The sequence below is a fragment of the Schistocerca gregaria genome, chromosome 6 (genome assembly GCF_023897955.1).
Source record: "Schistocerca gregaria isolate iqSchGreg1 chromosome 6, iqSchGreg1.2, whole genome shotgun sequence".
NCBI classification, from domain to species: domain Eukaryota; kingdom Metazoa; phylum Arthropoda; class Insecta; order Orthoptera; family Acrididae; genus Schistocerca; species Schistocerca gregaria.
In genome coordinates this window covers 99,215,355-99,359,533 of record NC_064925.1, presented here as the reverse complement: position 1 = coordinate 99,359,533, position 144,179 = coordinate 99,215,355, and the positions used below count along the sequence as shown (strand labels likewise).

Sequence of the window (144,179 nt, the reverse complement as noted above, 5' to 3'; positions counted from 1 at the left end):
TTCCGCCGACCACTGGCGACAACATCGATGTACTGTGGAAACCTCACGCCCCACGTGTTGAGCAATTCGGCGGTACGTCCACCCGGCCTCCCGCATGCCCACTATACGCCCTCGCTCAAAGTCCGTCAACTGCACATACGGTTCACGTCCACGCTGTCGCGGCATGCTACCAGTGTTAAAGACTGCGATGGAGCTCCGTATGCCACGGCAAACTGGCTGACACTGACGGCGGCGGTGCACAAATGCTGCGCAGCTAGCGCCATTCGACGGCCAACACCGCGGTTCCTGGTGTGTCCGCTGTGCCGTGCGTGTGATCATTGCTTGTACAGCCCTCTCGCAGTGTCCAGAGCAAGTATGGTGGGTCTGGCACACCGGTGTCAATGTGTTCTTTTTTCCATATCCAGGAGTGTAGTACAATGGACACCTTCCTCTATTCAAATTTGAGATCCAAGTATGATCTTTGTAGTTTTCAAACAGTATCTTGCCTAACACTATCGAGTTTTCTTTTCAAAAGCTAGCCATTCATTTTTCTGGCTCCTTATGCCTAACTAATTTCCCTACTGTATTTTCTTCTCTTCCTTCGCCCACAATTATCTGTGCTTTTCGTGGGGCCAGGTACTGACCCTATCTCACCCTGGGAGGTTGTTCGTAAGTAGAGCCTCCTACACCACATCGTTCGGGGGCTGCAATCGCGCCTCTAGATGGGTACAGATCGCTGCGTGCAGCACTACGATTGCAGGATCCTACTTACGTCCTCACAATCACACGCGGATGTATCCCTCTGCCAGCGTTACTTAGATCAGCGATCCACCTCTGAAGCTAATCACTTTCATGGCTGCAGTGGATCAAGAGCTCCAGGCCTCCGCGACAGGACCCCGCCTGCCACGGCCACTGCCGTTGCTCGCTAAGCGGTCGTGCTGCCTTCGCCGCGATCCTCATCCACGGCTGCTTTCCCAGTGGCGGCCTCGACCTTCTCGGCTCGTAGGATCATATAGTTCTCCCCTCCCCGCTCCTCGAAGCATTGTCCAGCACAGAGAATTTTCTACTACCAACTTTTTAAGTTATTTACTTTCAGAAATGTACTCTCTTTAGTGTCTATAATAAACAGTTCGTATTTCGAAGAGTGCATTTCGCTACATCCAGCCACACCACTCAGTGAAGGATAGAACACCTTCATTACTTTATTTGACAATTTATGTCCTGCAAATATTCTCACTACGTTTTCATCGTTTTGATTTTCTCTGGATGGAAGAGTTTATAATCTCCACTTTCTACCTCCCAGTTCCCATCTCGTCTCACTTCACAAACGTCTTCTTTTTTATGCCCTGTTTTGCAAAGGAAGCAAGACAGGAGATATTAGGTCCTGTAGGTAGGCAAGGAAATCGCTGGCTCGAGAGGTCAAGAGGCTTTGGTTGCGAGTTCGCATGGAGTTACGTGTTTTGTGGTGATCCTTGAGAAGTGGCGAACTGTGGGCGCAGGTGAGAAAGCTGCAGAGAGAAAGAACGGAGACAATCTCTGGTTCTGGGCTGGTCGGGGCACCGCGAACTAGGTAAGTTGTGCTGATGCGCTGCGGTTCTCCATAGTTGGGATGGGCAAGGTGTACTTGACAGCTTTCTAGTCACTTCAGCGATCACATTGTTTAATTAGTGCTTTAACTTATTCTTCTGATATTACATTTGTTCTTATTCCTTAACTTATTTGATGTATGGTCAGGACCACATGTAGCTAGCGGGCCTTCGTGAGGTATTGTGGTGTCGCAAATACTTTTACTATGTTGTATCAGCTGAAATAATGTTTTCCCATATTCTCTGATAATTCGTGCACTTAATTTTTCGTAATCATGCAAGCTTTCTTTGTGACTGATTCCACTTGGTTCAGGCAGCTAATGATTTCAGTACACCCCCGCGGTGTCTCTTCTTTTTCATGAATTGTATCAATCGTGTTTTCTAACAGTTGCATTGAGTCGCGTATGTGAGTTTTCGTAATGCAGCAAGCTTTCTCTGTGATTAAATCCACCTGGTGCTTGACAGTGCTTGTTGTAGCTCGTGAAGTTCTTCTGTTCTTAAATTATACTCCCATCTGATTTTACTCCACCAGTTTTGCCTGTAATTACTTAAATTTTACCGAGTTTTCTTTGTTAACCAAAACACGTGTTGCGAGGTAGACTTCAGAATACCACGTGGCTTGTGGACGGGATTTCACTGTGCACCTTTTTGCAACCTTTATCAATAGTTCTAGAAAATAATTTCCGATCTACCGAAAGCAGAACTGACGCGACTTAACTGTCGTTCCTTTATGAAAGCCACACGGTATTCATGCACGCCGCTGGCCAAACTTGTGGTACATACTCGTGCGCGTTTCCATCATTCGTTTTGTATGAGCAGATCGGTCATTTCGCCACGAATACCTCAGACGACCATATATGCAAAGATCCTTTTATCATCCGTGTCCTCCAATCCCAAACAGGGGATATCAGCTGAATTATTTTTTCATTCATTTCATTAAGTTGCATAACCCATTGCGAAATTTGTAATGCTACATGTTTGGACAGCAAGGTACTTAAAGAACAAGTTTAATTGTAACGCGTTATAATAGTATGGATGAAAAATGTTCACAATGAAAACTTCTGTAAGACTGATATAAGGTTTTCAGGTAGAACATGATGAAAAGTATGCTATTAATTATATTCACAACAGTAAAATTCTGTATGATTCATACGAGGTTTTCACGTAGCTCATTTTCGTAAAACTATTTGTAACGTAATTCATCATATTCCATTGAAGTATTGTAAATAAAAATATGTTCCCTTGTGATAGCATGTGTAGGGCATCACTATTTTAATTTTGTGAATGAGATTAATTTGTGCACGAAAAGCTATGTGTAACGTAAAAGGAAATGGTAGCTCTGGGTTGAGCTGAGAGTGATGGTAATTTTAAAATTCTTATTTAACGTAATGGTAGATATTTTACATTACGAGCAATCTTTTTGAGAAAAAGCTTGTAAGAGCAATATGTTAAAATTCAGCAAGTGGCTGAATAACAACAAATATTCAGTAATTACCTATATATTCTTTAAAAAAGCTTATAAGAGCAATATGTTAAAATTCAACAACAAGTGGGGAGAGAGTTAACAACTTCTACCGGAAATGGGGATGGTGCTGTGTGAAAACACACTCACACAGCTCAAAACGCTGCCCCCAGTTCCTTTCATGATTGACGTTCATTGTACTTTTCTACAGATGTCTCTAATGCTTCCCTATTGATGCTTTACTTTCATCTAAAATGCTACAATCCAGTCGAGAGCGGTGTTCTACCCGTAGGAAGCACTCAATGGTACCTATGTGTATGTTTACAAACGACGTCAGTTGTGACCATCCGATAGGTACGGGAACAGAAAAAACAGCTACGCCCCAGCTGGGCATGTAGCGGTGATGCAATACTTTTGATGATGCGTGCATAACTGCCAGAAGTTGTGCTTTCATAAAGCAGCCTGGTCTTCCATCCATGAAATTTTACTGGATCATTTAGTGACTTATTATTTAAATATATTGTTAACAGTGTGTTTCGCTGTAAAATACGATATGTTAGTTTCGCCAAGACGTTTAATTTTTGCGCCCTTTTTGTGCTAGAAAATCTGCTTTTTCATTATAATCTGTATCACAGTGGGATGGTCCCACTGAATTGCATTTGTCATATTCTTCTGTTGTAGTAATTTACAGGGTGTTTCAAAAATGACCGGTATATTTGAAACGGCAATAAAAACTAAACGAGCAGCGATAGAAATACACTGTTTGTTGCAATATGTTTGGGACAACAGTACATTTTCAGGCGGACAAACTTTCGAAATTACAGTAGTTACCATTTTCAACAACAGATGGCGCTGCAAGTGATGTGAAAGATATAGAAGACAACGCAGTCTGTGGGTGCGCCATTCTGTACGTCGTCTTTCTGCTGTAAGCGTGTGCTGTTCACAACGTGCAAGTGTGCTGTGGACTCATGGTTTATTCCTTAGAACAGAGGATTTTTCTGGTGTTGGAATTCCCCCGCCTAGAACACAGTGTTGTTGCAACAAGACGAAGTTTTCAACGGAGGTTTAATGTAACCAAAGGACAGAAAAGCGATACAATAAAGGATCTGTTTGAAAAATTTCAACGGACTGGGAACGTGACGGATGAACGTGCTGGAAAGGTAGGGCGACCGCGTACGGCAACCACAGAGGGCAACGCGCAACTAGTGCAGCAGGTGATCCAACAGCGGCCTCGGGTTTCCGTTCGCCGTGTTGCAGCTGCGGTCCAAATGACGCCAACGTCCACGTATCGTCTCATGCGCCAGAGTTTACACCTCTATCCATACAAAATTCAAACGCGGCAACCCCTCAGCGCCGCTACCATTGCTGCACGAGAGACATTCGCTAACGATATAGTGCACAGGATTGATGGCGGCGATATGCATGTGGGCAGCATTTGGTTTACTGACGAAGCTTATTTTTACCTGGACGGCTTCGTCAATAAACAGAACTGGCGCATATGGGGAACCGAAAAGCCCCATGTTGCAGTCCCATCGTCCCTGCATCCTCAAAAAGTACTGGTCTGGGCCGCCATTTCTTCCAAAGGAATCATTGGCCCATTTTTCAGATCCGAAACGATTACTGCATCACGCTATCTGGACATTCTTCGTGAATTTGTGGTGGTACAAACTGCCTTAGACGACACTGCGAACACCTCGTGGTTTATGCAACATGGTGCCCGGCCACATCGCACGGCCGACGTCTTTAATTTCCTGAATGAATATTTCGATGATCGTGTGATTGCTTTGGGCTATCCGAAACATACAGGAGGCGGCGTGGATTGGCCTCCCTATTCGCCAGACATGAACCCCTGTCACTTCTTTCTGTGGGGACACTTGAAAGACCAGGTGTACCGCCAGAATCCAGAAACAATTGAACAGCTGAAGCAGTACAGCCGGCCGCGGTGGTCTCGCGGTTCTAGGCGCGCAGTCCGGAACCGTGCGACTGCTACGGTCGCAGGTTCGAATCCTGCCTCGGGCATGGATGTGTGTGATGTCCTTAGGTTAGTTAGGTTTAAGTAGTTCTAAGTTCTAGGGGACTAATGACCACAGCAGTTGAGTCCCATAGTGCTCAGAGCCATTTGAACCATTTTTTTGAAGCAGTACATCTCATCTGCATGTGAAGCCATTCCGCCAGACGCGTTGTAAAAGGTTTCGGGTAATTTCATTCAGAGACTACGCCACATTATTGCTACGCATGGTGGATATGTGGAAAATATCGTAATATAGAGTTTCCCAGACCGCAACGCCATCTGTTGTTGACAATTGTAACTACTGTAATTTTGAAAGTTTGTCTTCCTGAAAATGTACTGTTGTCCCAAGCATATTGCAACAAACTGTGTATTTCTATCGCTGCTCGTTTAGTTTGTATTGCCGTTTCAAATATACCGGTCATTTTTGAAACACCCTGTAATTACTTATCAGACTTCTGTAACTTGGATGATCTTTGGATCTTGTGTGTTGATAAAACTGCTGACATTGCTGCTGCTCTGGAATCACAAAAAATACTGATTTGTCGAGGATGTGTAAAAGTTATTTATCTGACTTATTGCTATTCTGATGCCTTTAGTTTCACCTTCAAAATTAGAGCGATGTGTCCCTAAAGTTTGATAGAAGAAGAACTGTCTGTGTAGATGTGGAGCAGCTGATCCTCAGGGTATCTCAGCTGTATTGCTTCTAGTGCTGTTGTTCTGGTGACTAATTGATCTGTTTCACTTTCTCGTATTATCCACTATGTCTAGTATGTATTGCAAGTAAGGAAGCGTAAACTGGAGCGAGTGCCAAAGTGAAGTCTTCAATATCAACTTTCACTAGCTTCTGCTGTGATCCTATGTCTTCTACTTCTTGCCTAGAGCCAACCTGTTTCTGTTATAAGAATTTTTACATTTCACTCATTTAATACGACTGAGAAGACGAATCAGTTTCTAATTCAGAAGCATTGCCCTTTTATTACTTACTTCAATAGGTTCAAATTCAATCAGAATTCTCGCAGAACATTCAAGATGTTATTATGTGCATCTCACACGCCGACTTGTGCTGTACAATATATATTACGTTCACAAGATGCTAAATCAAATACGTCAGATGTCACTTCCCCTTTGCACTCCATGGTGGTTTGCCCAAAATGTTGGAATTTAAAATGAAACGCGTCCGCCAAGTCTTGGCTGACTCATTTCATATTTGTAAACATTAAAATCTTCAACTTGTCTAAATGATAGTAAAAATATGAAAAATACTCTAAACAACTGATATCTATTAGCCGATAGCACCTTCATCCCACCCCCTATCTGTTTTACAATATCCAAACTCTTAACAATGGGTGTAAGGACACGACAGATCTTTTGTTAGGTGCAGGCAGAGCTATCAGTGATGAAAGGGATCACAAGCCTTTTCTCTGGAGAGCAGAGGTTGACGGGTGTCATGTAGTTTGCAACGACGGATAGGAAATTGGCGCGTTGTCGGTATGGGAGAGCGAGCAGCGAGGAAAAATGAGCAGGCACTCTCTCTTCAGGCTTGCTTGAGATCGAAACAAGTAGGTAAGTTATTGCTTTATCAAAGTTGAGATTGTTAGGATGTGAGGTTAGGAAGGAGCAGTTAACGGTTTCTGCTTTAAATTTCCTTTCTCAGTGATTCTGCATTATTTCTCAGTATTTCGCGATTATTGTTCTCTACTTTTTCAGTCATTCTTTGTGACTGCAGCCACATGTTGTCGAATGGCTTTGTAACGTGTGGTTGTTTGAAACAGGATTATGGAGTATTTCACACTCGACATATTCATTTAATTAATTCTGAACGGCTTTTCTGATACTCCGTGATCTTCATTTTTTGGCTTTTAAACTAAGGTTTCTTTTTGTATGGTTGCACATAGTACCGGCTAGGGTCTCTCGTAGTTCAGGTCGATGAAATCATCCCACCGATTTCATAGCTCAATTTAAATGATTTCAGTGGTGCTTTCCAACTATCCCAGTGATTTCTGATCGTAAATTTTTGCAATGAGATTTCCTTCCTGATAATTTACATGGCATTAGATAGTATTTCAATTGACTTATACCATACAGACCCGAATTGTTCTTTTGCTTACTGAAACTGATTAAGAAATCTAAATTGTTTCTAGACACCTTTTCTTGCACTATCTTAAATTTTACTGAAAGTCTTCTGTCAAACGAGTTATGCAGTCTACAATTAATTTTTCGTGTATAACTCTAGCCCCTCCCCCATCCCCCCACCCCCTCCTTGCAGAATGAGCAGAACAGTTATTTCAAAATAAATGTTTAATAGCCGCGAGGAGTGGCCGCATGGCTAGAGGTGACATGTCATGGATTGTGCGGCTCCTCTCGCTGGAGATTTCATGTGCTCCCTCGGGCATGGGTGTGTGTGTTGTCCTTAGCATAAGTTAGTTTAACTTAGTTTAAGTAGTGTGTAAATCTAGGGACTGATGGACTCAGCAGTCTGGTCCCTTAGGATTTCACACAATAGCGTAACATAAACGTTGAATGATCGAAGAGTATAACTAAATTTCCGTAATCTGTGATCCTTTGTCTCACATGTGAACGATTAGTAGCTTTATTGTGTTAAGCCTCATGTTACCTTGATTAGTGAATAGGGAGAATGGAGATTATAATATTAAAAATGAGGTGTAGGACATTTAACGTGCACTTGCAAAAATGTTGAATTATTTGGATTTCTACATTTTCATTAAATTACAAACAGTATACGCTTGATTTGATAAGCAAATTGAATGTGTATAAAAGCGGACCCATTATTCTGGCATAAAAGGGTCCATGTGGTTAAAAAGATTCTTAGTAGTTATATAGTTGATTTGTTGTTTCTGACTTGTTGGACATTGAGGTGGCTAGTAATAATAGAGTTAATTAGAACACTCTCAACACGTAATACTTTATTAATCACAACAAAACTTAGCTCGCCAGGCTGGGCTATAGCTACGAAACTGCACATGTAGACTTGTAGCTCAGAACAGACTCACTGGGCTACAACTACTGAGTGGTGAATTGGTAAACGTTGAGAATGGCCATACTGTAGCTTCACTACATTCACTAGAAAACACAAGTTCGTAGACTCTTCTTGGCAGAGTTCTGACTGCGTTGGTGTATATCCACAGTTCACAGGAGATGGAAGTCTCTTCACTCCCCGACGGTTGACACAGGCTGTGTCATCGCGAGTAGACAGCACACAACGACGTTACTCGGACAGGAACTTCCTGGAAATGTGCGGGATCCGATCTGAAACAGTCCTGCACTCCTGACCTCTGGCGGCGCAGAGGCGCGCAGGTGGCGCCACGAAACTACGGGAGACACGGCTCCTTTCTTCTCACTGGTACTTCGTGATACTGCTTTGTTGTGCACTGTGTAGTATCTCCACAATCTAACACAACAGTCGCGACACTACTGTAAAAGTTGTTACCGTTTGACAGATGGGACGACACTAGTGCTCCAAGCGACGAGTAAGCTGAACGTCAGACGCGTCATAAGCATAATGTTTGTTTTGAATCCATTTCCTACGTAATTTACGAAATATTTGAATTATTTTTTTGCCTAGAAGGGGTTGTGTAGTATCAGAAGGCACATATATTTCTAGAAATGATTCCACAATAAATGCAAGTATGGGCAAAAACCATGAATCGAGTGGCAAGCTACCACACATTCCTGAAGAAACACTTGTGACGTTGGATAGAATTGCAGCTTACCTCGTTGCTATCAAAAGAATATAAAAGCACAGATTCACACGTAAGAAGCAAAGAAATGTACCTCTACATGAAAAAGCGATCGACAGCTCATTTATCGTCGTTTGTCATTGTCGCCTGTTGCCACAAAGACTACCTTCATATTTATATTATTCTAAGTGGAACAAGCAACTGCCAAATAGTGGGAGAACTATGTTGAAAACTTTATAATGAGCTGATTACATTACATTTCAAGCAAAAACCAAATATTTCAATAATTTTCAAACAAGGCGCTAACAAAATAATGTCATCACACGAAGGAAGCAAGGAAAATTAAGTGACTAACAACAGAAGTGAATGAAATACATACCAAATATTACGCCTTTGTAAGACACGAATAACTGCACTTAATTTAACCACTTCATCGTCAAAGCAGGTCTGTGTTGACGATTCACACGAATCTGGCACTGATACATGGACGGTTGAACTGGGAGCTTCTATGTCACAGGACTGTTTTACAGCTTTAAATGGATTGTCGAATCTTTGTGGCAGTTTCCTCTTCATCGTCAGTTGAGGTGGTTTATTTGGGATGTCAAACGGTGTGGGTACTGCATTCCACACGAGTTTATTATTGTCTGCGTTCGTGAACCGGTTTTGTTCGAAATGTAGCGAACAAAACCTAGTATTATTATGCAGGTAAACTGACTCTTTTTTCATAAGGTCTTCTCGTCTGCTAATAACTAGCTATTTTCTGCTCCTAAAACAAAACATTAATCATTAATAAACATGTAGTTTGCAAGTGAAGCCTGACGATACAGTTTAGTAATATGATGTTATATACCTCTCAGGATCCTTATGAAAACCTAAAAAAAAAGACAGCTGTGGTGTCTTCTTCTTGTTGTTGCTGCAATTTATTGCGCTACAAACGCTACCGATTGTAAAAACCATTGTAGAAATCGAAATAGACAACTACTATTCGCTTTCACGATCGCGCCGAACTCACAGTTTAATTTACTGGCCGCTTTGGGCGCTGCTGCCGCGGCAGGCAACAAAATCTAGGCGAAGTGTCGCGACTGTTATGTTAGATTGTGGTGTCTCTGCGGTGATCGATATTTCTTGCACCGCTCTCGATACTCGACGACACCGCAGTACTAGTGAGGACCACGCTTTTTGTTACTCAATTCAACCAGCATCATGCACAAAATGGCGATACAGCCAAAGCTCAACCAATCTCTTGCATAATCTCTGTCTAACCTTGAGGCAGATGAAACGTGCTCCAATGCGCTGTGTTAATTTAGGAACATTAACTACTGAGTAACGGCTGCCGTCTTTTTTAGCTCACCGTCAACTCTTTCCATAACGTATATGAAGATGGTGTCTGTTATTTCGGACATCTTCATATAAATAAGGCTTACCAGCCATTGATCTTCTTCAGTGGAGATGCACTCACATTGCTCAAACTCTTACGGCAATCGTTAGATTGACTGCCGAGAGTAATGAGTAAAGTGGACAGGGGCACTACAAACGTAGTGTGTGGACAGTAAGTTGGAAGTGTGGGTCTCATGGGGACAGTGCCATAGATAAGTCCCTGCAGTCGCACTATCTTCTGTGTCCTCGATGGATCAGTCGGATAGAGCGTCTGCCATGCAAGCAGGAGACCCCGGTCGTGGCACACATTTTCAACTATCCCCGTTGATATTTATCAACGCCTGTAAGCAGCTGCCCGCATCTCGTGGTCGTGCAGTAGCGTTCTCGCTTCCCACGTCCGGGTTCCCAGGTTCGATTCCCGGCGGGGTCAGGGATTTTCTCTGCCTCGTGATAGCTGGTTGTTGTGTGATGTCCTTAGGTTAGTCTTAAGTCCACTTTGATTATTTATCATCAGAAAGCCCCCAGTAAATGGGAATCCAGTCATCCCTGGCTTAGTTTTGCCTTTAATACCGCCAGTCATGAAGCCTTGCAAGCTATGCCTGCATCCTTGATCTTTCCCTATCCAGTTAATTCCCCTCTTTCTAGCATGTGGGTAATTCAAGATAGTATTCCAGCCGATATTAATCCGCGTGTCATCAAGGAAAACTGGAACCGTGCCAGGTGTAATATACTCAGAGCCCATAATAAGCAAGCGGAGCGTTGTAATCGTAATTGGGAAACCTTTAAGGGCAGGCTGGGGGACCGAGTTTATGTACACAATTTTCAGAGGAAGCAGGTGCTTAGCAAATTTACTCCTAGTTTTTTGGGGCCTTGCACTATCATGCGTATATTGGGCCCGGTAAATCTGTCGGTCAAGGAGAACAGCTCAGGTAAGCATTATCGGGTTCACCTTAGTCAAATTAAGTTCAAGTAGCTCAGGGTTTGGATTACCCCCTCCATGGGTTATGTTTGAGGGGGGGGGGGGGGGGGGGGAGGTTGAGCTGTGCTGGTCCCAGCTTATGCATTGGTTTAAACCTTGACTGTTACTCTGCGTTTCGTTTCCCACGTTTATCGCGGTTATGCCATGGTTCTTCTTCTTTCTATGTGTGGCAGCAGCAGTGAGTATTGCTATTGGCACTTTGTACTAGCTTTTGTCTGGTGCTTATATTTTCCGGCTAGCCAGTGTGCGTCAGTTGGTGCGGATCAGCCAGGAAATCTCCGCGCGTCGCAATGGGCCAGGTATGCTGTCTGTCTCATTGCAGTGTTGGAGTGTGTGGGAGCTGTTCCGATTGCTACGAGTTCGTGGCTCAACGACCCAGGACATCGAAGTTGAGTGGTGATTTAGCCACCTAAGCCAGTCTGTTCACATTGTGCCGTTGGTTTTCATGATTGGTTGTTGGGAGTACTCCTGTGAGCAACAGCGAGTGTTCGAGTTGGCAAAAGTTTGGCCACCATCCAGTGGAGTTTAACTGTATTTTTATTATTTGAAGTCCAAGTGCACCAGCGGAATTTTCTGCCTTGTGGCCGTTAGCGATCCGGTTACCTGCCCTGGACGCTGACGTAAAATTCAAACAGTGTCCTTTCCTCACTGTTTTGTTATTGTCCAACATGTGTGTGTAGTTTTGACAGCTTATGCATACTTGGTTATGGGTGGCTACACCTTTTAATGGCTCATAGCCGATGGTTTGAATTTGTATGCTTGTAGTTGGGTTTTAAATAATGGGCCTTCAGCCGTTTTATAATTGAAAGTTCCTTACTTTGGAAGTCTTGCAATGCTTGGGCCTTCAGCCTCATTTAAATTATTTTTTTCTGGATAAAGCTTTGGCCCTTCTGCCTTTGAAAATTTATTGTAGTTGTGTTTTTAGATTATGGGCCTTCAGCTGTTTTAAAATTAAAATTTCTTACTTTCAAGTCTAAGTTTGTTTGGGGTCTTCAGCCTCATTTGAAATATTATTTAAGGATAAAACCTTGGGATTTCTGCCATTTGAAAATTTATTGTAATTGTGTTTTAAATCATTGGCCTTCAGCCGTTTTTAAAAAATACTAAGCTTGTGCCCTTAAGCCATAAGATTGTGTGACATATTCAGTTGATAGTTAAGGTAGGAAATTTTCTCTCTAATGTTTGGGCAACTAAATAAAGTTATATGTGTTCGAGTGTAGCTGACAGTCTCCCATTTTTGGCCCCTTTCCACAATTCGAACTACCTGTTCTGTCCTGCGGATTTAACCAGGCTTCAACACCGTTTGTTCGTGCGTTGCTGCCCGCTGGGCCACTGTGACGAAGATTAACTTGTGGAGTGTTTGAAGTTGGGGAAATTAATTAGCCGTCCTTTACTTCTTATTATTAATCATAGAATTTCTTGTGTTTATTCATCAAGTTCAACCAGCGGTGTTTTTCTTCCTAGTGGCCGCTAACGCCCCAGAGGTTAGCGTATTTTCGCGGCACTGTACTTTCCTTCTCCTTGCCGCTGCTATCCGGTAAGGCGTGTAGTTCGACAGCCTCCTTGGTTGTGGTTCGGATATTTTGTTCTTTTGGACTACCTTGGTTGCAGTGGTTCCTCCTGCTTCTGGTTGTTCTAAACACCGGATTCAGAAGACGCAGTGCTGTCTGCCGATTCCACCTTGCCTGGGTTATTCCATCGATGTGTTGGTTACCAGACGTTAGGTAGATTTTGCAAGAGTGTTGGTCTGTGTTTAAACTGTCACTAGTTTGAGTCGCCATCCGGTTAAGTGAATACAACTCTTGGCTGCCTGTCTCGTCGGTTACGAAGTTGAGCGACTTTCCCAGGCCGATCCTTCGAGCATTGTCTAAGGCCCACTTCTCTCTCGTTTGACCAGATTGTGATGAATGTGTTTTTCTTTTTTAAAAAATATTTTAGTATCTCTTGGAGAAGTCAAATGTACTTAAAAACCTATTATCCAGGCCTTCAGCCGTTAAATTGTTTTTTAATTATTGCTGTTGGGGTCTTCAGCCGACGGCGGGGTCAGGGATTTTCTCTGCCTCGTGATGACTGGGTGATATGTGATGTCCGTAGGCTAGTTAGGTTCTAAGTTCTAGGGGACTGATGACCATAGATGTTAAGTCCCATAGTGCTCAGAGCCTTTTGAACCATTTGAACCAAAGTAGTCTTGATTAATTAATAATTTTGACGCATCTGTAGTGGTTATCATCGTTTCAAATAAAACAGAAGTGATATCTGGTGCCCCTCAAGGAAGTGTTAGTGGCCCCTGCTGTTCCTAATCTATATAAACTATTTAGGAAACAATCTAAGCAGTCCTCTTACACTGTTTGCAGATGACGCTGTCATTTACCATCTCGTAAAGTCATCAGGAGGTCGAAACCACTGGGAAAATGGTTTAGGCAAGGTATCTATATGATGTGAAAAGTGGCAATTCTTTCCAAAAAATGAGTGGTGTGAAGTCGTCGACGTGAGTATTTAAAGGAAACCGCTAAGTTTCGGTTGTACGATAAATCGCACAAATCAAGACTGTCAACTGAAATAAATACTTAGGGATTGCAGTTACGAGTAAGTTAAATTGCAGCGATCGAATAGAGAATGTCTTGGGAAAGCGAACCAAAGACTTCATTTTATTGGGAGAACTCTTAACAGTTGCAACAGGTCTATTAAAGAGACTACCTACACTAGGCTTGCTCGTGGTCTTCTAGAGTACTGCTGCGCTACATGAGATCCACATCAGACGGAGGACATCGAAAAATTTCAAAGAAGGGCAGTCCGTTTTGTATTAGTGCGATATAGGAGAGAAAATATCAGTGGTATGATAAGCGCGTTGGGTGCGACAAGTACTTAAAAAAAAAGAAAAAGAAAAGAAAAAAGCGTTTTTCGTTGCGGCGACATAGTTTTACGGAATTCCAATCTCCAGCATTTATTCCTGTACCTGAAGATATTTTTTTATGCCCACCTTCAGGGGCAGTAACTCTTACCGTAATGAAATAAGAGAGCTCAAGAGCCCGCGCAGAAGGTTTAAGTGTTCGTTTTTCCTGCGCGCTGTTCTAGAGTGGAACGGTAGAGAAATAGCTTGAAGGAGGTTCGATGAACACTCTGCCGTCCACTTAAGTGTAACTTGCAGAATAGTCATGCAGATGTAGATGAATTCCGTTAACGATACCACGGCATCTCCAAAAGTGTCACATTAGAGCTAGATGATTTGAGTAAAAGGGGACTTGGAAACAAAGTAATTGGAAATTTGTGATAAGGTCTTATGTCACCAAACTGCTGAGGTCATCAGTCCCTAAACTTACGCACTACTTAATCTAACTTGAACTAACTTAACTAAGGACACCACACACACCCATGTCCGAGGGAAGACTCGAACCTCCGAACGGGGGGAGCCGCGCGGACCGTGACAAGACTCCTAAGACCATGCGGCTACCCCGCGCGGCGACTTGGTAGCATGGATTGAAGTGCAGTGTGCTATTTTGGGAGACAGGTGTGACCGCGAGTGTGGTGTTTGTTTTTCACGTTCTTCTACGCTAGTACTTGGTTAGTCCCCAATCTCCACCTCAGAAAATATGAAACATCAGCAGGTAAAAATACGATAACATACAGAACAAAGGTTGCCCTCAACATGTCTCCCTCAGGTTTGACTGACAGGTGTGGCGACAGGAAGGGCATACAGCGATAAAGTTGGCAAATCATGAATACCGTGGACCACGCACGACTGCGTAAATCCTAGAAAAAGAGAGAGAGACAGAGAGGCATTTTCTGATATTCCACATTTAACTTATTGTTATTAAATAAATTCACGCCAGGCTGGAGGTGTAGTCACCCCTTGCATATTCAGATTCTGCCTGGTTTGCAGCTCAAGACACAACCTCACACCTCAATAGGGAGAGGTCTGCTCGAATGAGAATTCTCACACCAATGTTGACTCTTGACGTAAAAACCTCTACCGAAGCTGACATCCTCGGGTGGTGTACGGAGTTGGAATACATCGCCTCAGAATTATTGAATTCCGTGGGAGACCAGGCCACAGCAAAACTATCGGAACTGGTGTGCAAGTTATATGAGAAAGACGAAATAGCCTCAGGAGAATGTTATAAGTCCTACTAAAAAAAAAAAAAAAAATGGAAATGAGCGTTTCACGTCATTGGGCGGGAGGCCCCTTACGGGGCAGGTCCGGCCGCCTTGGTGCGACCTGCGCGCCGGATGGGGATCAAATGATGATAAAGACAACACAACACCCAGTCCCTGCTTGAGCGGATAAAATCCCCGATCCAGCCGGGAATCGAACCTGGGCCGCTAAAGACGGCAGTCCGTCACGCTGACCATTCAGCTTTTTTTTTTTTTCGGTATAGTTCGTTGCGTTTGGTCTGGACGGACATCAGAAGACATCCGTTCAACTTGATCGCTGATTCCTTGACTCAGTTTTTTTGGGGCGGACCCTATTCCAAAGAATACAGGTGACAGCAGGTAAGAATACTACCGAACCGTTCCTTCTAAAAGTCTTGCTCGGAAAACACAGACATGAATTATTTACAGAAGAATGAAAAAATAAAGAAGTTGGAAGCCGACCTCAGGGAATACGCGAGGCAATGTTGATCCTACGATTTACCTTAGGAGACAGCGGAAAGAAAGATAGAGCTTCATCTACAGCATTTGGAGAATTAGATACAGCTTGTGTGCCGACTGGAATACATGCTTTGAAAATATGAAGGTACAGGGATAAAATACAGAGAGTAAAAAATTATTCACCACTTGGCAGAAAAAACAAACTCCACTCGTACGTGTAAAGAAATCATGGAAAAGGAGTGAGATAGGATTGGAGCCCCTTCTCGACGATTTGTAATCTGTACACTGAGCAAACAGTAAAGGGGGACTGATGACCATAGCTGTTAAGTCCCATAGTGCTGAGAGCCATTTGAAACAGTAAAGGAAACCAAGGAAAAATTTGGAAGGATTATTTGCAGTTCAAGGAGAAGGTATAAAAACTTCGAGTTTTGCCGATGGCATTGCAGCTCTGTCAGAGACGGCAAAGTACACAGAAGACAGTTGAACGGGACAGACAGTATCTTGAAAGGAGTTTATAAGATGATCATCAACAACAGTAAAACAAGGGTAATAGAATGTATTCAAATTCAAACAGTGGAGTCTGATAGATTAGGAAAAGAGACGCCAAAATTAGTAGATGAGCTTCCGTGTTCGAGCTGCTTAATAACTAATGACGATGGAAGCAGAGAGGATGTAAAATTTAAACTAACAGCAGCAATAAAAGCGTTTATGAAAAAGGGAAGTCTGTTAATATTGAATATAAATTTAAATATCGGGAAATATTTTCTGATGGTATTTACATGGACTGTTGCCTTTCTTTTATTATCTGTTATCAGTATGGCTTGGTACTATCATAAAACTTTAGAATACCGTATTCAAATCGGCATGTAATATAAGCTGCAAATGCGAAAAAAGATTAATTATGACAACAGAATAATAAATACAAAGAGAAAGGAAAAAGACTCGAGAATATACCTGAAAAACCACTGCACAGTTCTCATGCTATGTATCAACATAATTTTAGATCTATTTTTTTATTTTAATACTTTTTAAAATTTACGTTTATTTTGTACTTTTTATATTTATTTTTTTACACAGGATTTAAAAGCAGGAAGACAATGTAATCAGATTATAGTCTAAACTGCAAACTAAGCCTTCAGTCTAGAGAAAAATTCCAAATTTATTGCAAGGATTACACACGCTCATGTGTGTATGTACTTCATCTACACACATTACACAACAGAATTGGAGCGATACTGAGGCGAAACACAAAACAAAACGAGCAGGGAAACTAGGAGAGAACAAGCCGAAGCAAAACAGATAGTAACATACATAACAAGACAAATACCTATAATCAAGAAAAAGAAATTAACTAACACATTGCCGACGGAAAACAAGATTCAACATGTTGGCGAAGAGGTCTCGATATCTAGGCGGTTGGTTCAAATGGCTCTGAGCACTATGGGATTTAACTTCTGAGGTCATCAGTCCCCTATAACTTAGAACTACTTAAACCTAACTAACCTAAGGACATCACACACAGCCGTGCCCGAGGCAGGATTCGAACCTGCGACCGTAATGGTCGTGTGGTTCCAGATTGTAGCGCCTAGAACCACACGGCCACTCCGTCCGGCTCTAGGCAGATGCAAGCTTTTCCAATAAGCCGTGATCATGGAGTGCCTAAATGGCATGTTATCCTCTCCCTTGCTTTCTATGACATATTGAACGAAGTGGCCCGGCAACCATATTACGGTATAGCTTTTCGACCGTGGAAAGAAGGAAGAATCTGGGCGCTATATGATGTCCGGAACATACAGGGTGAAAAGCATTTAATTGTTCCTGCTGCTGCTACTATCCGGGCAACCAGATCCTCTTCTGATGCAACAGGAGTTGCGTAAACAAGGTTGAGCATCTCTCCCCACACAAAAAAGTCCAGAGGGGACATATCTGGGGATCGAGCAGGCCTTGGTACAGGACCAACTCTGCCAATCCACGTTTCTAGCAACCGTCGGCCCAGGAATCGACGCACACGACGACTGAAATATGCCGGCGCCCCGTCTTGTTGTAACCACATGCGTTGTCTTGTAGGGAGCGGGACGTCTTCCAGCAATTTTGGCAATGTTATGGCGATAAAATTGTAATAGCGCCTGCCATTTAATGGCCTAGGTAGCAGATGCGGCCCAGTTAAACAGCCCCGAACAACACCGACCCACACATTATCGCAGAACTGCACTTGATGAGCGCTAGTAACTGTGACATGTGGGTTATCCTCACTCCAAACATGCGAATTGTGCATGTTGAAGACTCCATCACGCCCGAACGTTGCTTCATCGGTAAACAACACAGAGGATCTAAATGTAAGATGCATTTGACACTGTTCCAGGTACCATTGCGAAAAGTGTGCTCTGGGTGGGTAATCAACTCGTTCCAGGTTGTGGACACGCTGTAAGTGAAATGGACGTAACAATTGCTCACGAAGGACTGTTCTTACATTAGTCTGATTCGTCCCCATGTGTGCAATTGCACGAGTGCTGATTGAAGGATCCACATACTGCAAGACAGCTTCCTCAAATTGCAGCGTTCTTACTGTGCAAAGGCGTCCCTGTCCAGGTAATCTGCTAAATGACCCGGTCTCACGCAGACGTTGGTACACAGCAGCAAAGGTCGTATGATGCGGGATACGGCGAGTAGAATATTGCTGTTGATGAACCCGCTGTGCAGCTCGTCCGCTGTGGTGCGCTACGTAGTACGCACCAACCATACCAGTGTACTCACTCCAGGTGTATCGCTCCATTAGTAAACAAAGACAACGCATTCCTACACTGGTGGACAGCAGCTGCTGCCTAAAGCTGATGATCGTAATACGCCCTCTAACAACTGAAGATCGTAATACGGCCTCTAAGGACTGATGAGCGCAATACGGCCTCCACCGGTTTAAATAATCCTCATAGGAAAAAATGACATCAGGGAAAAATATCTGTTTTGATGTCCCCTACAGCCTCCCAGAGTTTGTCGGTTTAAATACTTTTCACCCTGTACACAGTCTTAGAAAACTGAGTAAGGAAGGCGAATTGTGGCCTCATGCAAGACCAGTTTACCACATGATCTCGACAAGTAAAACGATGTCGTAACGACTGCATAAATTTGTCTTTAGGAATTTCATGGCAAGGACGGGTCTCCATGAAATGTCAGCCCCCAAATAGCTCGCCGCAATATAGAATTCACGAATCTCTTTTACCTCGAAATTTATACGACCAGCATCAACAAGGGGGGGGGGGGGGGTGTCAAAAGTAGCAGAACAGAAACAAACAGAGAAATGTACGGGATGTGAATGTGTGAGTTTCTTGAATCACCGTCAAAACGTACGCACCACATACAGCATCGGCGTCTTCCTTCGTATATCAGACAGGCACAACCCCCCACAGGAATGGGGCTTCGACACCACCTCATACCGTACGCAAAAGATATGACGTTCCCATGAGATTGCTCTACTTTCTTCGCTATCATCAAGGAAAATGGATAAATATGGGCTAAGTAATAAGCTTTCCATAATACATGTGTACCCAGTATTCGGACTTTGTGGAGCAGAGTAAGAGAATGCTTTTCATGTTCTAGTTTGGTTTCAAGCTGAGCGTCGCCATTTTGAATGGACAATGATCAATGATGATTCCGAGAGACGTATGCCGATCCGCTGCAGTAGCCCATGGAACAACCGAGCCATAAAGGATGGAACTGAAACATGGACGAAAACAGCACAAACAAGACGAGCATAGAATCAACTGAAATGTGTTGCTGCAGAAGAATACTAAAGTCTAGACTGGTATATTGAATAACTAATAATTAGGTACTTAATCGAATTGCGGAAAAAAGAAATTTGAGGCATAACTTAACCAAAAGAAGGGTAGGTTCACAGGACGCATCCTGTGTCACCAAGGAATCGTCAATTTGTAATGGCAGGAAGTATGAACGAGGGGAAGGAAGATAAAAGTTGTAGGGGGACACTGAGGCTTCACTGCAGTAAACGCCTAGAAATGGACGTAGCTTGCAATAGTTTTGCAGTGATAAAGAGGTTTACACAGAAGAAACTAGTGTGGTGGTGGACAGCTAAAAGGAACCAGTCTTCAGACTGAAGACCCCAAATATAACAACAGCAACATAAGCAGATATCCGCAATGACAATGACTATGAGGATAAAAGTTAAAGGACAGTGTCATTATTACGATTTTCGTGTATTTGTGCATTACGAGAGACCAATAATAATTATTATTATTGTGTAAGTCATCATTGTTACACATTCGGGACGGAATGCCTATATACTGGCATCTATGCGCAGTATCCTGCAGACGGTAGTTGTGTTGTTGAAATCTGCCAAGGCGATCTTTCTGATTTTGCACAGAATGCGAAAAATAAGTAGGACTGCCGTGTCGCCATCCAGCTTCTGTCTTACTAGCAGCAGTCTTACGACTGATTCATTCCTGTCTCATCAACATTAACAGCGGTCACATTCGTAATTAATGAAAGGTGCCACAAGGTAACATGAAGGATGTTCTACGACACTTAATCCATTGAAATCTTCTCTTAATGGTATGACTCGTGTTTGTGTACCACACAAATAATGTTCGGTATAAAATCAGTGACACTATCATTGTTTCCCTTAAACCTTTCGTGGTTTTTACTCATTTTTTAGAATTTGTTAAGGTACCTCAGCTGTTACAGATTCTTATTTGGGTCAGAATTACAAATATGCCTTTGAATAATTTTTAACTTGAACAATTTTCCCAAAAAAAAAGAAAAAAAAGAAAAAGTGGGACGCATACGTCTCACTGATCATTTAAGGAACCGATTTTCCTCACAATGAAGTTAGTACAAATTAGTGTAAAATTTATGAACAAGGCTTATTTGAACCAGTATTTAACATTAATGTATTGGAAATTAAATGTAACTCATTTTTGCCAATATGCAAACAATGTGGTATACTTTATTATTTCCAACAAAAAAAATACGTTTTGCTGCTTAGTGAATATTACTTACACTGCGTGAAATTTTGGAAAGCAAGGTGCAATAGTAAGTGGCGCATTACAGGGTGAACAAACATATTTTGTTCGTTTTTCAGTGTCTTTTGTGCTGCAAAACCTACACCGCGTCCTGGTTTTTTGCTCCTTGGGAATATGAGACTGGGCATCCATAAGCTTTACTTCCTGTGGCACTGCAGTGACATCTCTTTTGCTAGAACAGAAAGCAGGTGATGAGCCCTTCTTCATTTTTGATAAAAATCCATTTATCAACTACGTTTCTAGTCTCATTCGAAATGACAGCTGGTTTGCGTTTCGTCTTGACAGTCGAAATAGTACTTAAGAGTTGACGGTGGGTAAGTCAACAAAAAAATAAAATAGTCTGTGCCACCATTTTACTGATCGCCTGCCACCCATATACCTCTCTCGTAGCTGGTCAAAACGATCTACTCCACCCATAGTACTATTATAAACATGTACTACTTCAGGACATGAAATGCTGATTGTGGATCCATCTTTCAATTTTCTTTTGACGAATACAACATCTTTAGGATTATGTGCAGTGGAAAGGAGACAAACTGCTTTGTTATCTTGCCACTTAACAGCAGTAACACCAGATTTGGCAGCAAATGTAAACACTCTCTGCGGTTTAGACTTGGTAATTTACTCACCAAAAATGGAGGTAGGCCTTTTCTGTTTCCTCTGACGGTACCACAGCTATAAAGGCACTGTTTTCTCAGTTCCTTCATTAGTCAAAATGTTGAAAAGAAATTATCAAAAACCACAGTTATATTGGAATTAAAAAATGGTTTACAGAGTTCCAGCACTGCTCTTTCACACATTTGGCAATCTTTGAATTCCCCTCTACTGGCAGCAGATTTACCTGTGTAGACATCAAAATTTGAAATAAAATCTGTGTTTGCATCAACAAGGCATCAAAGTTTGTAACCTCTTTTTACAGGTTTCATGGGCATGTACTGTTTCAGGCTTGTTCTTCCTTTGAATGCAACCATTGACTCATCAACTGCAAGTGAATCAGAAGGGTGATATACTTTCAAACAGTTTTTGTTTAGGGCTGAGATAAGTGGTCTGATTTCGTACAACTTGTCATAACCAGGATCGTTTGTTACTGGCTGAAACAAATTGTCATTGCAGTGAAGGTTCTCTGTTATTTTATTATAGTGAGCAAGTGCCATAACATTTGATACTACATTTACATTTAGATATGGGTGTGAGCTCCAGTAACTGGCTGCTTCAGGTAATTGATAAATACCCATTACTATGATCATACCCAGAAAAGTTTTTAGTTCCTGAACTGTGAGTTCCCTCCACTGTGGACTATTCTTCTGTTTGGCATACCAATTTGTTTGAAAGCAGATCTGTTGCATCATCGACTCGTCAAATAATTTTTCAAAATATACACGTTCATTGCCTGCCAAAGCAAAGTTTACTGTTGGTTTTGGGTCGAACACTGAGGGTAAATTTAGTTCTTCAAAGTGAGTTACATCATCATCCCAGTGAGAATCTGCAAATTCACCAGTTTCATCAAAAAAAAATGGCTCTGAGCACTATGGGACTTAACATCTATGGTCATCAGTCCCCTAGAACTTAGAACTACTTAAACCTAACTAACCTAAGGACATCACACACATCCATGCCCGAGGCAGGATTCGAACCTGCGACCAGTTTCATCATCTTGCTCAAAATTCACTCCACTTTCACTCGCAACACTTATGTTTTCATCTATCAACGAATCTAGTTGCACTTCGTTGTTGGCCATCTGTTCCAGATAATTGTGTGTCCATGTTTCTAATGGTGTGCTTGTAGCAGACAAATGATCATGAGATGAAAAAACCTCCTCTAGATCATCATCATCAGCTTCAATGTCCGATTCTTCTGGATTATCTGGCACTGAAAATAAAAAATCAGGGATCTCGCTGTCTCGCAGCTTCTGCATAAAGTAACAATAATATGTCTTAGTTCTAAACCACATACTGTACTTTTACTAGCACAAAATGTTACAGAAAAAAGTTGTTTATCTGAAATATAAGTCCTACAACATCCTAACATAAAGGGACTATAGGGTCACACAATGGTTATTGGGACACTTGTGTCCCACTAATTGTAACTACGCTAAAAATATTTTAGAAGTAAAATACATTTTAGAAAGTGTAGGTGTCATTTGCAAAAATATCTAAGAAATTGAAAACAACAAAAATACTTACTTTGGACGTTTTTAGTAGTCAGAATACGCCGAAAACTGTTTCGAGACACAAGAAATTGAAGTTTTGGCGCGGAAACTCACGCGACAGCGCACTGCAACAGTCACAGCCTTCTATAGACTTAGAATTTCAGAGCCTCGATTTTTTTTCCTAGTTCAGAAGAGCTGTCAACAGATGGCAGGACTGAGCAGAAATATGCAACTCGGTTCCCAGTGTTTTAAATAAGGCCCAAAATTAGTGGGAAATATGTGTCCCAGCAACTGCAATTATTTACAAGCACACATTGCAACGTTTATTATATTGAGAAGTTTGTCATGTCAACATGATTAATACTATAGATAGTTGAGCTATGTTTGGTTCAGAAACTATGTCGCTAATATTTAGTTCGAGAAAATCTCCAAAATATGTTATAGTTATTATAAATAGAAATCTGTAACTTAATAAACGTATCATTAGTATGTATTAAAATTCTATTAATATGTGGTCATGAACGGTCTATGAAATGTGTATCACAAGGTCCGACTTCAGCAGACAAAATTCGGGCCAGGTGCAAACCTACCGTCACTACTGCAGTATATCGAAGGGGATAAACTGGTTCACATTGTTGTAATCTCCGCGGATGCTGTTAAAAGACATGTGGATACGGTATGGATGCGGATAGCATTTTTCTTCTCTGCAAACCTCTTCCTATAGCAATTGCAGACAGTGTAAAAATCAAAGTCAGGCTAACTCTGAACAGCAACTGGCCTCTGCTGTTTCCCGCAATGCCCAATCTCTGAGCCGCAGTGCAAGTAATTCGGTTTACTACCAGCGAGGGTATTGTTCATTGCTTACGTTGGTGAAACGCTTCTGGGAAGCCGGCCAGATTAGAGTTCAAAGCCCTATACCACTCCGCATTAATTGGGTAGACGGAAGAGCCTTATCAGCTTAAGAGACTCCTGGTCGCTCTGGGAATATCTTAGCCCCTCACGAACCTCGCTGTGTTCATGAAACGTAACTCCTGTTTAAGCCTTCGCTGTTGTGTGTGGAGCCTCATAATGGAAGCGTACTCAGTTACGCCTGTGAGAAAATCTCTTGCTTTGACTCCTACCTAGCTCTTTCTACCGCGTTTCCCTGCATATATACTGTTCCAATCTATAAGATTCACCGAATTTCAGGCTACAAATTTGAGCCTTTGAAATGCCACATTTCTTAAATGATGTAGCAACAATCTCAACCTTGATGTTATGCAGATACATGCTTTTCCAGTAGCTCGTTTGTTCACTCTACCTATTTGTGTCATATTGTGCTCTCACGGCACTACCCATTGGCTCCCCTCGTCCCTTATGGCAACTTTAAAGGATCTGTTAATGCCGACATCAAATCATTTGAGCTGAGATATCAAGACTCGAGATATACTGCATTATGCTCCCAACTGACGAATAATGTACATTTGATGAGATTCTACCTGGTCTTCCTTTCAAATTGTCTTAAACCAAGTCTTCATCCGATCTTGACCCATTCAGTCCGTGGATGAACGGTGATAAACTTTCCTAGCATTTTCCTTTTTCTTTTTTTTATTTCTCGCATTGGAAAACCAGCTCTGCAGGAATCTTGATTTCGTCTGAAAATTAAGTTAGTTAAACCGTGAATTGTCTCTTTTCAAGACTGCTTGCCTTTACAATTACAATTTTCACCCCCCTTCTTATCAACAGCTCAGTTATTTGGGACTTATGGTTGTGATATATTGTACATATTTTTAATGTGTCTCACGTCAAACTGACTTGTTTTCCGTCATTGAATAGCAAGACGATGAAATTTAAGGAAATTCTGCCCACAGTTTTTAGACATTTTTAGACATGTCTCACATTCATTTACAAGTTGAATTCCATTTTAGGTACTTGAGCTGCCAATTATATGTTTCTTTGGAATCATTAAGTTCTTTTCTACATCTGCATCATTACTCTGCAATTCAAAGTTAAGTGCCTGGCGAAGGGTTCATTGAACCACATTCAAGCCATTTCTGCACCATTTCACACTCGAAAAGTGCGAGAAAAACGAGCACTTAAACGTTTATGTGTGAGCTCTAATTTATCTTATTTTATCGTGATGATCATTTCTCCCTATATGAGTGGGCACCAACAAAATATTTTGGCAATCGCAGGAGAAAGTTGGTGATTGAAATTTCACGAGAAGATAGGCCGCAATGAAAAACACTTATGTTTTAATAATTGTGAGCCCAATTCACTTATCATGTCCATGGCATTCTCTCCTCTATTTCGCGATAATACGAAATGAGCTACCGTTCTTTGAACTGTTTTGCCGTCAGATGCGGATCCCACACCCCACAGTAGTAATCCACAGGAGGCCGGACAAGCTCTTTAATGGACCCACTGCATTTTCTAAGCCCTCTGCTGATAAATCGCAGTCTTTGGTTTACTTTCCCCACAACGTAATCTATGTGACTGTTCCAAATAAACGTATTCATAATTGTAATCCCTAAGTGCCTAGTTGAATTTAAAGCCTTTACATTTGTGTGACTTATCGTTTAACCGAAATTTAGCGGATTCCTTTTGGTACTCATGTGGATGACTTCACACTTTTCATTATTTAGAGACAATTGTCACTTTTCTCACCATACAGGTATCTTGTCTAAATCGTTTTTTTTTTTCGATTTGTTTTGATCTTCCGATGACTTTTTAAGAAGATAAATGACAGCGTCATCTGCATACCATCTATGAGGGGTGCTCAAATTGTCTCCTATGTCATTTAGACCAGAAACAGGAGAGGGTCGATAACAAAAATGATTCACATGGCTCTGAGCACTATGGGACTTAACATGTTTGGTCATCAGTCCCCTAGAACTTAGAACTACTTAAACCTAACTAACCTAAGGACTTCACACACATCCATACCCGAGGCAGGATTCGACCCTGCGATCGTAGCAGTCCCATGGTTCCGGACTGCAGCGCCTAGAACCGCACGGCCACCGCGGCCGGCTGGTCGATAACACTTTCTTGAGGAACGCCTGATACTGCTTCTGGTTTACTCGATGACGTTTCGTCTTCCTGAACCATCAGCTCTTACCAACTGACATGGGAAATCATCTGACCAGGTCACTGTTATCTAGTCGTCTAGGATCCAACATCACGAGCGTAGGAGATGCGCTGCAGGCGATGTCGTGCTGTTAGCAAAAACACTCGCGTCGGTCGTCTGCTGCCATAGCCCATTGATGCCAAATTTCGCAGCACTGTTCTAACCGATACATTCGTCGTACGTCCCACATTGATATCTGTGGTTACTTCAAGCAGCATTGCATGTCTGTTAGCACTAACAACTTGTGGCATTACATGGGTAATCGTCCGTGTAGCCCACGAAATCTTTAAGCAATAACCTTGTCGGTATGTACATGAAAGTCAGATATACTTTGTGTCATGTGAGAGCTGGAGAGTCAGAACAGGCAGTAACGCGTGACGTCATCTCAAGTCGAGATTTCTTTTGTAGTGCCATCTTTGCTGAGCGATTGACACTGTATAAGAATCAATAGGTAATTTGGTTGTATTTTGATATAGCGGATCACAATACTGTGTTATGAGTGATTTTTTCTTTAAAAAGATTACGACTTCTGACCTAAAACTGATAATCCATAATCCGGAGTTGGTTTGGAAAACAATCTAGAGAGCCATGGCCAAACTCTGTTGTAAACAGATCGCGCGCGGACTCTAAAAATAACAGGGCGAAGTTTGAGATACGCGGTAGGCTATCGTTCATTATAGTCGCGTGAAGGGTTAATTGATACTCCCCGTAATACCTTGACATTAACTTGGTAATAATTATTAAATAATTATTGGAGTTTATAGTAATCGTTCTTGGTGGTTACAGTAAATGGGGTTTGATTTACTGTTTGAATACGACACACATTTATCACGGAATAGTCGTTTGGTTATTACATTGATTAACAACCAGAGACAGCAAAGGACTTAGAAGAGCAGTTGAACGGAATGGATAGTGTCTTAAAAGGAGAATATAAGATGCACATCAACAAAAGCAAAAAGATGAACATCAACAAAAGCAAAACGAGAATAATGGAACGTAGTCGAATTAAGTCGGGAAGATGCTGAGGGAATTAGATTAGGAAATGAGGCACATAAAGTAGTAATGGAGTTTTGCTATTTGGGGAGCAAAATAACTGATGATGGTCGAAGTAGAGAGGATATAAAATGTCGACTGGAAATGGCAAGGAAACATCGAGTATAGATTTAAGTGTCAGGAAGTCGTTTCTGAAAGTATTTGTATGGAGCGTAGCCATGTATGGAAGTGAAACATGGACGATAACTAGTTTGGACAAGAAGAGAACAGAAGCTTTCGAAATGTGGTGCTACAGAAGAATGATGAAGATTAGATGGGTAGATCATATAACTAATGTGGAGGTATTGAATAGGATTGAGGAGAAGAGAAGTTTGTGGCACAACTTGACCAGAAGACGGGATCGGTTGGTAGGACATGTTCTGAGGCATCAAGGGATCACCAATTTAGTATTGGAGGGCAGCGTGGAGGGTAAAAATCGTCGAGGGAGACCAAGAGATGAATACACTAAACACATTCAGAAGGATGTAGGTTGCAGTAGGTACTGGGAGATGAAGGAGCTTGCACAGGATAGAGTAGCATGGGAAGCTGCATCAAACCAGTCTCAGTACTGAAGACTATCACAACAACAATAACAACCAACTAACAGATTGTAATGGAATTACCGGAACGATCATTTCAATCATTGGTGACCACTATACACACACCAGAAAACTAACTACTCCGTTGTGAATGACATTTGGAACGGATGAGTTTTGTTTCAGCCTCTTGGGATCAATAAACTTCATTCGAAGTTGGAATTTTATAAACTGTGGCCTGTTCCATCAATTTAGTAGATCGATAAACATTATAGTCTACACTACAATTTTCACCTTTTGGAAAAGAGAGCACTTACCTTTTTTAGAGAAATGCTTCAGCTTTAGTGATCAATCTTCCCAATGCGGAGATAAGGGTGACACTCACACACAGCACTACGTCATCGTGATCAACCACATACGTGTCCCCTTCTCCCTCCCTTTTGTCGGAAACCCTGAGATATAGCCGCGGTACGAGGAAGGAAGAAGGAAGAGGGTTTGGACAGCCGAGGAGAAAAGATGAAAACGACGACGACGACGGAGCAAGAGAGAGAAAGGAGGAGGGGGGCGATTACGAACTCTACATAAACGCCACTTCTCTCGGTCTTTAAGTGAAGACCGTCGGCCACTGCGTGTTCAGTGGTGAAGGCAATGCCGAAAATTTGGTGTTTTCAGCACAGTCTTGGCACGGCGGACCTCTGAATATTGAATTCCCTAACGGTTTCAGAAACGGAATGTCCCAAGCGTTCAGCTCCAACTACCATTCAGCGTTCAGAGTCCCGTCGTGCGTCCATAATCACGGTGGAAACCTTTTCACAAATGACAGCTCCACCAATGCACTGCCCTTTCAAAACTTGTGTGCGCGATGCCACTGCTCTGTGCATATGTGCGTATCACTATCCGATGACTTTTGTCACCTCAGCGTAAAGGGCCTGTATGAATATCTTTCGTGACTCATAAGCAGATTTTGTCAATTGTTTTCATCTTTATTTTGTAAGAAAGTAAGTTTTGTTTCTTACATCCCTCGCTTTACCACCACAGTACTAAGAGTTGTCCTCTATCACACCCCTTCCCCTTTAGAGCGAGGATATGATTTTGATTGATGCTCTCCTCATAAACCAATGGGATAAACTAGGAATGTGGTATCATTACATATAACTTGGTCTCATCTCCTTGAGTGACCAAGTGCACAGAAACCATTCAAATCTGAGGTGAACGGCGACAGAAAACTTTCGCCGTCTTTAGGACAGCAGATAACTGCGCAAAACACGATAAAAATTGTACACCTGAAGTATGTCACTCCGTGTTGAAACACTCCTTGTTAGGTATGTACTAACACAGTGTAGAATAAATTGTAGTAAAACTTAAACCATTGCGTATCAGTCCGCAGCTGCGCACAGGAATATTAATAAGAGGCAGGCAAACAATATAGGTTCTTTCATCTTAAATGAAATCAGGAAGAAGATAGCACCCTTCTGTAACTTGCCTACACACACACACACAACACACACACACACACACACACACACACACACACACACACACACACACATTTATCTTTGATATACAGAGAAAAGTACAAGATATACAGTTACTGAAGTAGGATGTAGCAAATAATTGCAGACTAAGCATAACTCATCATTTCTATTTGCAGCGTCCAACTACAAAAGTACATAAAAAGTACATGACATATTTACAATAAAATAATCTCAATATTAAGCACAACTATACAAGAAAAAAATGAACTCATAATTCGTTAGTTACGTATTATGTGTGTTCATTAGTGATCGAGCAATGGACGTAGTCAAATAAACATCCATCATGGAATTAGAAGTGTACGGTGAGGAGACAAATTTAATATTTTCGCGAGATTACTTAGAGTGTAAAAATCTGTATACTTTCAGCATACTGAATAGAGATATTTATTAGTCAGCGATACATTCGCTTTATAGAGATCAGAAGCAGCGAATAATTTACAAGCAGTAGGAGAAATTTCAACGATAGTAAATAAGGTAACGAAACTAGAGAATTTATAAAGAAAGAGATGCATAAATCCTTTCCTTTTGGAAAATAAAATCACAGAAGATACGTAAAGAGAAACGAAGCACAGAAACCTCGCACTTAATAGAAACCTAGGATCAAACAAAGAATAAAACAGAGATTGATTCGTGTGGTTCTTGGAATATCGCTACATTTCAATAAAGGGTAGTTGACGGGGAAAGGAGAACTAGAGTGATTTAGTGTTTGTTGTGAATTAGATTAGTTAAGAAGTGGGTTTCAGTAGAAGTGAAGGAAGTAGTTATTTTAAAAAAAATCATTTACACGAAAGGTAAAAGTTTTGATATCAACGGGATCATTATAAACAGTAACATGGGAAACATTAGAGATCAGTGTTAAAGAAAAAGTGAGAATGCACGCTCATATTGTTGACATCTAATGTCAAGAATGTGTTATAATATCAAGGATACAACATGAAATATAAGAATGAGATTTTGAGGACATGTAATGTCAAGAATGTGTTTTTATGTCGTGGATACAACATGAAATTTAAGAATGAGATTCAGGTGAAATTAGTCGAAGTGTACGTCCAAGAGTTTCTTTAAACAAGTCTCAAAGGCTTGCGCGGTACTTTATCAAGCGAATAAAAAGACAAGGCCTTTTTTCTTTCAGACGTATTATGAAATCGTAGACTCTTGTCCGAGGACCATCAGTCATCGAGCTCGTTGAGAGACTGCTTGGCGAGCGGGTCCGCGCAGGTGGCCGAGTCCGGACTGCACAGCAGACCCGGCGCGCATGCGCAGACGACGCTGTAGACGTCGATCAGTTGCACGACGCTCCCATCCAGGTAGCTGACGGACATGTTGCGCGGCTGGCTGATGGGGCTGCACGGGTCGCCGACTTCGCCCCGAATCTGGCACGAGGGGATGCTGAAGCGCGCAGTGCCTGCGACAGAAAAGCAAGCACTGTGGAGGAACGGCCGGATAAAATGTCAGTCTGTCAAGGCGGGCGGAGACGACCTCAGCAGCATTTCTACCGAGTTGCACTTATTTTTGGAGCCAGAGTTGGGAGGGGGAGGGGGGATCGTGAGGTTCGTCATGCTTCTTAGGTCTTTCACGTGGCACGCCACGATTTCTGGTATTGTATTCAATGCGTGACAAGTGGTCTCCCGCTAGCAACTGACGAAAATTACAAGGCTGTTCTACAACTATTGTCTTTATATGTTTCCATGTACTTCACACTACACACCACGCGTCAGGAAGTTCATCTGTAATTATATATTGTAAGGTGGCATCATTTTGAGAGACATTACAACTACCACTCCGGAAGTATAAACATCGAGACAGGATACCATTAACAATACTGACATCGGCTAGGGATCTTAATTTGTAGCAGAATATCTGCACGTTGGGCGATAGTGAAGCGAACGGAGACGGGAGTCTGGCAGGAGAACGGGAGAGACACAAGCGAGGCACGCAGGCCTGAGAGCTGAAGACAACAGCGCCCGTAAGCTACCCTGGAAACCACAGGCGGGTGGACCGCGGCTTAGCGCGAGCCACGTAGCCGAGCACAAGGAGAAGACACAGGGGCTCGCTCACAAAACGCGTGGCGGCGTGTAGGTGGTTTTCCTAACGGCCGGAGCGGAAGCTTCTGGAACAGTTTGGAAGCTTCTAGAAGCTTAGGTCGGTTGCAAAAATGAGGTTGGATCGGCGCTCAGAAACGAACGCCTTCCAGCAACACAAAGTACATTAAGTTTTGGAATTAAAAATAAATAAAGTATTGGAATTTTTTAAATTATATACAGATGAAAGCCACACTTAAATACTACTTTTCTATATAGCTGCCATTTAAATTAAGGCACTTATCGTATCGATGGACGAGCTTGGAAATTCCTTCGTCGTAAAATTCGGCCGCCTGCGCCTTCAACACGTGGTTACCTCTTCTTGAAGCTGTACGTCGTCATCAAAATGCTGCATAGCCAACCACTTCTTCATTGCTGGGAATAAGTGGAAGTCGCTCGGTGCCAGGTCGGGACTGTACGACGGATGAAGAAACAACTCCCACTTAAAAGATTCGAGAACTTCACGAGTGGCATTTGCCGTGTGGGCCCGGGCGTTGTCGTGAATTAGCAAGATCTTTGAGCCCAACTTTCCCCTGCGCTTGTTTTGTATTGCTCTTCTGAGGTTGTGCAGAGTTTGCCAATACCTTTGAGAGTTTATTGTAGTGCCTCTTTCCAGGAAATCCACAAAAATCACACCTTTTCTGTCACAAAAGACAGTCGCCATCACCTTCCTTGCCGACATTGTCTGCATGCATTTCTTGGGATTTGGGGGGGGGGGGGGGGATTTGTGTGCCCCCACTGCATTGGCTGCAATTTTGTCTCGCAGTTCACATGCTTAACCCATGTTTCGTCACCAGTAACGATGCGATCGAGTAATGAGTCGCCATCTTTCTCGTGAGCGTCCAAAAACGTTAACGCTGCAGCCATTCGCAGATTTTTGTGAATCTCTGTCAAGATGTTTGGTATCCATCTTGCACAAAACTTGTGGTAACCAAGCTTTTCGGTAATGATTTCGTGCAACAAACTTCGTGAAATTTGTGGAAAACTCATAGAGAGTTCCGTTATTGTGAAATTACGGATTTCACGGACCGCGGCATCGACTTTTTCGACAAGTTCGGCAGTCACTATGCTGGGTCTTCCACTTCGCTCTTCGTCGTGAACGTTAGTTCAGCCATTTTTAAATTTTATGACTCGTCGACGCACCCCACCTTCAGTGATTATGTTGTCCCCATACACTTCACAAAGCTGCCGATAGATTTCTATCGGTGTACAGTTTTTTGCAGTCAGGAACCTTATTACAGTACGCACTTCACACTTCGCGGCATTTTTCAATTAACGCTGACATTTCAAACTGTCACAGTAACTCAACGGAGTACAGCACGAACCTCTCACTAGCACTGCAGGATGCCGACTGAGCGGCGGAATGCCATGACACCAAGATGGCCGCGCTAGCCGCGCCCCTAACGGACACAAACGAAAACGTAATATACTTTGTGGATAGCCCTCGTAGTTGGCCACACACATTAAAAGGGGGAAGAAAAAAGAACAGGAGTTACGAAAAAGCGTAGCGACTGAGAGAGACTTGTTCCTGGAGCGTCGAGGAGAGAGGTTGGTCCTGGCAAGGTGTGTGACCTCGTTACTGGGACAGAGGACTTGTATCGAGAGCCTGAGGATCGTCTGGTGTTCCACGGCAGGCGTGGAGGTGCCCACGGAAGCTTTTGGTGAAGTAGAATTTATGTTATCTCGCTGAGCCGAGAACCTTTGCAGCGATGAGCGTCAGATCACTGTAGTGGTTGTGCGAGGGAAGTAAAGTAAATTGCTGATCACGTGTCTTTTTCGTTCTATGCTGAGGCTTCACGTTGCTAGTCACGAGTGTAGTTCTAAATATAATTGCAATTGCCATAGCTGATGTCAGTATTCCGTGCTTGAATTAACGACCGCGATTATATATCACAGGACAGTGCCAGACAGAGCGATTACCAACTGTGAATAGGCAGAACTGTAATGTTGCTCGTACTGTGTAATCTTGAATAGAGTGAATTGCAGAAGAGTAAAGAATTTAAAACTACTGAGTGTATCATTTCATAGCTAGTACTTTCCTTTGTCATTTCTTTATATCCTTATTTGTGTATTTCATGTTTGCAACCACCTGGTGGAGGCGCACCGAGCGAGGTGGCGCAGTGGTTAGCACACTGGACTCGCATTCGGGAGGACGACGGTTCAATCCCGTCTCCGGCCATCCTGATTTAGGTTTTCCGTGATTTCCCTAAACCGTTTCAGGCAAATGCCGGGATGGTTCCTTTAAAAGGGCACTGCCGATTTCCTTCCCAATCCTTCCCTAACCCGAGCTTGTGCTCCGTCTCTAATGACCTCGTTGTCGACGGGACGTTAAACACTAACCACCACCACCACCACCACCACTGGTGGAGGCAGTTCAGCACATCTGAAGATTCCAGCGTATACTGAGGATATGGTTAGAAACTAATCAGATTTGCATACGATTAGTTAACGTACACATATAGAGCAAAGGATAAGCTTACCCTTCCGGAGAGCGTATAAGTGTCAGGGCGACAAATCAGCGTTATAAAATCCGTTGTGCAAAATTTTTCACTTATACGTTCAGCTCTCAGGCTTAACCATCAGCAGAAAAGAGCAAAACAAAGCGCCAGCTTACAATATGTGTACGTAGAGGAGTGTTTAATGTCCACAGCTACATGTGAAAATATCTGACTTGGTTCATCTGGTCGTGTCTTCTCGGCTCTGATAAGGCTAATCTAGAATTCAGTTGTATTCTACCGTGAATCGGACACAAGCACTTTTCAGCCTGAGGTGAGATAGCAAGGAATATGTAGGGTGCGTGTACACAGTTCGTAGACTAGTGCTTCAAATGCCTCTGAGGACTATGGGACTTAACATCTGAGGTCATCAGTCCCCTAGAGCTTAGAACTACTTAAACCTAACTAACCTGAGGACATCACACTCACATCCATGCCCGAGGCAGGATTCGAACCTGCGACCGTAGCGGTGGCGCGGTTCCAGACTGTAGCGCTTATTGGGTAAGAGGTGTCAAACACTGTGTTGTAATTAAGTGGAAGTTCAAGTCAGATATTATTGTCTTCCACATGAAATGGGAAGCAGTTATGGGTCCTATCTCTCATCCAGCTAATTGTCGATCCTTCCGATTTCACGACAAGCCAATGTATGTAATGCCGTAATATTGATTATACAGGGTGTCCCAGCTATCTTGTCCACCCAAAATATCTCTTGAACAATAACAGCTATTGGAACACGACTTTCACCGGTATCAATGTAAGGCTGGGGCCAATGAATGTACATATTTGGAAACGTTCTAAAACGAAAGCATATGTGTTTTTTAACACAAACTTATGTTTTTTAAATAGACCTATAGTTTTTTCTTCAGCAATCCATAGCATGACAAAGCGCATACACAATGGCGTTGATTGCATCGCAATATTCCCATTACATTCAGAGATATTAAGACGCGAAGTTGACGCTTGAAACACCCGACATGCGCTGCTAGAGCACGTCCTGAGGTTCAGGCGTGAACCCCTTGCTGCCCTTAATCGCGATGTGATTGACATGCGTAATCACACGTCTATACTTATCAATAGGTCCGAAACGAATAATACGGTCTGCTGCCATCCTGCTGCGATTACGGGCAGCATGGGGTTCACGCGTGAGCCTCAGGACGTGCGCTAGCAGCGCATGTCGGGTGTTTCAAGCGTCAACTTCGCGTCTCAATATCTCGGGATGTAATGGGAATATTGCGATGCAATCAACGCCATTGTGTATGTGCTTTGCCATGCTACGGATTGCTGAAGAAAAAATATAGGAGGTCCAATTAAAAAAAAAAACATAAGTCTGTGTTAAAAAAACACATATGCGCCGGCCGCGGTGGTCTCGCGGTTCTAGGCGCGCAGTCCGGAACCGTGCGACTGCTACGGTCGCAGGTTCGAATCCTGCCTCGGGCATGCATGTGTGTGATGTCCTTAGGTTAGTTAGGTTTAAGTAGTTCTAAGTTCTAGGGGACTGATGACTACAGCAGTTGAGTCCCATAGTGCTCAGAGACATTTGAACCATTTGAACACATATGCTTTTGTTTAAGAAAGTTTCCAAATATGTACATTCATGGGCCCCAGCCCTACATTGATACCGGTGAAAGTCGTATTCCAATAGCTGTTATTGTTCCAGAGATATTTTGGGTGGACAAGATAGCTGGGACACCCTGTATAATGAGGACACGAACACACATCTTTTATAAACCATCTATTCTCAAGAACAGTGCCACAGGTTCCTAAAACCTTTATTGTAACTTCGGTGATTATTCTGTCCATATACAGACTCCTTTCTACACTTCCATAAATCAATGTAAGATGGTGCATGTGTAACAACTACCGATAACTGCAGTGCCCAGCATCGCCCGGGATGTTTAATATCTGTTACACAAGGTGATTGGCCCTGTGCCTTCTTGATACTGACTGGTGTTGGAGCCGTGTATCGACTCGTGCTACACCTTGTGTTTAGATTGCATTGGTTTTCCTTTTCTTCCCCTGACACGTTTGTTTTATATGTTGTCTGTCATTAAGTGGCAGCTTGGTTGTCTTTTCCCTCTGCTATCGATATCTGCGTTTTTGCTTCCGGGAAACTGCTACGGAGGAAGTGAGATCTTTGACCAGTTGTAACCTCGAGTGGTGGTGCGGAAATAGGGGGTTGCGCGCAGAGAGAGTGTGGTGGACACGGTAGAGCAGTGTGGCTCTCCAGCACAGAGCAGGCGTGGTCGGTTGTACCGAGTCGCCGCGTGATGTATGTCGGTTGTGTATAACGAGCGGGTCGAGTTGACGGAAGAGCTCCCCGCTGTTCATTTCGCCTTGGTGGGACGTTAACAAGCTTCTTTAAATCCTCCGTTTCAACACTGGAGTTTAAAAGGAGACACCTAACATGAAGGAGCGGTCACTAGCAGTCAACGTCGCAGAGAAGACGTGAACTGCCTTGACAGCGTGTTGTCGCGCGGTCGGATGTGTGGATCCTTGTCATCGGAGGTCGTGTACTGCCTGTTCGAGCATAATCGCAAGTTAAGTTCGTCGGAGGTTTAATCATTAAGTAATAATTTTGTGTAACCAGCGTCTCTTCTGCCTTGTGGCCTCCGGCGACCGGGTTTCCTGTCCCTGGCACCGGTGTAATTGAAGACAGTGATCTTTCCTCCTCCTCTCGTTGCTGTCCGATGGGAGGTGTAGTTTTGGCAGTTTAATTGTTTCGCTATTCTGTCGTGGGTTATGAGTAAATTCATGCTTCTTGTTGGTTGATCATGTGGTCACTCATTCAGGACTGTGTGGTGTAACGTTTCCTTGCAAAAGGTTAGCTCTAATTCTGTCAGCAAGTTAAGCCATCTTATGACAAGTTTTCGCTGGCTAAAAATCGGTGCAGTGACCAGCCTGAGAGTGGCAATTGTGTTTACGGGCGTATTTAAATTGGTCAGCATCCCTGAGTGAGTGATTTGGGGCCGTCTTACACGGGTCCGTCATATCTGTTATGTTCTAATTATATTCCAGTGCACATTTGTTTAAATTTTTTTTAAATTCCTCCAAGTTTGTAAATTCCTTTTATTGCCATTAATCGTGTGTTTGCTGAGACCTGTTTAATTTTTTTAATGTCGGCGTTGTTAGATTCACTACCTCACCGTACTTTATTAACAAAGTTCTGTATTTACTTTAGTAGCCTGTTTACTAATGTTCTTTAAATTTTTTAAAATTGTTTTATTGCTATAAATTACTTTGATTGGCGTTAGCGGCGTGTTTTAAAAGGTAATTTATTGCCGTACTGCTAGCTTCTGTGTTGTTTAATTTTTTTTAAAGACTGTTGTATTGCTATAAATTACTTGATTGCCGTTAGCGGCGTGTTTAAAAGGCTGTTAATTACCGTATTGCTAGTTTCTATTAGATATGAATAAAACATTTGTGAAAATCTGAACTCGACAGTGAACTACTAGAAATTTGGCCCCGTTTTCCAACTTGTGGTGTGGCTTTTAGTAACCGTAACCACATAGAGGAGTTTAAAAGTTTATTATCTGTAAGCATACAGTATCTATCGTTGTTTATCATCAGAGATCGCTACAGACACTTGCTCAAAAATCACCATGCAGCCCAGGTAACCCAAGCCAATACACATTACCACAACTGATGGAAAAATGCGTCACAGTTCTAATCACACTTCGAAACTGTCGTGAAAAAACCATTGCTCATAATGAACAAGTCATAATGCAACACACGTACTGGGGAAAATCATCGTCCTAAAGGACTGCAGAGGGAGTTGTAGTTGAACGTGCGCTCTCCTCTATGTTCAACCACAAACTGCCGAAAATCGAGGCCCTAAGCTGTTTTTCTGAGCCCCACTGTCACACCTCTGCGTCCGCTCGCCTTACCAGGCTCTCCGTCATCCTCCGTAGTATGCGGCATGCCTTGACGTGATGGTCTTAGACAACACAAAAGGGAATTTTAGCATAACCACACCGCCCCTCCAGAGGATGCCCCAGATGGCTTTTTGAAAGTGAGCTGCTTGTAAACCAGGAAGCCTTCCGCCTAAAGCGACCGCAGCCACATACCACAGTGTCTTCAGTAGAATGTGTGGTGTCACCGACAGGCACCACACTTGCTAGGTGGTGGCCTTGAAATCGGCCGCAGTCCGGTAGTATACGTCGGACCCGCGTGTCGCCACTATCAGTGATTGCAGACCGAGCGCCGCCACACGGCAGGTCTAGTGTAGATAGACTCCCTAGCACTCGCCCAGTTGTACAGCCGACTTTGCTAGCGATGGTTCACTGTCTACTTACGCTCTCTTTTGCAGAGACGACATTTTAGCATAGCCTTCAACTACGTCATTTGCTACGACCTAGCAAGGCGCCATATTTAGTTACTATAATTCCTATATTCAAGAATGTATTCTGAACAGATAATATTGGGAATCATGTACCGTCAAGCGCGACGTTCATCATTAATGGATTAAAGTTAAGTATCAAACTATTTACGTCCGCTTTCTGAATTCTCAATCCTTGTCATGTTCCAGACCTCACGCCGCTATAGTTCTTCCCTCCAGCCTGCGTGAGCTAAAACGCGTGCATTTCCGCCTCCACTCGTAGCACGGTGTTGGCTTTTCTACTAACACAAAACAATGCGCCTTAGCAAGTATACTGCTGGGTGGCCAGTGTTATTGAAGCTGACAAAAGCTGCACATTCATAGAGCACGACGCCGGCATCCCTCAGAACAAAACCATGATAAATGAGGGCTGTCCTGATCGCGGGTTGAATGTCCAAAGGAGCAGCCACGGCCTCTTAAGGAATGCGGCCAACACACCATGCTGAGCACTGGACCGTAACATTTGTATTTGCCATCAATGCGACTCCTATAATAAAGCAACTATCAAAAAAGGAAAACACAATTCCGATGATAATAAATGTCCACTTTCCTCAAAAATAGGCAAATTCCTCTTTCTTTTAGGTTTATAAGCAAAATCAGTTTAGTTTTTACGAGTGACTGTAGGATACAATTCCCATCTCATTATTTTGTGATGTCCAACGAAGTGTGCCACCACTGATCACGAACGATCAGCAGAGACATCGCCAACCTGTGTAAAACCAGTGAAAAAGCTTCAACTATTTTGTTGCAGACTGTCCTTATTATCTCGAAACCGTCATTGGAGTAAAGCAAAGGCGAGAATTTAAACTCTAAAGAAAACAAAAGATCTATATTGAGCAATTTCTTGCAGCTTGATGAACAAATTACATGACCTGAGAGCAACTCTTGTGTCCAGTGTCTGTAAAGAAACTGTCATGCACGTGTGTATTACAAACATTTCAGACACATAAAATAACATTGGAGAATACAGTCTTTCATGCCATCGGCTCACATGTTGAAAAAAGAAACACATTCATTTTGCGTTCGACAACCAGAAGCTCCCCCCACGAACCATGGACCTTGCCGTTGGTGGTGAGGCGTGCGTGCGTCAGCGATACAGATAGCCGTACCGTAGGTGCAACGACAACGGAGGGGTATCTGTTGAGAGGCCAGACAAACGCGTATTTCCTGAAGAGGGGCAGCAGCCTTCTCAGTAGTTGCAGGGGCAACAGTCTGGATGATTGACTGATCTGGCCTTGCAACATTAACTAAAACGGCCTTGCTTTACAGCTTTACTGTATGATTAAATGATGATGGCGTCCTCTTGGGTAAAATATTCCGGAGGTAAAATAGTCCCCCATTCGGATCTCCGGGCGGGGACTACTCAAGAGGATGTCGTTATCAGGAGAAATAAAACTGGCGTTCTACGGATCGGAGCGTGGAATGTCAGATCCCTTAATCGGGTAGGTAGCTTAGAAAATTTAAAAAGAGAAATGGATAAGTTAAGGTTGGATATTATGGGAATTAGTGAAGTTCGGTGGCAGGAGGAACAAGACTTTTGGTCAGGTGACTACAGGGTTATAAACACAAAACAAATAGGGGTAATGCAGGAGTAGGTTTAATAATGAATAGGAAAACAGGAATGCGTGTATGCTACTACAAACAGCATAGTGAACGCATTATTGTGGCCAAGATAGATACAAAGCCCACACCTACTACAATAGTACAAGTTTATATGCCAACTAGCTCTGCAGATGACGAAGAAATTGAAGAAATGTATGATGAAATAAAATAAATTATTCAGATAGTGAAGGGAGACGAAAATTTAATAGTCATGGGTGACTGGAATTCGAGTGTAGGAAAAGGGAGAGAAGGAAACGTAGTAGGTGACTATGGATTGGGGCTAAGAAATGAAAGAGGAAGCCGCCTGGTAGAATTTTCCACAGAGCACAACTTAATCATAGCTAACACTTGGTTTAAGAATCATGAAAGAAGGTTGTATACATGGAAGAACCCTGGAGATACTAAAAGGTATCAGATAGATTATATAATGATAAGACAGAGATTTAGGAACCAGGTTTTAAATTGTAAGACATTTCCAGGGGCAGATGTGGACTCTGACCACAATCTATTGGTTATGACCTGTAGATTAAAACTGAAGAAACTGCTAAAAGGTGGGAATTTGAGGAGATGGGACCTGGATAAACTGAAAGAACCAGAGGTTGTACAGAGTTTCAGGGAGAGCATAAGGGAACAATTGAAGGGAATGGGGGAAATACAGTAGAAGAAGAATGGGTAATTTTGAGGGATGAAGTAGTGAAGGCAGCAGAGGATCAAGTAGGTAAAAAGACGAGGGCTAGTAGAAATCCTTGGGTAACAGAAGAAATATTGAATTTGATTGATGAAAGGAGAAAATATAAGAATGCAGTAAATGATGCAGGCAAAAAGGAACACAAACGTCTCGAAAATGAGATCGACAGGAAGTGCAAAGTGGCTAAGCAGCCATGGCTCGAGGACAAATGTAAGGACGTAGAGGCTTATCTCACTAGGGGTAAGATAGATACAGCCTACAGGGAAATTAAAGAGACCTTTGGAGATAAGAGAACCACTTGTATGAACATCAAGAGATCAGATGGAAACCCAGTTCTAAGCAAAGAAGGGAAAGCAGATACGTGGAAGGAGTATATAGAGGGTCTATACAAGGGCGATGTACTTGAAGACAATATTATGGAAATGGAAGAGGATGTAGATGATGATGAAATGGGAGATGCGATACTGCGTGAAGAGTTTGACAGAGCACTGAAGGACCTGAGTCGAAACAAGGCCCCCGGAGTAGACAACATTCCATTGGAACTACTGACGGCCTTGGGAGAGCCACTCCTGACAAAACTCTACCATCTGGTGAGCAAGATGTATGAAACGGGCGAAATACCCTCAGACTTCAAGAAGAGTATAATAATTCCAATCCCAAAGAAAGCAGGTGTTGACAGATGTGAAAATTACCGAACAATCAGTTTAATAAGCCACAGCTGAAAAATACTAACACGAATTCTTTACAGACGAATGGAAAAAATAGTAGAAGCCGACCTCGGGGAAGATCAGGTTGGATTCCGTAGAAATACTGGAACACGTGAGGCAATACTGACCTTTCGACTTACCTTAGGAGAAAGATTAAGGAAAGGTAAACCTACGTTTCTAGCATTTGTAGACTTAGAGAAAGCTTTTGACATTGTTGACTGGAATACTCTCTTTCAAATTCTAAAGGTGGCAGGGGTAGAATACAGGGAGCGAAAGGCTATTTACAATTTGTACAGAAACCAGATGGCAGTTATAAGAGTCGAGGGACATGAAAGGGAAGCAGTGGTTGGGAAGGGAGTGAGACAGGGTTGTAGTCTCTCCCCGATGTTATTCAATCTGTATATTGAGCAAGCAGTGAAGGAAACATAAGAAAATTTCGGAGTAGGTAATAGAATCCAAGGAGAAGAAATAAAAACTTTGAGGTTGGCCGATGACATTGTAATTCTGTCAGAGACAACAAAGGTCTTGGAAGAGCAGTTGAACGGAATGGATAGTGTCTTGAAAGGAGGATCTAAGATGAACATCAACAAAAGCAAAACGAGGATAATGGAATGTAGTCGAATTAAGTCAGGTGATGCTGAGGGAATTAGATTAGGAAACGAGGCACTTAAAGTAGTAAACGAGTTCTGCTATTTGGGGAGCAAAATAACTGATGATGGTCGAAGTAGAGAGGATATAAAATGTAGACTGGCAATGGCAAGGAAAGAGTTACTGAAGAAGAGAAATTTCTTAACATCGAGTACAGATTTAAATGTCAGGAAGTCGTGTCTGAAAGTATTTGTATGGAGTGTAGCCATGTATGGAAGTGAAACATGGACGATAAATAGTTTGGACAAAAAGAGAATAGAAGCTTTCGAAATGTGGTGCTACAGAACAATGCTGAAGATTAGATGGATACATCTAATAACTAATGAGGCGGTATTGAATAGACTGGAGTAGAAGAGTAGTTTGTTTCAGAACTTGAGCAGAAGAAGGGGTAGGTTGGTTGGACATGTACTGAGGCATCAAGGGATCACCAATTTAGTATTGGAGGGTAGCGTGGAGGGTAAAAATCATAGAGGGAAACCAAGAGATGAATACACTAAGCAGATTCAGGAGGATGTAGGTTGCAGTAGGAACTGGGAGATGCAGAAGCTTGCGCAGGATTGAGTAGAATGGAGAGCTGCATCAAACCAGTCTCAGGACTGAAGACCACAACAAGAACAACAACAACAACCAGAAGCTATAATTCAAGAGGTTGTAGCTGTTTTGTACACTATGGCAGATCCCATTTTACCAGTGTGATGCTGTATCATACTAGCATTTACGAAACAAATCGTGAGAGCCTTTCTCGACCTGTGTTACAATATTGTGCAACAATATGCAACTGCATTAAGATATGCTGTATCTATTGTACACTCCAGGAAACGGAAAAAAGAACACATTGACACCGGTGTGTCAGACACACCATACTTGCTCCGGACACTGCGATAGGGCTGTACAAGGAATGATCACACGCGCGGCACAGCGGACACACCAGGAACCGCGGTGTTGGCCGTCGAATGGCGCTAGCTGCGCAGCATTTGTGCACCGCCGCCGTCAGTGTCAGCCAGTTTGCCGTGGCATACGGAGCTCCATCGCAGTCTTTAACACTGGTAGCATGCCGCGACAGCGTGGACGTGAACCGTATGTGCAGTTGACGGACTTTGAGCGAGGGCGTATAGTGGGCATGCGGGAGGCCGGGTGGACGTACAGCCGAATTGCTCAACACGTGGGGCGTGAGGTCTCCACAGTACATCGATGTTGTCGCCAGTGGTCGGCGGAAGGTGCACGTGCCCGTCGACCTGGGACCGGACCGCAGCGACGCACGGATGCACGCCAAGACCGTAGGATCCTACGCAGTGCCGTAGGGGACCGCACCGCCACTTCCCAGCAAATTAGGGACACTGTTGCTCCTGGGGTATGGGCGAGGACCATTCGCAACCGTCTCCATGAAGCTGGGCTACGGTCCCGCACACCGTTAGGCCGTCTTCCGCTCACGCCCCAACATCGTGCAGCCCGCCTGCAGTGGCGTTGCGACAGGCGTGAATGGAGGGACGAATGGAGACGTGTCGTCTTCAGCGATGAGAGTCGCTTCTGCCTTGGGGCCAATGATGGTCGTATGCGTGTTTGGCGCCGTGCAGGTGAGCGCCACAATCAGGACTGCATACGACCGAGGCACACAGGGCCAACACCCGGCATCATGGTGTGGGGAGCGATCTCCTACACTGGCCGTACACCGAGCAGCGTTCTGAGACCTGCAGCGAGCTGTGAAAGGATATGGGGTGGCTGTTTGGCTGTCTGGTGCTAGTGTGCTTGCTATTTGGAAATCACGTGGCAGTTGGGATAAACTGTGCCTCCGAGTGCTACAGGACGCAAAGCAAAATGGCAAGGTTCTGAGTGTGTTAGAACTGTAGCATCGAATAATCCCTAAAAACACAAAAACCAATTCCAAACGTGCTACGAAAAATTTAGGAATAGTACTGAAATCACAGTAATGAGAGGAACTCCCAAAAATTATTCCATGTACATAAAGCAATTGTTAACGAAGTTATTGACATTAATAGTGAAAATAGTCAATAAATTAACAAAAGCTGGTGCACATATGCATGCCAAGTGCCTTGCTGCCGTGGTATTGTCGGTTCCCGTCAGATCACCGAAGTTAAGCGCCAGCGGGATTGGCTAGCACTTGGATGGGTGATAGTCCGGGTCTGCTGGGGTGCACTCACTCCTTGTGAGGCCGAACGAGGAGCTGCGTGACTGAGGAGTGGCGGTCCCAGCCACGAAAAGTGACAACGGCCCGGAGAGCGGTGTCCTGACCAAGAGCCCCTGCATATCCGCATACAGTGACGCCTATCGGCTGAGAATGACACGCCAGTCCATAGCTATCATTGAGCCTTCCCAAGCCTGTTGGTCCGGAATTTAGTTTTAGTACGTATACACACAGTACCAAAGCCAGGATTTCCCTCCTTATGTACTACAGATGGGCAAACCTGTTCATCCTTGGGAACTAGTTCACTGCTGATCGTTCTTTTTTGGGAACCGTTCATTTTTACTCGTTCTCCGTTCATTTGTGCTTGGTATATGGTTCTTATGAAAACCTGAAAACTCTTAGTGTAGGTGACTAAAGGATGGAGGGCACCAAGAGGGGGCACTTGCCTCCCCCCTGGAGTATAGAGTTTTTATTCATTACGGAATTCTTACACACTTTTAGAAGTAATTTCTGTGATTCTGCAGGACCTGTCGTTTAGCCAACCATAGCCTTGTGCGGCTGATCGCAGGGAAATAATATAGGGTGACGAACGGAAAACCGGCCCCGAGTACAGACTGCTCGCCAATTACGGACTATGTGTTGCCCGTTACGAGCAGATACAAAAAACAGACAGACATGTAATAATTAGGCTGTGAAGAAATAACAAGCTAATGCAAGCAACTACTCCGAAACAATCGATGACGATGTGTAGAGAGCTGGAGAAGAGAACATGAAAATCTCACGCGACGCGCATGGGCTATAGCTCATGTAGTCTTGTAAACCTGTTGGTGGCTGTTTCCCAACTTAATAGACCACAAGTGTCTTGTATAAAATTCTTCGTTTCGACTTTCACTACGTAGCTGTGCTACGTTGTAAAGAATAATCATTTACACCTTGTATATACTTCACATTGTCTCTGAGTTCGTAGGCGAAGTAGAGACTTTAATGGAAACATAAAATAAAATGTGGTTTTCTCATACTTGAGTCATTTAGTAAAAATTAGGTTTTTATGTTGCATTATTAACGTTAATGCAATAATAATAATAATAATAATAATAATAAAGTTCGCAGTAATAAAGTTTTTGGTTTGAAAGCTCCTTCTGAAGAAATGTTTTTGAGATAATAAGTAAATATGATTTTATGGCAATCTATGTCTTTTCAAATGGAGAGGCACCGCTTTTTCTACTGAGCCAAAATGAGCCACAACCCATTTTTTTCCTTTTTTCATTTTTTTCAAGGTAACCAAACTAGCAAGTAATGCAAATTGGAAACAACCAAACTTAAAAATAATTAAAGGCTTCCTAAATGTAATGTTTTGTATATGAAAGATACACGAAAATCGTTTTATATGAATTTTCTTAGACTAAAAATTAAGCAAATTAGTGAAAGTTAGCTGCTAAATCAAGTCAATGAAACCAAAAACATATGAATAACAAAAAAAACTTGCCTTGTTATAAGTATGTCTTCTGCTGTTCATCGATATAATGAAATGAGCTGATATGCCCTTTTGTTACCTAAAAAGACGTACCTATTACATACAACGTAATTTTTATGTAACTTACGTAACTATAAAATACTTTTTGATTACCGGTCGTGGACGCTGAGTAGCCAGAACCAAGAGCAAGAACAGTTTGGAACACACGTAAAACAGGCGAGCGCAGTGAACGAAACGAACGACTGGATACTGAACTAACTAGGAGCAGTCGGCAGTGGAACTGAGACAGGTGGTCGTGCGAAGAAACACGAGTGCGGCCGAGAGAGACCGAGCACGCGACCGAGGCTGGAACGAGAACTGCCGAAGTGACCGCCGCGACCGAAGTGAACTATGAACAGATCGTTCCTCGTTCCCGGGAACTATAGGTAGACCGCCGCGACCGAAGTGAACTGTGAACCGATCGTTCCTTGGAATTCGTTCCTCGGTCTTTTCGTTCATCTTGGTGAACCGTTCCTTTCGTTTCGCGAGCTACCCATCTCTACTATGTACACTGAAGATTAGCGTCAGCATGAGCGATTTGTGTATTATCCCAGTCGGTTTATTTAATGAGAAAGTGTTAAATTACTGGTCGTAAGATGATCATATGTGTAACATTGTAGTGGAGCAGTAAACTGGATAAAGATATGCTTAATTAGTTTTTCACCTTTCCGTTTGTGGTTTTGTGGTGCATAAAGTTTAAATAAAAGTTCATCATTCAGCGATGTTTAGCATTTAATAATGTAACATCGGACGGCAAATTAACTACGTAGGTTGGAACTCAAATAGTGGCAACACTGCTGTGGAGACACGATGCAGTGGAATCAACTATTGTCGCTGATAGCACGCGTTGCTGACATGCCTACCTTACCTCCGAGCAAATGGACTCGCCAGTCCCATATCACAGGCGCGCGCAACAATCGAGGGAGAAACAGTCACTTGTGAGCGAGCGGTCTAACGTAACGGTGCCACTATGTATTCTGAACAGGAACAACGGAGTTGGATCAAGACTGAATGTGCCAGAGGTCGTACAGCACGACAGTGTCATCAAGATCTTTAAGAGGCGTCCGGGGAATCGGCAATGCCGTGGAGAACAGTGGCACGCTGGGTAAAAGACTTCAACGAAGGTTGGCAGACTGTGGCAGACATGCATCGGGCAGGTCGTCCTAGCGTCTCTGAAGAAGAAGAAGTGCATGCGACCAGCTTTGTGAAAGAAGCGGCGACACTTTCTGCGCAACCCACCCTCATTTTGGACGACAGTGCCAAAGATGAGGGAACCACTTCGTGGCATTCGCTTCAGAGATGTTCCAGAGATTCGACAGCAGTAGACCGTTCCATTCACACCATCAACAGAACAGGCTCTGCTAACAGTATACTACGCCTTCCACACCGCTGGCAACGGGTTCTGCACAACGCAGGTGACTACTCTGAAGGACAGTAACAGGTGCAAACATGTAACTCTTTTGTATCGGTAGTGAATAAACAGTTGCCACTATTTTTAGTTCCAACCCTCGTAAATCTACATATAATGTACGTTGTGAATTCATGAAACTTGTAATACTTATAATCGTAGGAATGGTGGCCCAGTTATAAGTTGCTCCATGACCTCTCGTAGAGGGCTACATGGCCAAGTTTTTAAATACGCTGTCAGAGCAGGTTGCGGGGTCTTTTGATGTTCATATCGTGGCTTACAAGGTTGTTTGGTAAGGTTTGCGCTACAGATAAGTTGCCTGAGCTTAACTGTTGGTTGGGACTTCGAATTATTTCGATGTGTACGTTTTCAGGACTTACGAATATTTTGGTGTGTACCAGCTCGGGACTCAGAAATATTTTTTAATCCCTTGCGTTAGTACAGCTATCAGTGAACTTTTGGTAAGATGAATTTATTATTGAATAAAGTCTGAACTTAAGCATTTAATTCAGTTTAAGTGATTTGGTGTGCATCCCAGGGCCTTTGCTTTACATTTCTTTACTGTCTGTGAATGCATTGCTTGTTCTGCTGAGTCAATACTTTGATTTCTTGTTTCTGTACTGTGTTGAAATAACGGTCTGTGTGAGGTCACCATGCGAAGTGACTTTATGTCTGGTTTCAATCAACTGATAGTGAATATTAGTTCTGTTGTTCTAGGCTTCGTAAGTGATCATACCTTTAATGTCTCCTTTATTTTATTAATCCATTCATTAACTTCGATTGTTAAAAATTTCACGTATTTGTCTTTACTAAATTAATGCACCTCGTGGTCTACTCTGTAGGAATGACCATGGGTTTCGAAAAATACGATCGTGTGAAACCCAGCTCGCGCTATTCGTCCACAAGACTCAGAGGGCCCATAGACACGGGTTCCCTGGTAGATACCGTGTATCTTGACTTCCGCAAGGCGTTTGATACAGTTCCCCACAGTCGTTTAATGAACAAAGTAAGAGCATATGGACTATCAGACCAATTGTGTGATTGGATTGAAGAGTTCCTAGATAAAAGAACGCAACATGTCATTCTCAATGGAGAGAAGTCTTCCGAAGTAAGAGTAATTTCAGGTGTGCCCCAGGGGAGTGTCGTAGGGGCGTTGCTATACACAATATAAATAAATGACCTTGTGGATGACATTGGAAGTTCACTGAGGCTTTTTGCGGATGATGCTGTAGTATATCGAGAGGTTGTGACAATGGAAAATTGTACTGAAATGCACGAAGATCCGCAACGAATTGACGCATGTGCAGGGAATGGCAACTGAATTTCAATGTAGACAAGTGTAATGTGCTGCGAATGCACAGAAAGAAAGATCCTTTATCATTTAGCTACAACATAGCAGGTCAGCAATTGGAAGCAGTTAATTCCATAAATTATCTGGGAGTTAGCCTAGCGGTCTAAGGCGCTGCAGTCATGGACTGTGCGGCTGGTCCCGGCGGAGGTTCGAGTCCTGCCTCGGGCATGGGTGTGTGTGTTTGTCCTTAGGATAATTTAGGCTAAGTAGTGTGTTGGCTTAGGGACTGATGACCTTAGCATTTAAGCCTCATAAGATTTCACACACATTTGAACATTTTTTTATTTAAAATGGAATGATCATATATAATTAATCGCCGGGAAAGTAGATAAGTAGATGCCAGACTGAGAATCATTGGAAGAATCCTAAGGAAATGCAATCCGAAAACAAAGGAAGTAGGTTACAGTCACTTGTTCGCTCACTGCTTGAATACTGCTCACCGGTGTGAGATCCATACCAGATAGAGTTAATAGAAGAAATAGAGAAGATCCAACGGAGAGCAGCGCACTTCGTTACAAGATCATTTAGTAATCGCGAAAGTGTTACGGAGATGATAGATAAACTCCAGTAGAAGACTCTGCAAGGGACGCTCAGAAGCTCGGTACGGGCTTTTGTTGAAGTTTCGAGAACACATCTTCACCGAGGAGTCAAGCAGTATATTGCACCCTCCTATGTATATCTGGCGAAGAGACCATGAGGATAAAATCAGAGAGATTAGAGCCCACACAGAGGCATACACACAATCTTTCTTTCCACGATCAATACGAGACTGGAATAGAAGGGAGAACCGATAGAGGTACTGAAGGTACCCTCCGCCACACACCGTCAGGTGGCTTGCGGAGTATGGATGTAGATGTAGATGTAGATATGATAGATCGATGCTTCAGTAAGTACAAGAGCAATGCATGACTCGTCTATCTAATGTTACGCGATCCCAGTACCGTTGCAACTGGACATCGACGATGGAAAGGCTACGAACTCATTCACTTGTTGTGGTGCGACTGTTATTTCAGTGCTTGAATATATCAGAACTTTCGAAAAGGCCCTTGTCGAATACTTGAATACTTGATTATTCCTTTACCTAGCAAGTTTTCTCCTGTATTTCTTTCCTCCTCATCTCTTATCTTATCCGTTAACTTAAATTTTTTGTTGCGCCACAAATGATTCTAGTTTTTTTCTAGTCAGCGATTCGCTTCTATACAATTATGGACACCAAACATACCTTATCAGGTTCAATGGCCTATCCTCTGTTGGTTCGTACGCTACCAGGTGACCTTAACATTGTGACTCCAGAGTGTGGACCTTAGGAGAAGGTTGGGAAACACATAATGCGGCGATATTCTGCGACTATATTTACCGAGGACGCAGCACTCTGTCGTTCCGCAGTCGTTGGAGCTGACGCAGTCGATGTAGCCTGGGATGGCGACCTTCTTCACCACACCTGCCGACGCCGCCAGGATCAGAGCGGCGCTGGTAGCCAGCAGCAGAGACAGGGATGTCTGATGCATCATCCTGAAACACAACGCATCCCGCGAGAGCTTATAAACGTGCGAGCAAGCAAACATATCTGGTGTCCGAGGATACTGGTTTCACACAGGGCTCTTTAATATCAGTGGCGATGGGAGTCAGGATGTAAACAAAGACTGAGAATCTGTTACATGACGAGTTTGGCTTTACGAGAAGTGGAACACTAGGAGAGACTGAGCAGCGTACGGCTCGTGTTCACGCCATTTATTGTTTGTCATCATCTGTTACTGTACTGCCGCCTCGTTTTATTATTCCATTTACTTCCTGCCTTACTTGCCCGTGAGCGGCAGCAGCAGGGCGTATCGATAAGTGCACTGTCGTACCATCTCTGGAGCGACCGATGGCATTTCCGGGTCGTCGTGTGTGGGGCAGTCAGTTGGAGACGGACCAGCAGTGCAGTCGGGACGCAGCAGCAGTGAAGTCGGGGACGGAGCGCTGGTGAGGTGCTGATTGCCAGTGCTCGCAGACCGCTGGCGACACACTTGAACTGTCCGACGGGCCTGGGAGAGCCAGTCGGTTAGCGTGGAGCAGCGAGTAAATCTCCGTCGCGCGTACTCTGACTGGGGCCGCTGGTGGTGTGCACGTGCGGTTGGAGTGTGAGGTGCTACTTGCAGGTACTACGAATTTCGTCGCCCACCGATCTTGGACATGAAAGTTGAGTCTACATCTACATCTACATCTACATCTACATCTACATTTATACTCCGCAAGCCACCCAACGGTGTGTGGCGGAAAGCACTTTACATGCCACTGTCATTACCCCCATTTCCTGGTCCAGTCGCGTATGGTTCGCGGGAAGAACGACTGCCGGAAAGGTTCCGTGCGCGCTCGAATCTATCTAATTTTACATTCGTCGTCTCCTCTGGAGGTATAAGTAGGCGGGAGCAATATATTCGATACCTCATCCAGCAACGCACCCTTTCGAAACCTGGCGAACAAGCTAAACCGCGATGCAGAGCGCCTCTCTTGCAGAGTCGGCCACTTGAGTTTGCTAAATATCTCCGTAACGCTATCACGGTTACCAAATAACCCTGTGACGAAACGCGCCGCTCTTCTTTGGATCTTCTCTATCTCCTCCGTCAACCCGATCTGGTACGGATCCCAGACTGACGAGCAATACTCAAGTATAGGTCGAACGAGTGTTTTGTAAGCCACCTCCTTTGTTGATGGACTACATTTTCTAAGGACTCTCCCAATGAATCTCAACCTGACACCCGCCTCACCAACAATTTTATATGGTCATTCCACTTCAAATCGTTACGCATGCATACTCCCAGATATTATACAGAAGTAACTGCTACCAGTGTTTGTTCCGCTATCATATAATCATACAATAAAGGATCCTTCTTTCTATGTATTCGCAATACATACTATCAAGCCTCAACTGTTTACATTGCTTTGTTTTATCCTGACTGTCGCTTTTGGACATTCCTACAAGCAACAATGCGGCTAAGATTCCAGCCATTTTCCTGGAGAGTTTATCTTAATTTATTCCCTATTATTGAAGTTGACCAGCGGTATCTTCTGCCTTGTGGCCGCTGACATTCCGCTTACCTGCCCTGGTCGTTGACGTAACTTTCGGCAGTGTATTTTCTTCCGTCGTGTTGTCGCTGTCCAGCGTGGAGTGTTGTTCGACAGCTGAGCTGTTGTTGGTCGTAGTGGGCGCCAATATTTTGTGTGTCATTGTATTGAAATCTTGTGGTCGTTTTGCTGGCTGCGTGGAGCGGAAATGATCTTGTTGATTGGTCGGTCGGCTGTCTGTCGGTTGGGTTGCCTTCAGATTAAGAAGTCGCTGCACAGGCTGCCTGTCTCACCTAAACAGGCGTTAGTGTTACAATCCCAGGTCGACCCTAGGAAACTTCTGAGCGCCGTTCCTTGTGTGTTACGTAGTAAATTTCCCCGTATGGGTTTTAGTTATTTGGTTGATGTGTGGCCTTCAGCCGAGTATCAATATCTATGGAATTAATGTTCTTGTCTTGCCCTTAAGGCATGAGATTGTTATTCTTTATAGGGGCCTTCAGCCAAATTTTATATGAAATGTTTTAAGATACGGCCTTCTGCCTTTTAATATTGAATCTCTTCTTACTAGTGCTTAATTCCTTAAATTATTTGCTGATGTGCGGGCTTCAGTCGAGTTTTAATATCTCTTAAATTAATGTTCTTGTCTTGCCCTTAAGGCATAAGATTGTTACGCTTTTGTATGGGGCCTTGAGCCGAATTTTGCATGAAATGTTTTAAGATAAGACCTTCTGCCTTTTGACTGAAACGCTTCTTATTTCTTAATATCCGGCCTCCAGTCAGGTTCCATTTAAATTAAATTGCTAAGGCCTTCAGCCAGTTTAGATTGAAAATTTAGAAAATATTTTTAGGAGAAACCTCCAGAAGAACCTTGTATTTCAATTTCTTGCTTAGGCCTTGTGTCTTGGATTTTGACTGTGGCCTTCAGCCGATCTGAAGCTAATCAAAGGAGGCCGATTAAAGTTTTCAGTGTTTTGCATCCTTGTTGTAAAATTGTGTGTTGATAAATAAAGTTTGTATGTTGAGTGCCCCTTTCCACAATCTACTCCACTCTGTCCTGCTAGCCCAGGCATTTCTGAGACATTTATAGCTTCACGCTTGATAATCGAAGTAAGGATTAAGAAAAATCGCGGCATGTCCATACGAACTGTTGACGTATAAAATGCGTTCGACATTGTAGCACGGTTCCAAATTCTCAGGAAAATACGTGTAAGCTACAGGACAGACGCGTCATGTACAGTGTGTACAGTCACCAGGAGAGAAAAATAAAAATGAGAGACGAAGAGCGAACTGCTCCGATTAGAAACGGTTTATGACAGGGAGGTAGTCTGTCGCCCCCAGTGTTCAATCTGTACATCGAAACAGCAGTGACGAAAATTTGAGAAATGTTCAGGAATGAGATTAAAATTCAAGGTGAAAGGATATCAATGGCAAGATTCACTGATGACATTGCTATCCTCAGTGATATTCACGGACAATTGCAGGATATGTTGAGTGGCATGAACTGTAACGGGTAAAGAATACGTATCGAGATTAAATAGAAAAAGACGTAACAATGATGTGTAGCAAAAATTACATTAGCTATAAACTTAACACCAAACCTGAGGACCACGAAATATATGAAGTGAGGGATTTCTGATACCTTAGAACCAAAACAGTACACGACTGCTGAAGCAAGGAGTACATAAAATAGACTAGCCCAGACAAACGGGGCACTCCTGGTCGAACTAGAGGTGTCTGTAAGTACCTAGCATCGGTGTTAATTTCAGGAAGAAATTTCTGAAAAATTTCGGTTCGAGCTCACCATTGTATGGTCGTGAAACACTGTGGGAGAAATAGGAAAATAAGAGAATACAAACGTTTGAGACGTGTTGCTAGAAGAGTGTTGAAAATTAGGAAGACTGATTAGAAAGGAATGGGAGAAGACAGAAACCTGTGGGAAACATTGGCCGTAAGAAGGTACAGTATTGTGGGACATGTATTAAGATACGAGGGAACAACTTCCATTGCACTAAAGGGTGTTGGAGAGGGCAAAAACTGTAGGGGAAGATAGCGGTTGGAATACAGCCAACAAAAAGTTACGGACGTTGGGAACAATTGTTACTCTGACAAGGAAAACTCCCCATCCCATCCCCATCACATTTAGTGGTAAGATGGCGCAGTAGATAGCTCATCAAAAACTGAACACAGATCAAGCATGAAAAGAGGAAGAAGGTGTACTGCGCTGTGGCAAAAAAAGCAAAATAGTAACAGTGAACGGTCCAAGCTCAAGATCTACAACATCGAGGGAGTTGCAAGAGGCACGGCGTCGTTGTTGTGTGGTCGCAGGATTGGACTGAAAAGTAGGAGATCCATTTCAAACCTAACTCGTGGAGCATTTTTGTTTCACAAAACTGTGAACATTGCGTAAAGTCATTGACATGTCTTTTCTCCTTCTGCAGCCTTGGCAATGTTCATACTATACAGGGTGGTCCATTAATCGTGACTGGGCCAAATATCTCACGAAATTAGCGTCAAACGAAAACACTACAATGAACGAAACTTGTCTAGCTTGAAGGGGGAAACCAGATGGCGCTATGGTTGGCCCGCTAGATGGCTCTGCCGTAGGACAAACGGCGTTTTTTTAAAAATAGGAACCCCCATTTTTATTACATATTCGTGTAGAACGTAAAGAAATGTGATTGTTTTAGTTGGACCACGTTTTTCGCTTTGTGATAGATGGCGCTGTAATAGTTACAAAGATATGGCTCACAATTTTAGACGAGCAGTTGGTAACAGGTAGGTTTTTTTAAATTAAAATACAGAACTTAGGTACGTTTGAACATTTTATTTCGGTTGTTTCAGTGTGATACATGTAACTTTGTGATCATTTCTGAGAACGCATGCTGTTACAGCGTGATTACCAGTAAATACAACATTATGCAATAAATGCTCAAAATGATGTCCGTCAACCTCAGTGCATTTGGCAATACGTGTAATGATATTCCTCTCAACAGCGAGTAGTTCGCCTTCCGTAATGTCCGTACATGCACTGACAATGCGCTGATGCATGTTGTCAGGCGCTGTCGGTGGATCACGATAGTAAATACCCTACAGCTTTCTCCACAGAAAGAAATCCGGGGACGTCAGATCCGGTGAACGACCAATCCACTTATCATAAAATACACTCCTGGAAATTGAAATAAGAACACCGTGAATTCATTGTCCCAGGAAGGGGAAACCTTATTGACACATTCCTGGGGTCAGATACATCACATGATCACACTGACAGAACCACAGGCACATAGACACAGGCAACAGAGCATGCACAATGTCGGCACTTGTACAGTGTATATCCACCTTTCGCAGCAATGCAGGCTGCTATTCTCCCATGGAGACGATCGTAGAGATGCTGGATGTAGTCCTGCGGAATGGCTTGCCGTGCCATTTCCACCTGGCGCCTCAGTTGGACCAGCGTTCGTGCTGGACGTGCAGACCGCGTGAGACGACGCTTCATCCAGTCCCAAACATGCTCAATGGGGGACAGATCCGGAGATCTTGCTGGCCAGGGTAGTTGACTTACACCTTCTACAGCACGTTGGGTGGCACGGGATACATGCGGACGTGCATTGTCCTGTTGGAACAGCAAGTTCCCTTGCCGGTCTAGGAATGGTAGAACGATGGGTTCGATGACGGTTTGGATGTACTGTGCACTATTCAGTGTCCCCTCGACGATCACCAGAGGTGTACGGCCAGTGTAGGAGATCGCTCCCCACACCATGATTCCGGGTGTTGGCCCTGTGTGCCTCGGTCGTATGCAGTCCTGATTGTGGCGCTCACCTGCACGACGCCAAACACGCATACGACCATCATTGGCACCAAGGCAGAAGCGACTCTCATCGCTGAAGACGACACGTCTCCATTCGTCCCTCCATTCACGCCTGTCGCGACACCACTGGAGGCGGGCTGCACGATGTTGGGGCGTGAGCGGAAGACGGCCTAACGGTGTGCGGGACCGTAGCCCAGCTTCATGGAGACGGTTGCGAATGGTCCTCGCCGATACTCCAGGAGCAACAGTGTCCCTAATTTGCTGGGAAGTGGCGGTGCGGTCCCCTACGGCACTGCGTAGGATCCTACGGTGTTGGCGTGCATCCGTGCGTCGCTGCGGTCCGGTCCCAGGTCGACAGGCACGTGCACCTTCCGCCGACCACTGGCGACAACATCGATGTACTGTGGAGACCTCACGCCCCACGTGTTGAGCAATTCGGCGGTACGTCCGCCCGGCCTCCCGCATGCCCACTATACGCCCTCGCTCAAAGTCCGTCAACTGCACATACGGTTCACGTCCACGCTGTCGCGGCATGCTACCAGTGTTAAAGACTGCGATGGAGCTCCGTATGCCACGGCAAACTGGCTGACACTGACGGCGGCGGTGCACAAATGCTGCGCAGCTAGCGCCATTCGACGGCCAACACCGCGGTTCCTGGTGTGTCCGCTGTGCTGTGCGTGTGATCATTGCTTGTACAGCCCTCTCGCAGTGTCCGGAGCAAGTATGGTGGGTCTGACACACCGGTGTCAATGTGTTCTTTTTTCCATTTCCAGGAGTGTATGCTATTCAATACCTCTTCAACCGCACGCGAGCTATGTGCCGGACATCCATCATGTTGGAAGTATATCGCCATTCTGTCAAGCAGTGCAAACATCTTGCAGCAATATCGGTAGAACATTACGTAGGAAATCAGTATACAGTCCACCATTTAGATTGCCATCGATAAAATGGGGGCCAATAATCCTACCTCCCATAATGCCGCACCATACAATAACCCACCAAGGTCGCTGATGTTCCACTTGTAGCAGCCATCGTGGATTTTCCGTTGCCCAATAGTGCATATTATGCCGGTTTACGTTATCGCTGTTGGTGAATGACGCTTCGTCGCTAAATAGAACGCGTCCAAAAAATCTGTCATCGTCCCGTAATTTCCCTTGTGCCCAGTGGCAGAACTGTACACGACGTTCAAAGTCGTAGCCATGCAATTCCTGGTGCATAGAAACATGGTACGGGTGCAATCAATGTTGATGTAGCATTCTCAACACCCATGTGTTTTAGATTGCCGATTCTCGTGCAGTTTGTCTGCTACTGATGTGCGGATTAGCCGCGACAGCAGCTAAAACACCTACTTGGGCATCATAATTTGTTGCAGGTCGTGGGTGACGTTTCACATGTGGCTGAACACTTCCTGTTTCCTTAAATAACGTTACTATCCGGCGAACGGTCCGGACACTTGGATGATTTCGTCCAGGATACCGAGCAGCATACATAGCACACGCCCGTTGGGCATTTTGATCACAATAGCCATACATCAACACGATATCGACCTTTTCCGCAAATGGTAAACGGTCCATTTTAACACGGGCAATGTATCACGAATCAAAAACCGTCCGCACTGGCGGAATGTTACGTGATACCACGTACTTATGCGTTTGTGACTATTACAGCGCCATCTGTCACAAAGCGAAAAAAGTGGTCCAACTAAAACATTCATTTTCTTTACGTACTAGACGAATATGTAATAGAAAATGGGGGTTCCTATTTAAAAAAACGCAGCAGATATCCGTTTGACCTATGGCAGCGCCATCTAGCGGACCATCCACGGCGCCATCGGGTTTCGCCCTTCAAGCTAGACAAATTTCGTTCTTTGTAGGTTTTTCTTTGACGCTAATTTAGTGAGATATTTGGCCCGGTGACAATCAATGGACCACCCTGTATATTGGTAACAGAAAATGTCAAGGGGTAAAAATTTTACCGTAGCAAGAATATGTAATGGCGAGATGCCGCTTACACCTCTCACAGAAATTAAAACAACAAATAAACGGGTGTGAACTACAACAAAGGAATTCAGGAGTCATAACTTCCAAAAGGAACGCAAGAGTCATAATGTCTGGTTCTTGTGTAAAACAAATAGGATGTACGTACCTCTGCAGAACCCTCCCTTACACCTCGCTGTTGCGAACGGACTTCACACCACAACTCACACACAAATTTGAATACAGCCAGCAGATATGTCAATGGCGTGACGGACAGTTCATAATTTTTGAAAAGAAAGCGTGGGGGACCAAGGAGATTTGAACACGGATCTCTTGCTCCGCAGTCCATCACCATGACCACACAACCACGACGCCACGCTTCTTGCAACTGCCTCGTAGTTGCAGAACTTGAGCTTGGACAATTCACAGTTTCTATTTTCGCTGAAATTTTTCGGAAGAACCTAACGGTGTTCCGAAAGGCTAGGCTAAACGCGGTTGGCGGTGCGTGTTTTTTGCTGTTAGCAGTAGTTCATCTTGTCGTGAAACTGAAGTAGATTGTTCCTGAGAGTTAGTATGGGCAGAGGTCATTGTTGGCAACCGGAATATAATAATAAATGGAACCTCTTACCGACCTCCCAATTCACATGATACATTTGCTGAAATGTTCAAAGAAAACTTGAGTTTGATTTCAAACACGTAACCGAATCATACGATTACAGTTGGTGGTGACTTTAATTTACCCTCGATATGTAGGTGAAAATACATGTTTAATTCTGGAGGTACGCATAAAGCATCATCCGAAATTGCGCTAAACAACTTCTCTGAAAATTATTTCGAGCAATTAGTTCATGAGACCACGTGAAAACACACTTGACCTCTTAGCGACAGATAATCCTGAGTTAATAACAAACAGCAATATAGATACAAGGATTAGTGAACACAGGGTTGTTGAAGCGAGTTGAATACTGTAACCCCAAAATCCTCGAAAAATAAACGAAAAATATATCAATTCAAAAAATCAGATAAAAATTCACTTGACGTCTTCCTCAGAGACAATCTCCACTCGTTACAAATTAAGAATATAAATGTAGACCAGATGTGGCTTGAATTCAAATAAATAGTATCGGCAGCAATTGAGAGATTTATACGGAAAAAATTAACAAACAACGGAGCTAATCCTCCTTGGTACACAAAATGGAACAGAACACTGTTGCAGAAACAGCGGGAAAAACATGCCAAATTTAAACAGACGCAAAACCTACAAGATTGGCGATCTTTTACAGAAGCTCAAAATTTAACGCGGACTTAGATGGTAGATCCTTATAATGCTTTCCACAACGGAACTTTTTCCTGAAACCTGAGAGAAAACCCAAAGACATTATGCTCGCATGTTTAGTGTGCTTGCGGCAATATACAAGCAATGCCTTCTCTGCGCGATAGCAATGGAAATAGTATCAAAGACAGTGCTGCCAAAGCAGGGTCACTAAACACAGTTTTCCGAGATGACTTAACAAAAGAAGACGAAGAATATTCCAGAATTCGAACCAAGAACAGCTGCCAGCATAACGTAGAAGTAGATATCCCCGGAGTAGTGATAACTTAACCCTTAATCAAAGCAAGTCTTCTGGTCCAGACTGTATACCAATTAGGTTCTTTCCAGAGTATGCTGATACAATAGCTCCATACTTAACAATCATAGACAACCCTTCACTCAACGTAAGATCCGTACCTAAGGACTGTAAAGTTGCACAGGTCATACCAATATTCAAGAAAGGTAGTAGGAGTAATCCACTAAATTACAGGCCCATATCAATAACGTCGATATGCAGCAGGATTTTGGAACATATATTGTGTTAGAACATTGTGAATTACCTCGAAGAAAGCGGGCTACTGCCACACAGTCAACACGGATATAGAAAAAGTCGTTCTTGTGAAACACAACTAGCTCCTTACTCGCATGAAGTTCAAATGTGTGTTAATTTCTAAGGGACCAAACTGCTGAGGTCATCGGTCCCTAGACTTACACACTTCTTAAACTAACTTACGCTAAGAATAACATACATACACCCATCTCCGAGGGAGGACTTGAACCTCCGGCGAGAGGGGCCGCGCAGTCCGTGACATTGCGGCTCAAACCGCGCGGTCATTCCGAGCGGCATCGCACGAAGTGTTGAGTGCTATTGACAAGTGATTTCAAATGAATTCCATATTTCTGAATTTTCAGAATGCCTTTGATATTGTTCCACACAAGCGGCTTGTAGTGAAATTGCGTGCATATGGAATATCGCTTCAGTTACGTGACTGGATTCACGATTTTCTGTCGGAGAGGTCACAGTTCGTAGAATTGACGGAAAGTCATCGAGTAAAACAGAGGTGATTTCTGGCGTTCCCCAAGGTAGTGTCATAGGCTTTTTGCTTATATATATAAACGATTTGGGAGACAATCTGAGCAACCGTCTCAAGTTGTTTGCAGATGACGCTGTCGTTTATTGACTAATAAAGTCATCAGCAGATCATAACATATTGCAAAACGATTTAGAAAAGATATCTGTATGGTGCCAAAATTGGCAGTTGACCCTAAATAACGAAAAGTATGAGGTCATCCACATGAGTGCTAAAAGGAGTCCGTTAAACTTCGGTTACACGATAAATCAGTCAAATCTAAAGGCCGTAATTTCAAGTAAATATCTAGAAATTACAATTACAAACAATTTAAATCCGAAGGAACACCTAGAAAATGTTGTCGGGAAGGCTAACCAAAGACTGTGTTTCATTGGCAGGACACTTAGAAAATGTAATAGATCTATTAAGGAGACTGCCTACATTATGCTTGTCCGTCCTCTTTTAGAATACTGCTGCGCGGTGTGGGATCCTTACCTTATCGAGTACATCGAGAAAGTTCAAAAAAGGGCAGCGCGTTTTGTATTATAACGGCGGGGGGGAAATTGTCACTGAAATGATACAGGATTTGCGATGGATATAATTAAAACAAAGGCGGTTTTCGTTGCGGAGGAATCTTCTCACGAAATTTCAATCGCCAACTTTTTCCTCCGAATGCGAAAATATTTTGTTGACTCCGACCTACATAGGGAGAAACGATCACCGTGATACAATAAGGGAAATCAGAGTTCGTATAGGAAGATATAGGTTTTCGTTCTTTCCACACGCTATACGAGATTGGAATAATAGAGAATTGTGAAGGTGATCCGATGAACTCTCAGCCAGGCACTTAAATGTGATTTTCAGAGTATCCATGTAGGTGTAGATGTATTTCAGCACACCTTGATCAGGTTTGACCTGTGTTCCGTTTTTGACAGGCCACCCACTGCACCATCCTTCCACTAAGTCTGAGGGGGGTTGCCATGGGGACTTTCCCTTGTGAGATGAGGAAGTTGCGGAGAGCCGCATCAAACCAGCGGGAACACTGATTGAAAAAATACCTAAACATTTTGAGGGAGCATGAGAACAGTGTAGATGCTCTTTGCTGCCCTTTCGTTATTCGTATTTACATAATATAATTTGTCTACAAAGTGTTACATACAGAACGTCCGAATACATTCATGCGTATTACCAGGTTTAATGGAGTCTACCAGCATGAAACATCGGCCTTTATTCGAGGAAGAAATTTCTGTGAATGTACGTTTGGAGCACTCGAATGTGATTGATGGATTGTTAGAAAACCGGATTGTAAGAGAATCGAAGCATTTGAGATGTGGCGCTGCAGAAGAATGTTGAAAATTAGGTGGACTGATAAGGTAAGGAATGAGGCGGTTATCCGAAGAATCGGTAAAGAGAGGAAGAAGTTCGTAGAATCGATAAGGAGGGAACATGTGGTAAATACTGGCAAGAAAAAGGCACAATATGATAGGACATGTGTTGAGAAACCATGAAATAATTTCCGCGGTGCTTGACGCTACTCCAGAGGGTAAAGATTGTATGGCAAGATGGACAATGGAATGTGGGAAACAAATAATTGAGTATATCGGTTGGAAGTGTTACTCTGAAGTGAAAAGAGTGACACAATAGAGGGATTCGTGGCGGGCGGCATTGAACCAAGTGACTAATCATCCAAAAAAGACAAAAAAAAATGATTGCACAAAAGTAACTTCTACCAAGACATTCCTTGATCTACGTCCGTCACTATGCTTTGCTACAAGTCAAAATAGTTTCCGCTGACTTCGAACAGTAAGTAGAAAGACCAAGACGGAGTAGTTTGTGATTACTATAGCTAAACGCCCTGCTACACCCGCAGGACAGGACAGGTAGCTGGAATTGTGGAAAGGGGCCAAAATGAGCGGCTGTCCGTTACACTCGAACAAATATAACTTTATTTATTTGACCAAACATTACAGTGCAAATTCTTGAACTTAGTTATAGCCTGAATACGCCACACTATCTTATGCCTTAAGGGCACAACAACTTTAACTAAAAAAAAAAAAAAAAAAAACACGGCTAAAAGCTATCAATTCAAAATTCAGACGCGAAAGAGAATATTTAGAGAGCAGAAGTGCCTCACGTTGAGTAAGTTCTTCCACTTGGCTGATGGCCCAAAATCTAACACTTGAAAAGCAACAACGTTAATTTAAAGACTGCTGAAGGCCTGTGATTTAAAACTCAAAGTAAAATAAATTTAAACAACAAAGCCTTATCTTAAATTAGGCTGAAGGCCCCAAACAATCTAATACTTGACAAGCAAGGAACTTAAATTTTAAAACGGCTCAAGGCCCATGACTCAAAACACAAATGAAATAATTTTTAATAGGCAGAAGGCCCAAGGCTTTATCTTCAAACAATATTTTTATCAGGCTGAAGGCCCAAACAATCTAACACTTGACAAGAAAGGAATTTTAATTTTAAAGTGGCTGAAGGCCCATGACTTAAAACATCAGTAAAAACAATTCAACTTTAATTCAAAACCATCGGCTATGAGCCATACAAATACACACAACAGAACATAATAAAATGTAACGGCGCTCAGAAATTTCGGGGGTCAGTCAGCACTTGAAATAGTAATGATCACTTAGGTGAGAGAGGCATTCGGCCCAACCATTCTCGATCCTACGACAGCCCAACCAACAGACAGTCAACGGACCCATCGACAAGGTAACTTGCGCTCCACTCGACCAGCACACAACTGCAAAACGTAAAAGGCATGGACGCCCACAACCAAGCATACATTAAGCTGTCAAACTGCACACCATGGTGGAAAGCGACAACCCGGTGAGGAAAGAACACTGCCTGAATTTACGTCAAACGCCAGGGCAGATAACCGGAACGTTAACGGCCACAAGGCAGAAAATTCCGCTGGTGCACTTCAATTGCAAATAACCAAATACAGTTAGACTCCAGCGGACGGTGGCTAAACGTTCGCCAACTCGAACACCACACACGTTGTTTCTCGTGGGAATACCCCAACAGCCGACAACGAGAATCAGATGGCACAATGTGAACAGCCTGGACTTGCTGATAAATTAAATCCAAACTCAACTTTCGTGTCCAGAATCGGTGAGCCACGGACCTCGTAGCAGTGGGAACAGCCCCACACACTCCGAAACTGCGTAGAGACTGCCAGCGGCCCGGCCAAACTACGCCCCATGGAGATTTCCTCGCTGGTCCACGCCAACCAACCGACCCCTTGCACACCGGCACGGAGACAGCACTAAAATAACTGAGCAGTCGATTTCGCAAGCTACACACAATTTCACAAACACTCGGATGAAGAATGCAACCGATGCTAAAAGCAGTGAACGAGCAATGACACGGCCGAACCACGAATTGAGACACACACTACCAACCCATAAGCGACCGGCGAGGAAATACACGTCGTCCGATAAGACGACCAACCGACAATCAACCAAGACCGTCCCCTGTTCAAGTCACATGTGACGGCTACGGTCGGGCGAGTCATAGCTATCTAAGCCTCACTACTGATTCCAATCCGACCGACTTCCGCCGCGTCCCAACTCTACGACTGCCGGGTCCAAACTGCCCTACAGGCACGTTCCGACTAGCTAGCAGATCCGACCTACCTGCCAACACACGACAACTGCGAAGTAATAGCAGTCAGCAAAGATAATACGCCAGTGCTTCTATCGATAAGCGCCGCTGCTGCCGCTCACGGGCAGGCAACGTAGCAACTCAATGGCACCAGTAATTGAAATTAACATACCGAGGTGGTAGTACAGTAAAAAGATGTCAAATGAGATATGGCTCGAACAAGAGTCACGCACGGCTCAATAATACTGATCTGATGGAGGCTTTCGAGCTAAAACATCACATGCAAACATTAGAATTACAATAAATTATTTTGATTAGTAGCATTATACGAGAGACTATAGATTAATATTTCTTGTCAAACTGCTGTGTAACAACGTTGTTCGTATTCAACGACACAGAAATCGCACTACCGGTGAAGGACTGCAAATGGATTAATTGATATATGGAGTACAGAGATGAATAGCAAATTAATCAGTTGTTGAACGTAACATGAAAAACTGCTGCAATCAACCAGTCAACTGTCTCTCTTATATCTAAGTGACTATATTAGGATTTCAAGCGCTCAAATGCTCAAAAGTATCCAGACCCCCCCCCCCCCCCCCTAAAAACATACGTTTTTCATATTAGTTGCATTTTGCTGCCAACTGTTGCCAGGTACTCCATATCAACAACCTAAAAGTCATTAGACATCGTGAGAGAGAAGAATGGGGCGCTCCGCGGAACTCAAAGACTTCGAATGTGGTCAGGTAATTGGGTGTAACTTGTGTCATACGTCTGTACGCGAGATTTCCACACTCTTACACATCCCTAGGTCCACTGTTTCAGATGTGACAGTGAAGTGGAAACGTGAAGGGACACGTATGGCACAAAAGAATACAGGCCGACCTCGTCTGTTGACTGACATAGACCGCCGACAGTTGAAGAGAGTCGTAATGTGTAATAGGCAGACATCTATCCAGAACGTCACACAGGAATTCCAAACTGTATCAGGATCCACTGCAAACTATGACAGTTAGGTGAGAGGTGAGAGAACTTGGATTTAATGATCGACCGGCTGCTCATACTTCACACATCACGCCGGTAATTGCCAAACGACGCCTCGCTTGGTGTAAGGAGCGTAAACATTGGAGGATTGAACAGCGGAAAAACGTTGTGTGGAGTGACGAATCACGGTAAACAATGTGGCGATCCGACGGCAGGGTGTGGGTATGGCGAATGCCCGGTGAAAGTCGTCTGCCAGCGTGTGTAGCGCCAACAGTAAAATGCAAAGGCGATGGTGTTATGATGTGGTCGTGTTTTTCATGAAGGGGGTTGCACCCCTTGTTGTTTTGCGTGGCACTATCGCAGCACAGGCCTACATTGATGTTTTAAGCACCCACCGTTGAAGAGCAATTCGGGGATGGCGACTGCGTCTTTATACACGATCGAGCACGTGTACATAATGCACGACCTGTGGCGGAGTGGTTACACGACAATAACATCCCTGTAATGAACTGGCCTGCACAGATTCCTGACCTGAATCTTTGGGATGTTTTGGAAAGCCGACTTAGAGCCAGGCCTCACCGACCGACATCGATACCTCTCCTCAGTGCAGGACTCCGTGACGAATGGGCTGCCATTCCCCAAGAAACCTTCCAGCACCTGACTGAACGTATGCCTGCGAGAGTGGAAGCTGTCATCAAGGCTAACGGTGGGCCAACCCTATTTTGAATTCCAGCCTTACGGATGGAGGGCGTCACGCCTGTCCTTGACTCGACATGCACAAGCCGCCATCGTTCGTGGATCGGACTATAAAAGAAAGGTACTGGTTGATAGGTCACATTCTGAGACATCAACGAGTCGTCAGTTTGTCATTGGAGTGAAGTATGGGAGCCTGCAGTTGTGGCCGAGCGGTTCTAGGCGCTTCAGTCTGGAACCGCACGACCGCTACGGCTGCAGGTTCGAATCCAGCCTCGGGCATGGATGTGTGTGATCTCCTTAGGTTAGTTAGGTTTAAGTAGTTCTGAGTTCTAGGGAACAGATGACCTCAGATGTTAAGTCCCATAGTGCTCACAGCCATTTGAACCATTTAGAGCCAAGCGGAATTAGCCGAGCGGTCTGAGGCGCTACACTCATGGACTGTGCGGCTGGTCCCGGCGGAGGTTTGAGTCCTCCCACGGGCATGGGTGTGTGTGTTTGTCATTAGGATAATTTAGGTTAAGTAGTGTGTAAGCTTAGGGACTGATAACCTTAGCAGTCAAGTCCCATAAGATTTCACACACATTTGAACATTTTTTGGAACCATTTAGAAGCATGGGGGTAAAACTTGGAGACCAAGAGACCGAGTACAGCGTGCCGGTTCAAATGGATGTAGGTTGCAATAGTTATTTGAAGATGAAGAGGGTTGCACAGTATAGAGCAGCATGAAGAACTGGAGAGTGTAGAGAACACCATTCCGCCTCGAGTATCAGCCTGCGAGTTGTTTCGAATTGGTGAGGTGTATGCCACCTTCGTCATTCGTAAAGCGCGATTGTGAGCGCCGTCGTCCATTGTGCTTTGTTGGTACTTGCCACGTGCCCGTAACTCAGTGGTCCGTGACGCAGGGACGCTTGCTGTTACGGGCTGCGGCCTTTCCCACGCGACCTGCCGTCACCTCTGCCCCGGCAAGTGGCGCCATTATAGGCCAGACGGCGCCACTCTCGTCGGTGAATCTCCGTCTCATTTCAAATTCTCCTTCTACATCTCCACGAGTAAAAGAAGAGAGTGTCTGCTGCTCATCTAAGAAAACGCATCTACTACTCGAAGTGACTCGTTCCCTAATCAGCTTCACTCAGCGCCACCTGACTTAATTCGACGACGTTTCATTATGCCTGCTTTGCTTTTATTGCTGTTCATCTTATATCCTCCTTTCAGGACACTGTCTATTCCGTTCAATCCTTGCTGTCTCTGACAGAATTAATATGTCATCGCAAACCTCAAAGTTTTTGTAAACGTAGGCTTCCGCGGCCGTTGTCACAGTCAATAAAATTCTTCTGGGTTTGAGGCCGATTGTCGTCTGCAAAATTCCGACGTTTCGACGACTGCTGCAAGTCGCCTTTCTCAGGGTGTATTGCTAACTGCTGTGTATTGCTAACAACAGTAGAAAGACGCAGTCGCCATCCCCGAATTGCTCTTCAACAGTGGGTGCTTAAAACATCAATGTAGGCCTGTGCTGCGATAGTGCCACGCAAAACAACAAGGGGTGCAACCCCCTTCATGAAAAACACGACCACATCATAACACCATCGCCTTTGCATTTTACTGTTGGCGCTACACACGCTGGCAGACAACGTTCACTGGGCATTCGCCATACCCACGTCCTGCCGTCGGATCGCCACATTGTTTACCGTGATTCGTCACTCCACACAACGTTTTTCCGCTGTTCAATCGTCCAATGTTTACGCTCCTTACACCAAGTGAGGCGTCGTTTGGCAATTACCGGCGTGATGTGTGGCGTATGAGCAGCCGGTCGATAATTAAATCCAAGTTCTCTCACCTGTCGCCTAACTGTCATAGTTTGCAGTGGATCCTAATACAGTTTGGAATTCCTGTGTGACGTTCTGGATAGATGTCTGCCGATTACACATTATGACCCTCTTCAACTGGCGGCGGTCTATGTCAGTCAACAGACGAGGTCGGCCTGTATTCTTTTGTGCTGTACGTGTCCCTTCACGTTTCCACTTCACTATCACATCTGAAACAGTGGACCTAGGAATGTTTAAGAGTGTGGAAATCTCGCGTACAGACGTATGACACAAGTGACATCCAATCACCTGACCACTTTCGAAGTCTGTGAGTTCCGCGGAGCGCCCCATTCTGCTCTCTCACGATGTCTAATGACTTTTAGGTTGTTGATATGGAGTACCTGGCAATAGTTGGCAGCACAATGCAACTAATATGAAAAACATATGTTTTTGGGGGGTGTCTGGATACTTTTGAGCACTTGAGCGCTTGAAATCCTAATATAGTCACTTAAATATAAGACAACAGTTAGCAATACACCCTGATGAAGGCGCCTTGCAACAGTCGCCGAAACGTCGGAATTTTACAGATGACAATGCGGCCTCAAAGCCAGAAGATTTTTATTGACATTGTTTTTATTTCTTCTCCTTGGATTTTAATACATTTTGCAAATTTTTCTTCCATTTTCTTTATTTTTTACTCATCGTACAGTTTTAATAACGTGGGGGATACGCTACGACACTGGTTCGTTTCCCATTCTTGAACCTATCTAGTAAGATAACTGGCAGGGTGAGTATTGCCTACATTTCTCCGTAACTGAAACTCATCTTCCCCAAGATCGACTTCTGTCAGTTTTCCCATTCTCAACGACATTTGTAGGTGGGTGAAACTATAAGGACAAACGACGGTGGGCCAGCCAGCGCTAAGTAAAGAAAAAAAAAACCTTAATGAAGAGACGAAAGTAACAATTAGAGCACCCCCCCCCTTTTAACACACCACTCGGTAAAATTTTTTACTGTGACAGGTGTTCATGTTCGAATACATCGAATCTCCTTCGCAAGAATTCTACGGAGGATAAAGAGTAGAACGCGTTCTAAGGCCTGTGCTGTATCTGCTAAAACTTTGGACATCTTAAAACGTAAGTGGTTACAAAACTGATACACTGTCGGTTGTTCGGAACAGTGAGCAGTAAGCGATGCGTGGTCGCCTCTCTCGTATAACACCAGTAACCATTAATTCATCTTCCTTGGTCACTACCTCAACCGTCTATTCCAGTATCTCTGTACACACTGACTCGAAGTGAGGTGGTTTCAGCGTTGGGCCACTATTTCATCTCTCGTAGGATGCCTTACAAATCTCGATGCTGGAGACAACTGATTTATCACAACTGTCAATAACGAGTTTATTTTTATTGTTATTATGTTTAAATAATCCGTTCATGTACAGACAATAACTATAGGTCGTGTATTATTTCATTTATTTTGACCGGTTTCACTCGTCAGACTCGAGGATCCCTAGTAGCGACGCGTCACAAGTAAGAAGGAGAGACTAACACCATCTTTGATAGCTTCGTGTTGACGATGGTGCACAGCGGTGCTTTAAATTTCCGAAGCGATGACACCAGTGCAAACATCTGACGATCGAAATCGGCAAATCAAATGATGTAAAACACGACCTGTGGATGTTATTTATTTATTTATTTACACGTCAAGTTCCGTAGCACTCAAGTTCTGTAGCAACAAATTGAGAAGCAAATCTCCAAGATCATGGAACGTGTCAGTACATGAAATTACAACATAAAAGTAATAACAGATAAAAATAAAATGTCTATGACTCGAAAAAAGTCAAGCCGTAAGTTTAAGTAAATGCAATCAACTATACAACAAGGATCAGCTTATGTTTTCAAGGAAATCCTCGACAGAATAGGAGTGACCCATGAGGAAAATCTTTAGTTTCGATTTGAAAGCTTGTGGATTAGTTCTAAGATTTTTGGATTCCAGTGGTGGCTTATTCAAAATGGATGCAGCAGTATACTACACACCTTCCTGCACAATAGTTAAGGGAGTCCGATCCAAATGCAGCTTTGATTTCTGCCGGGTATTAACTGAGTGAAAGCTGCTTATTCTTGGCAATAAGCTAGTATTGTTAACAAGAAATGACAGTAAGGAATATATATATTGAGAGACCAATGTCAAAATATGCAGACTCGTGAACAGGGGTCGACAAGAGGTTAGTGAACTTACACCCTTTTTGCCCGAGCCGCCCGTTCCTGAGCCAAAAAATTCTTTTAGAGTGGGAAGATTACCCCAAAATATAATACCATACGACATAATGGAAATAAGCAAAGTAAATCGTTTTGCTGTTTGTTTTGACCTTCTGATGACTTTATTAATCGATAAACGACAGTGTCATCTGCAAACAACCAAAGACGGCTGCTCAGATTGTCTCCCAAATCGTTTATTAGATAAAACACCACCTTGGGGAACGCCAGAAATGATTTCTGTTTTACTGGAAGACTTTCGTCAATTACTACGAACTGTGATCCCTCTGACAGGAAATCACAAATCCAGTCACATGATTGAGACGATATTCCAACTGGCACTGCTTAGAGTATCCTAAAACTTACACAATGCTGGCAAATGGTTATACTTAATGCTGGTGACTACTCTGAAGGTCAGTAAAACTTTGAAACACGTATCTATTATGTACGCGTTGCCGCTATTAGATTTCCAACCCTCGTATGTACCCAATCTTTTGCATCCCTGTGTAGCATCATATTCATAAGCTTCTATTCTCTTCTTGTCTGAATTACTTTTCGTCCACGTTTTACTTCCACACAAGACTACAATCCAGACAAATGCTTTTAGAAAGACTTCCTACCACTAAACTGACGTAGTTTTTAGAGTCACTATAGCTATTATTTATTGGACTACAGCAATAAACATATTGTTCGTTTGAATCGAAGTTGTACATTTCTTCATGTGACGAGTATTGACTTCTTGACGTGTATTGAGTAGATTATGTATAAAACGCATCACTTTTTGTATCATGCGCATACGAAATGAAATGATCGTATGGAATTAGTGGCCGAGAGACCCGCCGAGTGTGTTTTCCTGTTTAATAATGCTCTTTGGTGACTTGCACGTCATTGAAGGCAAGGTAGAATGATTAGGAAAATACGAACACCCAGTTTCAAAAAATGGTTCAAATGGCTCTGAGCACTATGGGACTTAACATCTGAGGTCATCAGTCCCCTAGAAATTAGAACTACTTAAACCTAACTAACCTAATGACATCCCACAGATTCATGCCCGAGGCAGGATTCGAACCTGCGACCGTAGCTGTCGCTCGGTTCCAAACTGAAGCGCCTAGAACCGCTCGGCCACAGTGGCCGGCTACACCCAGTTTCGAAACCGAAGAAAATCGGTCCATCCCAGAACGGTACCAGGGACCCACTGATCTAGAGCAGGGGTCTGCAAACTTTTTAGTCCGCGAGCCACATTGACTCCTCCGTGAAGTCATAAGGGCCAAGATCTACCTAGTGGGAATAAAGCACCTTAGCACTTCATGAGCACCGTAATGTAAGGTTAAAGGAAAGATGAAATCGCAAAAATCTAAGGTTGTGGAAACAGCTAAAAAACATTTTATACAATTTGCTTGTTATGTGTAATTTACAACGTAATCAAAAGAAAGTGAAACCTCGCTTAAGAATCATCTTCCATGTTGATTGATTACTAAGGCTAGTCGCCGAAGTGGCTTCCATTTCAAAGACATGCACCAGACTCGTGAGTAGAATCAAATGCAAAGAATATTTTTACTTAAAATGTTTTCGCCAAACCTGTCTGTAAATCGTTCTTTTTTTTTTCACTATCGCACGGAGAATAGTCTGTCTGTTTGTTGTGTATAGCCACAAATTTAACCATGACCTTCCGCTATGTAAAGATAGAGCACCGACAATGTCGCGGTGTATTGGTCGAGATAGGCCTCGAAACTTAATTGTTGGCAGGATAGGTACCACCTCAAATATTTGGCGGGCCGGAAACCGGGGATGTCAGGCCAGCTAATGCGAGCCGGATTGCCGGCCCTCGTGGGCCGGTTTCGGCCCGAGGGGCGTAGTTTGGAGACCCCTGATCTACAGGCATCAACGCCTACCACTAGACAACGAGATGCGGACGTAATCTTCGTTCCTCGCTGTAGATAACACAGTAGAGCACTCCCTTGCCTATCGCCCCTCGTAAGTTAATTGTGTACTGCTTAATCGAAGTCAGGTTATATTTCTAGTACCGTTCATTATAGGTAAGCAGTGACACCGTATGGGTGTATTTACTTGTGCATTGTATCTCGGGAATGCTGTCCAGTCGGTCGTGATATTGGTGGTAGAAGCTTAGAACAGCTCTTGCAAATTAAAACTGTAAAAAACTTATATTTTCTTACGTTTGTTGGTGTACAATACGAGGATTATTTTTTTGGTCTTTATTTAGTAAGTACCAGTTATCTGTTCCTTCTCTCGTGGACGTGTCCTATCACTGTCAGAGTGCAAGCTAATGAGGGGGGCAGAGGGAGGGGGGCGAGGCTAGAGGACATTTAACTGTGTTATCAACAGCGAGTGTCACGAGCCAGTGGAAACGTTTTCGTCGCAAATTGGACAGATGCTCTCATGAGTAACTGAATTAGAGATATCGGCCGAGTTACAGAAAAAGAACTTCTGTCTCCTTAGTGTACACGTACGCGAGACGTGATCAAGAGTTGATACATTAATTGTAAGGTTACCGTTTGCGAAAACAGATTAAAGAATTACAGTTACGTTAAAAAATAACGAGATGGCACACAATTTAACAAATGGGTTGTTGTAAGGGAGGTTCAAATGGTTCAAATGGCTCTGAGCACTATGGAACTTAACTTCTGAGGTCATCAGTCCCCTAGAACTTAGAACTACTTAAACCTAACTAAGCTAAGAACAACACACACATCCATGCCCGAGCCAGGATTCGAACCAGCGACCGTAGCGGTCGCGTGGTTCCAGACTGTAGCGCCTAGAAGCCACTCCGGCAGACTATACGGGAGGATCGAGGTTCAATGCAAGCATAATATTTCAGTGAAGGCTACTCCTTCTCTGTAAGTACGAATTATTATCAAGAACACAACTCTGAATTGTCCATCTTGATAGCAAAAGCGTTAGGTAAAGAACGAAACACCTCAGAACGTAGGTCGTAGTTGCTGCAAGAGACATAGAAATCAGTGTTGCCTCTATCTGATAAATCTTTAACGTATGTTAAGCGTATTGAAAGCAGATGGCAGTTATAAGAGTCGAGGGGTATGAAAGGGAAGTAGTAGTTGAGAAGGGAGTGAGACAGGGTTGTAGCCTATCCCCGATGTTATTCAATCTGTAGATTCAGCAAGCAGTAAAGGAAACAAAAGAAAAATTCGGAGTAGGTATTAAAATCCATGGAGAAGAAATAAAAACTTTGAGGTTCGCCGATGACATTGTAATTCTGTCAGAGACAGCAAAGAACTTGGAAGAGCAACTGAACGGAATGGACAGTGTTTTGAAAGGAGGGTATCAGATGAACATCAACAAAAGCACAACGAGGATAATGGAATGTAATCGAATTAAGTCGGGTGATGCTGATGGAATGAGATTAGGAAATGAGACACTTAAAGTAGTAAATGAGTTTTGCTATTTGGGAAGCAAAAGAACTGATGATGGTCGAAGTAGAGAGGATATAAAATGTAGACTGGCAATGGCAAGGAAAGCGTTTCAGAAGAAGAAAAATTTGTTAACATCAAGTATAGATTTGAATGTCAGGAAGTCGTATCTGGCCGGCCGCGGTGGTCTCGCGGTTCTAGGCGCGCAGTCCGGAACCGTGCGAGTGCTACGGTCGCAGGTTCGAATCCTACCTCGGGCATGGATGTGTGTCGTGTCCTTAGGTTAGTTAGGTTTAAGTAGTTCTAAGTTCTAGGGGACTAATGACCACAGCAGTTGAGTCCCATAGTGCTCAGAGCCATTTGTAGTCGTATCTGAAAGTATTTATATGGAGAGTAGCCATGTATAGAAGTGAAACGTGGACGATAAACAGTTTAGATAAGAAGAGAATAGAAGCTTTCGAAATGTGGTGCTACGGAAGAATGCTGAAGATTATATGGGTAGATCACACAACAAATGAGGAGGTATTGATAGAATTGGGGAGAAGAGGAGCTTGTGGCACAACTTTGTTAGAAGAAGGGATCGGTTGGTAGGACATGTTCTGAGACATCGAGGGATCACCAATTTAGTATTGGAGGGCAGCGTGGAGGGTAAAAATTGTAGGTTTCACTAGGTACTGGGAGATGAAGATGCTTGCACAGGATAGAGTAGCATGGAGAGCTGCATCAAAACAGTCTCAGGACTTAAGTCCAGCTGGCCGTTGCGGCCGTGCGGTTCAGTCTGGAACCGCGAGACCGCTACGGTCGCAGGATGTGTGTGATGTCCTTAGGTTAGTTAGATTTAAGTAGTTCTAAGTTCTAGGGTACTGATGACCTCAGATGCTAAGTCCAATAGCGCTCAGAGCCATTTGAACCAATCTTTATTCCCATGAAGTAATGAGTGCTGTCGACAAGGGATCTCAGATCCATTCCATATTCCTAGATTTCCAGAAGGCTTTTGATACCGTTCCTCACAAGCGACTATTATTCAATTAATATGGAGTCTCAGTTGTGTGACTGGATTCGTGATTTTCTCTCAGAGAGGCCACAGTTCGTAGTGATAGACGGTAAATCTTCGAGTAGAACAGAAGTGATATCTGGCGTTCCGCAAGGTAGTGTCATAAGCCCTCTGCTGTTCCTGATTTACATAAATGATCTAGGTAATAATCTGAGCAGCCCCCTTAGATAGTTTGCAGATGACGCTGTTATTTACCGTCTATTAAAATCATCAGACGATCAATTCCAATTGCAAAATGGTCTAGAGAGAATTTCTGTATGGTGCAAAAAGTGGCAATTGGCACTAAACAAAGAAAAGTGCGAGGTAATCCACATGGTTACTAAAAGAAATTCGATATATTTTGGGTATACGATAAATCGCACAAACCTAAGGGCTGTCAGTTCGACTAAATACCTAGGAATTACAATTACGAGCAACTTAAACTGGAAAGCGGCTATCTGATTTGGTGAAGGCTGCCGGTCTTGCTTACGAGATGAAGGCAGAGCTCACCATCTGCAGCATCGTTGACAGAGCCGACTGCGGACCTTTGGTGCAGAGCCGGGTGGAGGGTCTGAATCAGAGGCTCAGACGGTTTTGCGACCGTATTGGCTGCAGATTCCTTGACTTGCGCCATAGGGTGGTGGGGTTTCGGGTTCCGCTGAATAGGTCAGGAGTTCACTACACTCAGCTGGCGGCTACACGGGTAGCGGAGGCTGTGTGGCGTGGACTGGGCGGTTTTTTAGGTTAGAAGGCCTCGGGAAAGTGCGGGATGGGCTGCAATGTCAAAGGGTGCTTGGCAATTACAGGACGTGCTTGGATCAAGGAACAGTCGGAATTATAGTTGTAAACTGTTGTAGTTGCGCTGGAAAAGTCCCTGAGCTTCAAGCGCTAATAGAAAGCACAGAAGCTGATATCGTTATAGGTACAGAAAGCTGGCTAAAGCCTGAAATAAGTTCTGCAGAAATTTTTACGAAGTCTCAGACGGTGTTCAGGAAAGATAGATTAGGCAGAATTGGTGGTGGAGTGTTGGTGTCTGTCAGTAGTGGTTTATCTTGTAGTGAAGTCGAAGTAGATACTCTGTGCGAATTGGTGTGGGTGGAGGTTATACGTAACAGCCGAATTAAGTTAATAATTGGCTCCTTCTACCGACCCCCAGACTCCGATGATACAGTTGCGGAACAGTTCAGAGAAAGTCTGAGTCTCGTAACAAATAAATACCCCACTCATACGGTTATAGTTGGTGGGGACTTCAACCTACCCTCGGTATGTTGGCAAAAATACTTGTTCAAAACCGGTGGTAGGCACAAAACGTCTTCCGAGATTGTCCTAAATGCATTCTCCGAACATTATTTAGAGCAGTTAGTCCACGAACCCACGCGAATTGTAAATGGTTGCGAAAACACACTTGACCTCTTGGCCACAAACAATCCAGAGCTGATAGAGAGCATCATGACTGATACAGGAATTAGTGATCACAAGGTCATTGTAGCTAGGCTCAATACCATTTCTTCCAAATCCATCAGAAACAAACGCAAAATAATTTTATTTAAAAAAGCGGATAAAGTGCCACTAGAAGCCTTCCTAAAAGACAATTTCCATTCCTTCCGAACTGACTATGCGAATGTAGACGAGATGTGGCTCAAATTCAAAGATATAGTAGCAACAGCAATTGAGATATTCATACCTCATAAATTGGTAAGAGATGGAACGGATCCCCCGTGGTACACAAAAAAGGTCCGAACGCTGTTGCAGAGGCAACGGAAAAAGCATGCGAAGTTCAGAAGAACGCGAAATCCTGAAGATGGGCTAAAATTTACAGACGCGCGAAATTTGGCACGTACTTCGATGCGAGATGCCTTTAATAGGTTCCACAACGAAACATTGTCTCGAAATTTGGTAGAAAATCCGAAGAAATTCTGGTCGTATGTAAAGTACACAAGCGGCAAGACGCAGTCAATACCTTCGCTGCGCAGTGCCGATGGTACTGTTATCGACGACTGCGCCGCTAAAGCGGAGTTATTGAACGCAGTTTTCCGAAATTCCTTCACCAGGGAAGACGAATGGAATATTCCAGAATTTGAAACACGAACATCTGCTAGCATGAGTTTCTTAGAAGTAGATACCTTAGGGGTTGCGAAGCAACTCAAATCGCTTGATACGGGCAAGTCTTCAGGTCCAGATTGTATACCGATTAGGTTCCTTTCAGATTACGCTGATACTATAGCTCCCTACTTAGCACTCATATACAACCGCTCGCTCACCGATAGATCTGTACCTACAGATTGGAAAATTGCGCAGGTCGCACCAGTGTTCAAGAAGGGTAGTAGGAGTAATCCATTTAACTACAGACCTATATCATTGACGTCGGTTTGCAGTAGGGTTTTGGAGCATATACTGTATTCAAACATTATGAATCACCTCGAAGGGAACGATCTATTGACACGTAATCAGCATGGCTTCAGAAAACATCGCTCTTGTGCAACGCAGCTAGCTCTTTATTCGCACGAAGTAATGGCCGCTATCGACAGGGGATATCAAGTTGATTCCGTATTTCTAGATTTCCGGAAAGCTTTTGACACCGTTCCTCACAAGCGACTTCTAATCAAGCTGCGGAGCTATGGGGTATCGTCTCAGTTGTGCGACTGGATTCGTGATTTCCTGTCAGGAAGGTCGCAGTTCGTAGTAATAGACGGCAAATCATCGAGTAAAACTGAAGTGATATCAGGTGTTCCCCAGGGAAACGTCCTGGGACCTCTACTGTCCTGATCTACACTCCTGGAAATTGAAATAAGAACACCGTGAATTCATTGTCCCAGGAAGGGGAAACTTTATTGACACGTTCCTGGGGTCAGATACATCACATGATCACACTGACAGAACCACAGGCACATAGACACAGGCAACAGAGCATGCACAATGTCGGCAATAGTACAGTGTATATCCACCTTTCGCAGCAATGCAGGCTGCTATTCTCCCATGGAGACGATCGTAGAGATGCTGGATGTAGTCCTGTGGAACGGCTTGCCATGCAATTTCCACCTGGCGCCTCAGTTGGACCAGCGTTCGTGCTGGACGTGCAGACCGCGTGAGACGACGCTTCATCCAGTCCCAAACATGCTCAATGGGGGACAGATCCGGAGATCTTGCTGGCCAGGGTAGTTGACTTACACCTTCTAGAGCACGTTGGGTGGCACGGGATACATGCGGACGTGCATTGTCCTGTTGGAACTGCAAGTTCCCTTGCCGGTCTAGGAATGGTAGAACGATGGGTTCGATGACGGTTTGGATGTACCGTGCACTATTCAGTGTACCCTCGACGATCACCAGAGGTATACGGCCAGTGTAGGAGATCGCTCCCCACACCATGACGCCGGGTGTTGGCCCTGTGTGCCTCGGTCGTATGCAGTCCTGATTGTGGCGCTCACCTGCACGGTGCCAAACACTCATACGACCATCATTGGCACCAAGGCAGAAGCGACTCTCATCGCTGAAGACGACACGTCTCCATTCGTCCCTCCATTCACGCCTGTCGCGACACCACTGGAGGCGGGCTGCACGATGTTGGGGCGTGAGCGGAAGTCGGCCTAACGGTGTGCGGGACCGTAGCCCAGCTTCATGGAGACGGTTGCGAATGGTCCTCGCTGGTACCCCAGGAGCAACAGTGTCCCTAATTTGCTGGGAAGTGGCGGTGCGGTCCCCTATGGCACTGCGTAGGATCCTACGGGCTTGGCGTGCATCCGTGCGTCGCTGCGGTCTGGTCCCAGGTCGACGGGCACGTGCACCTTCCGCCGACCACTGGCGACAACATCGATGTACTGTGGAGACCTCACGCCCCACGTGTTGAGCAATTCGGCGGTACGTCCACCCGGCCTCCCGCATGCCCACTATACGCCCTCGCTCAAAGTCCGTCAACTGCACATACGGTTCACGTCCACGCTGTCGCGGCATGCTACCAGTGTTAAAGACTGCGATGGAGCTCCGTATGCCACGGCAAACTGGCTGACACTGACGGCGGCGGTGCACAAATGCTGCGCAGCTAGCGCCATTCGACGGCCAACACCGCGGTTCCTGGTGTGTCCGCTGTGCCGTGCATGTGATCATTGCTTGTACAGCCCTCTCGCAGTGTCCGGAGCAAGTATGGTGGGTCTGACACACCGGTGTCAATGTGTTCTTTTTTCCATTTCCAGGAGTGTATATAAATGACCTGGGTGACAATCTGAGCAGTTCTCTTAGACTGTTCGCAGATGATGCTGTAATTTACCGTCTAGTAAGGTCATCCGAAGACCAGTATCAGCTGCAAATCGATTTAGAAAAGATTGCTGTATGGTGTGTCAGGTGGCAGTTGACGCTAAATAACGAAAAGTGTGAGATGATCCACATGAGTTCCAAAAGAAATCCGTTGGAATTCGATTACTCGATAAATAGTACAATTCTCAAGGCTGTCAATTCAACTAAGTACCTGGGTGTTAAAATTACGAACAACTTCAGTTGGAAGGACCACATAGATAATATTGTCGGGAAGGCGAGCCAAAGGTTGCGTTTCATTGGCAGGACACTTAGAAGATGCAACAAGTCCACTAAAGAGACAGCTTACACTACACTCGTTCGTCCTCTGTTAGAATATTGCTGCGCGGTGTGGGAGCCTTACCAGATAGGTTTGACAGGGGACATCGGAAAACTGCAAAGAAGGGCAGCGCGTTTCGTGTTATCGCGCAATAGGGGTGAGAGTGTCACTGATATGATACGCGAGTTGGGGTGGCAGTCACTGAAACGAAGGCGGTTTTCTTTGTAGCGAGAGATCTATTTACGAAATTTTAGTCACTAACTTTCTCTTCCGAATGCGAAAATATTTTGTTGACACCCACCTGCGGAGAAGAAACGATCATCATAATAAAATAAATCAGAGCTCGGACGGAAAGGTTTAGGAGTTCCTTTTTCCCACGCGCCATTCGAGAGTGGAATGGTAGAGAAGTAGTATGAAAATGGTTCGATGAACCCTCTTCCATACACTGAAGTGTGAGTTGCAGAGTAAGCATGTAGATGTAGACGTAGATGTATAAGATAAGTGTCTGGCGCAGTTGTTAGGTCGGTTACTGCTGCTACAATGACAGGTTTTCAAGATTTAAGTGAGTTTGAACGTGGCGTTATAGTTGGCGCACGAGCCATTGGACGCAGCTTCTCCGAGATAGCAATGGAGTGGAGATTTCCCCATACGACCATTTCACGGGTGTATCGTGAATATCAGGAATCTGGTAAAACATCAAGTTTCCGACATCGTTCGGGCGGGAAAGATATCCTGCAAGAACGGGACCGACGATGACTAAAGAAAATTGTTCAGCGTGATGGAAGTGCAACCCTTGTGCAAAATGCTGCAGATTTAAATGCCGGGAAATCAACAAGTGTCAGCGTGCGAATCATTGTACGAAACATCATCGATATGGGCTTTCGGAGCCAAAGTCCCACCCGTGTACACTTGATGACTGGACGACACAAAGTTTTACGCCTCGCCTAGATTCGTCATCACCGACATTGGATAGCTGATGCCTGGAAACATGTTGCCTGGTCGGACGAGTCTCGTTTCAAATTGTATCGAGTGGATGGGCGTGTGCGGGTATAGAGACAACGTCATGAATCCATGGACCTAGCATGTCAGCAGGGGACTGTTCAAGCTGGTGGGGGCTCTGTGTGAGGTGCGTGCAGTTGGAGTTATACGGGATCCCTGATAGGTCTAGATACGACTCTGACAGGTGACACGTGCGTAAACATCCTGTCTGATAATCTGCATCCATTCATGTTCATGGCGCGTTCCGACGGACTTGGGCAATTCCAGCAGAACAGTGCGACACCCCAAGCGTCCAGAGTTGCTGCAGCGTGGCTTCAGGATCACTCTTCTGGGTTTAAACGCTTCCGCTGGCCACCAAACTCCCCAGACATAAAAATTATTGAGCACATCTGGGATGCCTTGCAATGTGCTGTTCAGAAGAGAACTCTACTCCCTGGTGCTCTTATGAATTTATGGACAGCCCTGCAGGATCCATGGTTGAAAAATGGTTCAAATGGCTCTGAGCACTATGGGACTCAACTGCTGAGGTCATAAGTCCCCTAGAACTTAGAACTACTTAAACCTAACTAACCTAAGGACAACACACACATCCATGCCCGAGGCAGGATTCGAACCTGCGACTGTAGCGGTCGCGCGGTTCCAGACTGTAGCGCCAGAACCGCTCGGCCACCAGCGGCCGGCGGATCCATGGTGTCAATTCCCTCCAGCACTACTTCAGACACAGGTCAGGTCCATGCCACGTCGTGTTGCTGCAATTCTGCATGCTCACTGGGCCCTACACGATATTAGGCAGGTGTACCAGTGTCTTTAGCTCTTTAGTGTACGTACCTATGGGTGCCAAACTTTATAGGAATGATGTTGAGATTGTGCGCTGCAGGATTTTGCGTTGTTGGTAGTGCTAATACAATGACTTGCCTTTAGGTGCCGGAACTGGTACAGCGGCAACTCTGCACTGGGATTGAAGAACACGATTCGTAACTTCGAATTGACTGGAGATTTGAAAACTGCTCCTGGGAGAAGCCGACGGCCAATTGCGCCTCAAACTGTTGAAGAAGTTACTGTTGTCATGGCTGACAACACAGGACACGATTTTCAAGCAGTGCACGAGCTGTGTCACTAGAGTTGGATATTCCATGGTCCACCGTTCGGAAGGTCCTGCGAGAAATTGTGAAATGGTATCCCTGGTGCGGTCCCAGGCTGTCGCTGGTGCACACGATCGTGGCATTGACTGAAGTTTGTAACCTGTGAGCGTGGCTGGCTCATGCTATGCGCTGGATTAAACCTTCATTGCGATTCTGTGTTTAGTCTCCCGCGATTATCACGATTATGCTGTTATCCTCTCCTTTCGCAGGTGGCAGCAGCGGCGTATATCGATATTCGCACTTTGGACTATCTTTGACCTGGCGCTTATGGTTCCCGGCTGGGCGGCATGCGACCAGTTAGTCGGTTGACGTTGAGCAGCGAGGAATTCTCCGCGGGGCACAGTTTGGCCGGGGCCGCTGGCGGACTCTACGCAGTGTCCGAGTGTATGGGACTGTTCCCATTGCTACAAGGTCCATGGCTCATCAAACCTGGACACGAAGGTTGAGTTCTGATTTAATCTACCAGCCGGTCAAGACTGTTCACATTGTGTCGTTTGGAGTTCGTTGTCGGCTGTTGGGATATTCCCACGAGCAACAACGTGGTTTTCAAGTTAAAAAAATTCTAGCCAACCTCTGGTGGCGTTTCACTGTATTTGGTGATTTGAATGCAAGTGCACCAGCGGGATCTTCAGCCTTGTGGCCGTTAACGTTCCGGTTACCTGCCCTGACTGTTGACGTAAATTTCAGGCAGTGTAGTTTCCTCATCGTGTCGTTGCTGTCCAGCACGGTGTGTAGTTTGACAGCTCCAAGTATGATTGGCTGTGGGCGCCAATATCTTCTACGTTGTTCCGTTGAACTCCCTGTTGTGCCCTGGTAGGGTGAAGTGGAAGTTATCTTGTCGGTGGGTCCGTTGACTGTCGGTCAGTTGGGTCGTCGTCGGATCGCGAATGGTTGGCCCGACTGCCTGTCTCACCTAAGCGAGCGTTAGTGTTTGAATTACAAGCCAACCCTCGAACATCTGAGCACCCTTGGGTGTACTGCCTTTTTTTTATTTGTTCTTGTAGTTTGTACTTGTATGGCTTCCAGCCGATTTTTTAAAAAATAAAGTTGCTTTGCCCTTAAGGCGTAAGATTCTTTGGGCGTTCAGCCTAATTTAAAGAACTGTTTCACATAAGACCTTTTGCATTTTAAAGGTTTTAATGTTGTTGAATTTCAAATGTTAGACATAAGGCCTTTGGAATTAAAGAAAATTAATGTTATGGAGTTTTAAGTGTTAGGCTTTCAGCCGATTTGAACTTAACTTGTTTGCTGTTGAAGTGTCTGATTCTTTGGGCCTTCAGCCTAACTAAAGAACTGTTTTAAGATAAGGCTTTGCCTTTTAATTTCTGTTTTGGTTGAGTTTTGCCTAATTAAGAACTGTTTTACGTGAGGTCTTTGTTTGTTTAAAAAATAAAATTTTAGTGTTGTTTAGGCTTAAGTTTTGGTCTTTCAGCCGATTTTGAATTCAAATTGTTTGCTCTGAAAATCTCAGATTCTTTGGGACTTCAGCCTAAATAACGAACTGTTGTAAGATAAGGCTTGCCTTTTAAATTTCTGATTATGCTTGCGTTTTAAGTTATTGGCCTTCAGCCGTTTTTAAGTTAAAGTGGCTTTCAGCCGGTAATTAAGTCACAAAGATGAAAACTGTGTGTTTAAAAATGTTTTTTGGGCTCTTGTAATGTTTGTATGCTCGAGTGTAACTGACAGCCCCTTATTTTGGCCGCTTTCCACAATTTAAAGTATCTGTCCTGTCCTGCGGGTCAAGCTGGGCGTTTCGCCCTGGAACTTAAACGTGGTAGGCCTACGCAATTAACAAATGTTACGCTCTCATGTGGAAACTAAAATGTGCTTCTGTCAACGATTTATTAGCTATTTCTCTTGCGCATGCATGTCTTTACAGGTGTTTCCACAAAGTTTCACTGTCCTACGATCACTTGTTTTCCATGGGGGCCCTCTGAAGCAACGGAAGTTTAATTATAACCACCCTGTAATGCCTTCAACATGTTGCAAGAGTCAGTCGTTGTCAGAACTGTGTTTTATGTAGCTGTGAGAGCATTATGTTGGACGTAAAGGGATCTGAACGTGGGAAAATTGTTTGTGCTCGCATGGTGAGTGCTTCCGTCACCAAGATGGCCCAAGTGTTTCCTGTCGTAAGAGGCATCGTATCGAAGATTTATACCGCATACTGGGGAAGCGGAAAAGCATCATCAGCTGTGTCACGACGCGGACGAAATTGTATGTTGCGTGATCGTAACAGACTCCCACTGAATAGGATTGCAACAAAAAATAAGAGGAAGACAGCAGGAAAGTCACCGCAGAACTGAATGCAGCAGTCGTGAACCCCGTCAGCACCAAAACAGTCCGAGGGGTTGTAAGGTGTCAGGCAAATCCTTCCATGAAAACCCTGACATGATAAGCAAATCCAGTAGTATGTCACATAGCTCCAAATAAATCGTGACATTAAATTAACCGAAGTAATAAGAGTAACGAGTGACCAAATGGAATACCATAGAGTAACACAAGAATGCCTAAATGCATGTCATACCTTCCCACTTTGAGACAGACGCAGTTCCAAGGGGAGAAACGAGAACAGAAGCCGAGAGCAGAACCGTGTTAAGCGAGAAGGCCCTATGATAAGGGACGGACACACACGTTTCCAGCTAACCGCTAGGACCACCCCAGACGCAAGTTTTAGCGTGAGAGTTCTTCGCGTCTCTGTTACGTCAGGACCACCTCCCAGCCCATGTTAAAAGCTAGAGCCCTCCAGAAGAATAGTATAGATCTTACAATAACACAAAAAGGGCCACCTCCAGCCGCAAGTCTTAGCGTGAGAGTTTTTTTGCATCTCTGTTACGTCAGGACCACCCCTCCCCCCCTCCCCCCCCCCCAACCCATGTTAAAAGATAGAGCCCTCCAGAAGAACAGTATAGATCTTACAGTAACGCTAAAAGGACCACACCAGCTGCAAGTTTGAGCGTGCGACTTTTTCGCGTCTCTGTTACGTTGCAAACTTTAAAAACATTGCCCCACCACGAAAAGTATAACGTTTCTCATTGGATGGACAGAATTTTTGTAGGCGGAGCTTAAGGTTAACATTGAGACCCTGATTGGTCAGATGAAAACACAGCCAGATAGTTTTTTTAAACCAACTTCGTTAAATTGTAGTAAGGAGAAGTTAGGGGAGAGTTGCTTCCGAGACAGCGAGGTGAGCGGAGCTGTGCTGCTCGCCGCCCCCTGACGAACACCGACAAGGTAATGAACGCATAACAGCGCATAAAGCTTCACTCAGAACTGCAGAAGTCTCATCTGTTACACCCCCTTTTTGCTTAATACTAGTGTCGATCGTTAATTAAAACTCATGGTGTTCACATTTGCCACTTGAAGTAAAAATCTGAAACGCGATGGTCTCTCTGTTATATAGTTATTGAGAAGCCACCTCTGCCACTGTAATTTACGACAAGTTAGATGAGTAATTAAAGATAATTGAGGGTCACTGTAGACCATTATGATAGTTTTCTCTTTTGTGAAACTTAATTTAAACCTAGATTATAGATGTGATATGGCATAGGTCATCCTTCAATCCATTGTAGAACTTGGAAACCCACTCAGGGAATATTCGCTCACATTTTTGTTGAACGCAGTTGATTTTTACCATCCTGCATTAAAACATTTCCTTTTATCAATAGTGCAATTTATAAACGATGTTTTGGGAGTAGAATAAAATTCCCAATGGTTAACTTATTTGCTTTTTCGACGTTATTTTACCAGCTAACTAAAAATAGGAAAGCCTTGAACCCCTTCCATTAAATTTAGTAAGTATTTGGTTATATCATCGTTAGTCTCACTGAACTCTTCTGAATTCTACATGTCATGTGTGGTCTGGCGTCTCCTTACCAGCAACAGGTCCCAGGTTCACACTAGTCAATTCCCTAAAAAACACGCTCAGAGCGTCGTCGCGCGAAAGTGGTAGGGAGACACGGTATAGAACAAACAGACACCACGCATCATGTTAGAGGGTACTCCAAAAGATGGAAATTACAGGACGAGCTGGAATTGCAAAACCACCCGTCAGTGGTACAAATGCCTGTAACAGGAAAACGTCGCTTCGAAGGCACAAAGCCTGGACTTTCGCGTACTGTCAGAAACTTATTTGATGGTTTGAGTCTTTTATGACGTTGTTTCCGACACCTGGTCGAGTTAACGTCAGGTGTACGTCGACTCAGGCCTACGATGCAGCCTACTTATCGCCAAGAGTGAAGCGTGCCGAGGGTTTGGTGATGTTTTGGGCAGTCATATCGTGGTATTCCATGAGCCCCATGGTGACTCTGCAATATCGCATTACTGCCAAGGGTAATGTGACCAGTTTGGCTGATCACGTTCATTCCGTGGCACAATATTTGTTGTCCAATGGTGGTGCTGTGTTCCAAGACGGCAGGTCCCCTGATCACACAGCTCGCATCAACCAGCACTAGTTTTGTGAACACCAGGACGAATTGTTGCAAACCCGCGGCCAGCACAGTTACTAGATATCAATATTGTTGAGTTTTGTGGTCTGCTTTGGAGAGAAGGGGGTGTGATCGCTATCCACCCCCATCATCATTACCACAGCTTGCCAGTATTTTGTAGGAAGAATGACATAGGATTCCCTTGAAAACAACAGAGGACCTGTATTAATGCAATCCGAGAGAGTGGAAGATGTCTTGAATGTCACCGGTTTTCCTGCGCCATGTTAGGCATACTAAGGTTCTGTGCCTTGGATGGCTCCACATTTTTGTACACGCCTAATGGACTGGAACGACGTGGGTTTGTAATTACGCTCGTATGCTCTTTTCCTCTTTACGTCAACGGGAGTGACCTGCTGTCTTTTTCATTCACGCGCGAGTATTCACAATGAGAAGGATGCTCGCTGAATGTGAGTTGGGAAAGGAGCTATTCAGTAGCGTTCTCTATGCAAATTCTTACAGAAATTTCAGCAAGCCCAGGTTCCTTGTTCGCTCTGACTAATATTGTATTTCATTGTTCAGAGTGCTTATTTCAGTATCTCATTTGCGAGATGTAATTACATTGGCACGATAGAGCTCACTTTCGTGAACACGTTTTTAAGTGCAAAATTCGATTTTCTGTCTGCTACCTTCGGTGTCACCACCGGACTCCTTCGCGAAGGGTAAGACAGAAGGTTTGAATCCGGCGTTAAATTTGTATGTTGGTTCATTTCACATTGCTTTCGCACAAAAAAAAAAAAATTCGATCCACTACATAATGGATTAAATATAGAAGCTGAGATCGGTCGTGGAAGAAAACAAAGAATTTATTGGAAATTGGTGTAGTTACTCATTAATTCAGTACACAGTTGTGGAGCACCAGCACTCTTCACACACGGCGAAACTAAGACTTTACATATGACCAGAACTCATGTCAAATTCATTGATTACCTAATGTAGACAGTTTGTTTACTATGATTTTCTTAGCTAAATGTCGTCTCAGAAAGCATCACGTCATCTGGGTTCTGTGAAGATCAGTGACTGCAAATTAAGCAGAGAGAGGCCAGGACAAGCTCAACGCAAGAATACGTACAACCCAAATCGTCATTCACTTTCGATTGAAGCTCGTATTCGTAACAATACAGTACCTTGGTTTTCAGTCCGTTTACAGAAATTTGTATATATTTATGTGGGCATTACTAGCATGAAATAAATGAAAGTAAATTATCATCTGCCAAACCAACATTAACTGTTTTCATTACAGTTCCTGCCAGTGTAAGTTAACAACACATGAGAGTGTTACAAATGTGGAAAAATTAATGACTCCCCGTATATGAGCTGAGAAAAATGCATGTCATAATTAAAAGGTTTACATCAACAACGGTGGCAACTGCAAGGAGAGAGGGGGGGGGGGGGGGTGCAGTAAGTAGTGCTATTCATTATTGCGGCATTAATAGCCTCAGAGAACTTCAAGCGTGACTCTTTCATTCTGTACTACTTCTGTATCCCACTTCTTTGCGCTCTGGTTGTTCCTGACTAGTCTCTTAAACTTCGGCCTACTGTTCATATTGCTAAAATGTGATCAGAGTCTATATCTGCCCCTGTGTACACCATACAATCACGTATATGTTTTCGGAATCTCTGCCTGACCACGATGTAATCTAATTAGGATCTTCCCGGCGTTTTACAAGCATACCTCCTCCTACTGTGATTCTAGAACAGAGTAAGCCCATATTCTCCTGTAACCATTTCTTCTACTCCTTCCTTTACAACTGCATTCCAATCTTCCCATAACTGTTACATTTTCAGTACTGTTTAGATGCTGAATTAACCGTTCATTACTCTCATCTACTTTCTATAACTCTTCGTCTTCTGCTTTGGACGTCGGCATGTATATCTGCATGTTGGCATGTTGGTGCTGGTTTGCTGTTGATCTGATGAGAGCAAACATATTAGTGAATTGTTCACAGTAATTCACTCTCCGCCCTACCTCTCCGTTCATAACAAACCCTAGTGCCATGTGAAGTAACTTTAATTAATTACTACGCATACCGCATTTTAACCATTACATTTGCGATACTGGTTAATCAAGTGCTATAGTGTCCTCTGCTAGCGTCAGCTTCTTTGTATAAATAGCAGATACATTCTGATCATCACCAGCAGTTACTATGTATCTACATGGTTAGATTGATGTTCATGCTATATCAGAATATTTTATGGTATGTATGGCTGGTATACATGGCTGTTAATCATGTAAACACTTTTTATCTTGCCTATGTAGCACCAGGCCTTTTATAGATTTAGCGTCAGAAAACTGAACTTAGTTGGTTAAACACTGTTTTTGTTTGTAACAGATGTGAAGATGGCAGTAGCTGAAACCGGTAATAATGAAATGTAAGAGTTTGTGTGATCAAGACGGACCAGTAAAATAAAGTGCCAAAATATGATCACAGACTCAGTTTCAGACTTTATTTCTTCAATTGATAAATGGAAATGTGTGGCCTGATCGGATAAATCATACCAAGTCGACTGTGGTGAACGGATACGCCATTCCAGGCAGACGACTGCTCAACGTAACATTCACCTGGACTGGCACCTGTGGTAGTAATCGAAGGCACATTGACTGCTACGGGCTACGAGATCAGTATTTCAGACCACTCGCATTCCTTCATGCTTGGTGGCGTACCGACGAAGACGACATCTTCCAGCAGTATAACGATCCGTCTCAGAATGGCTGTAATGTCTTGAGGAGTGTGATAGCAAACGCTCGTTGATGGCTCGGCTGCTAAATCTAGACTAGATAGAATACATCTGGGATGCTATCAGTTGCAAACTTCGCGACCACAAACCACCACCCTACCAATGGCCTGTCGAATCCATTCCATCCAGAACCGCTCCTGTCTTGCGTTCCAAAATTGGACCTATGCTGGCTTCAGTTTCTTTGTATGAATACCAGACGAATTCTGATCATCACCACGTAAAGCTGAAATGCTAAACACCTTTTTCTAAAGCTGTTTAACAGAGGAAGACCGCTGTGCGTTTCCTGCTCTAAATCACCGCACGAACGAAAAAATGGCTGACATCGAAGTAAGTGTCCAAGGAATAGAAAAGCAACTGAAATCACTCAACAGAGGAAAGTCCACTGGACCTGATGGGATACCAATTCGATTCTACACAGACTACGCGAAAGAACTTGCCCCCCTTCTAAAAGCCGTCCGTGTACCGCAAGTCTCTAGAGGAACGGAAGGTTCCAAATGATTGGAAAAGAGCACAGGTAGTTCCAGTTTTCAAGAAGGGTCGTCGAGCAGATGCGCAAAACTACAGGCCTATATCTCTGACATCGCGTATCATCCCATTTCTGAAAACCCAGACTCTACTCTGTAGGAATCAACATGGATTCCGGAAACAGCGATAGTGTGATACCCAACTCGCTTTATTTGTTCATGAGACCCAGAAAATATTAGATACAGGCTCCCAGATAGATGACATTTACTTTGACTTCCGGAAGGCGTTCGATACAGTTCCGCACTGTCGCCTGATAAACAAAGTAAGAGGCAACGGAATATCAGACTAGCTGTGTGGCTGGATTCGAAGAGTTTTTAGCAAACAGAACACAGCATATTGTTCTCAATGGAGAGACGTCTACAGACGTTAAAGTAACCTCTGGCGTGCCACAGGGGTGTGTTATAGGACCATTGCTTTTTACAATATATACAAATGACCTAGTAGATAGTGTCGGAAGTTCCATGCGGCTTTTCGTGGATGATGCTGTAGTATACAGAGAAGTTGCAGCATTAGAAAATTGCAGCGAAATGCAGGAAGAGCTGCAGCGGATAGGCACTTGGTGCGGGGAATGGCAACTGATACATAACATAGACAAATGTAATGTATTGCGAATACATAGAAAGAAGGATCCTTAATTGTATGGTTATGTAAGTAGGCTGTTTAGGTTTTCTTATTGGTAACGCCACATAGCGCTCTATATGAAAAATCACTGGCTGTGCTCTGCCCAGTCTGTGGATGGTTTGCATTGTTGTCTGCCATTGTAGTGTTGGGCAGCGGCAGCTGGATGCTAACACCGCGTAGCGTTGCGCAGTTGGAGGTGAGCCGCCAGCAGTGGTGGACGTGGGTAGAGAGATGGCGGAGTTTTGAAATTTGTAGGAATTGGTGTCATGAACTGATATATATATTATGACTATTAAGGTAAATACATTGTTTGTACTCTATTAAAATCTTTCATTCACTAACTATGCCTATCAGTAGTTAGTGCCTTCAGTAGTTTGAATCTTTTATTTAGCTGGCAGTAGTGGTGCTCGCTGTATTGCAGTAGTTCGTGTAACGAAGATTTTTGTGAGGTAAATGATTTGTGAAACGTATAGGTTAATGTTAGTCAGGGCCATTCTTTCGTAGGGATTTTTGAAAGTCAGATTGCGTTGCGCTAAAAACTATTGTGTGTCAGTTTAAGCACAGTCGTGTATAAATTTTTCTAAGGGGACGTTTCATATGTCGACCCTTAGCCGAGGATACCTCACTGGAATCTTCTGATTTTTTCTTGTAGTTTGTGTAATTAATGTAGATTTTTTTTATTGCTAGCACGTAATCATAGAGAGAATTTCCTTTGTAGGTGCAGTCTTTCATTGTTGTACAGTAAAATAGTTGTGGCATGCATGTAGTTTTGCACGAAGTATTTCGCTGCTGCGCTTGCAATTAACTAGATATTATTTTCAGTGCTACGTTAATGTGTTCTCTTATTTTTGTTCTTCAAATTGTGTTTTTCTGTGTTGTCGTGTAAAAAATTGTGACAATAATGGCGTGTGAAAAACGTAATACTAGGCTCCAAAGTAAACTGAGAAATGACAGTGAAGATGAAAGCAGTGTGTTAGCGCCACCATGTAATGAATTAACTAATGTTCAAAGTAGTAATTTGGTAATTGTGCATAGGGAAATGGAGCGGGTTGCAAATAATGGTGTAGGCAGTGAAACAATTAGTGAACAGGGAAGCGTTATCGATCGATCGGTCGGCAACAGCTCGCCTCAGGATTCCGAAATGACAGGACACAATCTTGCAAATACTGTAGATTCAGATTTTGCGTCCTCACCGTTTTCTCAAATAAATGAAGACACATTTTCTGCTTTTCAAAATACGAATATTGCCGGTTCAAATGCACTGCCGAAAAGCACTGAGGAACATGTTTCAGACACCAGTGCACTGTTATTACAGTTAATGCAACAAATGGGACAAAGGCTACAAAAGTTAGACACAACGCTTGAACAAAATCAGAAACAAATGGGACAAAATCTTCAACAGTTAGACACAATGGAACAAAATCAGAGACAAACACAGCAAAAGCTTCAAAAGTTAGACACAATGGAACAAAATCAGAGACAAACACAGCAAAAGCTTCAAAAGTTAGACACAATGGAACAAAATCTTCGGAAGTTAGACATCACACTTGAACAAACACGTGAAGATTTAACTACTTTACATAACATTGAATCGAAATGTCACAAAATCTGCAATGATGTAAAAACACAAATTTGTGAGCATTTTCAACCTATTTTTTCGCGGCATGAAAACGCATTACAGAATACAGAAAGCAGGTTTAGATAGGACTTTTTGGGAATAATGATGAACTAAGGGAGATCTCTATGCAAAATACTGCAGTAAAACAAACCCTGTTCTTTCCTTTCGTATTATCCCTCTATGTGTTTATGTACCCTTGTGTATTTGTCTTTTTCCTGTCTTTATGTGTTTAGCTAATAAGATTTATGTTGTAGAATTTTTCAAATACTATCTTATTTTCTTTGTAAATATGTTCAGACATTATTTATTGTGTTTTGTTTTAATGCTCATGTGTGAAGTTGATGTTTCAAAAGTTATTCTGATCTTTTATGTATGTATGTCGTAATTTTTGTAACACTGATGTATTTGCTATTTCGATTCTTTTGTAAAGCCTATACTACTGCAAATGTTATCTGTATTGTTATGTTATTTAAAGATGTATTTTGTACCTTTGTCATTGCATTCTTATGTTATAAAATTGTAATTGACACCAGTTCATCAAATTAAGTAACTTGTAAATTACATTTCACTGCACACATTTCTGTTGGTCACAGTATATGGACAATATGTGAGAAGTAGGGACTCATAGTGTTTGCAAGTGTATTGATAATTCAGCAAGGGACTGGTTAACAGCATTGCTGGTTCTAAGGAAAATTCTAAAACTTTGTGAGTTGACAAGTCGTGGGTTATGGACTTGCTATATTATCCACAAGACTCTTCAGTGGTGATTGTGCTCCTGCACAAACAGATGGCTGCTGGCAATCTCTACAAGGACTACAATGGGTCTACACCTTTGGTGACTCACCAATACCATTATTTATACAAGGACTGCAGTGGGTCTGCACCTCTGGTGGCCCACCAATACCGTAATCTCTACCAGGACTACAGTGGGTCTGCTCTGTGATGACCTAAGTACCAATAGTCTTCAACTTCGACTGACTCTGCTGTGGGTTTGCTCTGTTGTGACCCATTACCTGTCTGCATGTCAAGAGTCAGGACTGTCTTTCCGTTGGAAGGACAACACTACTTCTTCAAGACTGCATGGAAATCCACTACTTCCATGTGCATTTTCTTTTACTACTCAGACTTTGAGAAAAACACTGCAATTTTACTGTGATGAATGATCAGGACTGTCTTTATGGACTGTGAGAAAATTTTAGCTTTTGACCAACATTGTATCGATAAGTGTGTGCATTTCATTTCTTTGTCATTGTAATTATGAAAAAAATTTTCAAATCTGTATTGGCCACTGCCCAAAACAATTTGTAAATTTTTTTGTGGGGAGCATGGGGGCTATGTAAGTAAGCTATTTAGGTTTTCTTATTGGTAACGCCACATAGCGCTCTGTATGAAAATCACTGGCTGTGCTCTGCCCAGTCTGTGGATGGTTTGCATTGTTGTCTGCCATTGTAGTGTTGGGCAGCGGCAGAAGGATGTTAACAGCGCGTTGTGTTGCGCAGTTGGAGGTGAGCCGCCAGCAGTGGTGGACGTGGGTAGAGAGATGGCGGAGCATTGAAATTTGTAAGAATTGGTGTCATGAACTGATATATATATTATAACTATTAAGGTAAATACATTGTTTGTACTCTATTAAAATCTTTCATTCGCTAACTTTGCCTATCGGTAGTTAGTGCCTTCAGTAGTTTGAATCTTTTATTTAGCTGGCAGTAGTGGTGCTCGCTGAATTGCAGTAGTTCGTGTAACGAAGATTTTTGTGAGGTAAGTGATTTGTGAAACGTATAGGTTAATGTTAGTCAGTGCCATTCTTTCGTAGGGATTTTTGAAAGTCAGATTGCGTTGCGCTAAAAACTATTGTGTGTCAGTTTAAGCACAGTCGTGTATAAATTTTTCTAAGGGGACGTTTCAGGTTCAAATAGCTCTGAGCACTATTCGACTTAACTTCTGAGGTCATCAGTCGCATAGGACTTAGAACTAATTAAACCTAACTAACCTAAGGACATCACACACATCCATGCCCGAGGCAGGTTCGAACCTGCGACCGTAGCGGTCGATCGGCACCAGACTGTAGAGCCTAGAAACGCACGGCCACTCCAGCCGGCCTTTATTGTATGATTATACATGGTTCAAATGGCTCTGAGCACTATGGGACTTAACTTCTGACGCCATCAGTCCCCTAGAACTTAGGACTATTTAAACCTAACTAACCTAAGGACATCACACACATCCATGCCCGAGGCAGGATTCGAAACTGCGCCCGAAGCGGTCGCGCGGCTCCAGACTGTAGCGTCTAAAACCGCTCGGCCACTCTGGCCGGCGTATGACTTTATGATAGCGGAACAAACACTGGTAGCAGTTACTTCGGTAAAATACCTGGAAGTATGCGTACAGAACGATTTGAAGTGCAATGATCATATGAAATCAATTGTTGGTAAGGTGGGTGCTAGATTGAGATTCATTGGGAGAGTCCATCAACAAAGGAGGTGGCTTACAAAACACTCGATCGACCTATACTTGAGTGTTGCTCATCAGTGTGGGATCCGTACTAGGTCGGGTTGACGGAGGAGATAGAGAAGATCCAAAGAAGAGCGGCGCGTTTCGTCACAGAGTTATTTGGTAAGCGTGATAGCGTTACGGAGATGTTTAGGAAACTCAAGTGGCCGACTCTGCAAGAGAGGCGCTCTGCATCGCGGTGTAGCTTCCTGTCCAGGTTTCGAGAGGGTGCGTTTCTGGATGAGGTATCGAATATATTGCTTCCGCCTACTTATACCTCCCGAGGAGACGACGAATGTAAAATTAGAGAGATTCGAGCGCGCCCGGAGGCTTTCCGGCAGTCGTTCTTCCCGCGAACCATACACGACTGGACCAGGAAAGGGAGGTAATGACAGTGGCATGTAAAGTGCCCTCCACCACACACCGTTGGGTGGCTTGCGGGGTATAAATGTAGATGCAGATGTACATGTACTCGATATGTGATCGTAATGCTGTGGCTCCTCAGTCTAAGTATTATCTGGCGTTTTATTTCTGTTCCGCCCATTATTCTATTTGTGTACAGCAAATGTTTACACGTACCAGTGTCACTATGATTCATATGTTTTCCTTGTGCCTGTGAATGTGTTACGCAACTGCGACATAATTAATCGCCAAATCACGCAGCAAATTTCTAGAGTTTCATCACAGACGCGATTAGGCGTCAGAAAAGAGACAGGAATGTGCTATGCTGGGTGTCAGCGCTGCACAGTGACCCGAGCGCGCCAGCCTGTTATCTGCAGAGGGTCCCGGACACGCCCGTAGACCAGCAGCCCAGGGCTCCTTGAGAAGTGTTGTGGTTCTCGTAACCGGGATCAAATTCATGATAGCCTAGGAGGGACTGCGACGCCGGTTCTCGCATAAGGTACGAGGCGTGTTTTTTAAGTAAGTAAAGTAAGTACCGTTTTGAAATTTAAAAAAATGACGTGTTAAGATATCTCAATAAATTTATTTTTACATGATAGCCTGTACCTTAATCTACTTTTCTACATATTTTCCGTCAATATTGAGGCTCTTGCCAAAACTTTGTACCAGTTTTTGAACGCCATCCTCATAAAAGTCTGCCGCCTGACTTGTTAACCACTGCATCACCACTGTTTTGGCATCGTCTTGAAGACGCTGACCGCCCAGGTGTTTCTTCAAGTGCAGGAACTGATGGTAGCCACTGCGCGCAAGATCGTGGCTCTACGGAGGATGATCTTCCCATCGAAAAGATGTGATGATATCTTTGGTCTGATTCGCCACATGCGGACAGGCATTGTCTTGCAGCAAAACGATGCCCTTGCTCAACTTCCATGGACTGTTGCTAGGATTCTGGTGTGACGTAGGCCACCAATGTTTCATCGCCCGTAACAGTTTGGCTAAAGAAATCATCACCGTCGTTGTGGTACCGCTCAAGGAAAGTCAATGCACTGTCTAAACGCTTGGTTTTGTGCACATCCGTCAACATTTTCGGTACCCAACGTGCGCACAATTTTCGGTAATTCAAGTGCCCAGTCACAATGCTATAGAAACCACTACGAGAAACATTAGGAAAGCCATCCCGCTAGGAGGAAATTGTAAAGCGTCTGTTTTCTCTCACCTCATTGTCCACTTCCTGCACCAAACTATCATTAACGACCGAAGGACCCCTACTCCGGTGTTCATCATACACATTTGTGCGTTCACCTTTAAATGCTCTCACCCACTTTCTTACCATTCCATCACTCATAACGTATTCTCAGTAAACTGCACAGATCTCACGATGAATATCGATTGCTTTTAGGCCTTTACCACTAAGATATCTTATAACAGCCCGTACTTCACAGTTGGAAGGACTCAAGATTATCGGAGGCATCTTAAACACTCAATACACAAAGGAAACAAGGAAGAATCAGACTGTAATGGCGTCAGTGCGTAGATTGAGGTACAGGATTTCATGTAAAAATTAAATTATTGAGATATCTTAGCACGTCTTTTTTTTTTAATTTCAAAACGGTACTTAGTTAAGAAACACACATCGTATCTTTTTGTAACACCTCTGCTGCTTTCCTCTTTCCTAACTTCCAATACTTACACTACACTGTTGCAAGGAAACACAGCGCAGACGTCAGTCTAGATTCTAATTTTCACCTTACAAAATGGTTCAAATGGCTCTGAGCACTATGGGACTTAACATATGTGGTCATCAGTCCCCTAGAACTTAAAACTACTTATACCTAACCAACCTAAGGACATCACACACATCCATGCCCGAGGCAGGTCTTGAACCTGCGACCGTTTCACCTTACAGAATGTCCTTTCTCCTTCGCAGCAAACCGATATATCCTGCAAACAATTCTGCCGGGGGAACACCCGCAACTGACCGTTATAGTAGAGGTTGAAAATACCGCTTCAGTTTTAAGGTTCTTTTTATTTAAAACACGACCGGTTTCGGGATTTTACATGCCCATCATCAGGTGTTATCACTTGGTGCTGTGATCCCTAGCGCCGATGTGGACGAGTACACCAGTGGTGATACACCTCGTCTTGTTCTTGCCCACCGTGGCGCTCGGGACCACAGCACCAAGTTATAACACCTGATGATGACCATGTAAGAGCCCGAAACCGGTCGGGTTTCAAATAAAAAGAACCTTATAAGTGAAGCAATATTTTCAACTTCTCCTATGCAATCTAAATAACAGCCACATTTACGCCGGTTGTTATCGTGAGCTACCAGACTGTAGCGCCTAGAACCGCTCGGCCACTAAGGCCGGCGTCATTAACTTAGCGCGAGTTATCACTGACTAGGGAGTTGTTGCATCTCTGGATTGTTGCTACCTATGATAACAAGCAAAATATTAATACGAAAGTCTCTGCTTTTCGTAACGTTCATTCTTTAAAATTATGAAGGGAAGATGTAATTACTGTTCCATATTAATATGGTAATTAGAAACCCATCAGTTGGGCAAGACAAAGTTTCTGTTATTTATGTAATTAGGAGCAAACGTTCTTTAAAATTATAAAGGTAAGATCTAATTACTGTTCATATTAATATGGTAATTAGAAAAACATCAATTGGGCAACAAAGTTTCTATTATGTATATAATTAGAAGCAAACGTAATATTATCGACGATTTTGATGCAAAAATTACAATATGTGAACTGACAAAGAAGTTTGATCTACCGCAATCAACAGTCACAATACTTATACAAGGGAAAGGAAAAATTGTCGAAGCTGTGAAAAATGCTCAGTCTTTGAATGCAAGTATCATTCGTAAACGGCCTAGTATTATCGTTCAGATGGAAGAAACGTTAAAATTGTGGTATGATAATGAAATAAGAGTGAAAAATTGTCCTGTTGATCAGGGCAAGGTGCGTTCTCAAGCCAAGCTGATTTTTGCGAGAATGAAAGAAGAAACGGCCAAAGAGGAAATTTTTAAAACTGTTAGGTGTAGCCGATACAAAAGTCGTATAACTGCCGTAACGTAATATTTGCGGCGGTTCCCAAAAGATGTTGCTTGACAATATTTAGTCTAATATTAAATCACCAAGAACACACGCCACTTTGCTGCTTAAGACTTCTTTATTGACTTCTGCTTAGCAGCCATCTCAGAATCATCACATCTTTGCTACCAAAGAGTAAACAAAAAATAAATAAATTTTTAAAGATATTACATCATGTTATCAGCAATGAACTATAACTATTAACGATCTTGGCAACTTCATAAAATATAAAATATAAAAATTCCGTTTAGATTCATCACTGTTGCCTTTACAGTCGTTGTAACTGGCATAACATCACAGAAGGCGAAGAGGCGGCAAGCGAGCGGGGTTTTAGCGCCGCCAAAGGTCGATTGACATTGATGATTGGCGCAAACGCAGATAGTGATTGCAGCTTACAATCTCTCTTAGTTTATCGCTCAGAAATTCCAGGAGCTCTAAGGAATACATCTAAAGATGGATTACCCGTGATTTGGAAGTTGAATGGTAGAGCTTGGGTGACTGCTTCCCTTTTTGAGGAATGGTTAGTCACCACCTCATACCTGAAGTCGAAAGTTATTGCAAATTAAAACAAATCCCATTTAAGGTGATGATATTAATGGGCTACGCACCAGGTCGTCCTCCTGTTTCTCTAATTAATGTCAACACATGACTGAAAGTTGCATGTTTGCCACCGAATACAACCACCTTGCTTCAGCCGATGGACCAGGGACTCATTCTAACATTTAAGCCTTCCTGCACGATCCTTCACGCATCTAAACGAAGTTATAAGTCAATACAAAGACTTTTGGAAGCAAGTTAATGTTTCAGATGCCGTGAGAATTATTGGACAGTCTTGGAATGGAATTTGACAAAAAACTTTAAATGGCGTTTGGGAAAAAACTGTTTCCATTTCTTTTTATCGCCGCTAAAACCCAGGGGTAATCAGCACCAGGTCCTGATCAAATTGATAGCGTGACTGAAGAACTGGTCGATCTTGCTGAACAATTAAGTTTAAAGGTGTATGGTGATGATTTTTAATAGCTACTGGATTCATTCTATTAGGAACTGACAGTTGATGAGCTTATAGATATTCGCAAGCAAGAGTAAAACGCTGAGCAACTTGATTCTTTAGACCCAGTCCAATCAGAACAAATGATGGTAGCAATCTTGACAGAATGCCTCAGTTCAATTGAAGAGTGGTTATAGATTTTGGAAAACAAGGACTACAACGAAATGCGCATTTCTCTTACAGAATGAGGAATAAAAAAATTGTTAGCTCATTGTAGCAGCCCATAACACTGTAATATAATTTGTTGTATTGTTAAGCTTCTTATTAAACATTTTTCTTCTACAGCACAGAGATAATAATTACATGATTTAGAATCAGGTCATTGTACAATAAAAAGTGTAAGCAGTCTTAAACTAGACAGAAAATTGCAAGGACGCATGTTTTATCCTACCACTTACTACAGGGAAGTTGCTTATACCGATAACAATTTTATCTACGAAGTATCAACAATGAAAACTTCCGGAAGTTAAACATCAAATACAGGCATGTGCAGGGATGCCAACCGCACTTCGCTACAGCACACCATTGGCGCGAAATTACGAATGTCCACAAATTTTTTCTACAGGTTACTTTTATTTGTTGTGCATTGTCTTCTTCGAAATAATCCCCTCCACAATTGATACACCACTTTCAACGCCGTTTCCACTTCCGGAAGCAGTCTTGGAACGCCTCTGGTTGGATCGCGCGAAGCGCCATCTGCGATTTTTCTTTTATCTCTTCTATCTGTGCAAATCTTCGTCCTTCCAATGGGGCTTGCGACTTTGGAATTTAAAAAAAAAGTCCGCAGGGGGCCAGGTCTCGAGAGTGTTACGATTCTCTTAAAGAAAATCTCGTTTTCATTTACGCGATCCAAAAGCTCTTCAACGACTGCGAGGTGAAGGTCTTTCTGGTTTTGACTCATGAGCCGAGGGACAAACTTGTTGGCATCATGATGCATTCCAAGATGCTGTGTCAGAATTTCATGCATGATTCAACTGAAATGTTGCATTTTTCTCCAATCTCTCGGCAGTCAGTCTTCGAATGGAAAGCACAATTTCGTTGACGTTGTTAACATGAGCTTCGTCGGTAGACGTCGTAGAGCATCTTAAACGTGAGTCATCTGTAACTTCCGTTCGGTCATTTTTAAACCGTGCGAACCATTCGCAACATCGAGTATGGCTTAAGCACTCATCACCGTAGGCTTCCTGCATCACTTGGTGTGTCTCTGTAAAGATTTTCCTGAATTTTACGGAAATTTAACGTAGACGCGTTACCCTCCTAACTCTGCCATCTCGAAATTCGCAACTTGTGCGACACAACGTTCTACTCAATACAGTACTGAACAATAAGTAACAGACATACAACAATGAAACTTCTCGCAGTTATCAAATGCAGGCGTGTGCAGGGATGTCAACCGCACTTCGCTTCAGCACACCATTGGCGATAAATTACGATTGTCTCGAAATTTTTTGAACAAACCTCGTATTGCTCCAAAAGAGTAGAAACGAAATAAGCAAGCGCCAGAACATCTTTTTGGATAGTACATAAAGTCAGTGCCTTTGTCTGTCACTATTAATAGAAATATAAAAGAGGTTCCCGCAGCTGCCAGAATTGTACTGGAATTAATCTCCTGACACATACATAAAATAGTCGATTGGAGGTATTGTTTCCCATAGTGGCTTGAAGATTAAATAGTTTCCCATAGTGGCTTGAAGATTAAATAATTTTGATAAACGACTGTAATTATTAGTATAAGCGGATTTGTTTCAAGTTGATGTTGCGAATTAACAGAGGTGATAAGTAACTGTACAGGGACAGATTATCTGAGTGAATTGGTAAGATGGGAGCCAACCAGAGTCCGTAATACTGCCGCACTACAGGAAACCAATACGAGCTTACAAGACTTGAAATTGTCCCAACAGAGAAGCTGCTACGAGACTTCTCTTCGTGGGTGCAGTCGTTGCTTTGAGTGGAAGAGACAGGTGACAGCGAAAAACTATTTTCTTTGCCGTAGTTAATTGACAAAAGTTGATTTGCTGAGACCATAGAAGAATTTTCGCTGTTATGCTGTAGACTGGTAACTGATAATAGACAAATTATAATAAAAACAGAGGTCAGTGAGAGAACTGTGATGGCAAAACACTGGATGGGTAGTGCTGAACAGAGACTAAAGCTCATCATTCGTTATCAACAATTATTATTGGGCTTGCGTCAGTTAACAAAATGGATGTAGATATAAGACAGAGATTAGGACAGCTTATCTCTGGGCACTAAGATAGAGACTTTAAAAAAGGATCTGGAGGAGGCTACAGATTAAGGCCGAGTTAAGTATAAATTATGAGGTGGTTATGATAAGATAGTAACGTTGGAAGACGAAGTACAAGAACTGAGCTTACTTCCTGTGGAAATTGCAGAACAGTGTGTCCATAGGCTTATTATTAAGACATGTTACTGAGCTGTAGATGTAAGATATTAGATAATACTATTAAGACATATATAAATGACACCAGAGGAAAGTTCTCTTACGTAGATGGAAGTCATAAACAGATGCAAAAGTCATACTAAAAGTCTAGGCTGTGTTGTTAATTCGAAAACAGAGAACGCAAGAAAAGTGGTTGAGAAGACAAAGCAAGCAGGCAGTCTTGCAGAGGAAGTTACTTTTTACAGTAAAGATGGAAACTTTGATTTAGAAACCAACTCGACTGGGGAAGAACTGGTAGCTTCCACTCCAAGTAGTAAGGAGGAAATCATTAACGGTGACTGTTTTGGTCAGGGGCGCGGAATTATAAAAAATATTGAGGGGGCCATACTGGGGGTCTTGCCCCGGGAAATTTTCTTAATTTTAGAGGAAAAGAGTGAGTTTTTTAAAAGCATTTTACAGTCATATGATCAACATTAGAACTCAGAAAACTGGACTCGATAAACCGACACTCCGGGAAACTCGACAAGCCTCACATATTTTTTGGCTTTGAAAAAAGAAACAAAACGCAAACACGCACGGTATTTTCGCTACAGAGCAGTGAAGATATAGCTCTGAAAGGACTGAAATTATATTTCAATAAATCCTAAACTGCCATTAAAAGAATAAAACATGAAATATTGTTGTCGCAAAGTAATAGCACTTTGATTAATAAGTGAAATAGCTAATTTAAGCTTACTTTGAATAAGGCTCAGGGTTCATTAAATAAATACAATATCCCAAAGTTAATGCTTCAATACAGTTAACAAAGCTAATACAGTATGCCTAATACTTCCAGACAAAAAGTATGTAAATAGTGGGTTTTAATTGGATATTACACCCTAAAAATATTTAAGTATTTGAAAATAACTAATACAGTACTATAGCTATATAGTAATACAGTACAAAAGTAGTATAGAAAATTTGACTTATGTATGTATTTAATTCTCTGTTTTATAAAGATTTTTAATATTGCTCTAAATGCCATTATTAAGGCTAGAGTGTCTTTAGAAAGGTGCAAATGTCGTCCGTCTGATTGGATTACTGAATATGAAGTCGCTGATGACTGGTCAAACATCTAATTCATCCAACACATCTTGGTGGTAATGAAGAACAGCCAAGTTGTTTAATCGCTTCTGTTCCATTATTGATCGGAGATATGACTTCAGACGTCTAAGGGCGCTAAATGACCATTCTGCTGTTGCTGTCGTGATTGGAACTACTAGGAGAAGATTAATGCACTTCACTACTTCACATAACATTTCTCCAACTGCAGGCTCTTGTGTAATGTACTTTCTTACATCACGCATGTTTTTTTAAGACCCGTTGTTTTTCATTAGCGATATCGGCTAACATATTCAAGTGTAAGCGCAGTCTCTCAATGTCTAGGTCATTTTTGAAAATCTCAGTTGATTTTTCCAAATTTGTTTCACCTCTGGTTACTAAAAGCAAGCACTCTTGTTCAGCTGCAATGACCTGTGTGGATCCAGTTGAAGCAAACTGTTCAGTAATTCAAGATTGCACCGTTTCTAAATCTTCGGTGGAAATAGCTTTGTAGTATTCCTTTGGGGTTTTGAAATTGTGCGGTGAGCTGGATTTGTAGATTTGATACTTCGTTGGTATATTTTGATTCCGAGGAAGCGAAAATCATCATCTTGTGAAGGTTTTTCTTTTAAACAAAATTCCCAAAAATGTTCAAAACTGTCACGCCTTCTATTCAATATACGAATCAAGCCCTCATATATTTTTTCCAGATCAGCAACACTTAGATGAGGGAATCCAATTTTTTCATTGACATCCTCTACTGGGTTCATTGCATGCGTCCACTTATACCCTGAACGCCCTAACCAATCTTTAAACTCATTAATGTCATTCTTTCGGAGTTCCAACAACTGAAAAAAATTTGAGTTTACATCTTTACGCCCTCTAATTGCTAGTCCTTGTTGGCATAGAAATTGCACGGTAGTAAAAATTGTCTCAAGAGCTAAACGGCCTTTCTTAAAAAAATAAAATAAATAAATAAATAAAAATGGTTCAAATGGCTCTGAGCATTATGGGACTTAACTTCTAAGGTCATCAGTCCCCTAGAACTTAGAAGTACTTTAACCTAACTAACCTAAGGACATCACACACATATATGCCCGAGGCACGATTCGAACCTGCGACCGTATTGGTCGCGCAGTTCCAGACTGTAGCGCCTAGAACCACACGGCCACCTCAGCCGGCGCCTTTCTTCATATCACTATCTAACTGTTCATTCAATTGCGAGGCCTCACTTCTGTTAGTGATGGAATTTAGTTTCAAAACACCTTGTTTATTTGTTAACGATTTTCCAAAGCCTTTTTCCAGTTAGAAAACCCTGCGGAAGTAAATGCATCTTCTATTTTTGAGGAAAATTGTAATAGATTTTTAGCATCTGCCTCTCTGCAGGTTTTGCAAAAAAAACTTTTTCGGTAGATGCTTCATATTTTAGCCATGTATATTTGATCAACCAAGACTTCTGAAATGATCTTCCCTTACCGGATTGTCCAGGTTTTGGCTGTGACCGGTTCTCTCCTGAAGACGACGAAACAACTGACGACACTATAATTGTTGGAGGTTGACTTGCCGTATCATCAACTTCCAAGCGCGCCTTGTTGGTAACAAATTTATCCATTGCAAACTTAATTCACAACTCACTGAGAGACTAAAGTAAACAAATAAAATATAGTCATATAAAATAGTCCACTACACACTAAAGTCGGAACACTAAACACGTCTGGAGCATGCACTGACCGAAACTATCCACACCGAATGGCAGCGACAACAGGGTGAGCTTTATACAGCCGCGGCGCCGTATTGCCTTGAAGCGTCAAGGCGCTTCTGCTCCAGTCCTTTTCATATCGCCGCAGCCGCAGCGCTGGCCCACCGGCGCCAGACTTTACCCGTAGGCACCGGGACAAATTCTAAGTGTACCCACAGCACCGTAACGCCATCATGATTCACACCACTCGTTTTCAGTTAACCTGCTTACTACCATAGTATTTGTTTTAACTCATTACTGAATGCGTTTTAATAGCTAACTATCGACAAACAAGGAAAATAAAAAATTCCATCATAATTTTGTGATTTTACAAAGCATGGTATAACTAACAAGTAAATTATTGTAAGGGCTCCGCCCCCCCCCCCCCCAAACGAATTTTGGATGGGGCTCGGGCCCCCTCAGGCCCCAAGGAGTCGGCACCTGTGGTTGTGGTTCTAATTCAGCTGATCCACAGGCCACAGAGTCCAGGCAGTAGCTGTAATAGTTAAAATATGTCTGGTGAAAATAAATGGGAGTGGGTAGAAAATTAATACCAGGAATAAAGTATGGTGATAATCACTTCCCAAGTTTCAAACTAAACTGTCTAGTCTATTAAGCTTTACTCACATCATGAAACAATAATAGTAGTATTAGGTTTACAATTAGTAATCTAGAAGAACATCCTTTTGCTATTGTAGAAGACTTTCAGCCCGCTCTCCCCGCTTATTAAGACAAAGTATTGTTTGAAAAATACTCAGAGAAAACTGAGATTGGCATCGTTTGGTTCTCAGAGTTTTTGTGGAATGTCATCTGAAGCAAGTGTTATATATAGTTGAACCATTTAGTGAATAATATCTTACTGAGGCTTTAATCGAAAGGTAACCTAAAAATGTACAAGCATGTTTAGTGGGTGAAAGGAGGACCAAGCCCACCTGAATGAGATTTGTTAGACTAGTTGCACTACATAAAAAATTCAGAGATACAAAAGAGACCAACGTAGTGAAATGGGTATATGCGAATAAAAATGAATGTATGGTAAATAAGGCAAAAAGCAGATTTCGAAAGAAAAGTAGGAATAATTACTATAGTTGTTAGAATCGCAGTTACTAGATTCGAGGTAGGAGAAGAGTAGTATATTGGGGACAGAATAATAACCAAGAACATAATATAGCATTAATCAAAGGAACAGACAAATAATTATACAAGAACTTTCGGAGAGTTACATCACTGTCTGCATGTTCAGTAGATCTCAGGACCAAAGTAGGTTGAAGAGTGCTTGTTTGAGGTATCAGGGACAGCACGCCTTAGTGGAAGAATTGCTTACGGTAAGGGAGGTATCTGAAAGAGAAGTTTCAACCTTCTAGGTACAAGACTATAAAGAAAAGCAGTTAACAAAAGTTTTGCTTTTTACACTTTGCTATAATGGAAATTCTTCTTGGGAATAGAAGGAGTAATGAAATTTGCCGTCTGTCGGACATTTTATATCACTGTGTAAGTGATCAAAAATTTTTGTTGCAGCTTTGTGAACCCCTTATTGTGCTAAAGAACATGTTAATGTGTAATAATGGATGCCATTTTTCTTTTTGATATTGTAATTACATAAATCATTGTTTCTTTTGAACTGTAGTGAATTGCTTACAACGAACTTCACGAGGGAATAAATATATTGCGAATCAGTAGTCAGAATGCCCAACTTCCTAAAATAGATGTCTGCAAGATGATAGTTGGTTAGCACCAGTTATTATTCTTACGTTTTTGAGCGATGAAGACTTTCCTTTTTTAAGACGAGTTCCCCTGAACTTTATTCCATATGACATTATGCATGAAGATACGCAAAATGTGTCAGCTTACTGATTTTCCTCACCTCAAGATTTGCAAAGACTCTAACTATGTACAGATGTGGCTGAACTAAGTTGTTTTAGCAGCTCCAAAAAGTTTTAGGAAGTGCATATTTTTGGGACATTCATCCAATAAATCCACTCTAGTTCTTAGAAATAATTAATGGAACTAATGCCCTTCAAGCGATTTATAATTCATAGCCTTTTGGATTACTGAATTTTGAAATTCAGAATCTTCGTGAATTTGTAGTCTTTGAGTAACGTGTGACATAGTTTATGTTACAGTGAGTGAGGTTAAACTATTATTAGCGAATTCTGTTATTCAAGTTATGCGCACAGTAAGAACTATTATACATCTTGTATCGAAATCTTCGTTATTTTCTTTGTGCTAGTGTAGGGATGAACAGCCACATGTCCCTCAGACAATGCACCGGCATCTACAGTACTTATAATGAAATAGAATTCTCTCTCGTGTTTATCAATCCGTTGTGTGCAATAGTAGGAGATGTTTGAACTCGCAGTTTTGTGTCACATAATACCAGAATCGTGCAGTATGACACAACGTCATATGATACTATATATTGTTTACCATAGCTGGCGAATTTTCTGGTTTTTGCGCACAGGATCAGTGTGTTTAGCCTATAAATTGCAAAATGCAGTTGTGCCAACAACTTGAAGCTAAGAGAACTCAGTGTGCTGAGGAAATAGGGGGCTTAACTCGTGAAAGGAATTGACCTAATTGTGCATATGGACAGTTCATCCATCCAAGGAATAGGGAATCTTGACAATTTTTACCTATTATCGACATCGATACTGGTCGATATCAGTCCAGGGAATTTCGAAACTTTCGAGAATGTTTCATTTTAAGTTTGAAGTCGGATAACAAATGACAAAAGAAATATTTTTGTGTGCCGTACAGTTAAAAATTAACAATTTCTGATTTTTTCCCCTTTATTTGCATTGTAAAACCTTGCTTCCTGCCAAACTTATGATTCTAGGCCAACAGGAAGTACTCTATAGGTTTCAATAAGCGCGATTGCGATTATCAAAATATGTTACATAAAAGGTCAAATATTTTGATTGCGTTGACTTAGAAGCTTAACTTTTTACACCACAAAGAGACCGTAGACTTCCGTATTTTACACAAATTTTAACTTGATGTATCTACCTGTCCCTGAGAAAAACGGGTCTTAACAGACGTACGCCCAGACGGACAGTCAAATAACCAACGACAAAAACTTTTTTCATGTTAGGTAATTAAAAATTAACAATTTTAGAAATTTTTCCTTTACTTGCACTGTGAAACCCTGCATCTTGCTAAATTTCATGATTGTAGTGGCTTAACACACGAACGGACTGTCAAGAGAGTCGGATTAGAAATGAAAAAAATTCATGTCAGGTAACTGAAAATTAATAATTCTCGGATTTGTTTCCTTATCTGCCATGTTACACCTTGCATCTTGCCAAATTTCATGATGTTAGGGAAGTACTCTATAGATTTTTATGAGTAAGTTTGCGACTATCAGAAAGAGGCGACAGAAATGGCCGTGCCTTTTGATTGCATTGACTTAAAAACTTACATTAATTACACTGCCAAGAGACCTTAGACCTCAGTGTGTGGCACAAATTTTAACTGGATACGTCTACCCATTGCGGAGAAAAAGGTTTTTTAACAGTCGGATAGACAGACAGACAGGTAGACAGACATCGAAGTTATCCTGTAGGGGTTCCGTTTTTATCGATTAATGTACGGAAGCCTAAAAACCTCGAATATGTCTAAATGTTTTATTTAAATGATTTGAAGCTGTCAGATAAGTCGAAAAGTTAGTTCCCTTCTTTTCATCTCAAACTCCGCCTAGGACATTTGCCGTTCTTCTGCTATGATAGAAGCATTTTTAATTCTGATTCCCAACTTTTAGTCTACCATAATTTTGAAATTAGACCGCCATAGCTCGGCATCCGATGTAGACTGTTGCCGACTCGGAGGGCGACTGATGCGGTAAACGTTCTTTTTTTTTTTGTTGTCTTCCGAACCAATTGCTAATATCGTGGCAACGGATAATGCATTCGAAAGACAACAGCACGACCATTAATCACACGTATTTGTCTACCGCCGGCCGGTGTTGCCGTGCGGTTCTAGGCGTTTCAGTCTGGAACCGCGCAACCACTACCGTCGCAGGTTCGAATCCTGCCTCGGGCATGGATGTGTGTGACGTCCTTAGGTTAGTTAGGTTTAAATAGTTCTACGTCCTAGGGAACTGATGACCTTAGATGTTAAGTCCCTTAGTGTTCAGAGCCATTTGAACCATTTTTGTCTACCTCATTATAAAATTTAAACCGATTCGCACAAGTCTGAAACACAAAAATGGCGCGCGTAAACGAACTCGCCGGTATCCCGTTTTTTTGTTTTTGTTTTTGCACGTAAAATCCGAATGAAGCTAGAACTTCGAAAGCGACCTTTCAGTTTCATCGCAAGAATACATTTATTTATTTATTTGAGTCACTTTAAACCGTTCCCGCCCATTCAGTTCAAGTAAGGACGAACTTTATGTGCTACATTTAGCTTGATTTTAAACTATAGTATCTCGACAACGGATGAAGATTATTGTATATGAAAGTCTCGGTTTGGCTTTATTGATTCATCTACCTTCCTGCAAGTTTTGAACTAATGCGTACAAGATTTAAGTGTAGAAGCGGCGCCTTTCAAGACTCTCACATAAAAACGAGATTTTTTGGACATACTCTATGTGATCAAAAGTATCTGGTCACCTGGCTGAAAATGACTTAAAAGTTCTTGGGGGCCCCCATCGGTAATGCTGGAATTCAATATGGCCCACTCTCAGCCTCGATGACAGATTCCACTCTCGTAGGCATACGTTCAGTCGGGTGCTGGCACGAAGTCGGCGTTCCAAAACATCCCAAATATGTTCTATAGGATTCAGGTCAGGACTCTGTGCAGGCCAGTCCATTACAGGGATGTTATTGTCGTGCAACCACTCTGCCACAGGTCGTGCATTATGAACAGGTGCTCTATCGTGCTGAAAGATGCAGTCGCCATCCCCGAATTGCTCTTCGACAGTCAGAATCAATAAGGTGCTTAAAACACCAATGTCGGCCTGTGCTGTGATAGTGCCACGCAACGCAACAAGGTGTGCAAGCCTCCTCCATGAAAAAAACGACCACACCATAACACCACCGAATCCGAATTTTATTGTTGGCACTACACACGCTGGCAGATGACGTTTGCCGGGCATTCGCCTTACCCACACCCTGCCATCGGATCGCCACACTGTGTACCGTGATTCGCCACTCCACACACCGTTCTTCCACTGTTGCAGAACGGCATAGACTTTTAATTTTCAATTTAAATTCATATCCTACACATATCCCTCGTCTTTCGCTAAACACTTTAGTATTATTCGTGAAAACCTTTTTTAACTTCTCTCTCTACTTCATTGTTAATTAAAAAAATGGTTCAAATGGCTCTGAGCACTGTGGGACTTAACATCTGAGGTCATCAGTCCTGTAGAACTTAGAACTACTTAAACCTAACTAACCTAAGGACATCACAAACATCCACGCCCGAGGCAGGATTCGAACCTGCGACCGTAGCGGTCGCGCGGTTCCAGGCTGTAGCGCCTAGAACGGCTCGGCCATCCCAGCCGGCGCTTGTCGTGTGTTCGGAGTTAGTTGGGATCTGCCAGTGACTTGGGAGGCGCTAACAGTGCAGTTCGGACCTGGACGCCGTAGAAGTTCAGTCGGGGCGCGGCTGCAGTGAGTTCCAGACAGCCGTGACCCGCCGGACGGTCGCTGGTACATGTCACTTGAGTGAAGAACACCTTGGTTGGTCGTCGGTAAGTCGTCTTGTCGAACAACGTGTATGTTGGCCGGCAATCGCTTCTGGGTTGCCTGCGTGTGCCGACTTTTGATTCGTCCTTGTTATTGCACAGTCGTTGCCGTTAGTATTGTCTAGTCCTTTGCGCAAGTGTTCGTGAAACTGTGTGTAGCTCGTGACGTCGACTGCTCAGTTATTTTAGTGCTCTCTCCGTGCTGATGTGTGGCAGTCGGTCGGTTGGCGTGGGGCAGCGAGGAAATCTCCGCGGGGCGTAGTTTGGCCGGGCTTGCTGGCGGTCTCTACACGGTATCTGAGTGTGTGGGGCTATTCCCATTGGTTCGAGGTCTGTGGCTCACCGACCATGGACACGAAAGTTGTGTTTGGATTTAATTTACCAGCAAGTCAAGACTGTTCACATTGTGTCGTTTCGTTCTAGTTGCTGGCTGTTGGGACATTCCCGCGAGCAGCAACGTGTGTGTTCGAGTTGGCGAAGGTTTAGCCACCGTCCGGTGGAGTCTAACTGTATTTGGTTATTTTTAATTGAAGTGCACCAGCGGAATCTTCTGCCTTGTGGCCGTTAACGTTCCGGTTACCTGCCCTGGCCGTTGATGTAAATTCAGGCAGTGTCCTTTCCTCACCATGTTGTCGCTTTCCAGCTCGGCGTGTGGTTTGACAGCTTAACGTATGCGTGGTTGTGGTCGTCCATGCCTTTTACGTTTTGCATTGAACTCCCGGTTGTGTGTTGGTCGAGTGGAGCGCAAGTTACCTTGTCGGTGGGTCCGTTGGTTGGGTTGTCGTCAGATCGAGCATGGTTGGGTCGACTGCCTGTCTCACCTAAGTGATCGTTAGTATTTCAAGTGCTGGCTGACTCCCGAAACTTCTGAGCGCCGTTAGCTGCACTGACTTGTCTTATTTTCTGTTGTGTGTATTTGTATGGCTCATAGCCAATGGTTTTGAATTAAAGTTGAATTGTTTTTAGTGGTGTTTTAAGTCATGGGCCTTCAGCCGCTTTAAAATTAAAGTTGTTTGCTTGTCAAGGGATGGATTGTTTGGGACCTTCAGCCAAATTTAAGATTAGGCTTTGCTGTTTAAATTTATTTTACCTTGAGTTATAAGTCACAGGGCCTTCAGCAGTTTTGAAATTAAGGATATTTGTCTTTTGAGCATCAGACTGTTTGGGGCCTTCAGACTAATTGAAGATAAGGCCTTCTGCCTCGTGCTTTTTTATTTAATTTTACCTTGATTCTTAAATCATCGGCCTTCAACCGTCTTTAAATTAAGGTTGTTGCTTTTCAGGTGTTAGATTTTGGGCCTTCAGCCAAATTATAGAACTTACTTAATGTGAGGCCTTCTGCCTTCTAAATGTTCTTTTTGGCGTCTGAATTTTGAGTTAATGGCTTTCAGCAGTTTTTTTTTAATTACAGTGGTTGTGCCCTTAAGGCATAAGATTGTGTGGCGTATTCAGTCGATAACTAAGTTCAAGAACTTGTATTGTAATATTTGGTCAAATGAATAATGTCGTATGTGTTCGAGTGTAACTGGCAGCCGCTCATTTTGACCTCTTTCCACAATTCCAACTACCTGTCCTGTCCTGCGGGTTTAGAAGGGCGTCTCAATCATATTTAGGAATTAAAAATATACGAAACGTCGCGTACTAATGTCAAACCTGTTTATGTAGCAAGACCAAGTGAGAAAAATTTGACAATGAAACTTTACGTAAATAATTTCAAGGAGCCAATGTTAAAAGTAACTTTTTGGTACCTTAATTTAATGCGTTACCTGGGTTATTTTGGTGAGAACAATAAGGAGGAAGTGATGATAGCATATGATGTTGGTCTAGAGAACTTAAAACTTTTATTACAGACGTTAAATAGTAGAAGACTGATGAAAATTATGTGGTGGTGGAATTGGAAAAGAGGAAGGAGACAGGAAACTAGATTAGTTTTTCCGTTGAAACTGAAATGGGGAAAATGCTAATGGGAAAGATTGATTAAGGTTACAAACCAAGAATTAGGTTTTAAGAGTGAAGAGGGAAAACGATAAATGAAGCAGTTTGAAGTAGAAACAAGGAGGCCAAGTGCCCATAAGAAGTACTAAAGTTCACATTGATTCTGTACGTGTGCCAGGTAAGCTATTGTTTGATGTGCTGATGGAAGCCATGGTCACATGGTGGAAAAATTAAATGCCCATAGCATTTGCCGTTTCATATTGCTGGCAGCGTGGGTAAGTATCATTAGAACGAAATGGAAAAATTTGTGATTATATGAAACCAAATAATTTTACTTTATTCCAAAGTTTTTTACGAGTAAGGCTGGTTCAGTATAATAATTAACGGTACTGCAAGCAAGAAAAGTTTCTTTTGGCAGTTAGATTAAATAGTAGAGAAGGAAAAGCCGTTAGAGTCAAAGGGAGGTAGTAATGAACCCTTAGTTTACTTGTAGGGATGGAAATGATAATGAACACAGACGCTATAATGAGACGAAAAATAGGTCCCCTTTGTGGGATAAAGTTACATCCAGAACCACATAATTTACAAGCGAATGGCTTCAGGCTATTGGTTGCAGTTTTCTTGAGCTATTTTCGTAGTTTATGATTTAACAGGAATGTTTTTATAGATTTTGAGATGAAATGTGAGTTTGAAAATTAAAAAAAGATAGAAAATAGAGTGTAAGGACATAGTGTTCTACCTCTAGTGGGTTAAAACTGAATGAAGGAATATTTGTTTTCAAACAGAAGATGCAGCTAATATCTTCTTCTACCACGTATTCATGCCATCACGTCACAGAAAAGATTTTTGCTTATTTTGGATTTCAATGAAGTGGCTGACGTCTGCGTGTCGTTGATTTTGTTCGGTAGTCAAAGTGTGCGGGACAAACTTTGTATAGACTTTCTTCTTCTTCAAAATTATTCTGGAGCATGTCTTGAATACTTCATTTAGAGATGTTGTAACATCGCGATTTGTGACACAACACTAACACACTGCAGTCACACGTCCACTGTTTGACATTTCCTGTCCACAATATACTGATCAAATGTACATCTGTTGTTTACAATCGTGGGTCCAAGTTGCCACTATAGTTACTGCGCTGACGTGCTTATACGTCAGAATAAAATGACTTTTTTGACGGACAGTGTATAAATAGTAAGTTCATAAAGAGTGAATATTAATATGTTGAATATTAAAGGAATAGAAACATATGAGTATCTTTACTGTATTAAGGTAGTGCAAGAAGGATTCTATATAATGGGTCATTCGTGAATATGAGACGTTCTGAGAGCAATAGTTCCACCACCTTAGATACAGATAAACTTTAAAGGAAATATGATGAAATCGATGGTTATCAGTCTGTTGTCATTCTTATGTATGTTGTGATTTGAAACGTATAACTTCTTGCTCATTTTTTGGAGAAAGACGAGGAAGGGTCAGCTTCCTTAAGTGCAGACGTTGATGAAACGAGTGCAAGATGTGCATACGCTCCAAAGCGGATATTTGACGCTCTCTGCAGGGAAGCTGGTCACTACATGAAGCATCGACAGTCAAGACCTACACTATGATTATTGTTAAAATTGATAATATCGCTATACATTTGCTCCTTTCATGGTTCTGAAGATGGTTTAGAGTGGTTTTTAGGATAATTTAAATTTGGATTGAGAATGGACTGGATTGGTGAGTCAGCCACGTGAAGTACTGTGAGTTGTGTTGGGGAAGTAAATTGATAAAGAACAACTGAGTATATTCAGCAGCAGCTTCAGCTCTGTTCCAATAATATAGGTCTTCCGTTCAGTTCCTAATTTGTCATGAGGCCGGAATTGCCTGCTACCATCACACATGGGATAGTCCAGCAAAGGAACTATAAGTTGAGAAAATTTGGAGGCATCTTATACTATAGTATATGAATGACCTTCCAGTTAACATTCAAAGAACCGAACTGCTACTTTTTGCAGACGATAATACTATTACAATACACCCCATTAGAGAGAAAATAACAGAAGAGTTGGTAAATGATATTTTACAAAGAGTTATTAAGTGGCTTCCTGAAGATAGACTATCCCCACATTTTGAGAAATTGCACTACAATCAGTTCTGTAGAATAAATAGAGTCATATCAACAACTTATGTATCACCCGAACAAGAATTAGTAAATAGGGTAGAATGCTCCAAATTTTCGGGTATAGGTATTGACAAAAATTTGAAGTGAAAGAAGCATATTACTGAGCTTCTCGAACAGTTAAGTTCAGCTATTTTCGCTCTTCGTATAATTGCCAGTCGTAGAAACAAACGACTCAGCATATTCCTCTTATCATAGTATGATAAGTCATGGAATAATTATAAAGGATAACTTATCTCTTAGAAAGAAAGTACTGTTTACATAAAAGCGAGCAGTAAGAATAATATGTGATATTCACTCACAGTCGTCGTGTACGTACCTCTTCAAGGAATTAGATATTTTAACTGCTTCATCACAATACGTATATTTGCCAATGAAATTCGTCAATACGTAATCCATCACAATTTGAGAATAATAATGATATCCATACCTACAACATTATCTTTTACCCTTTATTAAAGCTGTTAGTGCTCAGAAAGGAGTCCAATATGCAACAACGAAAATTTTTGATCATTTGCCAAGACCATAAAATATCTAACAGGTAGCAAAGCATGTTTTAAGTCCAATATAAAATCGTTTCTCCTGAACAACTGATTCTACTCCATGGACGATATTATGTCCAGTAAACTAACGCTTTCCATATAAGTTCGGTTGAAGAATCGTTCAAATGATCTACAGAACACATAACTAAAAAATTACACAGAAAGAGAGAAACGTAACTACTCATATCTATGTCATACAATATAAAAAAAAACAGCTTTGTAAATTGACCATTAACTTAGGGCGCGTTATTTCTGACTATGGACTTACTGCACTCTCAAATATTCCTATGTTTGATAGCAAAGAAATGATTAATTCCGAAAGTTCTGCTTTTCGTAACGTTTGTATTGTAAAATAATAAAGGGAAGATTTAATTACTACTCTGTATTAGTATGGTAGTTAGAAAACTATCAACTGGGTATGTAAAGGGTGCATTGTCTATATAACTACAGTAGTTGCAAAAAAGTCAAGAGATTGCTCTTAGCCGGCCGCGGTGGTCTCGCGTTTCTAGGTGCGCAGTCCGGAACCGTGCGACTGCTACGGTCGCAGGTTCGAATCCTGCCTCGGGCATGGATGTGTGTGACGTCCTTAGGTTAGTTAGGTTTAAGTAGTTCTAACTTCTAGGGGACTAATGACCACAGCAGTTGAGTCCCATAGTGCTCAGAGCCATTTCAACCAAGATTGCTCTTAGCTTGCAGTAGATGCGCCCCTTTGCATTTCTTCAGTAGAGCACGCAGAAATATTTGTGGGCGTAATATCATTCTTTTATAAAGAGTTTCTTTATAGTAATACGTAAACGTAGTAATTACATAAGCTGAAATATGGTCACCTTACTTTAAGAAAGTATAAGCAGTGTTAAGTTGAAAATAAAATTGCATTGTCTTATGTTTTGACTTGTCATCTACCACAGAGAGGCTACTTATACCGATAAGTAAATGTATTACTTACGAAGGATAGAAACTAAATACGGAAACGCCAAGGCATACACTCCTGGAAATTGAAATAAGAACACCGTGAATTCATTGTCCCAGGAAGGGAAAACTTTATTGATACATTCCTGGGGTCAGATACATCACATGATCACACTGACAGAACCACAGGCACATAGACACAGGCAACAGAGCATGCACAATGTCGGCACTAGTACAGTGTATATCCACCTTTCGCAGCAATGCAGGCTGCTATTCTCCCATGGAGACGATCGTAGAGATGCTGGATGTAGTCCTGTGGAACAGTTTGCCATGCCATTTCCACCTGGCGCCTCAGTTGGACCAGCGTTCGTGCTGGACGTGCAGACCGCGTGAGACGACGCTTCTTCCAGTCCCAAACATGCTCAATGGGGGACAGATCCGGACATCTTGCTGGCCAGGGTAGTTGACTTACACCTTCTAGAGCACGTTGGGTGGCACGGGATACATGTGGACGTGCATTGTCCTGTTGGAACAGCAAGTTCCCTTGCCGGTCTAGGAATGGTAGAACGATGGGTTCGATGACGGTTTGGATGTAGCGTGCACTATTCAGTGTCCCCTCGACGATCACCAGAGGTGTACGGCCAGTGTAGGAGATCGCTCCCCACACCATGATGCCGGGTGTTGGCCCTGTGTGCTTCGGTCGTATGCAGTCCTGATTGTGGCGCTCACCTGCACGGCGCCAAACACGCATACGACCATCATTGGCACCAAGGCAGAAGCGACTCTCATCGCTGAAGACGACACGTCTCCATTCGTCCCTCCATTCACGCCTGTCGCGACACCACTGGAGGCGGGCTGCACGATGTTGGGGCGTGAGCGGAAGACGGCCTAACGGTGTGCGGGACCGTAACCCAGCTTCATGGAGACGGTTGCGAATGCTCCTCGCCGATACCCCAGGAGCAACAGTGTCCCTAATTTGCTGGGAAGTGGCGGTGCGGTCCCCTACGGCACTGCGTAGGATCCTACGGTCTTGGCGTGCATCCGTGCGTCGCTGCGGTCCGGTCCCAGGTCGACGGGCACGTGCACCTTCCGCCGACCACTGGCGACAACATCGATGTACTGTGGAGACCTCACGCCCCACGTGTTGAGCAATTCGGCGGTACGTCCACCCGGCCTCCCGCATGCCCACTATACGCCCTCGCTCAAAGTCCGTCAACTGCACATACGGTTCACGTCCACGCTGTCGCGGCATGCTACCAGTGTTAAAGACTGCGATGGAGCTCCGTATGCCACGGCAAACTGGCTGACACTGACGGCGGCGGTGCACAAATGCTGTGCAGCTAGCGCCATTCGACGGCCAACACCGCGGTTCCTGGTGTGTCCGCTGTGCCGTGCGTGTGATCATTGCTTGTACAGCCCTCTCGCAGTGTCCGGAGCAAGTATGGTGGGTCTGACACACCGGTGTCAATGTGTTCTTTTTTCCATTTCCAGGAGTGTATTTAGGGATTCAGATAAGGCATCTGTGTTAAAATTTCACAACTACATCGCCTTCGTTTTTTGGATCAAACTGTACTATATGCCTCTAACGTTCTTAAATTTCAACAGCGGTTGTAAGAACTTGACTAGAACAAGTCTGAAAATACGCCTGAAAATCAATTGCAATTAGATCAAAACAATAAACAACTAACATAGCAAAAAGAAAATAACACAACGAAGACAACAGACGCAGAGCATGATTTTTTCTAAATAGGCCCGTTGAAGACAAGCGATGGATAGACAGAAAAGAAATAAACGGAGTAGTGAAAATGCCCTGGAGCTACTTTGGAAGTGAGATAAGGTTTTCAAAACCTTTAATGTGAAAATCATTCAAAAATTCAGACTTGTGCCAGTGGTTAATGGCGTGATGAATGTAAGTAATTATTAGAAACGTCAGGGGAAAAAGAGAATAGATGGGTTACGAACGTAACTGGATCATAGGGCGCAACTGTTAGTGCACTATCTTGCCAATAATATCGGAGCACCTATTACTGGATATTAATATGAGGTATCCTTCGCCTTTATGAGGGCTTGAACTCATTTGCGACGCTTTCAGTGAGGTACCTCAAACCTGTGAAGGAATGGCAGCCCATTCTTCCTCAAGAACCGAGACCAGAGAAGATAGTGATGGACGTGGGGTTAGGAGCAAAGATAATGTTCTAACTCATTCCACAGATGTTCCAATGGATTAAAATCTGGGCTTCTGGCAGGCAAGACCATTTGAGGATTATTACTGTCCACAAATCATTGCCTCACAGAGGTGCTTTATGTAAGGGTGCGTTGTGACTTGTGTACAATCATTGTCGTCAAACTGTTCCCCTACAGCACGCAATACACAACGCTGTAAAGTTCGTACGCACATCAAACAAAGTTTTGCATCATCTCAGTTCCGAGAGTTTCAGAACATGTACAGGAAATTGGAACAGAGATCGATATAAACATTATTTCCGTCCTTTTTATTGCTCATGAAAACCACACATTGTATGTTGTACAACCATACAGCGAAACCTTCAGAGGTGGTGGTCCAAATTGCTGTATACACCGGTACCTCTAATACCCAGTAGCACGTCCTCCTGTATTGATGCATACGTGTACTCGTCGTGGCGTGCCATCCACAAGTTCATCAAGGCACTGTTGGTCCAGATTTTCCCATTCCTCAGCGGCGATTTGGCGTAGATCCCTCAGAGTGGTTGGTGGGTCACGTGGTCCATAAAAAACCCTTTACAACCTATCCAAGGCATGTTCGATAGGGTTCATGGCTGGAGAACATGCTGACCACTCTAGTCGAGCGATGTCATTATCCTAAAGGAAGTCATTCACGAGATGTGCACGATGAGGGCGCGAATCGTCTTCCATGAAGACGAATGCCTCGCCAATATGCTGCCGATATGGTTGCACTACCAGTCGGAGGATGGCATTCACGTATAGTACAGCCGTAACGGCGCCTTCCATGACCACCAGCGGCGTACGTCGGCCTCACATAATGCCACCCCAAAACAGTAGGGAACCTTCACCTTGCTGCACTAGCTGGAAAGTGTGTCCAAGGCGTTCAGCCTGACCGGGTTGCCTCCAAACACCCGACGATTGTCTGGTTGAAGGCATATGCGACCCTCATCAGTGAAGAGAAGTTGATGCCAGTCCTGAGCTGTCCATTGAACATGTTGTTGGGCCCATCTATACCGCACTGCATGGTGTCGTGGTTGTAAAGACAGGCCTCGCCATGGACGTCGGGAGTGAAGTTGCGCATCATGAAGCCTATTGCGCACAATTTGAGTCGTAACACGACATCGTGTGGCTGCACGAAAAGCCTTATCCAACATGGTCGCTTTGCTGTCAGTGTTCCTCCGAGCCATAATCCGTAGGTAGCGGTTATCCACTGCAGTCGTAGCCCTTTGGTGGCCTGAGTGGGGCATGTCATGGAAAGTTCCTGCCTGTCTGTATCTCCTCCATGTCCGAACAACATCGCTTTGGTTCACTCCGAGACGCCTGGACACTTACTTGTTGAGGGCCCTTCCTTGCACAAATTTACCATGCGGACGCGATCGAACCCGGTATTGACCGTCTAGGCATGATTGAACTACAGACAACACGAGCCGTGTGCCTCCTTCCTGGTGGAATGACTGGAACTGATCGGCTGTCGGACCCCCTCTGGCTAATAGGCGCTGCTCATGCATGGTTGTTGACATCTTTGGGCGGGTTTAGTTACATCTCTGAGCAGTCAGAGGGACTGTGTCTGTGATACAATTTCCACAGTTAACGTCTATCTTCATTAGTTGTGGGAACTGGGGTGTACACCCTAAGTACGCACCTCATGCATTCTTCACTATTGGCACTGAACCTGATGGCTGATAACGTTCTCCAGGCATTCTCAAGTCGGGTTACCAAAGGGTACAGTGTCTCTCCAAATCACGGTTTTCCCCACAGTCCAGTGGCGTCACTGATTGCACCGCCCTAGCGTCGCTTAGCATGGACTGTAAAAATACGTCGCTCATGAGAAGCTCCTCGACCGTTGTAACCTGTTCTTTTTAACTACCTACGTACAGTGTCTGTACTAACTGGACTACTGGAAACCACGAATGATCCTTCCACTGATTTCATGGGAGTCTTTAAAACCATTCCACGCAACGCTTGAGGATCCATGATCTCCAGTACATGAGATCTTCCTGACCTTGTTTCAACGGTGGTCGTTCTTTCGCTTTTGCGCTTCACGATCACATCACAAACGACTTGGACAGCTTTTGAGAGGTTGAAATGTCTTAGATGGATTAGTAACTCAGGTGACATCCGATGAATAGTTCACGTTCGAAGACACGAAGTTCTGCTGACTGACCCATCCTGCTGTTACTGGCTCTCTACTGACAACACGATACTCCTCGCCTCCATTTCTACTGGCGGGTCAGTGTCTCGTGACATCTAGCGGTGATCTCGATAGGCCAACCGCTTAGTGATGTCCGGACGATTATGATCGGATAGTGCACAGATAGGCATGGCATGCAGTCACCCGATTGGATTGCAGATGGACCAAGGACATAATAGACATTGTAGGAGGTCCACGGCTAAGGAATTTCTTGCTAGCGCACTCGAGTAGATGTAACTTCTATGGATTGCTCACGCGCTGCCTGCGATATTTAAGATACAATAGAATCGCAGACCAGGGAGCAGTGTCGGCAGCAGTAGTAGTAGTAGTAGCTCGCAGTCGGGCGGTTGGGTCAGCTCGCTCGTAGAGAGCAGTTGTCGAGTTGTACAGCTCACAGAGAGCACTTGTGTCCTGGACAGTGTAGTCCAGTAGCGGTGTTTTGTAGCTCGAGAAGAGCAGTAGAGTTACGGAATTGCCAAGGCCAGTCGTGGCGAACGATGGCGGTGCCTGAGCGATGTAGTATAAGGTAAAAGCAAAATATTATTGTTCTTTATTGCCGCGCCCATATGTTAATTGCTACAACTGATTTTTGTACTATTGTTATATCAAAGTCCCATGTAAATGTTTTCAAAAAATCCTTCAATAATAACCTTTCTTCTAAGGATAACTTTTGAAAGTCATTCATCTGAATTTAAAGGTTTAACTGATTTCTCCTATCCATATCCATGCTGATTATCGTAAACAAAATCAGTTGTTTTTCATACATAACAAAATCTAGGGGCCAGCATTGCACTGGGCTGTGCCAGAAAAATTTCTTATTGGAGCATATATATACGCGTTATCACTGAAATAAGAATTTTCAGTTTATTCAGAATGACTTTTCAGGGCCAAAGCGTAGCACTGCTCTCGTCCAGATTTACCATTTTAGATTCACAGTCAGTTAATTATTGAAAGGTTACGAGATTTCTTTTGAAAGCTTATGTATGAGTCACATTTTTATTGGTAGGTTAGTCACTTTTTATTGCGAGGTTACGGAATTAATCTGTTTGGAGATTACAACATGTTTAGATGACATCAGAAGCCATGAAGCAGCAATATGAATGCATTTAATGAAGACTCTAATGCATGCAGGAGTCTAATGGAAGCCGTTTCCTGGCTGTTGTCAAATGGCTGGTGATGATGGTGGTGGTGGTGGTGGTGGTGGTGGTGGTGGTGATGATGATGATGATGATGATGATGATGATGATAATACGGTGACTGACATTTACATTTGTCTCTAAATCTAACTGTAAACTAAATTCCAAGAAACTGGTACCAATACAACCATCGAGAAATTTCTCAGTGGAAAGCTTAGCTAATGAAATGTACACTCCTGGAAATGCAAAAAAGAACACCATACTTGCTCCGGACACTGCGAGAGGGCTGTACAAGCAATGATCACACGCACGGCACAGCGGACACACCAGGAACCGCGGTGTTGGCCGTCGAATGGCGCTAGCTGCACAGCATTTGTGCACCGCCGCCGTCAGTGTCAGCCAGTTTGCCGTGGCATACGGAGCTCCATCGCAGTCTTTAACACTGGTAGCATGCGCGACAGCGTGGACGTGAATCGTATGTGCAGTTCACGGACTTTGAGCGAGGGCGTATAGAGGGCATGCGGGAGGCCGGGTGGACGTACCGCCGAATTGCTCAACACGTGGGGCGTGAGGTCTCCACAGTACATCGATGTTGTCGCCAGTGGTCGGCGGAAGGTGCACGTGCCCGTCGACCTGGGACCGGACCGCAGCGACGCACGGTTGCACGCCAAGACCGTAGGATCCTACGCAGTGCCGTAGGGGACCGCACCGACACTTCCCAGCAAATTAGGAACACTGTTGCTCCTGGGGTACCGCCTAGGATATTCGCAACCGTCTCCATGAAGCTGGGCTACGGTCCCGCACACCGTTAGGCCGTCTTCCGCTCACGCCCCAACATCGTGCAGCCCGCCTCCAGTGGTGTTGCGACAGGCGTGAATGGAGGGACGAATGGAGACGTGTCGTCTTCAGCGATGAGAGTCGCTTCTGCCTTGGTGCCAATGATGGTCGTATGCGTGTTTGGCGCCGTGCAGGTGAGCGCCACAATCAGGACTGCATACGACCGAAGCACACAGGGCCAACACCCGGCATCATGGTGTGGGGAGCGATCTCCTTCACTGGCCGTACACCTCTGGTGATCGTCGAGGGGATACTGAATAGTGCACGCTACATCCAAACCGTCATCGAACCCATCGTTCTACCATTCCTAGACCGGCAAGGGAACTTGCTGTTCCAACAGGCCAATGCACGTCCGCATGTATCCCATGCCACCCAACGTGCTCTAGAAGTTGTAAGTCAACTACCCTGGCCAGCAAGATCTCTGGATCTGTCCCCCATTGAGCATGTTTGTGACTGGATGAAGCGTCGTCTCACGCGATCTGCACGTCCAGCACGAATGCTGGTCCAACTGAGGCGCCAGGTGGAAATGGCATGGCAAGCCGTTCCACAGGACTACATCCAGCATCTCTACGATCGTCTCCATGGGAGAATAGCAGCCTGCTTATACACTGTACTAGTGCCGACATTGTGCATGCTCTGTTGCCTGTGTCTATGTGCCTGTGGTTCTGTCAGTGTGATCATGTGATTTATCTGTCCCCAGGAATGTGTCAATAAAGTTTCCCCTTCCTGGGACAATGAATTCACGGTGTTCTTATTTCAATTTCTGGGAGTGTATTATTATCGCGCGAGAACTTGCGTGCAACGTTACCAGCGTTCGAAAATAAACATTCTCGAGACTGGGTGAGCGAACTGAGAACTTTCGGTGTGAGCGCGCGTTGCGACGTTCGTGTTGTCAGGGGCGGCGGTCGTCCGTGCGACTGCGCTATCGCAGGACTGGCGTGAACCCTGCAGATACCGGCTGTCCAAGGGCCCCTGACCGCTGGGGAATCTTTCGCCGAGTAGCTGTGTGAAAGTACATTCCGATGAGCTAGCAGCACCGTATCTAAACGACGTCTGAGTCATACGCTGCTCTTGAAGCTTTTTCGTGGAACATGTAACATATGACCCAATAGTATCTTTTGTGCTAGGTATATTTCAAATTAAAATATAATTTCTCGTATCTTGCATGTGTTCATTCTCTAATGTTTGTAGCCTCGATTAAAAGAGCAATGATTCATGCTGCGAGAATCCTGAGGTGCCGGACTTTCAATTAGCATTAGGCACCGTGTCAGTAGTATGACTAGTTGATAAAAAAATTTAGTTGTAATTTAATGGTGTGTCCGTTGTTATTTGACGGTTGTTTGTTAAAATTAATTTACAGGTTTTCAGAGACCACTGCCTCTCACAAGTTCTTTGTTAACTTATGTGAAATATTTTAATATTCCAACACGTTCCGAGGGGTGATCTCATCCTCACGGAAAATTGGCAATATTATAACATTCAATATCAATATAATTTGCTAGTTTTCGGTCTCGGGACTGCTGTCGATTTCTTTGAACACAGTAGTTCATAACATACTCCGAGACAGAAGCCTACTACATTAGGCTTTAGGTATATTCATATTAAATGTTTTTGCATCGTCATTTTCTCCTGATGATAAGATTATAGCTCGAAACATGCTGAAATATTAAATAAAATGGTTCAAATGGATCTGAGCACTATGATACTTAACTTCTGAGGTATCAGTCCCCTAGAACCTAGAACTACGTAAACCTAACTAACCTAAGGACATCACACTCATCCATGCCCAAGGCATGATTCGAACCTGCGACCGTAGCGGTCGCGTGGTGCGAGACTGAAGCGTCAGAACCGCTCGGCCATTCCAGTAAATAATTTCATCAGTTTCCATTAACATGTTATAAAGTTTATCAACCAGTTTTCCGTTCAAATAGGTTTTTTTTAGAAGCGAATGTTGAAATAAAAGGGTTCTATTTTGCACCATTGGCCGATTCTAGAAAAACTTTTGACCTCTTGGAGCCAGTTGTGTCCAGAGACGGTCTGTTAGAAGAATCCCAGGTAATGTAGCGAATGCGCTACATATTTCCTTTGCAAAAGAGACACATAGCACAGCCACCAGCCATTGAAACAACTTGTAACTGTGCATTTTGCCCTCATTATGATTCGGTTGACTTTGCTTAGCTTGTTGATATGTTAGCATGTTGACCACCGCGAGTGTGAAACAGTCTTCAATGAGTGGCAAGGTAATCCAGGTACTGTAAGTAGGCTGTTTAGGTTTATCTTATTGGTAACGCCACGTAGCGCTCTGTATGAAAATCACTGGCTGAGCTGTGTGCAGTCAGTGGCTGGTTGGCATTGTTGTAATACTCGCCATTGTAGCGTTGGGCAGATGGGTGTGAACAGCGTGTAGCGTTGGCAGTTGGAGGTGAGTCGCCAGCAGTGGTGGATGTGGGGAGAGAAATGGCGGAGTTTTGAAATTTGTAAGAATGGATGTCATGAACTGCTATATATATTATGACTATTAACGTAAATACATTGTTTGTTCTCTATCAAAATCTTTCATTTGCTAACTATGCCTATCAGTAGTTAGTGCCTTCCGTAGTTTGAATGTTTTATTTAGCTGGCAGTAGTGGCGCTCGCTGTATTGCAATAGTTCGAGTAACCAAGATTTTTGTGAGGTACGTGATTTGTGAAACGTATAGGTTAATGTTAGTCAGGGCCGTTCTTTTGTAGGGATTTTGAAAGTCAGATTGCGTTGCGCTAAAAATATTGTGTGTCAGTTTAAGCACAGTCTTGTATAAATTTCTAAGGGGACGTTTCATATGTCGACCCTTAGCCGAGGATACCTCACTGGAATCTTCTGATTTTTTCTTGCAGTTTGTGTAATTAGTGTAGATTTTGTTTATTGCTAGCGCGTAATTATAGAGAGAATCTCCTTTGTAGTTGTAGTCTTTCATTGTTGTACAGTAAAACAGTCGTGGCATGCATGTAGATTTGCACCAAGTATTTCGCAGCTGCGCTTGCAATTAACTAGATATTATTTTCAGTGCTATATTAATGTGTTCTCTTATTTTTGCTCTTAAAATTGTGTTTTTCTGTGTTGAGTGAAATATTGTGACAATAATGGCGTGTGAAAAACGTAATACTAGGCTCCAAAGTAAACTGAGAAATGACGGTGAAGACGAAATCAGTGTGTTAGCGCCACCATGTAATGAATTAACTAATGTTCAAAGTAGTAATTTGGTAACTGTGCATATGGAAATGGAGCGAGCTGCAAATAATGGTGTAGGCAGTGAAACAATTAGTGAACGGGTAAGCATTATCGATCGATCGGTCGGCAACAGCTCGCCTCAGGAATCCGAAATGACAGGACACAATCTTGCAAATACTGTACATTCAGGTTTTGCGTGCTCACCGTTTTCTCAAATAAGTCAAGACACATTTTCTACTTGTGAATGTTGCCGGTGCAAATGCACTGCTGAAAAGGATAGAGGAACAGATTCCAGACACTAATACATTATTATTGCAATTAATGCAACAAATGAAACAAAATCAGAGACAAACACAGCAACTGTAGTTAGACACAATGGAACAAAATCATAGACAAACACAGCAACAGCTTCAAAAGTTAGATACTGCGCTTGAACAAACACGTGAAGATTTAACTACTGAGTTACATAAAATCGAATCGAAATGTCAAAAAGTCTGTAATGACATAAAAACACAAATTTGTGTGCATTTTCAACCTATTTTTTTGCGCCATGAAAATGCATTACAGAATCACGAAGCAGCCGTAAAAAACTGCACACTATTGTTCATGAAAATCATGAGACCTTGCAAGCTAAGATTGACTCAGTTGCATCTGCCGATTCGGTTACGCAACTTGCAAAAACACAGGAAAACTTAAAGGACACAGTAGATACTCTGAAAATTGGTTCAGAAAGACACATGAAGGAAATTAGTTCATTATCTGAGAAAGTAGTTGAACTTTCGCATCAGCTAACTAATTTATCTACGAATGTAGATGATAATCTGAATGACACAAAACCGGTAGTCTTTAATGACATAGAAGAGTGCGAACAAATTAGGAAATTTTGATTAAAATACATTGACCTAAATGTATAAGCCCTTTTCTTCATATGATTGGCGCTCCATCTGCTTTCTTGCTCAGTGCAGATGGATAGAAAGCCAAGCCTATGGGTGAATGACACTTGTAACGGTAGGTTCAAGTGGTTCAAATGGCTCTGAGCACTATGGGGCTTAACATCTGAGGTCATCAGTCCCCTAGACTTAGAACTACTTAAACCTAACTAACCTAAGGACATCACACACAGCCATGCCTGAGGCAGGATTCGAACCTGCGATCGTAGTAGCAACGCGGTTCCAGAGTGCTCGGTCACAACGGCCAGCTGTAACGGTAGGGAAGACGAGACGTGCCACATGTGAATTGGCCCACTATAGTAAATGCGACGTACTAGCTGAAGCTGTGATGTTAATGTTAATGATACAAGGGTTTTTGGGCCATCTACGTATAGGGCCTACTAAAACACTGAGTCCTGCATTTGCTTAAAATCATAAAATAGCAAAATTTCCATCAAACCATATAAAGTTCTCTCTGCACAGGTCAGCCAGAGCATTATGACCACCAACCTACTATCGATATAAACCTGGCGTGGAATGACTGCTCCTCAGACACACGCACGGTGTGAGCATGCTGTCCGTATGTAGAACGATGAAGGCGCGTGATCTGCCTCAGTTTGACAGAGGGCAGATTGTGATGAACCGGAGGCTCGGCTTGTCTGGTGTGCTACGGTGAGTGTCTTCAACACGTGGTCAAACCACGCCCAGACGTCGAAGGGGTTGGGCGGCCACCTCTCACTACGGATATCGGATGTCGTAGGCTAGGTGGTCTGATAAAACAGAACAGGAGGCGAACTGTGGCGGAACTAACATCAGACTTTAATGCTGGACAGAGTGCAAGTGTTTCTGAACACACAGTGCACCGAATACTCATAACGATGAGTCTCTGCAGCCCACGACCGATGTCACCATGACATGGGTAACTACGACCGAAATGACCACGTGACCATCGGCTCTGGACGTTGGTGCAGTGGCAGAGTGTTGCATTGTCTGATGAATCCCGATACCTTTATCATGCCAATAGGAGGGCACGAATCCGTCGTCTTCCAGGGGAACAGCTCCTTGACACCTGTACTGCTGGATAGAGACAAATTGGCGACTCCTCTATTATTATCTGGGGAACTTTCACATGGGCTTCCGTGGGTCTAATGGCGTTTGTGTAAGGAACCATGACGGCCAAGGAGTATCGTACACTGTTTGCATACCACTTACGATCATGTTCCCCACGGCAGTGGCATTTTCCCACAAGGCTAGGAGTGTAATGGAATGGTTCGAGGAACACAGTGGCGAGTTCGAATCGATGTGCTGGCTCCCGAACTCGGCAGATGGGAACCAGATCGAACACATCTGAGATGTGATTCAACGTGGCGTGAGAGCTCAACGCCCCACTCCCCAAAATTTATGGAATTAGGAGACTTATGGATGCAGATGTGGTGCCAATGCCATGACGTGTCGCCACTGTTATCCGTGCCAAACGTGGACGTACCGACTATTAGCTGGTGGTCGTCATGTTCTGCCTGATCAGTATATAATATTGTAAGTAAGCTGTTTGGGTTTTTATATCGGTAACGCCATGTAGCACTCTGTATGAAAATCACTGGCTGTGCTGTGTGCAGTCTGTGGCTGGGTGGCATTGTTGGAATAGTCGCAATTGTAGTGTTGGGCAGTTGGCTGTTAACAGCGCGTAGCGTTGCGCTGTTGGAGGTGAGCCGCCACCAGTGGTGGATGTGGGGAGAGAGATGGCGGAGTTTTGAGAGCGGAAGATCCGGACGTGTGTCCATCAGAGACAGTAAATTTGTAAGAATGGATGTCATGAACTGATATGTATATTATGACTTTTGAACACTGTTAAGGTAAATATATTGTTTGTTCTTTATCAAAATCTTTCATTTGCTAACTATGCCTATCAGTAGTTAGTGCCTTCAGTAGTTAGAATCTTTTGTTTAGCTGGCAGTATTGGCGCTCTCTGTATTGCAGTAGTTCGAATAACGAAGATTTTTGTGAGGTAAGTGATTCATGAAAGGTATAGGTTATTTATTCATAAATTTTTCTAAGGGGACATTTCAATAGCCGGCCGCGGTGGTCTCGCGGTTCTAGGCGCGCAGTCCGGAACCGTGCGACAGCTACGGTCGCAGGTTCGAATCCTGCCTCGGGCATGGATGTGTGTGATGTCCTTAGGTTAGTTAGGTTTAAGTAGTTCTAAGTTCTAGGGGACTGATTACCTCAGCAGTTGAGCCCCATAGTGCTCAGAGCCATTTGAACCATTTTTTTTTGACATTTCAATACACCTACATCTACATCTACATGGTTACTCTGCAATTCACACTTAATTGCCTGGCAGAGGGTTCATCGAACCATTTTCATACAGTGTGTTTACTGTAAGAGGGCAGAGTTGTGAGGGGAGAGCGGGTAGAGGAGGAAGCAAGCATTGGCTGGCGTGGGGAGGGGAGCCGTTCCGGGGGGGGGGGGGGGGGGGGGGGGGGGAAGGCACGCCTACGAGTTGCAGTCCTGGCACTACAAATTGCGCGTCATGCTTACACGACAGCAGACGAAAGGCTTGGAAGTAAAACTCGCCTTAAATGTTGTTCGTAAACGAAACTGAAATCGTCATGCACATTAAAATCTATATATATCCCATTTCAATGAAACTTTGGTGAGTTGTTCTCCGAACGCCCGAAAGGAGTAATGGACCATGTTTCAACAGTTAGGTCGCTGTAGCATGCGTAGCGCAATTGATAAAATATTGCTCTGCCTGCTTCCCTGAAGTTCTTCATGTCAATAATGAAACGAGATCGCCAGTGCACAATGTCTGGACGTTCTATCAACACATTCCTCTCGTTTTCCACCTTACGCCATATGAATCCCACAGACAAAAGTACTTTCTCAGCGAGACAATATTCCACTTCCAGTCTATTTTATCGTGCAAATCTGGAAGCAGTGTTCGCAGGCTCGGCACAATATTCCGCACCGAATAAAATTGAGCTATCTTGTCGCGAATGACACACTGGTTGAAATCATCGATCATTACTTCGATTTCTCCACTTCTTTTCCTAAGTTAAAAGAGAGAGAAAGATTTATAAGAAAATGCCTTCTGCACTGCATGAATTTTTTTAAAATTTGGATATGTGTTTCGAAATACAGTAACCAGTGGTGTTTCCATAAAAAGCAATACGGTAGCAAGGAAAACTGAAATATAATGTAATTCGGACGAAATAGGGGGCTCCTTCAAAGTGATCGCGAACAAAATACCTGAAATGGAAACTCACCTTTTCTTGCCAGGCGTTTGTGGTGATATGCCAGGATGATTCTTGGAAAACTGTTTGAATCTTTCAATGCTACGCATAATTTGTCCTGTGTATGTAGCAGCTCTCACTGAAGATTTGTAAATGGGGTGAAGCAATTTTTTCTGCTCCCTTTCCCTTTCCCAGCATTCAATCACACGCAATATAATATTGCGAGCATCGCTACGTAATACTGGTTTCCTTCTAACCGTAGACCTACCGGTAGGGGTTGTTGGCAATTCCCGAGATGGGCCAGCGACTGCCTCTTCACTCATTTTGAAAATGTTTAGCACAACTACACAATAAAAACACGCAGAACAGTATAGCACAAAACAGTAACGAAGCAGACGACAATGGCCACCTTGTACAACACAGTCAGCTACGTAATGTTGGCAGCAGTCAAAAGTGCGTGCCTACCGAAGCCTCCCGACGTTTACCGACTTCTACCGATTCAGGACTAGGGAGAGGTCTACCATCTAAAAGTTGCCGGCACGGTAGCTCAGCGTATTCAGTCAGAAGGTTAGCAGCCCTCTGTAATAAAAAAAGAATTAGTTAATCGATCAACAACGAACTGAAACGGGTATCTTACGGCGTCCGCCCCGAACAGATACAACGAATGAAAATGAACAAAATGGGATTAAAAAAAAAGTTTACACACTGTACTACTTCTCTACCATTCCACTCTCGAATGGCGTGTGGGAAAAAGGAACTCCTAAATCTTTCCATCCGAGCTCTGATTTATTTTTTTATTATGATCATTTCTCCTCCGCAGTTGGGAGTCAACAAAATATTTTCGCATTCGCATTCGGAAGAGAAAGTTGGTGATTGAAATTTCGGAAATAGATCTCGCCCCAAAGAAAACCGCATAATGTTTCACTGACTGCCACCCAAACTCGCATATCATATCAGTGACACACTCACCACTGTTGCGCGATAACGCGAAACGAGCTGCCCTTCTTTACACTTTTTCGATGTGCTCCGCATCTTTTAAGTGTTCTGACAACAAATCGCGGTCTTTGTTTCGCCTTCCCCACAATAATAGTGGCTCCTCCTTCACGCACATCTATGTGGACACACACGTCCATAAACGAACACAAACAAAAATGAAATACTAGTGCGTAAACACATTACAAACGTCCATTATGTCCGTTCAGAAAAAATTTGCGCAGTCCAGGTGGTCAAAAAGTTTTCTACAGGCGGCCAACGCTACAGATCGAAGACGGCTAGTAAACACTATTCTTTCAGTATGCATCCGCTTCTAAGGGAGAGACCTACTTGAACGGAAAACTGATTAATATGTTAGTGTAATTGTTTACAAACAGCGTGTACAGAAGATTCCACTAGCAGTCCCAGTTGTTTCTCAAGTGCAGCAACCGATGGAGAATAAAATACTATAGCAGAACTCTTATTGCCGCTGAATCTCTGAAAACATGCTAATAATTCCAACCCATGAGTGACTAATTAAAACATGCTCACATAATACGATGTAAAACTATCGAAGGAAATAAAGCCACATAAAAATCAAATCTAAAACTGAAAGTAAAACAAAATGTAAATTCAAGATGAGATAGAATCCTACCACTGAAGCTGATGGAAAACTGGGAATTCTTTTGAATAAGTTTCCCCCAAATGAATACAACAATTACGAAAACGGATTTTGATATTACTAGGACTTTAATTACAACTTAAGGTTTATTTCTTTGCAAGACAACAGCAAAATTACAATTGATTTCCATGTATCGTCGTACACTGCTCTCCGTTAAAAGTGCAACATGATTTGTCGAACTGGAAACCCTCATTTCATGTCTGCACACTCAAAGAAAATATTGTTCGAAGTCTTCACCGCCTGACATTACAACATATGCCGTCTACAATAACCACAGAGTAGACGTATCTCCGGAGTGAGCATTCTTCTGACGTGATCTCACGACGACGTTGCTTGTTTCAGGCCCATTCATATTGCCCGTTACGTTACGTCACATCACACCAATTTACGTCACATCAAAATACTTTACAGCGCATTTTAAATGGCGGCATTCACACAGTTAGTGAACGGAACATCACCTTACATCACGGCACGTGGAGGTATCTTGGGAAGAAAGTTTTGACGGTATAGTTGTCTGCTAACAACATAGGCTAAGCTATTTCCGCCGCACTCATTTATGTTATAGAATTGGACTTCATGTTTTTATTTCTTCTTGATCTTCATTTTGTCATTACGCATTGTTTCTGTGGCAAAGTGCAAATGTTCCGTGACGACTTGGAAATTTTTTCCATTCACTGTTCTTACTCAAGCGAGGCTAGATATCTGAAAGCGAAAAATTTGTTTAGGTTTTACAATAACTGAACGGAGCTGTGGCGCAGAATGTGTATAAATAAGAAGATAAGTTAACGGATCAATTTTGATTAAATAACGTTTTAAGTGGAAAGGTCAGCTTTAATGAAGGAGGGAGAATACAGTTGTTTATGGCGTTATTAGTTACGTAATTAGAAAACACAGTGGTTAAGATAAACAGTCTGCTAATATTTTGGGCTATTTAAGATGGCGCAGGCCCCGCACACTCTGGCTTCAAAACAACGCACAGGTTTAAGTTTACACTGCCATCTACCTTCTTTTTTCTTCTCCATGCTTGCTACCAACAGTACTGTCTTTGACGCGTGTTTACTCCACCGTGTAAAGTGTGTTAAAAATTTTGCAAGCGACTCACCTTGAAAATTGCTGAACGGTTGTCAGCCGAAGTATCGGTGCACGTGTTAATAATTCGCTGATGCGCTATCGAAAAATGGTGGAATATTCGATCCGCCGGGGAAACTTCAAGAAACAAATCTATAAATTTAATCACTGCTGTACTGTAGGCGCACAACAAGATAAATTTCTTCCTTATTTTTCCTGGTGTAATTTTCATGACCAAAGTGTACTTTCTGAGTATATTATACACAATAAACAATTTTACTCTCAGATATGCGTTCCGAGAGTAAAGTCGTCCTCTGGCTGTGTGTGTTTAAACCATTAAACGTACGCACTTGATCATACGAAGTAATATTCACTCGGACGAAATGCCTTAGTCTTCCTTTAAAATCGTTACCTCGTATCCTTCTGTTCTGTCACATTACAATCACCAGAGTGTCATCACTTCATCAGTGTCTCCCAACGCGCACTCCTGTTGTCAGACCCTTGATTTCTAGTTCGATTGGTCTACTGTTATTCCCCACGCCAAAGACAATAAGCTATGCTTATCCTGAAGAATATATTTATATTAGCTATCAGACGTGTTTATGTTAATACCCGGAAGACACAAGAAGCCGTTGTGGAATCATTTCTACCTCCAGTTCGTCTATGAAGCTCGTTATCAAATCTACGGTGGCGAATTGTTTTTCGAGTCAAACGTTTTTCTGTCTTCTTCTCTGCTCGCAATAGCTGTAAATTCCCTTCACTTCCTTTTAGTGGATGGCTTTCTCATACATGTTCTTTAGGCGTAATGATATATTCCGTAAGTGCGTAGCCTACATGGGTCTCTGTATTCTTTATATCTCGTCGAGAACATTTTTCCCATCAGTCTGTTTTATTTCAATGTAAGACTCTGTAAGTTTAATATGTTGCTTGTTGCTGTGTCTTTCTTAGCGTCAGACATTCAGCTGAACAAAAGCATACGTGTACATTTAAAAAAATTCAAAAATACCATACTTGATTGCACATTTAGTTAAACTAAAAATATTACTTTAATTTTTTTGAACTTTTATCGTACCGTGTGCTGGAATATAACTCAGAATCTGTCGCTCGTGGGTAAAAAGCAATACAGGAAGTTACAGTATTTGGACTGAATCTTTACCTTTTGCGGGCGACACACTCCAACAGATCAACTCCTCATTCAGTCATTCCCTCTACCAGTACATGTCTCCTCTTTCTCCAAACTCTACATATCTTCTGCGTACCTTGGTGAAGTAGGACTCATGGAAGTAAATAAATGTCATAGAAACGGCTTATCACAGCAGAGAATTTAGTCGCCATACATTTCGCCGTACTTTCGATACGAGAAATACTCTTCTGGACGATAAGTATATTCAAAAGGTTGCATTACGCTGATTCCTGTCGCTATTAGCAGCTCGCTCTCACGGCAAAAAAATGGGGGGGGGAGGGGGGGAGGGAGGGCGAATATGGTTCAATGGTTCAAATGGCTCTGCGCACTACGCGGCCTAAATTCTGAGATCATCAGTCACCTAGAACTTAGAACTAATCAAACCTAACTAATCTAAGGACATCACACACATCCATGCCCGAGGCAGGATTCGAACCTGCGAGCGTAGCGGTCCCTCGGCTCCAGACTGGAGCGCCTAGAACCGCACGGCCACTCCGGCCGGCAGGGGCGAATATGTTGGCAGCGAAAGTATGTAAGGAGTGTGTCAGAACTCTTCATTACATTGAAAACAATATACCAAACTTAATGCTATTCTTTGCATTGTGTAAGCGCACTGATATCGATAGTAAGAATCTGAGGGCAGAACATGGGAGCACGATTCTGTGCATTGCTGTGAGACGAGGTGTGTGTGCTAGAGTGAAAGTAGTAGTGTCGGTCGAGAGCTCGGAGACAGAATACGTGTCACGCGGGCTTCACGTCGGTGATGGTATAACTTACCACACTCAAGGCCTGATTTCATTTATATAGCCAGGACAGATTTAGGTGGTTTAACTACGCTTGAAGATGAAATTCAAAGTAAAATTCGCAACCTTAGCGCAAAGGCAATTGCAGGGTTAGGCTCATGATTGTTAGTCCGAGTTTGCTTGTCAGTTAAAGAAGCCTCCTTATCTTCCAAATAATAATAATTATTTTCCATATCTAATTAATAAATAATCATATTATTAAATGTTAATCTAACTTTGAAATTGAAATAATTTGTTGAACTAACACTCGGCCATTATTGATACTTATGTCATTGTTACTGTCATTGTCTATTATTGGTTTCTGAAGTTTTAAATAGGCTTAATTTATGAAATCTCTTCTCACAAGTTATCTAGTAGTTAACAGTACCCAAAAAACTCCTTTTTATTAAATTCATTCTTAGTAACAATAAGCTTTAGTCGCTGCTGCTGCATGCTGTTGCGAATTGCTGTAAACCACATGGAAAAAGGCAATCATCTAAAGAGGTGAGTGCAAATCTTAGAGCCAAAACACAGACACTGACACACCACAACATGTCATGTATTCTAATCCAGTAAATTCCGTTGCGAAAACCAGATTCTGTATCACTAGTAAATTCTTATTCAAAAACGCAGTCTGATAGCTTATCCAAATGTTAGTTTTATGTTTTTCATGCAACGATCTGTTGAGGGCTTAAAGGGCAGTGAAACTGACACTCAAACAACATGCACACAGTGTTATGCAGGTTAGATTCCGTTTACTGATAACTCAGGTTGCTTATCGAGTCCATCTTCACTGACGAACATAGGCATATTTGTTGTGTATACGTTACGAGTATTCTCTACGACACATGACTTGTGGAGCATAGATGGAGACGTAGCCTAGTTAGATGCTATTCTGTTCCTTGTTCTCCTACAGGTTTTTCATACACTTGTTGCTTCTTTTTTTTTTTTAGTATCCGCTTTCGCTCTCTATGTGTCCATTTAATTTTAAACTATTTCCGACAGCTATACAGTTTCAGTGCTTCAAGCTTCGTCTCACCGTTTCCGATGGTTGACGTTGAGTGCGAATCTTTAAGTCCGCCGACAAGAAATTACGATTGTGCCGATAAGGGACAATTCATGTTTAGGTAAATCCGTAAAAGACATTATAGCAAAAGATAGTCAAGAACACTACAGGAACCCCTTCTCCCGCCTAAGGACTATACTCAGAAGGAAACAGAGGACGAGACTGAATGACGATGGCAAAATAACTGTTGCTGACTAGAGCCATTACAAGAAAATACCTATGTAAGTACCTCAAGAAGAGGAATACTGAAACAAGATCGTGTAGAACAACTAGTTGGCTGAAGTTTAACCACGGCTGCTTTGGGAAAAAACCTACGCAAAACTGGTGGAACAGACACTTACAATTCTGGCCACATGAACATGGAGGGCATACTCATTTCATTTTTGGGTGCCCCATGAAGAAAACGGGTTCTCCTTGAAGCAGACATAGTTTGGATGCCAAGAGCCACTTAAAGATCGCCACTCTTTTAGTTGTGCAAAATTTCAGAATATTCAAAGTAAGTGAACGGTTTCTCAGCGATGTTGCTGCATAACACCAGACAGATTGGAATCATGAGACAATCTGTGGAGTACAGTTTTACAGAAGAACCCAGCACCGAAAAACACGCTTATGACAAAACATTCAATGGATGCAATAGGGAATAGTGAATTCCTGCAGATGACTTAAGACTCTTTAGTATGGAACGGGCAGAACAAGCTACTTGTCACATTGAAACGTTTCTGTCGATCGCCCTCCAAGATGAAGTCTCACGTACTTCTGTGACAGGAGTTATGCTCAGTGCATTTTGCAGCGGGCGACAAAAATTATGCGACGTATTTCACCACTGGTTATCAAGGAAACTTTTATCAGCGAACCCGAATATATTCTTGGCACCGCTACACTTCTAAAACTGTCTTAATAATGGCCACTGGCCCCGTTTTGACGCAAAGTAATAAGTGACATCGACAATGGATTTCAAGTTGATTCCATATTTTTAGATTTTCAGAACGCTTTTGATGCTAGCAACTTTCAATCAAATTGCGTAGCAAGAGAGTATCGTCTCAGTTGTGCGACTGGATTCATGATTACGTATAAGAAAGGTAACACTTCGTAGTAACTGGCGGGAAGTCATCGAGTGAAACAGAAGTGATATATGGCGTTACCCAGGGAAGAAACTCTGCTGTTCCCGATCTGTATAAACGATTTAGGAAAGAATCTAAGAGGCCCTCTTAGATTACTTGCAGGTGATGCTGTCGTTTATAGTCTAGTAAAGTCATCATAGGACCAAAACGAACTACTAAATGGTTTACACAGGACATCTACATGGTGCGAAAAGTGGAAACTGATCCTGGACAATGAAATGTGTGAGGTCCTCCACACGAGTAGTAAAATATTACACTAAATATCGATTACGCAATAAGTAACATAAATATAAAGGTTGCTGATTAAACTAAATACATAGGGATTGCAATTACGAACAGCTTAAACCGGAATCTTCACATACAAGGTGTTATCGGGAAGATGAGTCAAAGACTATGTTTTACTGGAAGAAACATTAACAGGTGTAAAAATTCTATTACACAAACAGCGCCTGGCCGTACTCTTCAGGTGTATTGCTGCTCCACGTGAGATCCTTGTAAGATAGTGTTGATAGAGAACATTCACACTGTTCAGACAAGGGCAGCTCGTTTTCTATTAATACAAAATAGGGGAGAGAGTGTTGCAGATACGCTGAGCGAGTTGTGGGTGACAATAATTAAAACAAGGCGTTTCTCCTTGTGAAGAAATCTTATCACGAAATTACAACCACCAGCTTTCTCTTCCGGATACCACAATATTTTATTGAGCCAACCTGCACAGGGAAGAATGGGCATTGTAATAAAATAAAGGAAATCAGCAAATGCATGGAAAAGTTTAGATGTCCATTTTTGCCCATTGCAGAAATAATCTGAAAGTGGTTTCATCAGATCTCTCCCAGACACGTAAATGTGAATTGCAGAATACTTTACTTTCTGGGTTCATCAGTCTTCTGACTGATGCGGCCCCCACAAATTTCTTGTGCCAACCTCTTCATCTCAGAGTAGCAATCGCATCAGCGTCTTCAATTATTCGCTGGATGTATTCCAATCTCTGTCTTCCCTGCAGTTTGTACTCTCTACAACTCCCTAAGTACCATGGACTTTCTGCTCCTTGTGTCTTAACACATATTGTTTCCCTTCCCTCTTCTTGTCAATGACTTTCACATGTTCCTCCACTTCCACATGTTCCTCTCCTTTCGCAGGGAACATCAACACTTCGTGTGTTATCAGTCCACCTTATTGTAACATGCTTGTATTGCATCACATCTCCAATATTTTGATTAATTTCTTTTCAGATTTTCACGTAGTCCATTAGCGAAATGATACGTGATTCACATCATAGAATGCTGTGCCCTAAACGTACATTCTCGGAACTTTTTCCTTAACTTAAAGACGACATTTCATACAAAAAGACTTCTTTGCCCAGAAATTCCTTCCTTATTGTGGTGGTCTGCTTTTTCTGCCCTTCTTGCTACGTCCGTCGTGTTTATTTCGCTTCCAAGATAACAGAATTCATGTACTTCGTTTACTTCATAGCTCTCAGTTTTGAAGTTGAGTTTGTCATTATTCTCATCTCTGCTGTTCCTCGATACATATGTCTTCCTTCGGTTTACTCTCAATCCTTACTGTAGCTTATTCGATTCCTCACTCCATTCAACAGGTCCTACCTTTCTTTCTGAAATTCATTGAGAATAGCGATGTCGTTAGTGAATCTTATCATTGATATCCTCTTCCACTATCCCAGTTTTGAATCTTTTACTTCAGTCACCACATCTTCGATGTACAGATTTCACAGTAGGGAAGAAAGACTACATACCTGTCTTATACCCTTTCTAACCCGAGCTCTTTGTTCTTGGTCTTGCAGTCTTATCGTTTCTCTGTTCTTGTACGTATTATATATTAGCCACTGTTTTCCGAAACTTACGCCTATTTTCCTTCTAATTTCGAACATCGTAGACTAGTTTGCTCATTCCACGTTGACAAATCCTACGAACGCTCACTTGATTTTTTTAAACTCTTGCTTCCTGTGTCAAGCCAACATCATAACTGCCTCTCTGGTTCCTTTACCATTCCTAAAGCAAACTAATAGTCATTTAACGGATCATCAATTTTCTTTTCCATTCTTCTGTGTATTATTCTTGGGAGTAACTTGACTGCATGAGATGTTAAGCTGATTACACGACAGTTCTTGCATTTACTTGGTCTTGGTATCTTCGGGTAGTGTTGGTCATATTCTTCGGAAAATCTGATGGTAAGCCTCATAAATTCTACAAACCAGTCTTTGGATTGGCGCGTCCATCAACGATTTTTGAAATTACGAAGGAATGTTACCTATCCTTTCTGCTTTATCTGATAAGAATACTTCCAAAGCTCTGTTAAACTCTGACTCCAATACTAGATCCTCTCTATCTTCTATATCGACTCCTATTCCTTCTTCTATCACGTCATCAAACAATTAATTCTGCACGTAGAGGATTCCAATATACTCTTTCCATCCACATGCTTTCTCCTTTGCATGTAACAATGGAATTAACTTTGACGCTTTTTCTTCTAATTTCATTAACGTTTGTGTTGACTTTTCAACAACTGTATCAGTCCTTCCGATGACCATTTATTTTTCGAAGTCTTCGCGTCCTTCCCGCAGCCATTTCGCCTCGGTTTTCCTGCACTTGTTATTTATTTACGATGTTGCAGCACCTGAATTGTTAAGAAGTATATAAAAGACATCATATTTACGCCAGTGACTGTAACATTTTCTTTATTTCATAATTTCAATTTTGGCCTTAGGCTATTATCAAGTGAAGATGTTATGGCTATTAGGCCATGTCAACCTAAAATGAGCTGACACATTTATATGTCGATGTCATTACTGTTAATAGTGGTTTAGGTTGACACAGCCTAATAGCCATAACATCTTCACTTGATAATGGCCAAAGGCCGAAATTGCAATCGTGAAATAAAGAAAATGTTGCAAGAAAACGGTTCAAATGGTTCTGAGCACTATGGGACTTAACATCTGAGGTTATCAGTCCCTTAGAACTTGTTGTTGTTGTTGTGGTATTCAGTCCTGAGACTGGTTTGATGCAGCGCTCCATGCTACTCTATCCAGTGCAAGCTTCTTCATCTCCCAGCACCTACTGCAACCTACATCGTTCTTAATCTGCTTAGTGTAGTCATCTCTTGGTCTCCCTCTACGACTTTTACCCTCCACGCTGCCCTCCAATACTAAATTGGTGATCCCTTGATGCCTCAGAACATGTCCTACCAACCGATCCCTTCTTCTGGTCAAGTTGTGCCACAAACTTCTCTTCTCCCCAATCCTATGCAATACTTCCTCATTAGTTATGTGAACTACCCATCTAATCTTCTCCATTATTCTGTAGCACCAAATTTCGAAAGCTTGTATGCTCTTCTTGTCTAAACTATTTATCGTCCTTGGTTCTTCCATACATGGCTACACTCCATACAAATACTTTCAGAAATGACTTCCTGACACTTAAATCTATACTCGATGTTAACAAATTTCTCTTCTTCAGGAACGCTTTCCTTGCCATTGCCGGTCTGCATTTTATATCATCTCTACTTCGACCATCATCAGTTATTTTGCTCCCCAAATAGCAAAACTCCTTTACTACTTTAAGTGTCTCATTTCCTAATATAATTCCCTCAGCATCACCCGACTTAATTCGACTACATTCCATTATCCTCGTTTTGTTTTTGTTGATGTTCATCTTATATCCTCCTTTCAAGACGCTGTCCATTCCGTTCAACTGCTCTTCCAAGTCCTTTGCTGCCGCTGACAGAATTACAATGTCATCAGCGAACCTCAAAGTTTTTATTTCTTCTCCATGGATTTTAATACCTACTCCGAATTTTTCTTCTGTTTCCTATACAGATGGAATAACATCGGGGAGAGGCTACAATCCTGTCTCATTCCCTTTCCATCCACTGCTTCCCTTTCGTGCCCCTCGACTCTCATAACTGCCATCTGGTTTCTGCACAAATTGTAAATAAACTTTCGCTCCCTGTATTTTACCCCTGCCACCTTCAGAATTTGAAAGAGAGTATTCCAGTCAACATTGTCAAAAGCTTGCTCTAAGTCTACAAATGCTAGAAACGTAGGTTTGCCTTTCCTTAATCTTTCTTCTAAGGTAAGTCGTAAGGTTAGTATTGCCTCACGTGTTCCAACATTTCTATGGAGTCCAAACTCATCTTCCCCGAGGTCAGCTTCTACCAGTTTTTCCATTCGTCTGTAAAGAACTCGCGTTAATATTTTGCAGCTGTGACTTATTAAACTGATAGTTCGGTAGTTCGGTAATTTTCACATTCACGTTCAGTGTTAAACCGATATCTGTGACTCAGTTTCAGTTTGCATATCAAATGTCTTACGGGAACAACGAAAATTTCATTTTCTGGAGTTCACGTAATTACTGAGGGCATTTAAAAATTCAAAATTAAGAGGTATAGTCTTATGTTAAAAGTTAAACATAGTAAGAGAAGTATTACAGTCAGTAACTGTGTGTTTGTCTTGAAGAAGCGTAACTTGTAGTGAATTTATTCATCCGGTATTCGAGAATGAGTGAACGTAGCACCTTACAACAAACTATATACATAATCTGAAGCCTGTATTACACTTTTTACATATGGCACGTGCACAAAATGATGAAAGGGAAGAAGTTTATCGCCTACTACATGCTCGATGTTCATGCATTCAGACTTCAACATCAAGCAAGACGTTTTAATTTATTACTTCTTTACTAGGGCTCTATTGGCAACACAGTTTGCAGACAGTATCCACGAATACCGCAGAATTTACGTGCAAAAGTATGCCATTTTACGCCACATAGTTGAGGAAATATGACGTCATAAACGTTTAGATGCGTGAAAAGCTAACCATTGCTCAAAATAGAGCGCAAATTACACTGACCATATTCATCCAGTGTTTCATAACGAGAGCACTTGGCGGCTTCCAACGAACTTAAAGCATAATTTCAAATTTTTCCTAACCTTTTTCTTGCTTTGATGCTTATAGTTAAATATTTAACATATTAACTCAGTTGTAAAATAATTAGACGTTTGAAGCTCTTTTGCATATGGGAGTTCGGTGGTTTAAAGATTCGTGGGTTTACTGGTTCCTAATACCAAGCCCATATTGTCCTCTACTCCTTCTTCTACTACAGCTTTGCAGTCATCCATGACTATTATATTTTCAACTTCTTCGAGCACATGTCAATCCGCCATTTTCTTATAAAGAAGTTAGGTCCTGAATCAGAGCACTTATATCATTTCCTATAGCTCTTACATATTCAAATAACGCAATGACTGTTTTGTAGAGTTAGTTAACATTGTCATTTAGCGTTACAGGATATTACTTCGATGTTACCGAACGCAAAAGACGAAAAACACGGATTTATACTTTTTTGGCCGGCCGCGGTGGTCTAGCGGTTCAGGCGCTCAGTCCGGAACCGCGGGACTGCTACGGTCGCAGGTTCCAATCCTGCCTCGGGCATGGATGTGTGTGATGTCCTTAGGTGAGTTAGATTTAAGTAGTTTTAAGTTCTAGGGGACTGAGGACCACAGATGTTAAGTCCAATAGTGCTCAGAGCCATTTGAACCATTTTTTTAATGCTTTTTGGACGAGCTACAGCGAATTGTTCGCGAAGGAAGGATGGAAGGAAGCAAAATTAGTTTAATAACATCGATTATTTCCAAGCTGTTATTCAAATTAAATATGTTTATTGGCGGTGTGCCACTTTACCGACCAAAGTATTATTACGTTACAGTAGCAGCCTTATGCGAAACAAGAAAAAAATAGTAGATTCAGTATCCTGACTACAGTTGTGTAAAGTGCTCTAAGACGAGACGAGTCTAATATTTCGGTTTGCCATCTTCTGTTTCTTTGTACTGCACTGTACAGTGTAACAAATACAGTGGCGGAGATCGATTTGAAAATGGGTCAAATGGCTCTAAGCACCATGGGACTTAACATATGAGGTCATAAGTTCCCTAGACTTAGAACTACTTAAGCCTAACTAACCTAAGGACATCACACACATCCACGCCCGAGGCAGGATTCGAACCTGGGACCGTAGCAGCCGCGTGGTGCCGGACTGAAGCGCCTAGAACCGCTCGGCCACAGCGGCCGGCGATCGATTTGAAACTCCCCGAAGTCAGTCTCGCATTGTCGATGGGTACTGTACGTTTAGTCCAAGTGTAGAGTGTCTCCAGTAGCGTACAATGTTTTTAGGGACTTCGGAAGCGCAGCCTTCAAACATTAAGCATTCTTCATTGACATAAGTTTCATACGTATTCACGTGATTTCTTGTTTGTCCGCGGTTCTATGTAATGGAAGATAAGCAGTATGTTAATAACGGAAAATAAATATGCTACAGAAGGCGACATGTGTGTTTATTACACGGAAAAGTGATGCGGATATGTCGCAAGATGTCCACATCTGATTTATTTGTAGGAAGCAGTCGAAGAGGAAAACAGGAATGTATGTTAAAGAGTGCTAAGGTCGTCGACTGCAACATGCATGAGAACATGAAAACATTGGCTTAGGGTCAGGGGGTTCGGAAGATTTACGGTACGAGAAGAAGGTGGTATGTATATATTAATTTTATCTTTCCATGAAATTCTTCTTACCTTGCCGTGTCTCTCGACGTTCTTCAGTCATGATAAGGTGCCTTCCGTATGAGACATTTTGATACCGGTATTGGTTCTCATTACGTTTTTCTCACACGGATTTTTCTGTATAGGCCATCTTCAAAAGACAGATACTGAAATAAACCACCGACAAATGATGTTGTAAACAGAGATTATGGAAAACAAGGTTCTACGTAGGAGAAGAGATAGCCGTTGCTTTGCACGTAACCATTTTTATTGCCATAGATTGCCTGAATAGAATTTCCCACTTGTTGAAGACAGTTTTGCTGTGTGTCCTAATGTCGAAACATAACACCTGTCAAATCTGATACCAGATTTTGCCTAGATACCAGCGGCCTACTAATTGACCCACTTTTGTTAATGGTTTACCATAGGATTTTTTCTGTGCCACAATTTTACTGTTAGGTCACATACATCACAAACACAGACCTAGATCATTTACATTCTCACAAATACAAAAAGACTGCTCTTCTCGTTTAAGAGCTTTATTGATCAACATTCACGCTTGGCTTTTTTATGTATCCTTCTACAGTTTTTCTATTGTAATCTCATCGAGCGAGGTGGTGCTGTGTTTAGCACACCGTACTCGTATTCGGGGTCACGGAGATTCAAATCCCTGTCTAGCAATACAAATTTAAGTTTCCGGTGATTTTCTAAAATCGGGTATGTCGATAAACGGAATGGTTCAATGGAAGGACAAGGCCCACATCCTTTCCCACGTTTGTGCTCCTTCTCAGTTTGCCTCGTCTGCGTCGGGACTTTAGATTCAAATCTCCCTTCTTTTGCCTTAATGATGACATTGTTAGTTTTTGTTTATTGTTCAAGAAATATTTCCATTTAGAAGAAATGCTGAATGCAGGAGGATGAATTTAATTCCTTATTATATAACGAAATCGATTTATTATTAATTACATGTGTTACGAAATACACATATTGCACGTACACAATAAGTATAATATTAATTGACCTAAAATGGACTGAAGTACGGTATATACGGTATTTGCAAGTTAGAGTACGAGGATTAGTATCTAATCTCAACCCTGCAGCTGTAATAAGGTCTTTTGTTTGCCAAGAGAGGTGCTAAGTGATTACATAGAACTGAAGTCATAACAGTCGGCAGTTCTAATTTGACGTTCTGTTGCACTAGTTCCAATGTTCGTCAACTGCTTGTCACAAATACACCTGTTCAAAAATGATTCTAAAGGCTCTGAGCACTATGGGACTTTAAATCTGAGGTCATCAGTCACCTAGAACTTATAACTACATAACCTAACTAATCTAAAAATATCACACATATCCATGCCTGAGGCAGGATTCGAACCTGCGAGCGTAGCGGTCGCGCGGTTCCGGACTGAAGCGCCTAGAACCGCTCGGCCACAAAATACACCTGTCCATGACGATTTGTTCTGTGTAGCATTAAATCGAATTTACTACTATATCTTACACCACAGTGCTGAAGACACTACCTCTATTTGTTTTTTTTTTTCATTTTTCCAATTTATTTAGTAATACAAATCTGTATATGTTATCCACACATCATTTCGTAGCAGCAGCACTATTTATATATTATGAATTTTCATGTGTGCGTGTTACTTCACTCAGGTGCTATTTGAAATTCAGGTGCTATGAGAAATTCAAATAAACCTTTTTTCCTGTTTTCTTTTTTTTTCAGTGATATGAAATACCTGTATGTAGCAAATATCGCGGGACGCTGTAATCCACAGTATATAAACTAGACAGCATTGTCATCATGTGACGATAGGATAACTAACTGACAGAAGAATTACATTCGCTCATTGGAGATAGTGACATATCGTGTTATTTAATTATGTCATTGAAAAAAAACACAAGAACGTTTCATCCATACAGTGATCATCTACAGCCAATACTTATTGCGCATGACGCATAGTGACACCAGTACACAGTAACAGTAGAGCAAGTATTGTGTTCGCCTGATGTCACTGAACGCGGGGTGTGCAATTTATGTGTTTGAAACGCATAAATGGATAACTGTGCGTTATAGTATTGGAAGATTGCAACCGTTCTAGGCGTATCATCCAAGAGATGAATAACGAGGTGAAATTATTGATACCTTAATAGGTGGATGGACGATGAGAAATACCTAGCTTTGCGCGCCTTATACACAGAAGCGAGCAGGCAGCAGTCTGCGGGCTGTTTACCTGGTTCGGTGCAGAGAGAGAGATTCGCCCTAAGGACCCCGCCTGCGCCTGCCAGGGACACGCCTGCCAGACTGTGGCCGCTCTTAGGCCTCGCCATGCGACACGCTCTAGTTCCAGACCCAGTCCCAGATGGCTCTGAGGTCACCGGCCATTCGTCACCAGTGACCCGTGACCTGCCCATTTCTGAACGTCGCTCCCGTTGCTCCTCGGCGCTCGGTGACAAATGGATAAGGTTTCGCCATCCTCCTCTATCGATTACTCAGCGTCATGCTCCTAAAAACCAGACCGTTTTTCACAAAAATACTAAACACAGCCATAATTTGAGCAAAATGTGTGTATTCTACTGAAAGTCACTTAAATTTGGCCCAGTTACAGAATTCCTAAATTGTAAAGGGTGCTCGTCACTTCACAAGCGGCGGGGAGTATTTTCGGGTGGATACTAGAATACTGGACTTTTCGGTTCAATTTTCATAGAACTGGGAATCGGGTATTACAAACATGTTGCAGCACCAATGACTACAGGTGTCAGTAGGAATGTTAAACAATCGTCACCAGAAACTTTTCTTTCACACCAAGTGTCCGACGAAGCAAACTGTTAAATCCAACCTCGTCGTCTAAGATGGAGTGCCTAGGAAACCTGCTTTCTCGGATGGCTAGACAACAATTCCGGCAAATCGTTTTAATGAGTTTTATTACAAAATGAGCACATACACTACTGGTCATTAAAGTTACTACACCACGCAGATGACGTGCTACAGTCGCGAAATTTAACCGACAGGAAGAAGATGCTGTGATATGCAAATGATTAGCTTTTCAGAGCATTCACACAAGGTTGGCGCCGGTGGCGACACCTACAACGTACTGTTATGAGGAAAGTTTCCAAGCGATTTCTCATACACAAACAGCAGTTGAACGGCGTTGCCTGGTGAAACGTTGTTGTGGTGCCCCGTGTGAGGAGGAGAAATGAGTACCATCACGTTTCCGACTTTGTTAAAGGTCGGATTGTAGCCTGTCGCGATTGCGGTTTATCGTATCACGGCATTGCTGCTCGCGTTGGTCGAGATCCAATGACTGCTGGGAGAATATGAAATCGGCGGCTTCAGGAGGGCAATACGGAACGCCGTGCTGGATCCCAACGGCCTCGCATCTCTAGCATTCGAGATGACAGGCATCTTATCGGCAAGGCTGTAACGGATCGTGCAGCCACGTCTCGATCCCTGAGGCAAAAGATGGGGACGTTTGCAAGACAACAACCACCTGCACGAACAGTTCGACAACGTTTGCAGCAGCATAGACCATCAGCTCGGAGACCATGGCTGCGGTTACCCTTGACGCTGCATCACAGACAGGAGCGCCTGCGATGGTGTACTCAACGATGACCTGGGTGCACAAATGGCAAATCGACATTTTTTCGGATAAATCCAGGTTCTGTTTACAGCATCATGATGGTCGCATCCGCGTTTGGCGACATCGCGGTGAACGCAAGTTGGAAGCGTGTATTCGTCATCGCCATACTGGCGTATCAGCCGATGTGATG

At 43.0% G+C, this 144,179-nt stretch overlaps 1 protein-coding gene across 2 annotated transcripts; it reads right to left on the bottom strand.

Moving 5' to 3' along the window:
• Positions 1 to 29,160: 29,160 nt before the first annotated feature.
• On the bottom strand, positions 29,161 to 142,734 carry LOC126278520 (astakine-like). Of its 2 annotated transcripts, XM_049978685.1 has the most exons (4): positions 142,643 to 142,719; positions 140,442 to 140,575; positions 49,442 to 49,596; positions 29,161 to 30,478 (listed from the first exon to the last, which is right to left on the bottom strand). In XM_049978685.1, the coding sequence occupies exons 3-4, from the start codon at positions 49,593 to 49,595 to the stop codon at positions 30,243 to 30,245; spliced, it is 390 nt and encodes a 129-aa protein (XP_049834642.1). In that variant the 5' UTR covers position 49,596; positions 140,442 to 140,575; positions 142,643 to 142,719; the 3' UTR covers positions 29,161 to 30,242. The 2 variants fall into 2 exon arrangements, with proteins under 2 accessions (XP_049834642.1, XP_049834644.1); XM_049978687.1 differs by lacking the exon at positions 140,442 to 140,575 and having other exon boundaries at positions 142,643 to 142,734.
• Positions 142,735 to 144,179: the final 1,445 nt, after the last annotated feature.

Bases quoted from the DNA above. Each gene is read 5' to 3' on its own strand.
- LOC126278520 (XM_049978687.1), bottom strand. From the start codon at position 49,595: ATGATGCATCAGACATCCCTGTCTCTGCTGCTGGCTACCAGCGCCGCT. The intron at 30,479-49,441 runs GTAAATATAGTC...TTTCTGTCGCAG, and splicing joins GACAGAGTGCTGCGTCCTCG to GCACTGCGCGCTTCAGCATC.